Source organism: Coturnix japonica, chromosome 8 (assembly GCF_054131305.1).
Source record: "Coturnix japonica strain WE chromosome 8, WE-NBRP24, whole genome shotgun sequence".
NCBI classification, from domain to species: Eukaryota; Metazoa; Chordata; class Aves; order Galliformes; family Phasianidae; genus Coturnix; species Coturnix japonica.
The window spans coordinates 12614024-12758202 of NC_140670.1; the positions used below are offsets into that span (position 1 = coordinate 12614024).

The following is a 144179-nucleotide window of genomic DNA, read 5'->3' on the forward strand; positions in this document are numbered from 1 at the left end:
AATGTGGGCAGGCTGCTTGCTATTCAGCCACACATTGTTACTCTTTTTTATTTGCCAAACTATTACACCCTGCAGCTGCTGAGAACAGGGCCATTTGCGTTCCACTGGTAAGTTACTAGTTGTTCATTGACCAGCCAAAATCACATTTAGGAGAAGATGAGCAAGCGCCCGTTTCTAATACGTATATCTTCTATTTGATACTCTCATTTCTGTAACTCCTACTGGACAAAACTGCCAGTGGTCTGCCCGTATTGAGGCGTTTCTATCAGATCAGACGAGTTTCGGTGTATCTGTTGGCACACCGCCCCTCGGAACGGTGCCACCCCGGAGCCCGTCAGCCCTGCCCGATTCGTGCCGCGCCGCCTCCAGGCCCCGCTCCCAGGGCCGCGCCTCCGGGAGATGGCGGTGCTCCCCCCGCCGCCGAGCAGCACCGCCCCGCGGGGCCTTTGTCTCGTCGCCGCCGCCGCTTTGGGGCCCGGGCTCGGTGCGGGACGAGCAGAGCTGGCGGGATGCCGGCCCCTAAAGCGATCTGATCTCCCCCACTCTTTGAACACTGTCCACGACGGGCCACCCCCACCGGCGCCCACCCCGTGCCGGGATTCGGGTCCTTCTCGGGGCCGCCCCGCCCGCGCCCCGCCTCCTTACAGCCCCCCCCGGCGGCAGGCGGGAGCCGCTGAGCGACGGGCGGAGCGCGGCCGGGGCAGAGGCCGTCGTGTTTCGCTGCCGGCGACGGGAGGCGCGGAGCGGGCGGGTCGGGCCATGCGCCGCCGCTGCACCGTCTGGGCGCGGGCAGCCGCCGTGTGCGACCAATATGGCTGCGCGCTGCCGCGAATGAAAGGAGGCGCCTGGAGCTGAGGCCGTCTCCCCCCACCCCTCCTCCTCGCCCCGCGGCCTGCAGTGAGCGCAGGAGAGAAGTTGGCTGAGCCGCCCCGCGGGGTGGGGGGCGCCGGCTGTCGGCGAAGGAGGCGGCGGTAGAGGAGGAGGAGGAGGAAGAGAAGTTGTTTGGCTGCCGGGAAGGCGGAGAGCGTGGCGCCGGCTGGAGGAGGACGAGGAGCAGCCCCGTAGCGGGCTTTCTCCCCCGAGCGCCCAAGGGGAGGAGGAGGAAGAAGGCGGCCCGGCCCCCGCTCGGTAGTCGCAGGGCGGCCGGCGGCGGCGCCTCCCCCTGGACCCGCGCCTCCCCGCGGGCGGCGGTCGAACGGTGGGGCCGGGGGCCGAAGTTTAGCCGTCGGCGACCATGGAGCCGAAGCACAAGGAGCTGCTCGCGCAGTGCCGGCAGAGCCTCGCGGAGGCCATGACCGAGGTGGACAAGGTGGTGGAGCTGCTGGAGGCCGCCGGAGCCCTCGGTCCCCGCGACCTGCGCGACCTGGAGGCGGCGGGCGACGGCAAGGCCGAGCTGCTTATCGCCCTGCTGCTGGCCAAGGAGCGGGACCACTTCCAGGACCTGCGGGTGGCCCTGGAGAAGACGCAGCCCCATCTGCTCTCCATCCTCTACCTGAACGGCGTGGCGGGGGCGCCGGCCGCGGCGGAGGAGACGGCCGGTGAGCGGAGCGGGGGGCGCGGGGCGGCGGCGGGGGAAGGGCGGAGGGGAGCGACTGCAGCCGCCCAACCCCTTCGGGCAGGGAGCGGCCGCGCGGCGCGGGCCCCCCGGGCCGCCTTCGTAGGAGCGGGGCGGAGCGGGACAAGCGTGGGGGTCCTGGCTGCGCCGCAGCCCGACGGCTTTTCCGGGGGAAACGAAGCCGCCGTGTTCACATTCGGGCTCTCGATGTTTGTTATCTACTCCCTTCTTTTCTCTTCTGAGCAGCACGCTGCTGCTTATTCCCCGAAATACGGCGGATGCTATTCTTCCAGCAGCTCTACCCGAGCAGCGTCTCGGTCCGCGCCAGACCGTGGTAGACGCCGCCGCTGGGACGGGCCGGAGCCGAACATTGGCACCCGCCCGGGCTGCCGCTTCGCCGGCCCCGCGACCGTGCTCCTGCGGGAGAGCGCAGGGAGGCTCGTGCTTAGCCCTCGGATAAGTGTTTTAACTGCTTTTCTTCCCATGAATGTGGGCTTGTTTGGGGCCGCGTTGTTGTAGTAGTCGGCTGCAGTTAGAACAGAAAAACAATTGATGGAGCTGCAAGTCACGATGAGAATTGCAGTGCAGACCTTCTGAAGTTTGTCTTTGACCCAGAGGTGTTCCCTTCTCCCTCCTCTCTAAGTCAGAATTTACTTCAAAAAGAAATAAAAGGATTTAGTGGTAATCCTCGAGGCCTTGGAAGTGCAGCTGTGTTTCTAGATAAGAAATACTTCAGTTGGAATAAATGTAGGTAAAGAACATTCAGTTGTGAGATTGGTATGTAAGCATTCTCTTCTTGCCTACATCAAGCTGACTGATAAAGAATGTGTTGTTGTTATAGGGTTTGGGAAATGCAGGATAAGTACCTATTAAATAGCTTCCTGACTCTTATGCACTATACCTCTTTTTCAGGAGAATCATAGAATGGTTTAGTTTTGAAGGGACCTTAAAGATCATCTAGCTCCAACCCCCTTGTTGTGGGCAAGGCTGCCCGCTACTGGATCAGGCTGCCCAGGATTCTATCCAGCCTGGCCTTGAATGCCTCCAGAGGTAGGGCACTCACAGCCTCTCTTGGGGCATCTTGTTCCAGTGCCTCACCACTCTAAGTAAAAAATGTCTTCCTAACATATAACCTAATGCTTTTAGCTTAAAGTCCTTTCCTTGTGTACTAACAGACCTTGTAAGCACCCTTCAAGTACTGGAGAGCCCCAGTGAGGCCTCCCCAGAGCATTCTTTTCTCCAAGCTAAGCACACCAAACTCCCTCAGTTTTTCTTCGTAGGAGAGGTCCTTTGATCATCCTTGTGGCCGTACTCTGGACCTGCTTCAACAACTGTGCAACCTTCTTGTGCTGGAGGCTCCAGGATTGGACATAGTACTTTGGATGGGGCAGAACAGAGGGAAGCAGTTCACTTCTTCTCTCTGCTAGCACCCATCTTTTGTTACAGCCCAAGGATACTGTTGGCTTTCTGGGCTGCAAGAGCATGCTGTTCGCTTATGTCCAGCTTTTCATCCATCAGGACCCCAAGTTCTTCTCCACAAGGCTATTCCTATTGAGTTCCTTTCCCAGTCTTGTATCTAGGATTTCTTCAACCCATGTGCAATACCTTGCACTTGGCCTTGTTAAATCTCAATAGCTTCTTGCGTGCCCACTTTCTGAGCGTGTCCTGGTCCCTCTGGATTATATTCCTTCCTTTTTTTGCATCAACTACGCTCAGCTTAGTCTCATCAACAAACTTGCTGAGGGTACACTCAATCCCACTGACTATGTTACTGATAAAGGTGTTGAAAAGCACCAGTCTCAAGGTGGACCCCAGAGGGGAGACTATGTGTGGCCTGCCTTCACCTGGATATAGAGCCATAGAAAGCAACCTTCTGGGTAGGACCATCTAATCAATTATTTATCCACTTAATAGTCCAGCCTTCATATCATTCTCTCTCCTGTTTAGAGATAAGGATGTAGTATGGGACTAAGTCAAAGGCCTTGCACAAGTCCAGGTAGATTACATTAGTTGCCCTTTGTCAAATGATGTCAGTACTCCACCATAGAGGGCCACTAGATTGTTCTGACATGATCTACCCATGGTGAGGGCATGCAGGCTGTCTCTGATCACCACCTTGTCTCACTTGTGCCTTAATGTAGCTTTGAGGAAGATCTGCTTCCCAGACCTGAGGCTCACTGGCCTGCTGTTCCCTGTATCTTCCTTTCTCCCTTTCTTGAACGTGGAAATGATATTTCCCTTTTTCCAGTCTTTGGGGATGACTTCTGACTGCTACAATTTTTATGGAATAAAAGAATTATGCTCTGAAGAGCTGCTTCTTCCTGGGAAGCGGTGCTTGCATATGCACTGTTTGCTTTGCTCTTGCTGGAGTGGTACTGCTGATGCTAATACTTTGTGAAACACCAAAATGTGTGTGTGAGGGGTCTTACATTTTGTTGCATATCCCTTTATTATGGTGTACAGTTGTTTCTAATGAGTATATGACAGGACTTCACAGGACAGGAGAAAATGGATGGAACGATAAATCTCAGCACTTCAAGCGTTATGTGGTCTGACATCAGAGGGCGTTGGGCATGGTGCTGGCTTTCAGAAATGGGTTCAATGATGTTTCTGTATGATTAGATTAATACTTGGCCCTGTCTTGTTGGGAACATATACTAATGACACTGGACTACCAGTATTCCTCAGCCTTAAAAGCAAAGTTGTAAAACATGAATGGCATGAAAAATGCAACACATGTTGTGTGTAATAATGCTTAGTTCTAAAATGAAAGAATTACAGAATATCTCACAACTCTGAGTACACAAGAAAAATGTAGCCTGTTTGGCTAAGTGGACTGTATCCTCCTTGTCTGAACCCAGTCCTGGAGATCATCTGTGTTCCATTAACATCCGTGTGGGGAAGGATGTTCCCCTGATGTGGTGGTTTTCATTACTACTGGTAGATGAAAGCAAAAAAAGCTGACTTGAAGTGTTAAGTTTTTGTTTGCCTTGTGATGGACATGTCTACAAATGAGTGTGTGAGAGGCTGCAAGTAGTGAGCTGCCCCCACGTGTAGAGGTGGGGGACCTGAGCCCTCTGAGGCTCTTCTGAATGCTCCAGCTGGACTGCTCTGAGCAGGTCTCATGGTAACAGGTCACAGAAACTACTCATACCTGCTCAACGCCTCCAGAAAAACTCAGCTTTTGCTGAGTTTGTTCTGAGTGTGTTATGGAAAAGGTTAATGTGTGAGGGTAGCTGTGGTGGAAAGGTTCCTGTTGGAACCTGCATGCAGGTGTAACCTGACCTATCCTCCGTTTTCCAAGTCTGACTGCCGGGCTGCCTTTTGCTGACCACATGGGGTTTTCACTCCCTATCACTGTGGATGCTGAAGGTGGATGAGCCCAGCTGCTTTTTAGTTGTAGTAGCAAGCTGTTTGCATGGAAGCAGGGATTCTGTATCTAAAATACTTAAGAGAAATGATCTTCAGCATTGCATGTTACCTGTGAGGAGAGGGAAAAAAAAAAAAGGAAACCACCAAAGAAACCCTTCAGGTATCCCCTTTAATTTAACCTATCCAACTTTTAGAATTACTATTTGTATCTGAAAAATGCCAAGTTATAGGGGCACACCAAGGCAGGCTCATGTTCTCATACAAATGATGTCTCCTGAATGTTTGTTGTAGGTGAAAATTAGCAGTGATCAATAACTCATTGCACAGTTAATCGTCGATTTCTTCTTCCAGTCTAATGTTGGGAGGGAAGTGGGAAGGCAGTCAGCAGCGTCCTTTTGTTTGAGGTCCTAGAGTTCACAGACAGACTGACTGCTTATGACCATGGTGAAAGAGTGGTTCTCCCCACTTTTCAGTATGCAGCTTCTTCACTTGTGTTTTCCCTGGATTTTTCATTTGCAGAGTAGCTTTGTATTTTCTTCTGTCTCATTTTAAATATAACCTTTTGAATTTCAGTGGTAATACGTAAGCTGTACTGGAAATGCAGGCTGTTGTTTACACCAGCAGTTCTTGTGGCTGACTGGACAATGTAGTACTGACACTTTTATAGGTATTTATCTGCACAACAGAGAGGAAGTCAGCAGCTGCTCAGATTGCTACAGGGGCAGAACTGGAGTCCTAAGCGTGGGTAACTGTGTTTATGCTTCAAGGAGCTTTCTTGGTAGAATTTTCCCTGGGATGGTCTCTGTTTAGATACGTTTGTTCTTCAGAATAGTTCCTCTATGCTTCTGTTAAATGTATCTTTCCAAACTTGTTTTGTTTCTGATTCAAGAATACTCTACTTAGCAGTGTTTGTAAACAAAATGGATGAGGAAGCTGCCTTCTGTCAAAACAAAAAGAACAGAAGGCACCATTTGCTCTGTTTTCCTTAGTCATGTCTGGAGGTGGCATTCAGTCCTTCCTTGAGTGATACCTTTGGTTTTAACCATGCGTTCCTGCATAAATGTTTTGCTGAGAAATTGTCTCTATCTGTGTGTAAGTGAATGTTTTCCTGACTTAAAATCTCCAAATACTTTGCATGGGGACTAGTTCTTTCTTTTATGTAGGGTGCCAATTGTTTTTTCTTGTTTATTTTGGTTTACTAGTGGATTATTATTAAATACCTGATTGGGTGAATTACCTCTATCCCATGTGGCAAGCCCTGTATTTTCATAGTCAAATATATCCTTCCTGATGAGGAGTTTAACGACTTCCGTAAGTTTCTTGCATTGTAGATCTCGTACAAGACCAGTTTTCTTTGACACGGATGTGAAGAGTGTTTTGTAACTTAAAACACATTTAAGGATATAGTGGAAGATATTTCTTTATGATGAGTACTATTAAAAGGTCAAAACAAAAATCTGGTCAGGCTATGTGGACTTCATGCTACTAAAAATAATTGTCAGGGCTTTGCACTTGAATTTTTTGTGATATTAAAAAATTGAAAGAACAAGTTGTTTCAATGACCAAGGTTATGCTTCCATCTTGAGATGAGCTTGAGGAGTGGCTGCAAAGTTGCTCCCAGCTACGTCTCAGCTGGGCACGTTGTTGAACTGAAAAAGCTTTGCTTTTCCATTCTTCAGAGACATTTCAGAACTTGTAGATTTATCATCTCCTCTGTCACCCACTTTTCAGTAACCATCCAGTTGCAGTCATTGTACGTATCCGTAAGTTTTATAAAAACAGCACGTTCATTTTACTCTAAATGTTCAGCACTACTTTAGGTTTCAAAAGCAGACTGCACCAGTCTTTTGAGGTGCTTTATATATCTATTTCAATATAAGAATTTAAGGTGTAAAATTTCCAAATTTAAAATTCCAAGGGGATTGCTTTTTATTTTTATTTTATTTATTTTTTATTTTTAAGAAAGGTTCTGAATGTGACATAAAGGAAGAAAGGAAGATGATTGGAGTTGAATAGTTTCCTTCTATTGTTTTATGATGGCTTTTGTGTTTTTTTTCCTAACTCTGGTTGGGATTGAATGTTAATTTCTAGTCCAGAAAACAAATGTGTGGGCTTCTTATTAGAATAGGAAAAAGTAGGAGTAGGAAAAAGGCCAAGAACTGCTTCTCCTATGTGTTTTTTCTATATATATATATTTTTCTTTAGCGTATTGCTTCAGACAGAATTAATTTGAAGTCACAGATGACTTTTAAATATTGCAGTATTGCAGCAGTCTTTGATTGCATGTAAAAAGAAAAGGCTATCTGCCTCTGTCAGCAGTTAGGAGATGTAAGGGTGAGACCCAATTCTCGTAATGGCAGCTCGGAGGCAAGAAGTGAATAAGAAATGAGACTGTGCCCAAGATGCTGGGAGCAGGACAGCTGGTGGTTGGTTCTGGGCTCTCTGCATTTTGCCCCTTCCCTAATCCCACAAAATGTCGCCCTGTGACAGAGGACCCTGTGAGTGGCTGAGAGGCTGTGTGGAGGAAGGCTGTGAAGTATGGAGACAGGTGGTGTTGTACTGTAGGAGTGAGTGAGAAGAGGGAAGCTTGGAAGGGTAGGGGCTGGGGTAGAGGAGCATGATTGTAGAAGTGTTTGGAAAAGATGAAAAGTAGTGTTGGAAGTGTATGTTCTCTGGGAAAAGGGGAAATGAGAATGAGGAGAAATTGTAGAAGTGTAATTTTCTGATTCAAGGACTGAACAGGCAATTTTGTAATTAAGCTCAATTTATACTCTCTTCCAGTGCTGCAAATTGAAGAGTGGGAGAAGTAGAGCATACAGTATGCCTGGTTATGTCAGACCTGTTATTAGTTCTTATGGTTGCCTCTCAAGCCCTGTTACAGGACTTATTTGTTAAAAATGGTGCAGATAAAAAGCGGGTGGTGTTCAGAAGTCACTTACATTAGGAGAAGTACAGGTCTCTGACAGCGATAAGCAGTAATTAAACTTGCAGAAATATCCAGTGCTTGTTTCACAGTACATGTGTCTTCTGATGACCTCAATTACACAGTATCCCTTCCAAGTATCAGGCTAACAAATGCAAGAAGCTTCCAGTGAGTGTTCAGGGGGGTAATTCCCAGCGAAAAACAGTGGGCGGATGTGATTTTCTACTCCCAAAGAAGGAATTGTGTATTTAGTAGTTCACAACTCCCAAGAGTGATGGTTCTCAATTATATTTTTGCTGTTTTCAGAGGAGAAGGAAAACTAGTCACAGTAAACTCATGTGGCCACTGTTTTCAGCTATGTAAAATGAATAATAATTTGGGGGGCATCGATGCCTGCAGTAATTGAGCTGTTTGGGACATAAACAGGACTTACTGTTTTACTTTTGCTGTGAGGTTTATTTTAAACCTCTGGTCTAGATAGCGAAGACCACAGCCACCATATGGTAGTGACTGGGCTTCTCAAATTTAAACAGTCTGCAATTTGAGTTTTCTCTTTTCCCCTTTTTTGTATGCTTTCACTACTTTCTATTTTTTCCCCTCTCTTCCTACTCCACCTTTATTTCCTTCAGTTTGCTTCTTCACTTTCCTTACTCCTGTTAACTCTTACTCCATTCAGTCCTGATTTCAATTTCCATTATTATTTGATAACACAATTATTCAAAAGTTTGGACATCTGAGTGTGAGGCAATCTGTTTTTTGTTTATTTTAATATATGTGCAATCTTGAAATGCTGTATATATAATAGAAGCAATCTAGATAACAAAACATGTCAGCGCAAATGGCTTTGTATGAATAGAGCTGTAATAGTAAAGTTGAGGCTTTAGGTATATATGTAGGCTTCACTGACTTTCTGCATTATATTGTGTAATTGCTGCTGAAACATTATTTATGACCCTCAAGATACAGATCATTAGCTGTCTTTTACTAAGAAGTACTGATTTAGAATTGAATCATCCTGGAAACATCGTGCTGAGCTTCGTCTTGAGGTTATCCAACACATCTCTCATGGAAACTTAAAATGCTACTGTCCCATGGAGAGCCTGAAGCTTTTACTGTATCTTCTACTTTAGAGCCCTGCTATACCACAAAGGACATGCTTGGAGATTTCCAGTGTGTTTTCAACATACTACTAATTCTTGTCTGTGTGTGGCAGAGTTGATAGTCTGTTGAAGGAGGCCCACTTCGCTATAGCTCAGAAACCAGTTCAAAATGCCCAGCGTCCAGTGTTTGCTGTGCTGTGGGTGTGTTTGTATACTTACCATGGGTTGTGTTGCATCAGCAGTTGTCCTGATGGTAACAGGTGGTACAGCAGCTTCTACTGTTGTAACTAACACGGAAGATAAAGTTTCAGATCTCCTTCTGTAAGCTGCTGTGCAAATGGAATTCAGTCTGTACAGGACAACATTTGCAGACTTGAGAAACATGCATATACGTAAGGATATTTTTCTTGATGATGAGTGGCTGTTGGGTAATAAAGAACAACTCACTGCAAATCAAAGACCCTTCTTACCCAGCTGATGTTGGAGGAAGTTAAGAGTTGGTAGTCACCTTCTCCATCAGCTTCTGAATTCTCCAGTTTCACAGTTTCTGGGCTGAATTGTTCACAGCATTAATTAGCTTGTTCTGGATTGCTGCTGTTTGTATTTTAGAAGAATCCTTTTTTCTTTCCATTTGTTGTCTGAAAAGTTAGTTTTAATTGTATGCATTATGACCTAGTTCAGGAGCTTTCCACGCACACAGATGGGTTTGTAGCTGGACAAACAAGTCAGGAGGGAATGTGAAGCCTATAAGTATTTTAGCTGGTGAAGCTGAGTGGGAGAAGGGTTGAGGAAAGGACAGATGATATAGGCTGGTATGACACAGGCGAAGGGTTGCTTTTTTGTAGACTTCTTTCTCCTGTTGCATGCTTTCATGAAATAATAAATTTGAGAAGAGATTTGAGGTTCTTTGAGATCTTGCTCTTTTCAAGCACTTAATTTTAGATCTTCCTTGTGATCCTCTTGATGAAGGCAGTGTTGCTTGAGATGTCAATAGCTCTTCAACCAAAAGTCAGCAGGAGATGGAGGTGGTTTTAGTGACTCCTTTCTTTGAGGAATGTTTTATTTGTGCAGTTGAAGTACTCTTTAATGATTCATAAATGATCTTGTGAGTGCTTGGAATGATTTTTAGGGTTGTCTTCCTATTCACAATAATCTGGCTTTCAAGTGGTATAGGAATAAGCACAGTGAAATCAGACTATCTAAAGGTTTTTTTTGAGTTTTTGTAACACCACAATGAATGCATTTGGATACTGCCTTCATTTCTTAATATTTAAAATCATCATAAGTAATTTTGTGTTATTTTTTTTTCCTCTTTTGAATGCATTTATAAGAAAGCAGTAGTATTTGAGAGCTTGTTTAAACTGTACTTGAAGATGGGGCCTTATCTGTTTTTAACAGAACTGCTTTTTCAGTTTCTTTTTAAGGACATTTGGCTTATGTATGTGTGTTTGAAAAAGAAAATAGAATGCTTAAGTGTTAACCAAAAATGAACAAGTCTTATTTGTAGGCTTCTGCTTGTAATTGATTAACTGGCTTACTGTTGTCTTTTGCTTCATGAGCTGTTTCATCGTATAGTTCTTCCATTATGCTAGGCTCTCAGTGAGCACTGTAGGTGCAGCCTCTTTTGGAAATCATTTTTTAATATAAAACTCTAAATCTACACTGAATTAAGGAAATTCTCTCATCAGAAGAAGTATTCTTAATTCTCAATGGCTTTACCTTAAAATGTTGTTTAGTAGGTTTTCTTTCTAACAGAAATCAGTATTAAAAAAACCAAAACAAACAAAAAAAACCCCCAAAACCATAATACTGATTTATTGTTCAGAACTTCATGCCCCTCTGGTAGTTGTCTTTGGGTTGCTCAGCCAGCCTGTTTTGTTCCTTGTTTGTTTAGATGTGCTGCAGCAGCTTTCCTTTGCTGCTTTGTCAGTGCACATGCAGATTTTGCATTTTTTTCTTCGCTGGAGGAATGTTTCAGAGGCTTCTGGTTGACGGTAGGAGAGCGTACTTTCTCTAAGGTGTGCTGACTACTTCTTTAGGTTAAAGGTCAGATTAGTCAGACTTAATGGGGAAAAAATCCACAAGCGCGTTGAGCATCACGAGGCTGGCTTAGGTATAGAGTGCAGAAAATGACCTTTGAGATACTTAGTGAGCTATTTTTCTAAAACACTGGTCTTGAAAAGTGTAGGCCAGCATTTTGGTATATGCAACATGTGCTCGCTATACAAATGTATTCATCTGTTGTTATGGTGGGTTAACAGCCTCTTTTTTTTTTTCTGGTACTTTTACTGTGTAGTCTGGAGAAGGCAGTGGGCTGTGTGGCTGTATGTGGCAGAGCAGCAGTTTGGCTGAGTGGGATGCTCCTTGGTAACGCTGAGAAGTAGTTTCAGATGCTTTTAGAGGTACTTCTTGCCTCCAGTTTTTGGATCCTGGTAGAATATCAAGAGTATTGGTATTAACATGAAAATGAGCCTGGCAAGTCTGACAGCCCTGTTAGGCCAAAACCTATGTGCAATTTGTACCAGAACTGGGAGAAAACCTTGTGTAAAATTGAGGCCATTTTTCTGTCTCTGGCTGGGTTGACCTTTGGTTGTGCAAACATGACTTGTATTTCTCAGGGAGTGTTCCATCAGTACATTATAGGACAGGATCTCAGAAAGAAATTTGAAAACGGGTGATGTTTTTATTGGCCAAGCATAGGGGAGGCAGAAAGATTTCATTATGTATCCTGTCTGTATTTGCTTATACAAGAACACATACATTTTGTTTCCATTGTTTCTCTTGCGGACTTCTTAGTTCAGAATCAGAGATAATCATGTATCCTGTACATGTATCAGTATCCTGGCTTATGATGACATATTTCATAAACTCTTACATTCTTTTCAGCTGTGCATGTGGTAAGATTGTGTCATGTTCAACTGTTTTGCTTTGGTTGTTGATAGCTAGTTAACAAAAGAGAGCTCAAAGGAGGGGTTGGGCGAAATACTTATGTATGGATGAAGTTACTATTTGTGAGAGAATAAGCTTACCATGGTTAGGGCTTAATTTTGGGAAATAATTACCTACTCTTTACTTTAGTCAGAGAGAGGGTGACTTTGGATCACAAGTGCTTTAAGATTCCTAACTCTGTAGATAAGGTTTGTGGCCTTTAGATTTAATTTTTATTAATATCAAATGTTGAATAATATTAGCACTCAGTGTAAAACTATTGTTCTGAGCATTTGTAAATGTGAAAAATATGTGGCACTTTAGGAAGATAGAGCAAAACATTTGTCTTTTGCTGCTGAATTGCAAGATATGCCAGTGACCAGGCTTTCCTGGGAAGGATTTTTGAAAGTTTTTGTAAAAATGAACTTGTTCTGATTTTATTTTAATTATTATTATTTTATTATTAAATTTTGTTTTATTTATTTACTTTTGTTATGTGGGACAGAAATGATGCAGGGAAGTTAGAAACTGTTGGAGCAGAAAAACTTTCTCAGTATATGAGTGTATATCTGCAGTCTTTGGGACGTAATGCTCTGGCTTGCTGAAAAACCTGTTAGTATTACAGGTCTTCCTTTGGAAAACTTTATTTTTTTAAGCTCCTTTCAAAGGAAGAGCTTTGTATGTTTTAATTTATTTGTTATTAATCTTTGTTCTATATCAGGTTGAAGAAGTTTGCATGATTCTTTGTATGTAGGAATTATCCATGACTAGTTTTTGTTAAGCATGGATTAATCTGCATGATGACAGTAATTAAATACGTATATAATTTTTCTAATATTTTTCGCAGATCGAGAAGAGAGTTTAAATAAATTAACTTTGTGTCCTTGACCATTTCGTTCTTTTTCCATCATATGCAGTGGATATCTGCACTGTATGTGCAAAGGCAGTGCCTTCTGTTGTGTTTAGATGCTATTTGCAAACAAAGTGGAAATGTTAAAATTTTAAATGTTGTCTCTTTTCAAACGCCAATCAGAAGGTGCACATGGTCTTGCAGTTAATGGAAAAAGTCAAATTCAGTGCCATGTCTCTTGCTATTAGATATTGCTGTTCAATGTTAGTACTGTAAGAAAATAGGAAATTGCATAATTCCAATTACAGTTGCTGTATTGTGTGTAGACATTAGATTACAAATATACTGCTTGAGATTGAGCATAACAATGTCATTTCACTTTCATGAGAAAAGTTTATCCTTAGATAAAAACCAACAAAAATGTTTGTTCTTTACATATGCCTGCTTGAAAATCAGATTTTGGAGAGGATTTCTGTCATTCAGAGGATATTAATATTTGGATATGAAGCTCTGTGACAGAGCAGATCGTGCCTTAAAAAGACACCAATGAACTGTCAAGTTGCACTGTATTTTTCTTAGGATTGTATTTTTCAACACCTTATCTCAGTTTACAGGTTCAGATTTGTGGTAAAATGTGGTTTTATGGTTGAGGAGGCAGCAAAAGGAGGTCGACCCTGAAGGACATAAGCAAGGCTAGAAGATCTGCTCCAGTGCTCTATTAGAGGGTGCAGCCTGCAGAAATATGACTCTATTTTCAAAACTGCTGCCTTAAAATAAGTGTTGTAAACCAAAGCTGATATTTAAGTGCTGTGACTGTATCAAAGCATCTGAATCTTCCTAGTACATTTCCACAGAAACAGCCACCTCCCCAGTACGAAGAAGAAATAGAGGAAAGCCCGCAGCCTCTCCCACTGGCTTACTGCTGATGGACTTTGTAATTACATGAGTAACTTCATCTGCAGCCTGCTTTGCTAGAGTTTGGATTTAAGATTAATTGTGTGATGGAGGATCCTGGCTTACAGCTATATCTTAATTAGAATTCAGAATCCACTTTACATTAAAAAAAAAAAAAAAAATCCTTAAAATTCTTTCCTGAAATAATGCTGATTATAGGGCAAATGAAAATGTTTTGATCTTTCTTTTCTCATAATTTGGGAATATCTTAAATAAATATATAAAAATATGTTTGCATGCCATCGGGTTATTTTTTTTTTTATTTCTTTTGATCTTATTCTTTCCTACCATCATCTTGCTCACTCTTCTTTGCCCGTATAATTGGAAGGAGAAAGCAAATAGAACTGACTGATTTGACTGTCTTCACAGTAACATTTCAAAGATTACTGAGTGCTATGAAAAAATACTGCTTTTCTTAGTTTTGAAATTAACTGCTGTTGAATATGATAGTGCTATTGATTTGAATATACTGGATGCCTTGGAATTGAGTGCAAAACAGATTGTTGGTAACCAATGCTTTTCTGGAAAGTATCCCATTTTTTCAGAAATAAGAAGTTTGAAGGCTTAGCTGTGATTGTAAGATTGCTCTTTCAAGTTTCAGATTCCGGTGGTGTCCTGGCTGAAATTAGTCAGTTTTTAAAAGCTAGGATTTAGAAGTATTTAGTTAATGTGTGGGAATTATTACTTACTACATTGTGAGAACTCTTAGAGTACAGTCTTGCTAAGAATGAGAAGGGCGTGATAGAGAAATTCTGTCTGTTCTGATGATTTAATTAAGAGGAAAATAAAAGGGAAATACACTTTCTTTTATTTATTGTGTTTAGTTTAATCTGAAGTGCTACAATGCAACTTCCAAACTGTTTTGTTCTTTATGCTGGAATAAAGTAATTGGGACCCCAGAAGTTTTCTTCAGGAGTAAGATAACCTTAAAAAGTAGGAGGGAGTAAGTCCTAAAGCCCTTCCTTAAATGTCAGCATATTAAAGGTTCAGTGTGGTACAAAGTGCATAAGCTCATAAGAAAGAGAGTGCTTTCCCTTTTGGGTTTTATAATGATTTTACTGCATACTTGAGTTAGCGTTGGGGTCCTACTTAATAATCTTGTCAAATCAGGGCCTGAGTTAATCATATGATGATTTGCAAATAAAATTTGCTTTCTTATGTTGTTGCTTTCATTCTGTTTTTTCTAGCAACATTTGGAAATGCCCTGATTTCATCACTCTATCTCATATAGGAGAATGCTTTTAATGTCAAAGCAAGTGCTGCACTAAAGGAAGAACACCAAAAAACCTTTTCAGATCTCTGTATGTTTATTTGAACCTTTGCATTAATTAAGTGAATCAGGGCATAATATGTCTTCCTAAAGCTCCCTGAAAAATTAAGTTTATTTTTATCCATGACAAAATATACATTTTTTAAAATGATGCAACTTATATATGGATTTAAACATTAACAGCTTTGTTTTCCGGTCTATTTTTTTTTTAATTTATTCATCACACCAAGATCTCATGCATTTATTCTCTTGGCAGTGATCTACCTGAAGTCTGTTGTCTTCCACAAAAGGAAAATAAAGACAAGTAATTCCATGTTTATGGAGCTGGCCAGAGGTAGTCTCTGGATCTTCCAGTACAGGATTGCCAGCCATAAAACTCTCTTGAATATATGACTGTTCAGAGTAGCTGACTTGAATTAACCTTCCCTTAGTGATTGATCTTCAGCTTTATTGGAGCCATGTGTCGTCAGTGAAGTAAGAAATTGGGGCTGTTTTACTACTGGATCATCTAAGAACTAAAACCTGTTTTTCCTCTATATTTGATTGAAAGACTGGTGTGGTATCGGGATGCCTTGATATATTGGTCATCCTTTTGTTTGTGTCTTTCTTTAGTATAGTTTCACATGTTACCTTAGGCAGAGATTATTAAAATGGTAAATCTTGTCTTTTGGAGTGTTGTTACTAAAAAGTAAGTTATCCTCCTGGGCCTGCACCATGGGGATCCAAGCTAATGAGGAGGTCGGTGCTGTGTGGTAGGATAGATGGACGCTAACAGTGACTTGGATGGAGAAGAAGGCTCAGTTAGTGTTCATCCTAAGGAGGTGTACCTTGAGTTGGTTTTTATAGTGTAGGTACAAAACTGAAAAGCTTTTCTCAAGTTGTCTCTCTTTTTTATTGTTTTTTTTTTTCTCCTCTTTGGATAAGTTTGTGCTGATTAAAGGTTCTGAAGGAAATACTGTTCTTTAATGTAACAGCTTTTGTGTCTTTGGCAATAGGGTGCTTTTTTGTCTACTAGTTTCTCCATGGCTGCTTATCCTCTTCCTCATCAGTTTCTGAATTAACGTGTTGGATGGGATTTATAAGAGAAAGAAATTAAACTAAAATCAGTATCTGCTTGCTAAAGCTACTTAGCTCATCAGTGGAATAGGGCTTGAATATTTTAGTATCATACAGAGAACAGTGTTGTAGTTAGTTTTCTAGATTTGGGAGCAATCTTAAAGCTAGCTTTTGAAAGCAAACAAATGAACCAATAATGCTGCTTTTGAAAAGGGTTAGTAATTCTGCAGTAGTAAAATCTGCCAGCAAATGACCTCCCAGAACTGTGTAACTCTATACCAACACACACTAATTGTCTGTCAAGGTTGCAGCAAGTCCTACTGAGCCACAGCCCAGCACTTTACTGGGCCAACTGGTCAGGCTTCTGCTCCAGCGCTGGCTGACAACAAGCAGCCTTTGTTGAGGCCCTGTTGCCTCAGCAGCAGGTTGCTCAGCCTGCAGGCCACAGACCTGCCAGCCAGCCTAATGGTGGCTTGCGTGCTAGTAAATCATGCCAGTGGCAGCACAAAGTCCAGAGGCTATCAGAGTGTAGCTGGGTTCTGGCTGTGAGGAGTTGTTTTGCTTCATTTTGTGTTTCCTGTCTGTGCTGTAGCACAGCTTGCAGTGCCCTACATGTGATGAGATTTTCTGGGTGGGTTAGCAGTGTTGGCTTGGACTCTTCCATCTGCCTTTTCACAAGTAGTCTAGTTACAATTTAGCTCATAAAAAGTGAAGCTACTTCTAAAAGTGTACTAGGAGGATGAGTTGTGTAGTGGGTTTATCTTCAACTGCTTTTTTCACTTTAGCAACTATGAGACAAAAACTTCTATTTATTCATTTAGTGTTAAAATTTACTTTAAATTGCTTTCTCTGGAGCTGTGTAGATAGATGCTCTGGTTTTGAAAGAGCTTTAAAAAGTTTGAGTGTTAATACATTGAAACTGGCTTAATTTGGAAACACAGTTAATCTGCTTTCTCTTCTCTCAGCATCCCTGAGTTGTTGCTTTATATGCTATCTGGCATGGCAGTTTTCCTGCAAGTATTCCGAAAATGTTTCTAAACTGATTTGCATGTAGTTCTTATAAATTCCTGTCACATTTATTCAGGCATTGCTCCTAGGAGTGTTAGATCTGTTTTTTCTATCTTCTTGCTATTTTAATGCAAACACATTCTGCAGCTTGACTAATGGAATACTGGTAATACATGGTTGTTGAATGTACAAAACTATAATTTCTGCTGTTTTCCCCCCCCAGTGTTATCTTACATTTTTTAATCACAAGGACTAAGCTGAATAGGGTTTTTTTCCTTCTTACCTCAAAACATGTGCGTACTTCCCTTATGCTTTTTTGTTCGTGTTTTATTCTGGTGGTTGTTTTTTGTTTTTTGTTTTTTTCCAAGCTTGCATTAACTCAGGTATCAATTTAATTTAAAATCTGTTAGTACATACTTGTTGATCTCATTCATCCCAGGAGCAATGCTGAAGATTATAGCATGCTATGACATAGTAAAAATAATGAAAATAAAGTGTTACGTGGAGAGCATCTGAATCTAGGTGATAATTACTATGATTATTAAGCAACTTGCCTGGCTTTAATCAAAGACTTTTTGGGGAACACAGGCATGATGAGGAACTCAACAGTGAAGTGATAATAACAAAGCTTTGTAGTGTTGGGAGGACTTGAAGAGCAATATATGCTATCCCATCTGTTCCATTAACTTCAAATCTTAGGACTCGAGGTGGAGGGCGAGTTGGAAGAGAACAGAAGCCAAAATGTCTTACCATAAAGCTTCTCTAAAAGGTACTGGGAAATCAAGTAGTTGCATCTGTGTATAGTGGCTGGGTGGGCTCTTTGTTGGCTACTATTTCGCCTTTCTACTTTGTTTGGAAAGGAAATGGAGACAAGATACAAAGATTTCTGGGTTAAGGTTTCTATTCTCACTCTTTTGCTTCTCTTTTTTTTGTTGGATTTGATTATGACACAGCTCTGCATCATGATCAGGGTATTTATCTGCTTTGGCTGTTCTTTGCGGTAGTATAGAATGTTGCCATTTACAAAGAAAAAAAAATGGAATTGCCAAAATTCCTTTATAGAAGGAAAAATGTTTTTATCGACAAACCAAGTAATCTGATGTCTGATGCAGACATTATTTTATGTGATTCTTAAAAGATCTACTATGTAAAGATGTGAAACATTCTGAGACTAAAATCAAACTTCTCATGTGGTTTAGTTTTGATAAGGACACAACCCACTTCCCTTCTACTGTTCTCAGTAGTATATGAAGTTCTTCAGCTGAAGTCCCAACTGCCTTCCTGTGGTTGTTTTGAGACTGATTAAAAACCGCACATGAGGGAAGATTATAGTTTTTTATTTTTTTTTCCTCTTAAAATATTTTTACCCCCACATAGAATATTGCATGTGCTATTGCTGTATGTGCCCTGGAATTTCTTTGTGATCTGTATTACCCCTTTAGCTTTATACAGAGCCTGCAGCAAGTTCCTACATTGTCAGCTTTTTATGGATGAGCTGTTCAATGATTTCTAGATTGGCAAAGTGTCTTTTTGAAAAAATATCAATACTATTGGACCACCTACTACTGGTCTGCACGTATCTCTTTCTGAAAACATAGTTCAGTAGAAAGGAAATAATCCTTCTATATATGATGTTGAAGTTGTGAACACTCAAATGCAATGCCTGAATTTATGCTTCACAACTAACCTTCCGCTATCTCTTAACTATGTGTGGAGGAAATTGTCTCACTAGCAGCTGAGACTGTAAAACCAAGGCATTACAAACCTGGATTTTGACAGCCAGGACTTTCTACAGTGAAAGTGTAGTGAGCATCAGACATAATTTTTGTAACTCTCCACCCCCTTGCACATGTTTTTGTTTTTCAGATCTCTCTGAGTAGAGCTTGTCCTGGAAATTCCGTGGGAGAGTTTGTATTGGCAGTGTTGTTTATAATGAAGTTGTGAGTTTGCAGCTGTAGTGCGCTTTTTAGCCCAAAGTGGGAAGTGAATGGAAACTGTGGAAATTGTTGTATTTTATGTATGCCACAGTCTATATTTTGGATGGAGGTAGGGACTTTAAATGTGTAGCTTTTCTGCAAGAAGTTTATTAATTCTCATGTTAGTTTTGCACATTGTGTGTTGAATGGGTCATGGATGAAAGTATTTCAGGTTTGGCAAAGGGAGCAGGAATGCGTTCCCATTGAAGCTGCTGCTTCATAAGTGAACACTCCATATCGTACCACTTAATTTTCTCCTGGCCTGTTGCTGTTGTTACTTAGCGTACTGTGTTGTAAATAGTCTGTTCCCTGTTCTTCTGTACCTACTTCTTCTATGCCTGCTTCATCGAGTAAGGCAGTATTTTGTAAATGTTTCTGGTCTTTCAAAGCTTTACTATTGGAGAACAGACTCCTAACCACTGTGAGTGGTATTACTCTGCTGGCAGCTTCCCAGAAAGCCTTCTGCTTCCCATTAACACTGAGGAAAATGCTCAGTAATCTAAAAATTCTGAAGGCTTATATTATTTTCATACTGAATATTTCTGTCTAAAAACATCAATTATCTTTATTTTCATTGTTTTTGGGAAGAACAATAGATGTATGGTGTGCATTCAGTGGATATATATTGTGTTCTAAAAGATACTTATTTTAAAAATCTAAATCTAAAATTTCAAAAATAGTAATAACGCTTTCAATTGTCAATGGACACATTCATCTTTTTCTTATAAATGCAGAGTACTGCATTTGGCTTAAAATATTGTTGATCTCACCACCATGGAGGTCGGGAGTAGGGTGATAATTGTATGAGTTTAGATTTGGAGAAGTCAAAATGATCTTGCTTCTATATGCCAGCAGTGATGCTTGATTTTTATTTTTCTTTCAAAGAAGTGAGCTCATCCACTGCTACTGTTCTGTATGAAGATTTGCAACAGAAAAATATATTTTGAACAAATGCTATCTGTTGGTCTAATTATGACAGAAAATTCATCTCGATAAATGAGATCAAAGTAGCAGCTCATTGTGTTGTCGTTTAAGTCTTCAGTTTTTCTACTTTGTGAACATACATTCTCTGGATACAGAATTATGCTTAAATAAAAACAACAACAAAACTAAAAATACACAAGATGTGTTTTCCCAGAGTATTTACTTAAGTGAGAAACCATCATTGGTTTAATAAAGAAGTAGACATTTTAAAGCAGAACAAGTGTTTTCAGGTTATTAACAAGTTGTTTTGTTGCTATTTAGTGAGACAGTTTTAGTGCTGCTTCAGGTTAAGATGTCTGTAACCTCTAGTTACTCCTGGACCTAATTAATTTTTCTCTTTCCTCCCTGATCCTCACCCCTCTTCCAACCTTTCTTGACAAGTGGAAGATACAGGTATGGTCTCTAGTTTTGGCAATGGAATATTAGCTTATGAGTAGGAGAAAAATTATGCAATGGTGCATGTTCTAAGAAATTGTCATGTATTTGTTTGGACTCAAACATCATGGTAAGGGGTTTTTAGTCCTATAAAAACTGAGCTGTTTTGCTTTCAGACAACAGCTTTTCTTCTTCAGAAATACTAGTCATAAGAATACCCCTTTCCCTGGGTGATAAATTCAATATCTTTTTCTGGCTAAGGCAGACAAAAAGAAGGAAAAGTGAAGAGATTTACTGAAGTAAGAGGATAAGCAGTGTCTCAAAGCCAGGTAGAAGACTATGATAAAGAGCCAGTACTTCATCTCTTTCTACAGTGGGAATTAAGTAGGAGAAATGAGCCACCTCCACTTATGAGAAATAGAGCTGGAGTAATGCAGGGCTGTCCGATTTCCTCTTGTGAGGAAAAGGAGTATAATCACCATGATGGATTTCCTTATCCTGTTTCTACTAGTTATACTAGTTGGTTTTCTGCTGTATCTGATGGGAGGGAGATGATTAGTAAGATCCCCACTGTACTTTAGAAAACACAATGCAAATTTTAATGCCTGTCTTTTTGTTCCAGTAAAACTTGGTGGACTAGTTGTTTGATCTGGAGTTTTTCTGTTTGAGTATTAATCTTAAGTATTTCTTTAAATTACTGTGTCTTCAGTCCTCTTCAGCTGCCATGATCACTGATACCCTTCTGTTGAATGTTGCTTTTATTTTTATTTACTACTAATTCTGTGTAGGTGATAAAAATGCATGGAGGAAGAGAAATCTTTCCAGGTCTGCTTCTGCCAGTATGTTCTTTTTGGTGGATTCTGGACCTTTCTGGCCAGAAGAAGCATATATACCACATTTACAGGTATTGGAAGCTGATTGGCTAATCTCTGGAAATATTCTTGGGTACAGTGAGCTGAGGAATCAGGGAGGTTACTTTTTAGAAGTATGTAAATTGTAACCAGAAGCCTGTCATCTTGAGAAACAGGTCATCCGTGCTGTGTAATTGTCTCTGCAGAATTTAGTATAATTATGCATATCTACTGTGCCCAAACATGAGAGGATTAATAGCTGTGGCTAGTATTTGTACTTCCCAGAATGCTCACAAAGGCTCAGTGTAGACACAGATAGCAGGGGAGGTAAGTGCTGTAACCAGGCAATATGCATCTCTGTTTAATTAAAACATATTTGTCTAGTATGGATTTCCAGGAAAAGGATGTTGCTCACCTATCTGAATCACTACAGTAGCTCATATACAGAGTTTAATTTTTCAGAGCTTTCCTGCTGGCTCCCCTTTCCATGCTGTAGTTGCTTCTGGACAGCATCATGAAAAAGCACCCAAGGCAGTACTTTTTTTTTTTTTTTTTTTTTTTTTTTTTTCCCCTAATATTGAAACTTCCAATGTTTTTTAAAACCAGTCAGGTCCAAATCTTGTGACTTGTCCTGGCTTTTGGATTGTAAAGCTTCTGCTGTATGCCTTGGAGAGGATGCTTCTGCTCAGTTGTGGAGATGGAACAATCAGCTCCTGTGTTTCATACATCAAGCTGGGGGCAAGTCATCAGCTTAGCTTTCTTGTCAAGTGTTTTGCATAGGTGGGACAGGTACTTCAGCATCTCTCCCTCTCCTTAAGCCCTTCTTTTCCATTTTTCTCATTTGAATTACATTTGTAAGTTGAGACCCATAATACTGATTATTTGCCCAGGGAATAGAGAAAAACATGCTGTATGAAACTGAAAAATAAATGACTATGGCCAGCCCCCAAGCTCACATCTGTCAGGACTCATTACTAAATGCATTCAGAGGATGCTCTGAAAAACAAGAGTGCTTTCAGGTTAAATCTCACTGCTTTATCCCATTATCCTCATTGCGAGGATAGTAGCATGTAGGTTATCTGACTTTGTCCTTGATTGGGGGGAAAAAAAAACCACCCTGGACTCATCTGGAAGACTATAAAGATTTTAATTTTTCTCTGTCTGGGGACAAGTTTGGTTGTTTTGTTTTTTGTTTTTTTGCTTTTTGTTTTCTTTTTTTTGCCTTCAAAGATATGTACTTGGATTTTTTTTCCCCTCCTTCTTCCTCCCCCACCCTTCCATACTATGCCTTATATTGCTGATTTAAAAAATAAAATAAATTACATCTTTCTGGAAGGTTTTCTGAGTCTCGTTTAAAGTAGAACAGAATCAGAATAACCATCACTAAATATACATCAAGTTACTCCTTTCAAATGACAAATTTCAGTATTAGTTGTCTCTGTAGGAGAAGATGTAGCATGGGAAGGGATAACAATGATTTTTCATAAAGCTACTTACAATCAGCCTGTTCAGTGGAGGAATTTAAGTTGTTGCAAAGTTTTCTCTGGTTTTCCACTGATCTTAGCTTTGGAGAGAAAAAAAGATAGTTGTGTGTTTAATACATATTAAACACTTGAAATTGGTTTTGTTGTGGATTCTGAAATGTGACTGACTTCCTAATGGATCAGAGCTAATATTCACATTTGTATCTGACAAACACTACAGTGTACTTGAAATGCCATTTTATGGATGGTGTTATCCAGGAGAAAGGAGATTAGAGTATTTCTCTTGGGAAACTTTGGTTTTATTTATTTTAATGCCAGTACCATTAATGAAGTGTAACAGTTGATCTGAGATCAGTTCATCTGTTTCTTTTCCTATAGTTCACTTTCTAGAATTAAACTTTAAATTTTATTTTCTTTTTCAACCATGTACTCCTAATGTTAAATCCCTGAGCCAACATAAAAGCAGATGGCTGTAAAAGTATTGAATGTAACCTTGTTATCTGTAGTTTAAGCATCTTGAATATTCTTTGGTTTTGTACTGGAGACTATGACTGAAATAATTTCTATAACAACAGGAAATTATGCCATGATATGCAAGATTAAGATGTTTTTGTGTGTGTGTTTTTTTTTTTTTTTGTTTTGTTTTTTTGGGTTTTTTTCCCCCCAAAGTGAAAATGCCTTATAGGAAGGACCTGCTGTATGATGGCAGTAAATCTCAATGGGATAGAGTTTAATCCTGCACTTCTAAACAGTGATCCATCTCAACTAGTGTTTATATGGTAATTTCCTAAGCACCTTTTCACATTAGACTGGTTGAATTTGGTCTTCATCATTACGTGTTTCAAACATTTTTGTTATTTTGATGATTAGCATGTTAATGCATCTGTATTTGTTTTCTTCTGGAGAATAGCAGAGCCTTTTCTTACTGCATTAGGAAGATGTGTATTTCTGGTTATAATGTAATCAGAGCTTATGTGTTTCATACTGCAAGCACTTTGTACATGAGGAAAACAGTGGATACTTTTTTTAAATTTTTTTCTTTAAACCCACTGGCATTCTCTTCCTGCTGTTTCTGCTCCTCTATATGTTATGCCTCACTGCCGCTCTCACTGCTGTGGGGAAGTGGGACGCAAAATGTAACAACTGAGTCTGCTGGCAGCTGCTCTCACACAGTCTTTGTTAGAAACATCCCCAGGATCTGCAGTGTCTGTTAAGGGAGGTAGATGTAAGGAAAGCTGTCTTACTGGAGATTTAAAGTGGAGCAGAAATCGTTTCAAGTCTGCCTCTGGAGGCACAATTTTTAACGTCTTTTCTGTTGTTGGTATGGGAACTATAAAATGTATCCATGTATGTTTATATGGTTAAATGAAGGCGCAACAAAGTGTTATGTACAGTGTTACTCCAGACCACCTAGTGTGCTCATTTAAGACATATCTGCTGGCAACAGCAGTCCCAGCATGCCATAAACCTCAGCATGAATGTGAAAGCTGTCCTCAGTCAGCCTTCATGCCTGACAAGTGGTGCTGTGCTGATGGGGAGGCAGCATCTTCCTTTATTCCTCCACTGAGAGTGGTGCAGGTGAAATGAGGCTGAGGGCACCATAGCTGTGCTGCAGGGAGGCAGCTGACATTACAAGCAGGTTGGCTTCTGGCCCTCTGGCTGGCTAGGTGGGAGGCTACTCTTTCTGTCCTCAGCAGCTCTGACTTGTGCTGTCAGTATGCCATCAGTGTTGTGATCTCGTTTTCTTTTGTCATCTTGTGTGTTGCTGTCTTGGGGTTGGACTGAGGCCCTGATTGCATTTGCCTTTGGAGTTGCATTCTGGTGAATGCAGTTCTGTGGCCTCTTCCAGGGAGGCCTGTTTCACTCCATTAAGCTCAGTGTGCTCCATCATGTGATGTTGACGGTGATTCTACTTCCTGCTCAGAGTGTAATTTCATCCTTTTGTAGATGTGTAGTTTACACACTAAGATTTAAAACATTTTCTGGAATTGATGAAGTGGGTAGCACTTAACTGCCAGTATTGAAGACTTTTTTTTTCTCCTTGTAATTTATCTAGTGGCAAATATTAGCCTCAAAAATCCTCCCATCACTGAAGTCTGTCACTGGTGTCTCAAGTTCTCAGTTATTCTTTGTATGTGTTCTGCAGGTGATTCCTTGGTTACCCAGATTTACTAGCTTAAAAAGCCAGTATTTTCAAGTTACCAACTACTCTCTTGCTTGATGGAGTTGTGACAGTTCTATCCACTTTTTCCCTCCAGAAATCTCAGGCTAATATGCCCAGCTGGTATGTTGATAGCCTTGCTGCATATGAAAATTGCTCTCTAGACCCTACAACTGATTTAGTCTTTGAATAGAATCTGTCACTAAGGAATTACAGAAACTGTTGAGGCAGGAACAGGCAGCCCAGAGAAGCTGTGGATGCCCCATCCCTGGAGGTGTTTGAGACTAGGTTGGATGGGGCCTTGGGCAATGTGATATGGTGAGTGGCAACCATGCCCGTGGCAGGAAGTTGGAACTAGATAAACTTTAAGGTCCCTTCCAACCTAAGCTATTCTGTGAATCTGGATGAGGGAGCTCCTGTTATACTGATATTGAAGCCAGCAGACTCCCAGCCTAGCAGGAAGGGCCTGGGGCAGGCTGTGTTCTTTCCTCTGGGCTGGGCTCAGCCCTGGCAGCACCTAAGGACAGCATCTCAGCTGCCGTGACTATGATAGTTGGATCAGTAGGAGCACAGATATCCTGCAGAGAAGATCCTAGAAGAGGGAGAGGAACATGTGCCATAATTGCATTGTGTTTCCAGCATTCTCTGCTCATAGCTGCAGGTAGGAGAGAGTGAGCATTTCTGTTCTTGGGCACCATGGCAATATATTGCAAAGCTATGTGTATATCTGTGCAAACTAAATGAAGTTTGAATTTCTTAATTTTTAACATTGCCAATTTTGTAAACTTACTGTAATAGAGAGCACATTTCTGTAGGAATCTGGTATTTGCCACCTTTGTTTCACAACTATTTTCTTCCTTTTGACTGTGTAAGCATATGGGTAAGCATTTTGAGTATATGGATTTCCCATTTGTTCTGAATCTTTTAGGGTTGGTTGTGAAGGGAAGACTGCATCATCCTTAAGAAATCTTAGCCAGGTTACTTGTGGAGCTTTTGGAATATAACTTGATGTAAAATAAATAAATAAAAAACATTGCCTTCTGAGATGGAAATAACTGTGCATAACAAACTAGACAAGCAACAAGTCTTCGAGACACAAGGTTTAGTTAGCATACTAAGAAAAATAGGTGTGACTGTACTGCTGTCTGGATTTAAAGTGAGCAAGGAGATCTGAAGGTACTCAGAAATACTGTTTCTGCCAAAGCTTAATGACAGGAAAGGATGTTCTATGAGTTGTCTATTCCCAGCCCAAAATAATGATGTGTTATGTGAGTTGATGCATCTTTCATCTGTCCCTTTTTTTTCCTCCAAAATAAAAATGAATAAAAATGAATGTATCCTCTCCTTATTGTTTAAGAATTGTTGCCAGGTTCTCATCAGATATACTACCACAGCATTTAGGACGTTGGGAAGAACAAATATGCAGTGCGAGTTGGAAGGTACTGTGAAGCAGTGACCAGGTGTTTTCTCCATGTCCAGTCTTTCTGTTTTCCAAGTGAAATTTGAGGGTGTATATATATATATAAACTGTTACACATTTGTTTTCCAGAGCCTCAGTTGCTGTGCTCATTAAAAAAAACTTAGTTTGTGGCACTGCACAGTAGGACAGATTGTGCTCACCGCTGCTACTACACTCATTTCCTTCTTTGATTTATTACTTCTTCTTCTTTATCATCTCTCACAGTTTTTGCTATGTCTGTTTTTTCGTTTGAGCAGCTCTAATTATCGTAGTCTGCTTCTTTTGTCAGACTGCTTGTTGCTACAGCAGTTATAAAATGTTTCAGGTTCTTGCAGAGCGTAAACTCTTTTTGGAAGTTCCTTAAACTTATTCCAAGGACAGAGGAGTCCCATGCTATGTTGTCCATAGGCAATGCTGAACTTGGATATTTATAACAGTCATTTGGTCACTGCCATTGGGCTTAGAAGTTAACCTTGAATGAGGCAAGCCAAAATAATTATTTCCAAATCTATGAAGTAAAAATATGATAAAATAAACCTTTCATTACTTTATATGTGGGAAGTGTGCTCAGACTATGGTAGCTGAAGAGTTGATTTTGTTTTGATATATGTCAAGCTTCAGGTTGTAGTTGCTGCCTGGAGACTTGTTGCAGCTTGTGTGCATGCATGTGTTTTTTGTTTGTTTGGTTTTATATAAAGCATTTATACTACGTGTAGGTTTGTTAGTCTTCAGAAGTGGTATTACCTGTGGATTTGTTGGCAGTCCTGTATTTACAATGCCCTATGTCCTCTGACCATAAGAAGCCAGTGAAAACTTTTGTAAAGAAATGTAGTTATTTATCCACTGAAAGTGACAGATCATTTGGATTTTCTCTTAGATTAACACCAAGTAACATAAAGATAAGGAAACTGACCATAGCTTAAGGGCTAGCTTTACAATGTGCATGTGTTAAAATACGTACAATTTGTTTCACCTGCCTACATTGCAGTTTTACTAAGACTTTAAATGCAACTTTTTCCTGTCTGTACAGAGGATACAGAATTCTGTCTAGCACATGTTAAATAATTTGCAGTTAGTTGTTAATTCTTCCCCATTTTGCATGTGAAACTATAAAAATTGGTATTTCTTTTTTTAGAAGCTTTCTGTTGAAGGCTGTGCCTGCAGTTCTACAAATATGAAATTGTTCTTTTGCCAGGATCTCAATGTAATATAAATTTGCACATTTTATAGTAGCTAGATACGTAGCTGTTAGTCTTAAAAGAACTGCTGAAAAATTATCACCAATCTGATGCATTACCTAATGGGTATCTAGGACTGTAAGAGGGGCATAGTCCCTGGCTGTGTGCTGTTGAAGCTCATCTGATGCTGTGTTGGAGATGACCAACTTGTCAAGAAAAGATACACCAACTGAAGCAGAGTTAAAAGCCATCTCAGTCAAAAAGCAGAAGACAGAGGTCAAAGCTGTTGTTTCTCATTCAGAACCTGAATTGCTAGTGGACATTTTGAATAAGTAACAGCATTAATAGATGTATCTGCCGGACCAAAGGTCCAATTACAGTATTACTGTTCTAGAATAGTGTTTTTAAAGTGCAAAAAATTAAATTAGTCATTCTTAAAATTATGAAGAAATAAATAGATGGTATCAAGGATCGTATTATTTCCAGTTCAGGTGATATACTTGGATGTCTTTTTTGTTGTTGCTGTGTCTAGTTTTAAAGCAGTCAAATTTTTGTATGCCTTTGCTTACAGTTACCAGTGATTAAAATATCATGGTAATTTGGCTCTTAAAAATTGTTTTTGTTGAAACTTTCTAAGGCATTATTAGTTTGTGGCAAAGCAGCTTGAATGCTGTCAGCGGAAGCACTGTATATTTTTGTGACAGAACTATGCAAACATAGGCTTGTAAAGCTGTTTAATCTTTTCTCTCTGTCTTTTTGTGTAAAGAGGATGGTTTGACCCAGTGTTCACAGTGGAGCACAGAAGAACAAATAATGCTAATGGAGTGAGTGGATAGCAGCAAGTGTATACTCATGATAAAACTGTAACAGATAAAAGCAAATAATCTTAGCTCTGCCTTCATTTTGCCATTCACTTTTTTTTTTTTTTTTCTATTTTAAATTAAAAATGCAACTTTGGCTTTCTTCCATAATTCATATTGTTGTAGGATGCCCAACAATTGTTCAGTGATTTAGATTTCTTAAAGATACATTCTTTTAGGTATAACTTACTGCACTGCTTGCTGGCTAGCAAGAAATTATCCATGGCAATGAATGTATTCATTACAAGGGAGGACATTTTTAAGAATGTGTATTTAGATAAACATGCATGGCTTTGATCTACTATGGAGTGTTTTGAAAAGAATGCAGCTATGAAAATCGGAATTTTCCAGATACCAATGTCTAGTATTGTTTTTAACACCTGAAGATCAGATGTTGTACTTAATTATAAGACTGATAGCTTGGAACTTGAGCATCTGAACTCAGGACAGCTTTACTGATGTTTCTGGCCTGAGGCATGTTACTTAACCTTCCTGATTCTAAAGCTGCACAAAAATTGTCATATTACATTACAATCAGCCTGATCTGTTACTCTGTCACCAGTGATGATTTTTACTTGTCTGAACTGTTCTGTCCTCAAGAGGAGTTTATTCTTAATCTCTTCTAATTGAAGGGTGGCTTAAGCTCTGAAATGTGTCTTTTCCAAAACCATGCTTTTAATATTTGTCATCTTAAATATGTTGTTTTAAAATGTCTTCTCAGTTGTAAAAGGAAAATAAATATTTTAATCCTCACTGCCTTTATAAAATTCTGTGATGTATCTGGAAAACTAAAATAGGTTTTTGGATGCTTTTGGAAAACATTGTTTCATGTTCATGCAGTTTTCACGTTGTCCTGACAACAAAAGAGCATTGTATGCTTCAGGGTGTAATATTAAGGAACTGTAGGTATGGCAAATAAGCGATAAAACTGCTTCTGAAAGGAGGTGGGTGAAGAGAGCAAGGTTTTGCTGACATGACCTCTGCTACTGCTCCGATGCATCTGTTTTCAGTTGCTTGTATCCTTAAAGACAAATGATTGTCACATGTCAAAAATGAAGATGACATAGACAGGAGCAAATGTCCAATTGAACGTATTTTGCAAGGTCAGGATTAAAGGTCTGAATGTCATACATCTGGCAAGACATGACTGTGTTTTATGTTTTCTGACAAACCTGACTGTCCAGGCTTCTAAGAAAGGAATAGCCTTGGAGATGGAGCATGGCAGATCCATGTGGTCTTCAGCTCCTTGGGCATTTCTGGTTGTTGTGATGTGAAAGGCAATGGAAACACTGTAATCTGGGTCATTTCCAGTTTTAATCAAAGTTGTTTGCTCCCCCACGGCAAGTAGGAGTCCTGCCAAAGGCAATTTGGTTTGGTGTGCTCAGGCATGGATCAGCAACTGTTTGTCACACTGTTTGTCCAGTGCTCTGGGTCTCCCTCAGGATGGACCTCTGCTGTCCAGGAGCCAGATTGGCTGTGGCTGCAGCACAGGAAGGAGTTGGGAGTAGAAATCAGAGTTTAATTAACAGTGGAAATTCACAGCAGGGGAGCATGGTGAGTTGTTTAACGTCATATGTAAGCTGAGGTATAACAGAGGAAATTTGTGTGGGGAAAGCACTCTTCCTAGGCTCAGTCCTGCAGTGCTGTGTCCTAGTTAGGAAATGTGCTTAATTTAGTGTCAGCAGTACTGCAGATCTGAAATACAGCCCTTCATAAATGGGTGATGTGCCATAGGCTGTGTAGGCCAACATGCTCGCTGTCTTGTATGATGAAGCACTTTATATTCTGTAAATTGCACCCTGGTTCTTCACACACTGAGGTGCGTTTGGTAGACCAGCCACTTGTGCTTAAGGTATTTATTTGGAGGAGTGATTATTCTTATTCCTACATAGTTATTTATTTTAGCAAGTTTTGGAAAATAAAATAGCCTTCAGACTTGCCAAGTACTCTTTTGCAGCTGGATCACATTTTTAACTTTGTAAGAATTTGTGAGAAAAACACATGATCTGAGGAGGAAAAAAAAAAGTGTATTCAAAACACACAGATAATCAATTTTGAAAACCTGAGTTGCATATATCTTATTTTGCCACTGCATCCCCCCCTCTGTACAGTGTTCTTTTGGGTCATGAGCAGAGACGATGTTTTGTCTGTGTATCTTTCTGGAGATGTTCAGGTTATGTCATATAATGAAGTCTAAAGATACTTCTTATTTTCTTAGAATTCATGCAATAATTTAACATTTAGTGATGAAAGAAATTTTATTTGATCCTTAATACTGCTTTCTTCAAGGAGGCACAAATGCTATTTTATTTTATTTTATTTTATTTTATTTTATTTTATTTTATTTTATTTTATTTTATTTTTTGAAGCTCTATTTTGGGATAGTTGGTTTGTCTTTTTTAGATTCTCCTTAAAGTATAGATGATGCCGAGTCTTATGTGGTATTTCGTAGTTCACTGGTTAGGAAGGATGGAGAAATGTTCTCTTCTAGTTCAGAACTGGTAATTTAATCCCATCAACCTAGTAATCCCATCAGACTAGACTTGTCACCACTATTGAGGAATTGCTATGATTAGACAGCTTGTGTCTTCCCAGGATATGCAACGTATTTTCCTGCACCATTTTTTTTTTTTTTTTTTTTTAAAACGTGGTAAAGGTATGTCACTGCATAAACCATGTGTTGAGAAATGATGAAGAAACGGGTTCCAATTTCCCTTGTCTTCAGAGGTCATTTGGACAGCTGAGCAAGTAATTCTTAGTTTTCTTCCTGAATTTGAAAGTTTCTAAGTGGCCTTCCTGCCATCACACTAATAAGGACAGTAGTAACATGAGGGAAGTTGACTTGCCTTAATTGTTTAAATTCCTAAAATTCTGAAGTATAAATGGTAGCTGCTTCTAAATCTCTCTGTCCTGCCAAAGCTGTTTAGTATAGCATGGAACTGATCTGAAGTTTGAATTCAGATGAGCAAAGATGTGCCCCAAAGCAAATCTGCTGTGCAAAGAGAGAGCATGCTTATGTTTTTCTTCCTATCTCTACAAACATGGGTCTGTGAATGTCAGGTCATCAGTCCGTGAATTAAAATAAGACTAGTCGAATGTAACTTATGACATATCTATTAAAATCTGGTCATCAGCTGAACATCACTTGAAAGCATACATGTGAAAAAGAATGTTGACATAAATTAAAACTGAGAAGAAAGTAGTATTATATTCTGGAAAAAATTATTGTCGACCCAAGAACTCTGGAAATTTAAATCGTGGTTTTATTAATATTGACAGCTATGAAATGTCACCTTGCTCATTTTTCCTTCAGCCTCTGTGTGTTTGTTTTTAAGTCTTTCATTCTGTGGTTGCTGTAAAGATTGCACAGAAAGACTGGAAGAACTTGAAGCAAGATACAGGTCATACAAGCTTGATATACTCTAATTAAAAGAGTGTCCTGTGTATCTATTTGGATACCTAAGGATACCCTGATCATTCTCAAAATAGTAAATTAGTTCTTTGTAAACTGGGATTTGCAAAGCTTCTATGTCTTCCATCATTATTATGATTGTTGCTATTGGATCTTTTTCAACAGTTCTGTGAAAGGGGGGGAAAGACTCATTCAGTGTTTCTGTGATGAAAACCTTTTAGTTTTCCGCTTAAAAAAAAGAAACTGCAGCAGTTTAAGATCACCTAAACTTTGTTTCTGTGTGGGACTAGAATGTTAGCTTCTAGAAGAAGTGGGTGCTTTTACATTACTAAGTGTCACATCTTGGCATGCAGATTTTGTTGAGCTGGAGTCTCATGCAGTTTGTCGTCTTGATATAAATTGTCTGTCAAAAAGATATTCTAATTCGTTTAGCATATTGAACTGCTTTTTTCAACTTTCCATTTATTTCTAATCCGTATATTTCAGTCTGGCTGGAGATTGTGCCTTCTTATTATTTTCTTTCATTTCACTTTGGTGTTACTGCTTGTGTTGTCAGCCAAATTCTCTTACTTCGTCACGTCTTTCTTTCGTCTGGTACTATGGTAACAGGTGTTACTCCTTTTCCTAAGGAAGAGCAGGAGATGAGCAAAAATTAGTATTTCTTTAATCCATTTGGAAAGTACATCTTTGTGTTTAATCTCGTACTTCTTAGCTTTCATTTCTTAATTTCAAAGAGCTTGGTAGAAACACTTAGCAAAATGTAGAGGGGAAGATCATAGGAGAAAGGCAGCTCCTGAGAATACTGAATTTATCTTTGAGCTCATGTTCTGGTTGCTGCTGAGAATGAATCAGTTTTCAAATCACTTGCCCACATAATCTCTCCCTTTCTTTGCTGTGGGATGCTGATCTTGTTTGTTGAGGGATGGTGGAGCTGATTAGTTCATAAGCTTTTGAATCAGGGCCTGTTTTTCTAGTTCTTCTGGTGCATTTCTAAATAAACTGAAATAAAAGGCTCCCCATCTGTTTATATGTATGGAAAAACCTACTGTCAGTACTGTCAGTGACAGCAAATAGCTCATTAAAAAGGTCAGATACTGAAAGTTGAAATGAATGCAAGCAAAATCTGTTTACTGGTAATAATATGTTTTGAAGTCTGAAAAGTTTGAGGAAAGAAATACAAATCAGTAAAACAAATGGAGCAGAAGCTGGTACATCTAAGAAGACAAGAAACCAAAGTAGCTTCTGACAGATATTGCAGTCGTAACTCAGTCTTCATACTTGAAGAAGAAACTGAGTGTTTTCAATGCATCAGAATTAACAGTTGTATTTTTTCTGCATTCATTTTTTACCATTTAAGCGGGAATGATTTCGTACTCAGTGTGTAGTGTTACATTCATTTACATGTTATCCATTTCCTACTTGTTATTTAAGCTTTGATAATATTTGTGCACTTTAATAGCATTCAGTGGGTTTGGCTTTTGCAGAGTCAAGAAAACAAACTGTTAGCTTGATTTTTGTGAGGGGAAATAAAACAATACTGTCTTTTCTAATTTTAGGATCTACCTACAGTGTGCTGTCCATAATGCCTTCTGACTCTGAAAGCAGCAGTTCTTTGAGTAGCATTGGTGAGTAAACTTCGTTTAAAAACTTGATGAATAAATCTTTTGTGTGCTGGGATAATGTGGTTTTGAAGTTGTCTTTGAGTCTTAGGTATCTACATGTACACATACGTATATACAAATATATGCATATATTTATGTATATATTAAAATTATAGTCAGTTTAAAGCACTGTGGAAATTAAAAGGCTGTGAACTTGGCTAATAATATTTTTAAAACTTTTGGAAGTTGGTGCAAGCTTTAGCTCTTTCCCCCACCCCTTTCCTGAGTGTAATTTTCTATAGTTTTAAAGGTATGGGGAAACAAAATATCTGGTGAGGGGAAAAAAAGAAAAGACTAAAGGAAAAAAGAATGTGGACAGTAGCCCTGTAACATCAAGTTGATCTCAGAATAGTTGTGATCACTGTTGGTTTTCCTTTTCTTACAGAAATACTTTTATTGTGAAATCCATATAAAAATAATCTGCTGTGGATAAGGAGTGTAGGCTTTCACATAAAAAAAGCTCCAATTTTGTGTCAGGCATCACTCTCTACAGAGTTCCTTGACAGCATCAGACAAGTCAGTCATCTGTTTAAGGATGTGTGTAGACATCTGTTGGAGTCATCAAGATGAGATTTTTAACTCCAACATGCAGAAACAAGGTTTTAAGGGTTGACTGAATATACATTCATATATGTATAGGAAGCTGTGACATTTTAGTCATGTTTTTATCCAGTTCAGGATTGTATGTTATTACCTGAAAGAAGGGTGGAATTTGTTTTGTTCTGAAGAAATGGGAGCTGAAGATAGGAAGGAGAAATTTTTGGATAACCAGAGTTGCAAGAAGACTTCAAAAGAAGGAGGTTCTTCTAATGTCACATGCAGCAATTTGGTGGAATAATTAGGTGAAGTGGTACTTGAGATATGAGAGGGTGCAGATGGTTCTTTCTGGTCCCATATTCCTAATTTTAACAAAGTACACTTCTTTGTTTTTTTTTTCAACTTTTATAACTTTGTGAGTGCATGTACTTCATTCTTTGTAACTGATAAACTTTACTTCCAAAATCATAAAATAAGTGGTATTTAGCAGGGTTAGAAACTATTGTTTGCCATCACTGAGAGAACTTTTGCTTTAACAGTTACCACTTAGAGGCCATACACATGTGGTGCATACACACACACACCTATATATTTGTGTAATGGTCTCTTTTACAAGTGTAGGATTCCTTTTTCTGAACACTTATTTTGAATTTGGTATTTTGCTTCTGAGGCATCCTTTATTCCCATGTATCAGTCAGAACTGAACTCTTTTCAATCTGTTTTGTTCACCTGGTGTTTTAAAATATTAAAATTTATACTAAATACTGTACTGTATGATTTCCTTTAAGAGTTATCCTTAGAAATATATATTGTGTATGCAATGATCCAAGTTATTTATAACCTAAAAATAAAATCAGCATTATTAACTAAATTCTGTGTTCCTAGCATCCTCCGTAGTTGTGGGTGTGTTTTTTTTCTTTCTGTTTTGTTTTTTTTTTTTATTTTATTTTTTTTTCAGATGGTCAAAATGAATTGAGTTTTTAACATTAACAGTCAAGAGAGTTCCTTGATTGAAGCTGATGTTTGCTTTACAGTCTGGTTACAGACTTGTAATTCATGAATATCTTTTCTTTTTTTTTTTTCTTTTTTTTTTTTTTCCCTTCAAATCATTTTCTTTCTCACACATCTTGTTCTACAAGGTAAAATATTTTAAATGTGATCTAATATCAGTAGCAAATTCTCTCTACTTAATAGCTGGCATGTCCTAACAGACTTGTTTGCAAGTCACTTCAAAGCAACCGTGAGGTTATTTTAATACTGTTGAGTGACAAGCCATCGTAACAGAAGGTGTTGTATGCCAATTCTCTAAAGGCTTCTTATCACTTATTTGAATGCAATCCCAACAAAACCTGATTTTCTTCAGTGTTTCACTATTTAGAAGCATCTTCCTTCCACCGCTGATCTCCACTACCAATGGCTCACTGGAGTTTATTTTTAAGGGTTGTGTAGGGCAGTGGAATACATTTTTTCCTGTGAAATGAATGCGTCAGTGGAAAAAGGTGAATAGCTCATAGTTTGGAGACAGTGTAAGCTTTGGAATATAATGTGCACAGCTGTCAATGCTAAACATGAATATAAAGGAATATTTTATTTTCTCCAGTCACATGTATTTTCTTTATGGGGCAGAGAAGGACTATATTTTTATGTTTCCTGAGTTCAGAACAATTAACGTTAATATTAAATATATTTTTGTTTCTGTTGTGTTTTGCTTCTGTTTGTCAAACATCATGGAGACACTTTCAGAGAAAAATGAAGAGGGAGACTAATTAAGCCCAGTTAAATGAGCTGATAATACATCCTAGTGTCTTCCAACTAGGAGATATAATAAATACTTCTATTCATTGTCTTTATATTCCACAGTTCATAAAGTAACTAGAGAAGAGGATGTCTCTGTGTTTTATCTTGTTTCCAATCTTAATCTTCCTAGCCATTGTTTGAGTTAGTTTTTGCTGCTAGCATTCTTAATTAAATTATCTTTTTCTGAAATAGTTCCAGGTAAGCCAGCATGTTGTACAGTTGAGGTGATTGCATCAACAATTCATGCTAGAAAATATTCCAGGTATTTATATTAGATACAAGCCTGACAAACAAGTGAACACGTTCAAAGAGATTAAACCTTTGGCTCAGGTAACTTCCTGAGCTGACAGTCATGAGGTAATGGTAGACAGTTTGGTGCAATAGTTTTTGTTGTTGTTTTGTTAGAAGTCTTTTTTTAGTGATTGGTGGGAATCCTTGTAGGAAGTTTGTTCTGTAAAATTGTTACATCTACTTTATCGCTGATATCGTTGTTGGAATTTGTTTGCCCTCCACAAATTATCCGACAAGACTTGACCTTTTGTGTGTATTTACTAGAGTAGGTAGCTGGGAATCTTGATCCCTGGAAATTATGAACATTTCTAATTAGTTATAGTAATGTGGCATAAATGACCTGTGTGTTTTTACATGAACATGCTTGATTAGCAGATAGAATTTTGTGTGAGATTGGCAAACCTGATGCTGAACTACAAAATTATTTTTTGTAGTTTAATCTGTGAGCTTTGTGATCTGTTCTGGTGCCACAGGAGGCCTTTCTCCATTGTTTTATGAATGCAGGGGTAAATTGTTGCTGATTTTTTTTATTATTATTATTAATTTTCTTTAATGGGACTTGAAAAAGAAAGTCATATTAAGATAAACACATTGTTTATCTGCAGTTGCTTCATGTTAATTTAATTTTGTCTCAGATGCTTCCATATTGAATTTTTTTTTCTTCTGTAACTGTATTGTTGTTTTTTTTTTTAGTACTTTTTTGCTAGTTATCTATTATTTACTTGTATCTTTCAATGAGGAGAAAGACTGTGTCTTGAGAGTTTTGTTAATGGAGGGCAACAGATGAATGTAGGAAGGGCATTCAGTGTGTGGTGTAATGCAGCACTGCAGATTCCTCACAGTTGTTTTCTCCTGCTCCAGTTTGTGTGTTGGACTGTTTCTCTTTTTCCTGTTACACGCTCTGTGTCTGTGGGTTCTTGGCAGCCAGGCAGGAACTTGGACTCTCTGTGGTAGGACAAGCCTATGATAACATTCATAGAGAAGTGACAGTTCCTAGAGAAATATAAGAAAATGACCTCATCTGTCCTTTGATACCCAAATGCAGAACTAGTTGTGAAAGAGGAAAAACATGTGTCTGGGGGACAAAGTCCCTCTATTAGAGAAAAACATGAGTGTCTGGCAGTTAGCTTCAAGGTGAGAAAGATGAATAGTAAAGATACAGCTGTAAATACACAGAGTGACTTTTCTAATTTTACCAAATAATTGTCTTGATCAATGAGCTTTTCTATTACCATAATAGCCTTGTTGTTGTGACCATGAAACACGTATGTCCTATAGGAAGGCAGGGGAGTTCTGACACTTGTAAAATAAATCTTGTAAAAGGGCTTTCTAGTGTTTTTGGGTTTTTTTTTTGGTTGTTTGTTTTTAAATAAATGGTTAACTCTTTTTATTCCTTTCTTTCTACAGTTAGTCAGATGGCAATAATTAGTCCCTTTGCATTCATTTCCCTATGCTAAGCTAAGGTACAGAGTGACTTACATAACACTGATGTTACTGGGGTTTTTATGTTTTAGGGTGGGAGGAAATAAAATTTTCCTGTCACGGATGCCATACAGTAGCATTATGATTACATGATGAGGTAATAGGTAGGATTCTTGAAACTAAGGCTGTTTTCCTTTTGTTGACCAAAGCAATTATTTGTATGTTTCATGCACTTTTCAATGTCCAGAAATAGGTAACCACAGAGGTAGATAGGATTTGTCATCAGCTTGTGAAATTGCTCTCCTTTCATGTCTGTCCCATGCAGTGCCATGTCATTCACTTTCCTTGCTTGAATGGGCCTACAGGGAATGAGGGATGCAGGGAAGAATGAAATTCCAGCCACCTGTGGACGTACTGTATGTATGTGGTAGAAGAAGGCACTGAGTAGAAGTTAGGGTGGTGGTCCTGGAGAAGGAACTTCATAGATGGATCTGCCAAATTTTTTTAATTTTGCCTGTGTATAAATAAAAATTCAGAGAAACAGTTCCTTATGCTATACAAGTTCTTCCTTGTCTATCTTCCTCACCAGTCAAAACTTCTTTAGATGATTGTGTTTTCTTTGTTCCCTTAGATTTCCCTCCTTTTCTTTTTGCCTGTATGAATCAAGTTCATGCTGTTTTTTGAAATAGATAGTAGGGATAGGTAGAGTACTGAGGGGAGGAAAAAGAAATAAGCCTTGATTCACTAAAGAGATACAAACTTTCACAATCCCTGCATCCCACTGCTGTGCTTCAGCCCCACCTTCTTTCCCCCCAAACAATGAAAAATCCTCATTAGCTTGTCATACTCTCTGTATTTTGTTTCTCATCTCTCTGTTAGTCACAAAGATATTTGTGTGTAAACAGAAGCATCCTTCATCTGCCCACTCTTTGTGCCTAGCATACTCTCTCAATGGAGCTACAATCCTGCATCTCTGACATCAGAATAATTATTTATGGAGTGCCTAATGTGCCAAGCACAAACCAAGCATCACTTAGGAATGAGACAGAGCCCAGCAACAGCACTGTATGTGACAGGCACTGACTGATCTGCCATTTTACCAGTAATGGTAGTGTAGGAGAAAACAGCACAGAATAAAGGCTTTTTTTTTTTTTTAAAATAGTATGTTGATTTGTATAGTGCACTCAGTCACTTAACATTTATAATTTTTGGCAACAAATATTCACCGTGCACTATAGTGAACTTGTATAACAGAGTTCTGGACACTAAGTACCTAATGTCCTCTTGGAGCAGGGCAGCAGCCCAGATGTCCTCTCCTGGAGGAGGGGATGTACTACTCCATGACAGAGAAGAGCTGGGAGACACTGTCACTTTATGAAGCAGCAGTGAGTAAACTTCAGATTTGTTCCAGAGGAATTCAGGAGGGCTCATCCAAAAAAGTAACCCTGTGTGTAGCCCACATCAACACCAAGGAACATAAGCATGAGAAATAAGAAGGAAGAGTTAGAAGTAATTTTGCGATTAGAAAACTATTGCCTGATTGCTATCACAGAAACATGATGGGACAAATCACAAAGCTGGAATACTATAATTGAGGGCTGTGAGATTTTTAGAAGAGAAAGGCAGGGCAGGAGGGGTAGGGAAGTTGCCTTTTATGATAAGAAGTGGGTGGATTGCAAAGAGCTGCCTTTAAAAAAACAGCTGCGATCAGGTTGAGAGTTTGTATATTGAAATTAGGGACCATCAGGTGGTTACCTGATCAGGAGGGCCACGAAGGCACTTAGGGATCTGGAGCACATCTCCTGAGGATTATGGAGGGGACTGGGCTTCTTCAGTCAGACTGGAGAAGAGAAGGCTCCAGGGACACCTCTTCGTAGTCTTTCAGTACTTAAATTGAGCTTACAGACAGTACAGACAGTGCAGAGATGGACTCTTTATGTGATCTGATAATGATAGGACAAGGGGAATGGTTTTAAATGAAAAGAGGGGAGATTTAGGTTAGATGTTCAAGGGAAATTTTTCCCTAAGAGTAAGGAACTGTAGCAGGTTACCTAGTGAAGCTGTGGATGCTCTGTCCTTGTAGGTGTTCCCAAGTTGGATGGGGACCTGAGCAGTCTGATTTGGTGAGTGGCAACCCTGCTCTCACAGCAGGGGTTAGAGCTCTGTGATCTTTGCAGTCACTTCGTAGCTTTAGATGTTGCCAGTCTGTGAGCTGCTCTTTCTCTAAGTTCCCGTATTGGAGGCTCCTTGACAGAAGAAAGTATACTGAAGTCTGTTCTAGTGCTGAACTAACACAAGGAGAATAATTATTTTTGTTGTATTTTTTCTGTTTCCCTCTCCCAACATCCCCCCTTAGTAGTGGGAATGCTATCAGTACATTACACTGGAATCTTTTTGTGTATCCCAGTGATTGGCTTTGATGATCAACCTCTATTCAAAAGTCACATTCCTGTAAAATTTCAACTCAACTGTCAGTTGGCTTTTTTATAGATCTAAATCCTATGTAATTTTCTTGTCCTTTGATCTGAGTAATGTATGTTTTGTTTCCTGGAAACAAAAGTTATGAAATACTCACTCTCTTCTACGGTCTTAGAATAACTTCACATTTCTTTTTCACTCAGTTCGGTTTATGAATCATATAGGTAATCCTTAATCTCTTTGCCTAATTTTCAGTCTGTTTGCTATTAACCACCTCTTTTAAGTAGCAAGCACTTTGAATTGCTTTATTGTATTCTCACTGACTTTTATAGCATCCATTTCCTGGCAGCTATGGGTTTAAGTGTGGTGGTGCAGTTTTTTGTCACTTCAGAGCCACCCAAGAATTATTCAGTGAATGTGATGCCCTAAATTAAAATAAAATTAAAACAAAACAAAAAAACAGTAGCCACAAAGAAGTTGTTAACTTTGCCAACAAATAGTCTCAGAGAAGAGAGAGAGTTGTGGGTTTCCTATTTCTTTTTTCCTTCTGTTTGTTTTCTTTGCACTGCCTCCAAATATTCAGTTTGAATTCGTTCTTGGCTTCTTAATGATTCTGCATAAATTGGGCTCGAAAATCCCTAATCTGACTGCAGCATTTTACATGCCTTTATATCAGTGTTTGGCAGCAGACTGGTGGGATTCCTGAAAATTCAGCCCGTAATAATCTGAATGGGAATGCAGCATGTGTGAGTCCATACCTCCTGCCCTCTAGACAGCACGTCTGGAACACGGTGTCTTTCTCTACTCCCTGTGTCCCTTTATCAGTCTGTGCATTCAGGAAATCTTTTTGGTGTCAGCAGTTTTCTTTTTGGGCTATAAAACAGCATGATGAGTTGATGCTCAGAGCATCCTGTAGGAGAAGCTGTGGCTGCGAGCTTAAGTGGTGCCTCAGCCTCAGGTTGATGTGCAGCAGCTGCCCAACAGCTGTCTCTGTTTGGATGGGGTACCTGAGCGCAGTTTATGCTTCTGCTGTGCAGTTATAAACCTGACGAACGTTAGGTTTTATCCTGCCCACCAGGGAGCAGCTGGCTACTCAAATGCAGAAGCTTCAACTTCTGCATTTTCAACTATTTTCAACTATTTTCTTACCCATGTACGGGTTTTAATCTCAATTGTGTTTTAGCTAAGAAAAGTTCTTTGAGCTGATACCAGTACTTTTTTCCTTATAGTACTTGATCTTTCCAGTACTGCTCAGCTCTCTCTAAAGTCTTAAGTTTATCTAAGTTGAAAGTTTGTTTTGTGTGCTGGCGGCTTTGTTTAGGGTATTATATTCTGTAGTAAAACAAATACCGAATTGTTGCACGTTCTTTTTCTTGCATGTTACATGATCCTCACTGCTTTCATAACCTATTAGATTTTCTGTCTGTCAGATGGAGCTCTTCCACAGTTCAGTATTGTAGCTTTCAGTTTCCCTTCCTCCATGGACTGCTACTGTTTTTACTAATGTTTTATTTCACCAACAAGGCAGCTGTCTCTGTTATTTCAAGACCACTTCAAAAGATATATCTGAAGAAATGCATCAAATGATAGATTCTGTTATGTAATCCCATTCTAGACCTCATAAATTATTGAAGAAAAGTAAATATTTTAACACAGATTTTCCTACAGCTGGAATAAGTGTTCCTCAGCTTGGGGAAGAAACCCTATTGGTCATACTTTCCAACACATCTTTTGTCTTATTTTGCAAGTCTTTTTTAACATATTCTCTCGTGACTTACAGGGCCTTAAAAAACTGGTACTCAGAACATTCATGTTGATTTCTTTTTAACTGGAAGCGGTAAGGAGGATCAGCTCTACGTAGTCTAGTCTGATTGTTTGCAAGCAACAATTGGCACACATTTATAAAATGACTTGAAAAAAATGGGAATGAAATTACAAGCATTCTGTTAGCTGATGACAGATTTCCTTTTGAATTTATTAATGCTCATACAAGCGTATTTCTCAATAAGGAAAATAATGAGTGTGTTATAACTTTAGCTATTTTCATATTATTTTTGAAAAACAATTGCTTATCCATTGATACTCATTTTCCCACATGAGTGTTGTAATGATTCAGTGTTGTAATACATCTTAGTCAGTTTAACAAGTTTCCCAGCCCTATTTCTCTTAAAATGTTATTTTTATTCCAAAAAGTGTGCTGACCTATCCCCAAGTAATGGGAGTAACATGCAAATTAAGCTAACTGTGCAGTAGTGTCATTGTAGCTACATTATCTCTTCAAACATTGATTATTAGAGAAACCATAAAAAATTGTATTTGATAATCACTATGTCTGTGAATCTTTGTGATTTGCATGAAGTCCCATGTTTAAACTGTGGAAGATGTAATTGCTTCAGCTTATGTTGTAACTGCTTTTCTTTTATAGAGTGTATGAAATTTGGCAAAATCTTGTTTGTGATTCAGTTAATGTGTACTCAAAACTTCATGCATATACTGTGTGGACAAATGTTGTGTGTAGCCCCCCTACACTGTGGGGTTGTTGTTGGAGGCAGTGGAGTGCTGCCTACCCTGAGGCTGGCAGCATGTGGCTGGGTATTGCTGGATCCTCAACACCAAAGGGGAGCTGATATAGAAAAGGAGTTCTGGGACTTACTGAGCAGATGAGTTGCACTTGTCAAGACATGCTGTAGACCTATTTTAACAAATCCAGATTATCCACAGCAGCAAGTAAGTCTCTGTGAAGTGGCATCATTTGGATAATGGAAATTTAGCCTTTAGGCTTGTACATTTTAAGACCATTTTGAGTGGTTAAAATGCAGAAAGGAAGTACTGTTGTGTAAAATACCCAGTCAGATGGAAAAAGAATATGAAGCTGGAAGCACAGGTCAATTTCCTTACACTGCATCAGAATGTCAGATGCAGTAAAAAGCTTTTAGCATTCAGCTATAAAAACCCCTTTCAAGGAAATGGAGAGTATTGAGTTTTTCTGATGAAAAGAGAAGCTTACTGAAGATTTTGAAATGTTTGAAATTATTACTAAAAATGTGAAGTTGTTATTGAGCAAAGATACATTTTTGGAGGGGGGCTTGTCTTAAGGATAAGAGGGGATGTTGTTTTATAGCTCTTAAATCTTGACTAGTATTGCATGCTGTCAGTATCGTCATTGCATTTTACATACAAAAATACTACTTTTATGTAAGTATAAATAGCGGCAGGTTAATGAAAAATAACTGTTTCCGATACTAAGGTTTATGACTTCACATTTGTCCAGGAACTTCTTTCCTATGGCTAGATAGCTTGACTTTATTTAAAGCAGTCTTGCCTTGCCTGGCATATCTTGGGGATTGAATCTACACGAGACTAAGCACCCTGTCAGTTCCTGAATTAGAAACTTTTTCGCTCTTTTATGAAACTGCCTTCCTCATTAACATGTCCAATACTGTTCCAAATGGGCATGCATTTTGACTTTTCCATTTTAAACATTTCCTGTTTATTCATTACAACATGAGCCTTTCCAAAAGATCTTTCATTAAATGTTATGTCAAATAATTCTTATTTTAGGAAATAAAAGTAGCAAAAAGACAATACAATTGTGTTTTAGTAGTGTAAGTTCTCTAGCCCTCATGGAAGAGGGTACTCTTTCATTCAAGAGTAGTGGGAGAAAAAGCCAAATGTAGGCTCTGTTGGAAGTTTTCTAGAGTATTGTGAGTCCGTGTCTTGTATTTTCCTACAGAATGTGGGACATTCCTGCAATTTTTAACTGTCGAAGTATTTGCATGCATTATTTGAACTATGCAATAGTTAGAATAAAAGAATAGTCTGTGCTCACAGATTCTTGTTACGCAGTTATATTAACAGCTGAAGGGAATAAGAACAGGGATGCTATTATACTGAATGCTCTGTGTATATTAGCCCTGGCCCTGAAGTTAGTTTGCTGTGGTAACTTAAGAACAGGAAGTTCTACTTAAAAACTCAAAGGAGTTTTTGCATTCTGTGGACGGATCTCTTTGTAATGATATGAGATACCAAAAAGACAGTGGGATGTTACTGTTATCTCTGATGAACGTGATGATGATAGTGATAAGATGCTGCATGTACTGTCCAGTTGCAGTGATTGTAACGTGCTCTCTTTAACCAGTGTTGTTAATAGTGAAATTTGTCTCTCTTGATTTATTGCCAAGTCAAATCTTTATATGCATGACTGGTAAGTTGTGATGTGTGGAAACAGAAATTTCCTGAAACAAAAATATCAAGCTAGCAGTAGTGTATCTATGGAATAGTCTATCTGTGAGGCTAAAGGAGCAGAAGAGTCCCTCTGCTGAAACAGTTTGGCTGTTGTCACTGAGCTAAGTTGATGTATTTTTTCTAATTTATTTTTTTCTTAAAGCACGGAACCTGATACTTCATCAGAAATGATCTTTTATCTATGACTTTTTTGTCACTGTTTGAAGTCTTTCCAGTTAAAAGTCCAAAGGTGCCTTGCCTTTTTTTTTTTTTAGGAAAGCTGTATGGCTGATTCTTCTTACTTTGCCCATCAATTGTTACCTCTTGGATGGTAGTTTGTAAGTAGATGTGGAAGCAAGGGACCTACTCATGGAAATGCTACTTGCAACATGAATAAGGCTGTTCTGCTTATGTAAAGTCTGAGTGAATTGAGTTTTTCTTATGTTAACTATCTGAAGAAAACTTGGAACAATTTGTTTTTGAACAAGAATCTGTTTAAAAAATATAAAGATATAGGGTTGGTTTTTTTTATTTAAAATTAGTATTATTTCAGTGATGTGACATTGTTCTTTTGAAGAGTTCTCTGACTGTCAGTTCACTGTCTCTTGGTCAGGTACAACTGGTAAAGCATCATCTCCACCACCTGCAGCAGACACGAGACAGATGAGTGAGAAGCTGGAGACAATATTATTTCAGCTCCGACAGGTAACTCGGGAGAGGGATGAGCTGCGCAAGCGACTTGCACTTTCATCACCTGGATCAACTTTTGATGACTGCAGGTAAAAAAGAAAGGAAAAAAAAAAGTGAAGTGGGCATTTCAACTTAGTCTTCATTAGCTTTCAAGTATCTTGTTTCTTGCTTGTAAAGTAGTAATAATATTGCAATGTATTTATGTTGCTTTTAAGGTACGTACATTGTGGTGACATATATGTAGGATGACAACATAAATTTTTCAGAGCTGTATGCGTGTGTTCTGCTTTTTACAGCAATTTTGGTGTGGAATTGAGAATAGGACTTGAATCAATATTGAGAGTAGAAAACAAGGTAGTTGCTGTGGCTTCCTAGGTTAAGTTACGGGAGGAGGTGGAAGACAGTAGCTGAAGTGTTTGTTGTTTTGAAGTGGTGATTAATTGAAATTTTGTCCATAGGAGAGGTCTCAAGATTTGAGCCAGTGAAGTGAAGATGAGAGAATCTGTGTGCTTTATTATTCACTGTTTAGCTTCCTGTTCCAGCCTCCTCACCCTGGGGTTGTTGGAAGGGCTACTTCAGGGACTGGGGGAACTTTGTGTTCTGTCTTGAGCGTCTGTAAGTGTTGTGGTAATGAGAGAAAAAGGTTGTCGAATATCAACATCTTTGACAGAGCTTTGGTTTGTTTCTTGCTTGAACAGAGATTCTTCTTATCTGAAGCCACTAGAGCTTAGGCATTGAGGATTTTACAGCTTATGGTATTGTTCTCTATAATCCCGGATACTATTAATGAAGTTCTGATGAGCTGTGTTCTAGCCTGCCCTAGTTTTCTCTCTTTAACTGTCACATCAATCTTTTGCCAATGGTAGGATTTGTATATTGCAGAAAATATATAAGTTTACAGCTTAAAGAAAACTCATTAAAATAAGCATCATGTTTGGACAGTGTTTGAGTGGTTTATATAAGATGGAGGATGTTGCCTTCCAGAAAATTAAATATCTGATGGCTGGAAAATGGACAAATGTCACTAGCTGACTCTTTTTTTTTTCCTTTATTAAAATATAAAATTATTACTCTCATATAAATATACTTCCTTGCTTCAGGAAAACTTGATGGTATTTTCTACTTTGTTCTACTGTCTTTTCTTGTACAAAAAACATCATTAGCTTTCCAGAAGTCAAGGCCAACTGCCTCTCTGAATTGTGAAATGTGAAAGATCACCATTTAGGTGGTGACTTTTGCAGCCCTGAAAGACACTGTACTATCACAGTGGTTCTTTCAAATACAGGTGCTCTAGAGGCAAATCTCAACAAATCATGGTGGCATGCTTAGAAATAGCTGCAGCTGGCAAAGTGTTTGTAGGCTGAATTATGCTGACTGTGAAGGCAGGTGGTTGCAAAAATGAGAGCTGTTTTTCAAATCTAGTGTTGACTAAGTCCTAGAGTAATGGAAGAGGAGCTGCAGAAGTGGATTGTGATGAGCTAAATCAGAGTAGCACGTGTTACTCTGTTGGACGGGAGTAGGATTACTCATGCTGTGCTTGAGTCACATGAGAGTGACTGTATGCATACATGTGTTGTAGTACTAACGCAGAGCTTTGACCAAATTATTTATTGTGGTCAAGGTGCAATTTGTATGTGTAGTTCCCTCTGAAAGTAATGTCTATGTAGGTTCATGGAAACGACGGTGGGTATGGAACGCAATAAGATTATAAAACAAATTATCATTCTTTTTCAACACCATTAGCTATGCATTTTCACCATCAATGAACAAGAGCCTGCATGCTGCACTCATAAAAATTGTCACCATTGGAGATGATCTACTATTACTGTCACTACTGTTGAAATGTGCCACTTATGGCTTCACTGTGCTCACATCTTTTGTTTGGTCTCCAGAAACATTCAGCAATTGTCAGTGAATGTCAACGGGTGCCATTTTTTCTGCACGGAGGAATTTAGTTACACACCTTTGCTTCATACACACTTCCACATCAAGCACCATTCTTCCAGACCATCCATCTGCTGCAATCTGTCACGCATGTAGTGGAATATTGATGGGAAGGTTTAGTCTCACACTGCATTTACTCCACTGTTGCACAGATTGCCATGTCTCCCTTTCTTGCCACCATACTCTTTCCAAAATTGCTGTAAGCTCTGCTTTATAAGTAAACAGAACTCTCTTAGCTTCATACAACAACAGCAGTATGGATTCTGGAACTGTATTTCATCTGGCAACTGAACTGAAGTAAAATGGTTCTGCTTGGTTGCAGTGATGACAGTCATAAGAAAACACGTAGCAGTCGCATCTGACTCACAGGTGCTTGGCATACGTTTGCAAGGTGTGAAGTTACATTTAGAAACTCAGTTGTGTCTGTGATGCTGAGTAGTACAGTCTTAAATTGTAATTGCTCCTTTGCTCCTTTCTCCAGGAAGAAGGGGAAAAAAAAAACCAACAACAACCATCAATTCTTTCCTTAACTGACAGATTATGGTAACAATTAAAATGTAAATTGATATAAAGAAACTGAGCATTCAAGTCTTCAGGGATGTCCTTTTTTCTATTACATTGTTGTTTTTTTTTAATTCACTATCTGTTTCTGGGTATAAAATGAAACACCTCATTCATACAGTCTTACAAATGTATGACTATAACTACTGTGGTGTTAATCTCCCTTTTAAAATATAATTCCAATTAGCAGTAGTAAAACTCTATTTGGGATGTTGGCATCATTGACGGAATGACTAAAAATCCAAGTATTGGTTTAAATTAGACTTCAAAGTGACGTTATTGAAAGTCAGCACCATCTGTCCATCAGTCATTAAAATGAAAACATAAAGTGGAACACATTTAATTCTTAATTGCAGCTTTAAGCTTACTGAGTCCTAGTAGCACGTGCTCATACTAAGTTAATTACGTCCACTTTCTTGCAAAATATTTCATTGTAAGAAATTTCTCTAAGAAATAACTGTTGAGTCTCTTTCAAAGTTATGGTGGGAACTTGTTTGGCATCTCTAACATGAATTACATTTATATTTCATATATTGTTGAACTAAAAAAATGAAAGAAAAATCCTATAAACAAGGATATCATGCAGGTAAATACACATATCAGCCTACAATGAGAAACTAACAACAATGCTGCCAGTAACTTCCTGCACTCTAGCTCATCTACAGGAAACAAAATGCCTGCACTGCCAAGGCAGTATGTTCTACTCTGCTGTTCCAAAGGCCTACATTTTAGCAAGAAAAAGATGCAACTGCTCTAATGGAACTGTATCACTGGTCTGAAGTCAACAAACTTAAAACAAAGCAGTCTATTCAAATTCATGTCATTGTTGACTTCTGTTTAAGTAAGATCATCACAGGTTAATGTTAAAATGCATCGCAAAATCCAATGTGATTTCAGTCAAGAAGTGTCAGTTTTTGAAAACTTTGGTTCAAACAGTATATAAATTTTAAAATGCATCGAACGTCCAACAGCCTCAGCTGTACGATAATGTTTATCTATTGAATAGCCAATATTTGACTTCAGATTTTTTTTTTTTTTTTTCCTTCCTAGGCCTAGTCCAAAACCTAATCATGACTATGAAAGACTCAAGATTCAGTGCATGAAAGCCATGTCAGACTTGCAGTCCTTGCAGAATCAGCATACTAAGACATTAAAAAGGTGTGAAGAAGCAGCAAAAGAGGCTGATTTTTATCAGTAAGTATTCGTAAAGCTGTAAGAAGCAATTTACTGATCAGTATTAGATTGTAATATATTTAATCATGGTAAACAAATGATTTCTTGTTCTGTTATTCCACTCTAATTACAAGATAAATGTTTGCTTAAGATAAAATATAATTTGGGACTGTTAGAAATGATAAGAATATGGGCTACCTGTTTTATTTTGGAGAACTTGAGGTAGAAATCCACAACCTGAAATTTCAATTCAGTAGTTGGGTTTCAGAGCAGAAGGTAATTGGAGAGAACTTAGTTTGTTATTTTTATGTTCTTCTCTGTTTTTTCTATTCTTGCAATACTCAAATTTGAAGAATCGAGTTAGTTTGTTCTGCTTTCTAGGTTGCAAGCTCTTAGTTGAAACTAGTTAAAACAGTCTGGGCAAATTTATCTCCCCAAGCGTATTTTTCTATGCCACAACAGCACGTTGCACAGTCGACTGCTGAGTGACCAGTCACAGTTAAAGGAGGACATGGATACCTTGAAGAGGAAAAACACACAGTTGGTGAGAGAACATAATCATCTTCAGCAGTCGTGTGAGGAAATGAAAAGGCTTCATGATGAGGATCAGAAAGAGATAACAGACCTACGCAGCCAGCAGCAGCAGGTAAGCTACAACTTACTTACAACATACATGCTGGAATACATTTTTTCTTTGAAAAATTAGTCAAGAAAGATGAACGTGTAGCATTGCTGCATTTTATGTCTCACCGAGTCAAAAAAAAAAGAAAAAAAGCCTTACATGTTACAGGACTAAGGATGAATGTGAATTCGAATGGATTTTTTTCTATATCTAGGTGGAGAAAGAACAGGGGATATAGAATAAGATATTTTAATGCAGAGAAGAAAGGAGTTTACATGATGATCATATGTATTATATTTTAAGTTGATAGGGGAGGCATCAAAAACCTAGTTTGAAATTACAAAGTAGTTGAAAAAAGGCTATGGTACTGGATTAATCTATGAGACAGGGCTAGCTTTAAACTTGGATGCTAAGTTTTATTTTGGTTTTGGTTTGATTTTTTGCCAGGTGTCACAAGGTGTTGCACAGCTGTATATAACGGTCTCAAGAGCAAAGTTGCTTGTGTATTCTGAAGAAGGAAAGGCAAGAGGATTAGTTGTTAGAGATTGATGCTGTCAGGTCCATGGTTTTCATCCAGAGCAGTTAAAATAGTTAGAGTAACATTCGAAACATCTAAGTAGAATATCCTATTTGAGTGTGTGTAGTCTGATTCACAAGACAAACTTGCAAATCAAATATTAGACTTCAGAAGTAAAACCTATGTAAACAAAAATAATCATTTGCTAGGGTAGGAGGTGCAAAGGTCAAAACAAGCTCTCTGTGCTAAGCAGTGCCTTAGGAGATGTTTGAGGGCTAGTGCAGAAAGGAATGAAGATTTGCATTTCCTTGTGACCCGATCCTCTAAAGTTTTCATCTTTAGAGCTCTGTTTTGATTTGGTAACTTGATTCAGAATATGGGGTATATTCAGCGCAGCAGAAATAGTTTGCTGTGTTAACACGGGGAGATGGCATAATTGTTCTGTGCATCTGCTTGTCAGGCTGCAAAGCAGAGGTGTGAAACCTCCAAGAAACCTCCATGTTGTGTTTTGAGATTGTCTAAATCTGAAACTGTCTGTCAGCACAAAGGAGGTTGAAGCGTCGTTTTAAACATTTATTTAAAGAAATTCAGTCTCGTGTCAACAACATCATGATTAAAACTTTAAAGTATGTGTGTTACTCTCAATGAGAAAGTTGTGTAGCTCCATTTCTCAGCATGTCAAAGTGAATCATGTTGTCTTGAAGGGGTGCCAAGATCCTTTGGATCCAAGATCCAAGTTTCATCTTCAGGCTGTGTGAAAACAGCATCTCATTGGCCCTAGAGAGCATAACCTTTTGATCAAATAATTCTTAGTTTGTCATTGATTTGCTATTTAGGAACTGCACAGCTTGCATTTCTGCTGCTCACACTGTTTCTTCTTGTTGTCTTCCTTGTCCAGTTGGGACTATTTACTTTTTCTCACACTGGGATTTTGAATGAGAGACCTTCCTTTTTGCTCTGTTTCCTGCTTATGGCATTTCTTTCTGCCTTTGTGAAATCTCTTTTAGCAAGTTTATGCTTAATTCCATCAAACTTCTGGCATAGCATATTTAGTATGCTTTCAAAAACAAACAAAAAAACAAAACAAAAAACAAAAAAAACCAACAATGCGTGTATGCTTTAGGCAGTGTGAAGTGGTTTGTGTATGTGTGGATTCTCAAGGACTCCATTCTCAAACTCATTTTGGGAACTAATCTTCAGGAAAAGAGTACTCATGAGTGCAATGTAAGTTAACATACATTAGCACTTTAAGTATGCTTACATTTTATTATACAGAATAATAGTGTATTCTTGAATAAGAAGCATCATTGGCGTGTTTATCTTCTCTAAAATGGTTCACTGACTCATGCTTGCTAACAACGCCTCCAGCTCTGTGCGTCTTGTGCTACTGAAACTGAGGAGAACATGACTGTGTGTGTGTGGAATTCGCCATGCGGATGAAATTCCCTGGAGCACAACCTTGTTCCTGGACTGCTTTGTGAGCACTTAGTTAAAGGAGGCCAGCATCAGGCTAAAGGATGTTACCTCTTCTCTTGTCTGTGTGCAGAAGAATTTTTCTGACAGTAAAAATTGGTCTGTGGTATCTGTGGTCAGTGAGCAAGGCACATGAAGTGGGCAGGCTTGCATGGTAGCAACTCTTTTGTCTCTGCAGACATCCCATCTCCTGTGTCCTTGCTCTGAATTTAAGAAAAAGATGAAGAGCCAAAGGTACCTGAAGGTGTCAGTGATATGGTATCTATGTGCATGGTAGGGTGAATCTTTTCCAACTGTGTAGTGAAGCTGTGCCTTCACAGCTCTGGAGCAGATGGCTAAAGAAAACAAGTCTGGTAGTTGAATGGTAGTTGAAATGTGTTTGATCTTGTGTGCGGAGTAGTTGCTATGTGTTTTGAACTTTTGATAGAGCTGCTATTTTCAGACATTAAAGAACATAGGTTTATGAGCAGATGTTAGAATTATGTGAAGTCCTGACACCTCTGTGTATTAGGCTTCTCTGTTTCTTCCCACTGCTTCATCAAATCTAAATTTCAATTTAAAATACAGAATAATGAGAAAATCAGTATGGCATGCAAAAAACAAACAAACAAACAAACAAAAAAACCCAAATCCTCATTTTGTGCACATTTTTTACCCTTTGATTTGAAAGGACTAGAGGTGCATTAAGAGTTTGTTGTTGCAAGTCATTTGTAATAAAAGTTGCCATTTATAGAACCATTCTTTTGTCAATTGAAATTAATTTAAAACTAGTTTTCTGGTCAGAATTCTGGTCAAAAAAGTGGATTTTTTCTCCCTGTTAGATTGTTTGAATATCTTTTTGAAACACGAATGTTTGTAGGTAGTTTTCAGATTAAGTATTGTATGAGTATTGGAATAAATGCCTGTGTGTATCCAAATTATATTTCCAACTCTTATTTTAGGAGCATAGAGATCGTCTGCCACGAGTGCCACCTCTTGGTCATTTCCTAAATTGCAACCATTATCTCGGTCGTCAAATTGCAAATAACCTCTCGCTAAAACTTACAAAAATAGTTCAAATACAATGTGGGTTTAATATTCGCTGATAGCAATTACCATTAGAGAGATGCACTGTCTTCTGATAAAGCAGATTTTTTTTTTCTGGTTAACATTAAGCAGATTATATAGTGATGGTTAGAGTAGCAGTAATGCTAAGTGGAGGCTCTATTCTTTCTTAATTACTGAAAAAACAAAAAAACAAAAAACAAACAAAAAAAAAGTTATTAAAATTGTGGAGTGTATTTTTTTTTTTATTATTATTGGTAAAAGTATTGGGCTGATTAAAAATAAAGTTTATTTCTGATACTATCAGTTTTTAAGAGTCTGAAGTTAAGATTATTTTAATACAGAGATTTCATCACTACATTGGATAAGTGCTGCTTAAAGAAAGACTTCTTTCGCTGTGGAGACAGTTATTGTAAACAAAAAGTAAAAGCAGATCTTCAGGTAACTTGATGAGATGTGAAAGTGCATACATTTCTCTCTACATGCAAGACTTAACAAAATCTCTCTTTTTTTTTTTTTTTTAGGTTATGAAGCAAAATGGATCATCAGAGATATTGAATAAGCTCTATGATACAGCAATGGACAAGCTAGAGGGTGTGAAGAAGGATTACGATGCTTTAAGAAAGCGATACAATGAGAAGATAGCAAGTCACAATACAGATCTCAGTCGCCTTGAGCAGGCTGAAGAGGAGAACAGACGCCTTCAGAAACAGATTGACATGCTAATGAAGCAAAGGGACACAGCAATACATTTTCAACAACAGTATTCATCCTCTCTCAGAAGGTATAGTTTGTTTTTATATTTGGATATGTTGTGGAGGCAGTAACAATCTTAACATTGCATCTTATTTTCACTGTGGAAGAAATCCTAGTATTTTCTGTTGGTGACATGTGTAAGCTTCTGTATTTCTCAAACAGCATAGAAGGTGTGAAGGGGTTGTTATTTGGAAAAAGTATGTATAATTTCCAAAAGATGTTTAGCTAGTGAAGATATTCTCCAGTTAACTTTTTATGACATAAGAGTTTCAAACCACTTCTAATAAGTTAGAATAGACAGTAAGATAGAAGAACTCATGTAACTTAGACTGGCATGGATTCTGGAAAGTGAGAAAAAGTCTTCCATATGTACTACAGCAAACACCAGAACCATAATAGTACATGGTGGAGCTCAACATATTTGTGTTATGACTTGTGGTTTAGGTGTCTTTCTTGAGGAAAAAAAAAGTTAGTTTTAGGAATTTAAGGTCTGATATCTTTATTCCTGTGAACCAGTGATTCAGTTGAGTTAATAAGGTTGGTCTTAAAGAATTTTTACCTTCTAGTTATCTTTGGATCTGAACTTCTTTTTACTGGTTTCTAGTTACAGAAAATCAGACTTTATTTGTCTTATTTTTGCATAACCAAAACTGTATTTGTTTGGCTGTGCAAAATGTTTTTAAATGCGTTTCAGGTGTGTGTACTTCTCAGAATATAAGATTCAAGAAGCTTTCATTGTAAGGATGAATGGGTCATAAATTGCAGTTCTAACATTTTCTTTTATTAATAACAACTGTAAATCAATTTTGTTTGAAGAGAGAAGGAAGAGCTGGACTTAAATGTTTTCCCAAATCTCATTTTGAGTCTTTGGCCCTAAAGAATATCATGACAGTTCTAGTCTTTTATTTTTCTTGCATCTGTGAAATTGTAGCAATAATGGCATAGAAAGCTCTACCTGGTGAGTTTAGCTGATGAATGTTTTGCAGATGAAACTGCAGATGGAACCGTCTATCTAATTCTGATGTGCCAAACCTCACTTTCAGTGTCCCTTTTCATCTTGAATGAGAGGTGTGGTACTCAGGTCTGCCCACAGTTTGCAGTTGGTTTTAAGAGGAAGCAGGTCACCTTGGCTGCTACTTAGAAATGTATGGTTACTGCTACAAAATCCTGATACTTAGAACCCATTCATGTTACAAAGTCCAGTTACATTTGGACTTTTCCTTACAGAAGGCACCTGTGAAAATTTGATCCAGCTGCCTATATTTCCTCCTTAGGAGGCTTTGCAAGTTCAAGTAGGATTTCAACTACAACTTTCTTTTTGAGTTTTCTCAGTTACTTAACATAATTATATATATATATATATTACATATATATATACTCAGAATCATTAAAGTTATTAAAATATAGTTATTTAAATTATTTAATATATAATATACTAAAATAGAATAGCATTCTGAGGCAGACTTTACTTCATCCCTCTGACCTCTTTCATAAAGGACATGTCAGTATGCTTATGTTTTTGTTTTTGTTTTTTTTCTTAACTACAACATTTTCCTTGTTTGAAAAATGTTGCATTAAGTATTTTCCCTTCCCCTCTCCCCTGTGTATTCTCCGTGTTGTCCTTGATTTGACCCCAAATACTTTTCAAATGTCATTGAATCATAAAATCATAGAACAGTTTGGGTTGGGAAGGACCTCAGGGATTATCAAGCTTCAGTCCCTCTGCTACAGGCAGGTCCAACAACCTCCACTTTTAATACTAGACCAGGCTGCCTAGGGCCCCATCCAACATGGCCTTGAACACTCCAGGGATGGGGCATCCACGACCTCTCTGGGCAGCCTGATCCAGCAATAATGTGTGTTCTCAAATGGCAATGAGGTTGTTTGGCATAGTTTCTGTTTGAGATTTGTGCTATGTCCTTGTTGTATCCATTGTATTATTGTGTATTCTTCTTTATCTTCATGTTCACTGTTCTGAAAAGAAAATAGAAGTATAGTTTGTAATACTAGGACTTCTGTCCTGGTGGTCTCTTTAAACAGGAGAATTTCACAAAAGTAGCAGGAAGATGGTTTTGAAATTACTGGCAGGTGCTTCTGTAATGCGGTGTCAATCCTTTGAATCCACTGAGACTTTTGAGGAAATATTTGAAATTGAGTTTACAGCTCACTCCTGGGAAAGGTCAGGCAACATGCTGGAGCAGACACAAAATGGCGCATCAATAGTAGATACATGTGTATGATAGAGAACCAAGTATTCTAAAAGTTTGTGGGCACTTCAGATTCAGATGACATTGAAAGTTCCCTCAGATTGGGTACAGTGTTTCCACCAATGGCTTTTACTGGGAGTTTTCCATTAGAAGACATACGAGAAAACCCAAATGTCCTGTTATGGTAGAATGTTGCTCTTGAGAAAAGTTCAGTTTTTAAGCCTGTTTGTGTACTGGTATGTGGAATTACTTTTCCACTTTTAGAACTGTTTTATGAGTATAAACAAAAAAGCTACTATATATACTATTACTTCATAACTGATAAACTACATAAGCTTTCAACTTTTTTTTTGGTCATATTCTAACCTGTCCCATATTAACCAACCTTATGGCATTTCTGGACATGTAGAAGTTGTTTTGCTTTTTTTCTTTTTTCTCCCATTTTCTACATTTGTTTCACTTCTTGCCACTTACATAGAAATGTGTGTTGGTGAAAGAATTCCCTCTGAAGGTGATCAGAAATAAATGCAATAGATCCATGTTAAGCTTGTGCTATCAAATAGTGGTGATGTTTTGCATTGCTTTTTGAAAAAAAAAAAAAAATAGTGAATTGGTTTTAATAATAAAACTAATTCCAACTTCTAAAAATTTTTATTACAGTTCCTCATTCAGGTTCTCCCTTCCACGCTGATATTCCCAAGGCAATAATTAGTCTAAATTATATTTTGCAGCACTGTATATTGTCAAAGATGTCCACTGAAGTTGTTTTTACCAATGGATATGTTTGATTATCTGACAAAATTTTTAATATATGAAAAGGGGAAAGTGAGGTATGAATATCTTACTGACATTTCTACTTGTTCCTAGATTTGAGTCAGTACAGCAGGAACTAAGCAACGCCACAGCACAAAACAAAGAGTTGCAAAGAGAGATGGAGCGATTACAGTCAGAGGTGACAAGGTTCAAAACAATGCAGCTGAAAGCAGCAAAGGATTCAGAAAAATACAAGGAAGAAAGGGATTCAGTTTTCAATGAATACCGCCTCATAATGAGTGAGAGAGATCAAGTAATCAAAGAGGTAGATAAGCTTCAAACAGAGCTGGAGCTTGCGGAGTCCAAACTGAAGAACACTTCTTCTGAGAAACGAGTGGCTAATGAAGAGATGGAAGCTTTAAGACAGGTACTAAGCTACTGTTTTGATGGGGAAGGGAAATAAGTATACTTTACTGATGCTAGAATTTGAAATTTATAACCAATTGATGGAAAATAGAACTGTATTGCAAAGAGGAATTTCATACTGATGCTCCTCTACAACTGTTCTCTTATAGCAGTCCATTTTACTGTCAATTAACTAAGCTCCATGTTTTGAGTAGACTGTCAACTGAAATTTTTTCTTTACTTGGCTTAACTTTATTCTGCTCATCATAAAACTCTCCTGTATTAAGTTCACCTTACAAACCTTTACAAGTAACACTATCTATTAAGATTACATATACATATGTGTATATATATATCTTAATATATTGATATTGTTGATATATATGTGTATATGTCAACATTCATTGTTTTAAACTTTTAACTTCCAGAAGAACCATTGGATACCCTTTTCTCTGACTGAAGAAATAATGTGATAAAATACCATCAGTATTTATACAAAGCCTTCACTGTTAGACATATTCTTACTTTCACTCCTGCTTTGCTTTAAAGGGATTAAAGGATATTTTGAAGATAGTAGTTTTCATTTGAACTGCTCCATACCTTGTGTATACTGTGCAAAGCCTGGACTACTTCTCTTTCAGCAGTATGTTCTTGAAATGTTTATAACACAACCACATTGTAACAATGCTGCTAAAATTTCTGAAACACAGCTTGCTACTCTGTTTCATTTTGGCTGCCATGTAATCACTTCACTGTTTGTATTAGAAATATTTAATTTAGCATGAAATAGATTTGAGTGATTGTATTCCATTACCTGTAGATCTCATTTTACCTTTATTTTTCTCCCGTAAAATTAGAGGGGAACAAAATGCTCTTTATAAAATTGAAGGCATGGAGCTTTTTTCTTAAATTACACTCTTCTTAAGGGGCTTAATGTGGATTATGACATCAGAGTTTTTAAAAATAACTAATTTCTGGGTTTAAGAATTCAGAATTACCTGGCTCTGCATTTTAACTTCTACAGTGAGTGAGGTTTTAATGCATGTTTTGTACCTGTTCTACTTTAATCAAAGCTAGTAAACCAATAGAAAATTCTCATATTAATTTCAGTGGAATCAGAGTAGCAAGTAAGGGATAGAAGCATAGAATCCTTAGAGTTGGAAGGGACCTCTAAGGGCCATCTAGTCCAACTCCTCTGTGATGAACAGGGATGCCCCAGCTAGATCAGATTGCCCAAGGCCTGACCCACCCTCACCTTGGAAGTTTTCATGGGGCATCAATCACATTACCAGGCAACCTGTCCCAGTGCCTCACCACCCTCACTGCCAGTGGTACTTCTCTTGCACACCTGCTCCAAATAGTCCTGGTATTTTGTCCTGGCACTGTGGGTAGTTTTCCAAAGTACTTCCATAAAAAGGAGAGGAAAATTTTAATTATATTTTCCCACCTAGTAAGATGGCTATCTTGAATGGGTGGTTGAAAAAGAACAGAAAGAGCTTAAGACTGGTGAATGAGATGCTGAGAGGGTGCAGACATGCATTTTTCTTCACTCTCCAGAACCAGCACATAAGAAAGCAGAAATGACTCTTTCTGTAGTGTGTTAAATTGTATAAAATGCTGCTATTATGAGTTTACTTTTCATTATTGGTTTTTCTTTCCAGTGGCTGTGACTCTTGTGCTTGATATCAGGTATTTTCTTGTATTGGTGCATTGTATTGGCTAGCTGCAGTTGCATTCAATGGATAAGAGATTTTCTAGCTCTGTCAAAGCAGGTGTTGAAAAAAGGGAAAAAAGAAAAAAAAAGAAAAAAAAAAGATTTATCAATCAAGTGATAAATGCACTTCAAGCAGTATCCCACAGGATGTTCCTTTGTAGGTGGGATTTTCCTATATATGACTGATTGGTCTGGTTCTTGCCAAATTGTGCCTTTTTGTTCTGTCCACTCCTTCTGATTTATAGCAGCTTTACATGCCATTGTGTCATACTCATTAAATGGCTGTGGGAGCACATTTAGGTTTTAGATGTAGTTCTTTTTGTGAGGCTTGTGTATGCTAGTTTACCTTTTGTCCAGAAGAAATGCAGAAGCTGCTGAAATGGACAAGTTATTTTTAAGTTCTTCATTGTGAGCAGTTACTGGTTAGGTCAGTCAGTTTCCTAATTAGACGTCTAAATTCAAAATCATTGGCAGTAAGCCTTCCCTTCTGTTTAATAGAGCTGTTGATTTTGTCCTGTATGAGGTTGTTGTATCATCTTCAAATGCAAGAGCTTGCTTCAAACATAAGACTTATTTACCATTTTAGAACTTTATTGAAATCAAAGCACTATGATGTTTTGTAACAGTATCTGCTCTTATCAGTGCTAAATGGCAGATGATGTCTGCTGATGTGTTGTAGTTCTGTGCAGTTGTCACAGGAAAAGGCAGAAGTGAAATTTTACTACTGACCACTGGAGGCAACAGCTGCTCTTCTTCACTTTAGTTTATGCCAAGCATACTGGAATAAACTATGTCAGTATGTTCTGGGCTTTTTTTCCCAATCATTTTAGAGAAACTTAGATTCTTCTTCAGTCAAGTGTCTTCTGTCTTGATACTTTGGTGAATTTCCCCTCTGCTGCATGCTGGAGAAGACAATATTTTTGTGAGAGTTTAACACACATACTTGATTGCTCAATAGTTAAACTGTGCAAAATGTTGCTTCCATTACTGAAATTTGTTTGCACAACCAAATGGGTTGGGAGTTTTTCTCTTCATTTACTGAGCAACTGAAGCTTTTGCTGATGTTAAGTCAAAAACATGCAAACAAACAAAACAAAACAACCCCCAAAACCCAAACTAGAGTATCTGTAAATTGAGATTCAGTGACATCTTCAAAGTTCACAAACTGAACCATTAATTCTACAACTTACCTGTTGCTTTAGCACAAAATTACCTGTTTTAAAACAATTACAGAACTGTTTTAATAACTTAAATAGCCTTAATTAGATGTTGCATCACAAAACCAATTATTTAATAATTGTCTTCTATGCTTTAAATACTCAATTTTATTCCATGCAAATCACAGAGTAAAGTAGAAGAGAGCATGATGTCTTTCTTGCCTTTCTGTATTAGATCCTTTTCTGCCTTTGCTTTTCAGATGTCAGCTATCTTTGACAATTTTTGTTTTATGTAAAAATATAAATGCTTTCCAGCACAGAAGAGTGTCTTTATGTAGCAGGGCTTCTTTCTAGCTCTTGCTGAGTGTTTCTTGAAAGCTGGACCACCTGAAAATCTGAAATTCATTTGTTTCAGTGCCTCACTATTTATAGAAACATTAAAATACCTACTTCTTCTTTCTAGTCCTCAACGGTTGAAACAAGTGCATGTACTACAAATCAGTCATGAGACACATACCACTTAATATATATCTTCTTTGTTCTGTAGTATCAATTTTCTGGACATGCTGGTGATGTGAAATCTGTAATGCCACACTTAGTATTCTTTGCTAATACTTGTATGCAATGTGAGTGTGGTCCTATTCTCCCTTTTTCAGAATGTTTATTGCAAACTCTCTAGGATTTTAAGGTGTTGGTGTAAATCCAGTTGAAAAGATGAACTGATATCTTCTGTACTTAACTTGCTGCAAACAATGGATCTTGTTTTAGGAGCTGAACTCAGCTTTAGTGGAAAGGGATCGAGCAATTTGTGAGAGGAATGAGTTGCTGGAAAAATACTGTCATGAAGTGAAGGACAAAGCTGAGGCCCAGAAGGAGCTCGATCAAGCTTGCAAGGATATAGAGACGGTGAAGGAAGAAAGAGATGTTGCCAGAAAAGAGAGAACGGAAGCTATAATCCAGAGAGACCATCTACTAAGGGAATACTATCAAGCCCGTCAGGTATTGCAGTTGTTTACTGATGACTTTTCTTTCTTAGCTATTAAAGATCAGTTATTTTCATGAGACTTGATAAAGATCTGGGCATACTGGATGTTTCTTCCCTTTGCCTGTCACTGTAGAACATCTTTGTATATGTGCATGTATCTTCTTTAAGAAATAGTGAAAATAATGGAACTTTGTATTTGCAAAAAAAAATTAAAAAAAAATACAGTCACACTTCATGTTAACCTTCAGGGCTTTTTTTTTTGTTTGTTTGTTTTGTTTTTTTTTAAAATTAAAAAAGAAAAACATACACAAAGCCAATAAAATGTAACACATAAGAACAGTGGGTTTATTAACAGCTTATCTGCAGGTAGGCTTGATGCCAACTGTCATGTATTTTACTGTATGGTGTTCGCACCTGTGACCTGCTCAGAATGTTAGCTGGTTTTAGCATTTAATAAACAAACATAAATGAAATATGATTGTAAATGTTTTAATCTATACACATTCTTAGTATAAAGGCTATATATCTATATCTCTCTGTGTAGACAAAGAGAGAGAGTGCATAGTCCCAGGGCAGATAACAGACATTACTGCAGAAAATCTGTATTATAACTACTCATAATAGTGTATCAAATTCCTAAATATTCTTGAAGGATTTTGTGAGCTAAGCAGAGCAGAATAGAACATTGAATGTTGCTTCTTAAATATAAAATATTCACTGATGTTATTTTGAAGTGAGATTTTTATTTGTGGGAATTGTTGTCCAGTAAATGTGAGTACATACCTAAAAGTTCTGCCTAAAGTCTTTACCAATGTTTCTTAATTCCTAGATACAAGATTCTGCTACCCTAGACATAGAAAGAGCAAACAAAGAAATTGAGATGCTTCGGAAACAGTATGAGGCTATGTCACAAGAACTGAAGGAGGCTGTCCAGGAAGCAGAAGTAGCCAAGTGCAGGAGAGACTGGGCTTTCCAGGAGCGGGATAAGATTGTTGCAGAAAGGGAAAGTATACGGTAAATAAATGTTAGCTGGTACATAACTGATCTTTGTAATGCCATCTGTGCAGTTATTGAAATGCTAGAACTTAATGAATTTTGCTTGCAGTTTTTTCAACTTGTTGGAACTTTTGCAGTAACTATCAGCAGATTTGTTTGTTAGAAGTTGAAGGCATGCTACCAGACATTTTGTTTCTCTATCACCATAACATGTCTCTAAGTAAATACCAGAGAGCCTGTCAGCACTGCTAGCCAACAACGACAAATAATGGCTTATTTTAGTACTAATATATTTTACTCTGCTGTACCTGTAGTCCTTCAAGTAATTATTTGCCTTTGGGGATATTTGACAAAAAGTAGCTACCTTGTTATTAGGCACATATAAGGAACTAAGGGAAAATCTTTTCACTGGGTTTTTTTTTCTTCTGAAGAAGATCAGTAGAAATCAAGTATCGTAAGAAGTGAAGAAAGCTTCAGTTATCCTGACAAGCTTTTCTGTAAAGCCTAGAGTGTGTAATTTTTTCTTCCTCATTTATAAATAAATAAATATATAAATAAATAAATATATTTACTTTTTTTTTTCCCCTGAGATCTTGTGAAACTACTTTTTTGCTTTTAAAGGACGCTGTGTGACAACTTACGGAGGGAGAGAGACCGGGCTGTCAGTGACTTGGCTGAAGCTCTTCGCAATCTGGATGACATGAGGAAGCAGAAAAATGATGCTGTGCGTGAACTGAAGGAACTGAAGTATGTTGTAGAATATATTAAACTCTGTGGAATCTTTGTGATAAAAATTTTGCTTCATTAACTGCATCTATGAGTGAGCAATATGTTACTAGAACTGCTTTTAGTTATGTGGAAATACAGGGTTCTGAGTCCTTCAATCTTAACTTAAGCTTTTTACCGTGGAGATACACTTTAACTTTCACTGAAGTTGGATTAATTGCAATTTAGTTCCTCTCAACTGTAATGTCATTAGTTTATGAATGCAAAAAACAAACAAACAACGTTATATGTTACCTCAATAATTTGTCGAGGAGATTTTGCTTTTGGTATTATGCGTACTTGTAAGCACACAGTTGCAGTTCATCTGATAGTAAATTAGATGCATTTTGGAGGAGTCAGGTAGGAATTCTAGTTGTACGTGACAGCTATACAAAAGCAATGCAAACAACATAAGAGTGGGTTAGCGTGATATATAGAATATGAAATTATTCAGCAGTAGCCAAAGGATACTGGAAAAATGGGAGCAGAGGGCAGCTCTCTGGCACAGATTGGATTTTTTTAGTTAGAAAACATCTCACAGTTATAATCACAGAATCACATGATGACCCCTGGTTGGAAGGGACTTCAAGGATCATGAAGCTCCAACCCCCCTGCCTGGCAGGGCCACCAAACTTTCACATTTACTAGATCAGGTTGTCTAGAGCCCAATCCAACCTGGCCTTGAACACATCCAAGGACAGGGCATCCACAGCCTCCCTGGGCAGCCTGTTCAAGGACCTCACCACTCTCCTAGTAAAGGAAATATATGATGAAAGGTAAGTGAAGGAAAATAATGCTATGCATCAGTTTGTTTAAAAGGCTTGTCTATGTATATAAGTATTTTATTTCCTTAGAGAGAAGATGGAGAATCAGTTGGAAAAGGAGGCCAGATTCCGTCAATTGATGGCCCATAGTTCCCATGATTCAGCCATAGACACAGATTCTCTGGAGTGGGAAACAGAAGTAGTGGAATTTGAAAAAGACAGAGTAAGTAAAAAATGCTAACTGCATTATTTTGTATATTCATCGGTTGTGATGTCTATTATAACAGCTTGATGCCAAATATGTCAAAAAAAATAATGTCGAGTTTTTTAATTCTCTGTAGTGATAGGAACCAGGCACGTTTCTAATAATATCTAGATGAAACGATTTGACAAAAACATGTTGTTAGCATACGAACTTTCTTTTTTTCATACTAAATATTAATGAAAATAGTTCTCCCTTTTGTGAAGATAAATACTGTATTCTTAAAATAGGTGATTTATCACAGAAATGGCTGTTATATTGTGTGAACATAAGATGTGATGGGAATGCTAGCACCTACTTTGAGGCAACATCATTTATTGTCTGTGCATAGAATAGTTAAGGACTAACATGAAACTGTTTCACCTCTTCCTGCTCAAATTCAGCTGTTAGAAATTTTAATACAAATATTTGTTTCTGATGAACATATATTTTAGTGCAGCATCACCCTTCAGTTTAGACATCTGGGTTGAAAGTATGTTAATTTCCTACACTGTAAAGAAAACTTCTACATCCTTTTATTATTCTAGTAGTATTTATTTTTATTTTTCCTCATTATAGTCTGGAGCTTGTATTTCATTGTTCTTTATTCAAGTTGCGTATCCTTTTCTATTTAAAGATTTTGATTGATGCATCTCACTGTTTGCTAGTGGTCATTTTCTAACTCTGTAGAACATACACACAGTCTTCCAGGCTGTGTTTCACTCAGAACAGCGTAATTATTATAGTAATGATATTGTGCCAACCTTGATAGGATACATGAGGAAATCCTTGCTGACCTACCAGCGTATGAATAAATCTAAGTCATTTTATTTTTGCTTTAGCATGACCTGTCTGCTTATGCCAGTGTTCTACATAATCACTAAGCTCAAAAATGGGAGAAATAATATTGACTTAGCTCTGAGATCACAATGCTGCTGTACTATCTTTATTTTCCAGCAGCCCTACTGATTTCTGTATGATCTCCTTATGTAGAACAGAGGAATCATGAGTATTTTCGTATATTTTTGGCCCAGTTGATTTGAAATAGAATTTCCTAATTTTTAAGGGTATTATTTAACACTGCAAATAAGCAATTTATCAGTTGGATGCAGTGAATCTTATTTAACCAATCTTATTTTTTCCATTGACCTACTCATTTACCAAAGCAAACATTAAATTAACATTTCCCAGTTCAGTTCAGCAATTGATTTGTCAAAGTTAGTTACAACATTTCACATTTTAGATTCTCTTTTGGGCCAGAGGTGGTAGAATATAACATCTATGTTTAGATTCAGTTTCACATAATGTTAAAAATTTTGATCCTACTTAGTTCTAGTCTTGACCCATATTTAAGCTTTTTTTTTTTTTGCTTTTTTTTTGCTTTTTTTTTTGCTTTTTTTTTTTTTCTGAATATATTGTCTTTATTACCTCTATAACTGCTTTCTTCCTCAGTGATGCCTGTTCTAGGGAAACACATACTTGTCCTCTCAAGACACATCCGGCATCATGCATTAAAACAGGTTGTGCTTGTCTGAACTTGCTTTTCAGCAGAGTTCCTTTAACACATTATCTCAGTTTTAAATTGAGACAGAATGATTGTCATAATGCCTGACAGTCTTATGCCTGATGAAACTGTGAGCTTATGTATTTAAGTGCAAAATACTAGAATTTACCTGTAGTAGACACCCTGTAAATATAAGGACATAAGAGAAGCTTGAAGAAATGCCTCTTGTGAACAGGCAGAGGCACAGTGTAATTGTGAGTACAGTTGAGTCTCTTGTTAATAACATTTATTAGGACGATATGGACTTGAAAGCACTTGGTTTTGATGTGGCAGAAGGTGTGAACGAACCATACTTTCCTGGAGACTGTGGGATCTTTGTTACCAAAGTAGACAAAGGAAGTATTGTGGATGGTCGATTAAGGTAGGGTCTTACTTTGGAAGGTATGTCTTTTATTATTCATAAACAAAATATTGAGCATATTGTGAAGTCTTCCATTTTTACTGTTCTTGAATTTTTTTTTATCATTGGCCACGTCTACTTTATTGATGAAGAAATTGCACTGACAAGACCAAAACCTAAAATATTTAGATAATTGAGGATTAGCATTTTAAGATATAAATTCCATTGTATCCCTTTTCCTGAATATTATGTATACGCTATATCCAGCAAAGTATGCTTATAACTGTGGCCTTTCTATTTGTATTTATCTGCCAGAGTAAATGATTGGTTGCTGAAGATAAATGATGTGGATCTTACTAATAAGGATAAAAAGCAAGTTATAAAAGCAGTTCTAAATGGAGGAGGTGTTATTAACATGGTGGTTCGAAGAAGGAAGTCCTTGGGTGGGCGAGTGATAACACCACTTCATATCAATGTTTCTGGGCATAAAGGTAATGGATATAAAGGCTGGATGTAAATAGTACCCATTTGTCCATGTGACAATGTCTTGAAATTGTTGTAGATGTTCTGAGCTTCTATTTAAAACTCATTTCAGCTGTTACAACCCTAGATAGGGATTTTCTTGAATTGCTTTCATCAAGATAAAAATGATTGTATTGGTGATAGGTTTATTCCATAAATATAATGAGTTTTATTTTCATACTTCTATTTAACTAAATCCACCAGTCAGTCCTAGTCTGTATGATCACATTAAGTTCTGGGATACTCCATGTCCCTATTTTCATGTTTTCTTCTTTCACTGAAATGGTTGTTAGAGATTGAGAAGCTTATTTGGTTTGGTAGTTATATATATATTTTTTTAATCCTGCATGCACATCAGATTTGTGCTTATTTTTGCTACTTATTTGAATTGCAGGAGTAAATTAACGTTTATTTTGTGAATTTCAGATAGCGGGGTTAGCCTAGAAAATGGAATATTTGTTGCTGCTGTTGTGCCTGGAAGCCCAGCTGCCAAAGAGGGTTCCCTTACTGTGGGAGATAGAATAATTGCTGTAAGTCTGAATACCTTCTGATTTTTATTTATTTATTTGTGAGCTTCTGTGAAACTAAATGTGATTACTATGGAAGTACAAATGCATAAAGTCGTATGTAATCAAACGTGTTGCTAAACTGTATCTCTGCTAGGAATAAAAAATGTATAGGACTAAGCTTCTAGTGGAGAACAGGTAAATGCATGATATGGTCAACCTGACATCTGTTATAAGTATGACATACAAAACTATGTTTTCTCTCCCTCAGAGATGATACTTTTAGGTGCTCCCTGTCTGCTGCTTTTGTTTAATGGATCTCAGTTGTGTTTTGTTTTTTATTTGTTTTTGTTTTGTTTTGTTTTTGTATGCAGATCAATGGCATTGCACTAGATAATAAGTCACTTAATGAATGTGAAGCTTTGCTACGAAACTGCAGGGATTCCCTTACCCTCTCATTGTTGAAGGTGAGTAGGAAAAGCTAAACTTCAGAATTTTCTTTAGCAGATTTATCTCATTTGTTAAGGAAGGAGTATATTAAAACTGAATATATCACCATGGGAAAGTCTTTGCTAATAACAACATCATCTGGATGTATTTCACTGATGGTACACTAAATAGTTATTTCCAGAGTAAGGATATTGTGGCTTCTGTTAGGAAAGAAAAAATTTACTGCTTTTTTTCTTTTTTTTTTTTTCTCATTTGTTTACTTGTCACACAAAATGACTGTCAGCACAGTTCTTGCTTAATGCTTCCTGCTTCAGAGCTGCAGCAGTTATGTTCATGAAAGATGAATTGTTTCCTGACTACAGTTTACTCCTGGCCAGGAGGTAGTTGTGCAGAAAACTGAACTCTGTCATCAGGGATAAGTACTAGTTCTTCTTCAGACTTAGTGTTATAAAAATATTGTTTGTGTTACTCTGGACCTGTCACAAAGGTTTAGTCAGTGATAACTCCAGCTTCTGAGAGCTTGAGTTTTTAAGAAACTAAAAAAGATGAAAAGTTTGTGAGGCAGTGGGCAATGAAGAATGATTACTAGTGTCCTTGAACAGAGACAGAAGTAGAATGGAAGTCCTTTTGCTGTTTGTTCAGTGCTTCAGCCACCACATAGAGTTACCCTTTTGAAATTGTTGCAGAGAAAAATCCGTCTTTATTTTATGAAATTTTTCCCAAACATATCCATGCATACACAGATCTCCATTCAGGTTGAGGTAAATAGAGGAGCCTAGAATATAATTTGTGCTAAGTAGAAATTAAATAGAAATCAGACTTAATTAAGGTTGTTATGTGGTGGATTTTCATTGTTGTTATCTTTTTAATTTTTGTTGGTTCTTTTTTAGGTTTTTCCCCAGAGTTCCTCTTGGAGTGGTCAAAATATATTTGAAAATCTGAAGGATTCAGAAAAAATCTCAAACTGTAGGGTTCATGCATCAGAGATACAAGCCCAAAACAAAAGAAATCTAAAACTCAACAGCTCAACACAGACTGATATTTTCAATCCAGATATCATGGATGTCAAGAAGGACCAGAGTGATCAGGGCAGTCATTCATTTTGTGATCACAAACCCTTCCCTAATAACACATTACGAGTAGACTCTCGTAGGAACACAGTGCACAGTTGCCACAGTAATTCAGAACATAGTCTCAGCTCCTTCAACCCAGAGACATATGGGGATCGAGGCTATGGAGTTGTTGACTTGGACAACAGGAGGCTGCCTTATGAACCTACAGAAAATGACTGTATGGTGGTTGAGACTGCATTTGATAAAGGACATGGTACTAAGCATAGTGGTGGTACCTGGCCAAAAGTCATGGTTAATATCTCAGCAACAGAAACAGAAAAGTTTTCTGTATACAAAAAGCCAAAACAAAGGAAATCTATCTTTGACCCTGACACTTTCAAAAGACCTCCAACTCCTCCTAAGCTAGAGTACCTTTCTCCAAATCAGGTGACAGGCCATTCACCTCAGCCATCAAAAGCTGAAGTGGCTTCAACTCCTCCAACTCCTCCTAAGAGAAGTGACTCCATCAAATTTAAGCATAAACAGCAGGCAAGCTCTGCATCAGAGTCTACAGTAACAACTGGATCACCACCTACCAGCCCAGCCACTGCCCAAGCTCCAGTTTCCTTGGCACTTAAACAAGACTCTGCTACTCTCAAGGGGCGCAGCAGGAATGCTGGAAATTATTATCGTGAGGAGGGAATTGACTGTACTCATCTCTCTTCAAGGAAATCCTGTGAAGACGACATTGGCTTTCAAAGAGTTGAAGAGCCAGAGATAAAAAGGCCAAGGCCAAAATCTGCTCCTGCTCTTAGACATAAAATGACCCCTATGCCCATTCCTAATCCTGCACTTCAGGTAGAATTTTGCTGCGAAAATCTGTGTTTATTTGTTGTTTTTTTTGCTTTGATGTGAATATTTTCAAAAGTGTTTTTGTGTACCCAGTTACATATCCTAACAGGAGAAACTAAGTCTTCACAAAATTCAAGGCCCCAGAGGAGCTACTCCTGGCTGAGTTGTTGCATTATCACAAAATACAAAACCACCAAACAGAATGATAGGATTCTGTTTTGTACCTACCTTTTGATTTTCACTGTTTTCTGGTGGATGATTAGGGCTCTTTCCTGTAAGTCAGAGCTCTATTAGGGCTTCTTTTCAGAAATCTCTTTGACTCAATCTACCGATTAGGGGAAAAAGGTTTACCATTCGCAGTGACATTTTTTATTTTGTGCATCTACATAAGTGCTAACGTAATTTGAAATTGGCCAGGCATTAGACTCATTGCACTATAGAGATGGACTGTTTGTAAGAATGTGACTTAACAACATTGTTCAAAGTAGATATGTCATTCGTTTAAATAAATTTGACTGTGGAGATTTTGGGTAACAGCCTACCAGGGAAGGTGGACAAAAAAATTCTCTGTGATCTAGGATGACTAGCCAATTTAGCTGACCACATTAGATGAAGTGGCGTAGTCAATAATGTAGTTTTGAGTCCATCATCTCAGGCTTGTTCAGTTTGAAAAAAAGTGCTATATATATTTGCCATCTGAAATTTCAAGTTTTAAAGAGTTATTTTTCCTTGCACCTAATCAACATCAAAATGACTTAGAATATCATTTTCTTTATCTTTCCTGCTCTGTACCTTGTCATGCCAGAAAAATGGTATAGGGGTTAGTCTATGGAGAAAAATAAAATTATAATACAGACTTTAAAATTTTTTTTTTTTTCTTCAGGGTTACCTGAGCTATTAGTGCATTTCCATCTCTAGGGTTAAATTAAGTTTAAGTTCTATGTTTATTTTTTTTCCAGCTCCCCCAGATTCTCTCCAGTGTCTACAAAAATAATTAGGGCTTTAATTCTAAAATTGTTGACTGGGAACAGTGGTGGTTTTGTGCCTCTGAGTTGACACCATTCATTCTGAAAATGACTTCAATGGAATGATCTTTGTGTACCAAAACTACATTGGGTTTGGGTCTGGTCTTGCTCAACATTTGCTGTTGGTACAAAGCTGGGGAGAGTAGCTGACACACCAGTGTCTGTTATGCACAGAACAGAAACTACAGTGTCTCCACAACCTGTATTGTTATGTCGAAGGTGTTGTTCCACATGTATCTCAAAATGCAGGCTTAGAGGAAAATACGTTGTGGCTTATTAGCTTACTCTCGTTTGGTAAAATTTGCGGTAGTGGCTAAAGTAACATGAGAGTACATGTGCTGAAGAATGAGATCTAGACTTTTAAGTGTTCAGTGAAAGCAGTGTTTAGAAGGAGAAATGTAACTCAGGTGTACTGTGCTGATAGAAAGCATATCAGATAAGTTTCAAACTTTGGCCTAGAAAGCTTACAAAATAATAACAGGGTGGAGGAAGAAGGGGTAGAACTGAATAATATCCATGGAAGATGAAGTAAAGATGCAACAAGGACTGTCATGTTAAATGGTGGCAAGCTTATTCTGGAATACATACTGAATAGTTTGAAGTTGACTCCTGCCTATGGAATTTGAGGGTTTTTAACCACTGTATCTCCAACTGCCTTTTATCAAATTTTCTGGTTTTGTAGGTACAGAAATATACACCAGCTAGTGAGGAACACTTGTCTCCAGAGCTGCAGGAATGGGCACCGTACTCACCAAAACGTTCTGCTAGGCATAGTGATGGCTTTGTGCCTTCCACCTTGTGTGCTGGAGGCATGTCATCAGGTGAGCAATACTGATGTGGATGGCAAGTGTCTCTTTTTGCTTAAGACACAGAGATGTCTAGCATGGACTTCTTTTTTGAGGTCCTGAATACTAACTGTAAAATTTCACCCTGTTAATTACTGTATTCCAGAAATAAGCTCAGTAACAATCTTATAATTCTAAATATCTACCCTGGAATTAGGTAACTCATATTTACTTTCTCAGAGTGCCGCAAGGAATCTGTGCATATCAGTCAGGATAAGTGCAAAACAAATATGAAATACAGAAAGTATTTTCCTGTTCTGGTATAATCTATATGTGATATTTTCAGTTTCTGGACTGTAAAGAAGTGTAATCTATTTGAGAACCATCAAAAAAACTGAGCAATTCCCATCTGAAGGATTTGTTTCAGCTGATTCTGTGTTGCACAGGAATTTTGAATGTATTAGTGGTAAACAAGGTGTAGCCTGTGCATTAGGTAGACAAATAAGATTTCTATAGTTTTTGAACGTGAACAGTGAGTGGCTGCAGCCCACATGTTACCTACAGTCAGCTTCTGAAGTACTTTAAAGCAAAAAGACTTGATATTCAGAAAGTGTCACATATTAATTTCTGCCTATTGGGAGTAACATTCTTGGAGTATGTAAGATAGAATGGTTGTGATCTTAGTCTAAATTAAAGATTAACAGTTGTTTGAGATTTTAAGCTGTTGAAGAGGAGTCTCAGAAGCAGCGCACCCAAAAATGCTAGCAATGCTGGTAAGAATGTATTTCTATCATCTTAAACAGGTACTGTACCAAGAAGCTTAGCACCATGCCCTGCTGTAACTGCGGTCATGCGAAATCCCATCTATACTGCATGGAGCCACAGAGTACATACCAACAATTGCCCATCTGTTGCCAGCCAAATATGCCATCAACATCTGCATCCCAGGTGTTTTGAACTTAAATCACCTTAAGTTTTTGTTCATGTTAGGATGAAATTCGTTCAAGTACTGGTTTGTTCAGTGTGGAGTGAAACAGTGTTGTACTGTTAGATTCAAACTTCTCAATACCGTGATTTGCCAGCTGTTTTCATGTCTTTCTGAAACTGATTATTTGTCTTTCCCTCCTTTTCTGCTGACTAAATGCCGAAGAAATTACTATTTTAATCTACTATTTTGTAACTTTTTTTTTTTTTTTTTCAAGTCTTTCTGAATAAAATATTTGAAGTCTCTCCGCCTTTTCTAAAGCACTTGAGGCTCTCTTTCCTCTGAGGGCAATTACAAAGTGAAAAGGAGAGGAGAATTCATTTTACTGAGGATAAGGATAATTAGAATTGTCCATTTGCCAGTTTACTGTTCGCTGAGATACTTTGCTCGGTTCTGACTGTTGCCCTCTTCTCTGCTTTGATGTAGTGCCCAGCATCAAGGTCGCTTGAGCTTGGACCTGAGTCACAAACACACCAATGAATACTCTGAAAATCCGCGTACAAGAGCTCATGGCTCAAATTCATTACCATCCAGTGCAAGACTTGGTAACTGTTCTGATTTATTTCATGTGAGACTCTTGTATACGGGAGAATAACAATAAATGGAAAGTTCCTTATTTTTGTGATTTATGGAATTGCCTAACCTTGCAAAGCCTAGAAGGTTTCCTGTGTTTCTTTGCTTCGTTTTTCTAGTTTTATGTCCAGTGTTGTTCCCTGGAAGTAAACTTGTTTAATTTACTCTCAATAGTCTCTTTGAAGTATTATTTGTGAGTGGTGCAAAATTCTCCTTTTGATTTCTATTACTATTAATATGAAGTATTAATTCTATTACTATTAATATGAAGTATTCTCATAAAAATGGAATGTCCAGCCAAATTATTTTTGAGGTTCACAGAGGCGGAGGTGAGAAAAGGAGAGAGCATGCAGAACAAAAAAATAATGACCTACTGTAAATCATCTTCTTGGAAATAAGTTACTGTTATGTTTACTTGATAGACATTTAAGACATGGACATTTATGTGTATCTTAATAGTACCAAAGGAAATGTAGGTTTTGTTTAAACATTTTACCATTGTACAAATTCTTGCAGTTTAAATTATGTACTACTTTTTTGTGCATGCATGTGTTCCTGAGTTCCATCAATCATTTCACTTGTGTTTGAATAGAGCATGGCAGCTTTGTAGCTACAATAGCAACAAAAAGTCACAGCAGTTTGGAAACAGTGCCAGGGAATAATGTCTTCATCCTAGCAGAATATAGTAAAAATGTTTTAAATACCTTTTGTCAAGTCCCATGGATTCTTAATAACCTCAACTGTTAGTTTCTTGCTTAGGCTTCAGGTAAATTGCAGTTATATCCAAAATATTTAAAATATTTTTCAATGAAGAATGAACTGTACGTATGCACTGTATAGCTTGCACGGTGCACCATGTAGCTACTTACCAGAAGTATATTAGGTGCATTGTATATTAGAATAATCATTAATGCTTCTGCAGAAATTCAGAGCCCATTTTTTTGCTTTTCCAATGAAAAGTAGAGTATAAACGTATATTTTGTTTCATGTTATTCCTTTAAAATTTGGCAAGATTTAATTTTGTTGTTCTAAAAATAGGTTCTTCAAGTAACTTGCAATACAGAACAGAAAGAATTAAGATCCCTTTAACGCCAAGATATCCAAGGTCCGTCATGGGCTCTGACAGAGGTAATTTTATTTGTAGTATCTTCACTATTTCCATCTCAAAGCTTTGTCAGTTACTGAATGAAGTTGCTCAAAAATCTAAACACATTTTGCTACAAGGTAAATTAAAAAAAAGTTTCTAACAAAGGGCAGTTCCTCTCAGTTGATTCTAGGACGTGATGTGCTGGGAAAAATTAAACAAAGAAGTAACTATTGAGATGTGTTGCAGTTTTATTCTGGAATGAGGTCTTGAGTGTTTTGACAGGGAAATTACTTGCATTATTTTTAAAATTATTTAAGTGTGTTACTTTGCATGCTATTGTATTACTGATTGAATGTTAAGATTTCTATTAGTGTAAATGGCAACTGTTAGTTGCCATTATTATTCAAATATTTCATAGTCCTAATGGATTGGCTGCAGTTTCTTCTCTAACCGAGCAAATATAATTCTTAGAAATGGTGTCTTTTTATTTCGTAATTAGCAATTTGAGATTTGTTTTTGTAGCTTTTTCAGAGGAAACAAACTACTCAGTGTTTCTGTACCAGCTCTTTATGGTAAGAATGGCAATATGGGTATGCATGTTTATAAATTACATATTTAATATATAGACACTAAGCACAGTGCATTTGCAAAGTCTGAGTTTGGTTACCTAAGGCAGAAAGCAGGTTTCTTAGCTCTAACAGATTGCTAGCAAATGTTTGGTCAGTTACATAGAGTATCATTCCATATATCTCTGTAGATCTCTGAATTATGACAAATGCAGGACACTAAAACCTAACCTGATTTTATGCTTTTCTTTTGATTTGATTTTGTAGGCTCATTGTCACACTCTGAATGTAGCAGTCCCAGCTTGATTACTCCTCCACAGTCACCTCTTAACTTGGAAACATCTTCCTTTGCCAGCAGCCAATCTCAGAACTCCCTTTCTACTTTACCTAGAATTTCCATTAGCCCAGTATCTGCTGGAGAGCGTAGAAAAGATAGGTAAGGTCCCCACATTATTTGTTTTTTATAGGAATGTGTCCAACAAGATATTGTGTATTTATTGCCCTAGAAGGAATGTGAACAGTTGATATAAATGGCAGATATGAAGGCACAGTGATGCATTTGAATTCCTTTTACTGAATGTTTTTCTTTTCTTTACGAAGTACATAGAGATGTTTGTCTTGAGTTCAGGAGCATAAGGAATTTCTTAAATATTTCCTTTTTTTCATGTTAGATTAATGGCAATGCCAAATGCAGTCTAAATTGAAACATATTCACTTGAGCTACCTCAGATACTTATTTATGGATAGGCTTGTTCTGTACTCAAGAAACTAAATAAAATACCTAATAATATTTGATAGTTAAATATTAACTGCCTTAGTATTGTACAATATGTGCTCTAACCACTGTGCCTTGATTCAGTTCAGCCAGATAAATAAAAATGAGATAGTAACTGTAAGAATATATCCATATGTACAGAATCTATTTTATACTATAACTGTAATTCCCTTGGCTATACCTGGACCACTACTAGCAGTAGTATGAAGTCTGTGCATAGCTGCTTTCACAGTTTGAACCTATATTATCGTTTTCTTAAGATTATGAAATTTGTTAATGACTTTTAATCTCATTATGAATACATTCAAGATTTATTGTTTATGGTATCAGTCTTGGTCATCACTATCTGGCTTGAATGAATATATGAAACAGTTTGTATGAACTCAAAGCATTGGACAGTAAGACACAAATCTGATGCAGGCTTTTATTTACACTGAGACAATTTAATGTCTTCCAGGCAGTGAAAATTTATAATGTGCTAGAATAGATTACATTTATGTGGACTTCAGGACTCTTTTGTATTCCCCAACTTGTATAAAAGGACTGACTACAAGAATGTGAATAAAGCAATAAGGATATGCTGTATTTAAGTTTGATGGTAGTAATAAAAAGCTATTCATAAAATGTTACATGAAATGTTTTTTGTGTAGTTTAAAGAATCTGTAACTAAGTTATTGCAGTGATGCTGTATACTGTGTACATTGTATGAATTTGAAAGGGAATGGAAGAGGTCTTTGTGGGTTTTCATTCTTTTATTCTTCTTTTTCACTTTTGTACTATGTTTGTTCTCTTATATGAATGTTCTTCTACTTGTCAATTGCACATTCCAAATCACAATTTATTATCTTTTTCACATGACTAATGATTATTTATAGCGTTCAGTGGCAAAAGCTAGGTTGTTGTTTGTTTTTTTTATACACTTATAATGCTCTGTCAGTATGAAATGCACATTCTTATCTCTGGGAGTTAACAATTTTTATTAATATTGATCTGAAGATCAAAGTACAGTCAGACTCCAACCCTTTTATTCTTAGTGTACCATGTGTAAGTCTGGATGATTCCCTCAGTAAAGAATTGAATGCTATTTTGTTCAGGAAAAGAAACACACACACCACAAATACAAAAACTATTATTAAAATAGGTACATCTGAATTAAATGTATCCGAAACAAATGTGTGATGATGCCTAGATAGCATCTTTAAATGGTTCTTTTTTCTGTCACCTGTCCTCCCCACAAAATGTATGCAGTTTGCTCGGCCTTTCCCCATGTCGTACAATACAGATTTTTTTTTAAAGTTTTTGTTCTGCTGGGGTTTTTTTGGTTTGTTTTTCTCTTTGGGAGGGGGGTGGGGGGTTATTTTTGTTTTTTGTTTGTTTGTTTTTAGGAAAGCCAGTGTAAATGAAATGTAAAGAAATGTGATTAATTACAACTTTTTTCTAAGCAGTATTTAGTGATTCTGGCAGGCAGTCTGAATACTGTACAAGAGTGCTTCATTTGTTTTTAAAAACACTGCTTACCAAGTAAGATACATTTTTAATGCTACCGTTCCATTATACTTTTATTCTTGTTTCCCTACTTTATGCATTACTAGTTACCTTTCACTTTGTATGTTCTAAAATCTTAAGATACAATCCTGTGCAAAGTGTGTGGGTATGATTCTTACTCACTCCAGTCCAAATGGAAAATGCATGTGGTAGACGGAAACATAAGGTAACAGAAATATAGTTCTAGTATTCAATCAGCTATTAGGCCTTGACAAATTTTATTTTGACCCATTAGTATATAATCACATTGTGATATTAAGTAAAAAACTTCACATTACTCCTTGACTTACATATTCATAATAAGTTTTAAAAGTAGTTTATATGTGCCAGTCTTCTGGGAGTTAGCATGATTCAAATAAGATAAACTATACATATTTAAAGCAGAGGCAGCTTTGGTTCTAGTTTGCTCATAGTAAGAAAATTTTGGTATATAACACTGACAACATTAGTGATTTTGGTCCTGTGTGTTTTATAGCACACAGAATAACTCAAAACTGCTATATCTATGTGCACTGATAGGCAAGCTCCAAGGGCAGGTATTACCTCTAATAGTGATGTTGATGTGATAAGATTATGTCTCAAAGTTGCATTCTTTTTTGACAGTTTTTCTTTTGTATTGTAATAAGCTGACAAGTTGTTATGCCCTTGCTGCAGAAGGCTGCCAGATGCTTACCTTCAAAGGCTGAAACATTAAGCATAGTTTATGAATTTGTGTCCTCTTCCCTCCCCTCATATGTTCCCCAAATCCTGCTCTTTCCAAAAGCACCCTTCATTTGCTACATACATTAGTAGCAATTAATTTCCTTTAACTCATATGGTATCTGAACAGCAGCATTTAATTGGAACAGTCTGCACGGCATAGGGAATATCTATTTGATATAATCACATGTTAGGAAAGAAGACCTTCCTACTAATGCTTATGAAAAGTGTTATAATGCATTTAAAATTATGTACTAGAAGGGCTGCCAAGACCTGCAGTCACTGTGAGTGGGACCTAAATATACCACTGTTCCAAGCAGCTCCATTTTGAACACCTGCAGTATAGTCTCTGTTGAGTATATCATAACATGAACCAGCACATTTTAGGATGCTCCTCCTTGTTTATACACACTGTAGAGGGACTAGCCCTGTTTGTATGAGGGGAGGAAAGGGGAATGTATCAGAGATTTCTTTCAAAAGATCCATTCTCTTGTTATACTTACTGGTGTTGTATTACTGTGTGTCTTTCTAAGTGTTCTTTTCTTCTCAAATCTTCTCCATCTTTCAGATATCTGTTCCGTAATAGGTCTTTTCTGAGAATCCCTGTGGCTCCTAGGCCTAGGTTCTCATCACTAAGGAGTTTGAGGTTGGCCTGATATAAGGTTGTCCTTCGCAAGCAGTATTGCGCACTTTGTGCTATTTTACGTTTGGATAATTGCCCTGAGGAGAATTTGCATGGTAATTGTAATGATACCATGCAAACTGCTGTCTTAATGGCTTGAGTTTGCAACTGCTTAATTTTCATTACTAATTTATGTTTCCCTGCATATAAATATGAAATCTGATATTGTGCATTGTTTTTCTTTAATTTATCGTTTCATCATTTATGGTATTTATTTTCATGGCCAGTAAAGACTCCCAGCATTTGTAATAGTCACATAGCTTTCTGGAATATGGTTTGTAAATTACATATTATATACTGTAGCTAAATTACTTTTATATAATATGGATTTGGAAGTTTATTTCCTACCAACTTCCCCACCATACTATTTGTAATTCATATTTACCATAACGCTTTATAGCAGTTATGTAATTGGTATACATTTAATTCTGCCACTGTACATTGCATGGTGTTAAAGGAATGCATTTACAGCAGTTGACAGTAATTTTTTTTTAAAGTAACTTTTTTTTATTGCAACTTAGACAGCCATAAAGTGTTTTGTATAAATCTGACTTTATTATGGCTTTAAGTGTGATTTTGTCCAAATCAGTTTTAACCTTCTCCTCTAAAAGGCCCTACATGGAAGAACCACGTCATGTTAAAGTGCAGAAGGGTTCTGAGCCACTAGGAATTTCCATTGTGAGCGGAGAAAATGGTGGAATATTTGTCTCTAAAGTAACAGGTGGGAGCATTGCACATCAAGCTGGACTTGAGTACGGTGATCAGTTACTAGAGGTAATTGCTTACTATTCTTATGACTTTTAATCTGTTTGTGTGAGTCCAGAAATAACTACCTTTTTCAAAAGAATACGTCGTGAAAGCTTGTGTGTTGTGAGAAATAGCAGTTATTTTGTATTGTGATAGTCCAGTAAGTGTGAATGTTAGTGGCTGCTTGTGAACTAACTAGTTTAGGTACTTAATCAAAACAGTCCCAAAGTCACATTCTCCAGGATAAGTAAATACACAGTTAACTTGTAGAGTTTTGTGCTACAATTTTTTTGCTGTATTCATACCTGGGATTATTGGTTTAAAAAATACTCAGTTAGATGAGCTGCATTAATATTCTGGCCTGAAGCACTAAATAAATATATGAAAGTCAATTTTATAATGTGTAGAGTTGCTTTGTGAATGCAGTTGTGCATGTTTTTGTTGAAGCACAGTGTGTGAATGACTAAAAATGGGCCTGAATGGATTATGGATATAAATTTATTTTTAAATCCTGATTTTTTTCTGATCAATATTCTGAACCAACTTGCCTGTAATCAGCTACAGCAAATCATAAGATTGTACAAAATAGTTACATCTTTCATTAGTAGAAGGATTTTAAAATCATGCTTGGGATACCAAATTATGAAATAAGCAATTCCTTGCAAGGAGTTCAGACACTTAAGAATCATTACAGCACATCTATCATCCTATTTACTCCCACTGAAATAAGTCAGCATTTAAATGTTGAACTGATTAGGAGACTGAAAGAATGATTTTGCTAGTTTCCATTTGGAAATTTGACATCATCTTGTTTGTTTGTTCTGTAGTTTAATGGAATAAATTTGAGAAATGCTACAGAGCAACAGGCTCGATTAATCATTGGACAACAGTGTGACACCATTACTATATTGGCTCAGTATAACCCACACATGTATCAGCTTGGCAATCATTCACGATCAAGGTAAGGATGGCTGGTCTTCAAAATAACACCTGTATGTTCTTTTTTATTTCAGTATAATTAATTAAATTGAAATTAAAAATGATTTCTTAGGATTAGGAGATTGTGGTACTTCAAACCATTTTTTTTAATAGTTGAGAAGTTTGGAAAGTATCCCAAAATTAGATAGACAAAGTATATGAGTTATTGAAATCCTTTATCCCATTTTGATACATGATCACATCTCAAGATTGAGCTTTATTTTTCTCTAAGACAAGGATAATGTAAGTTATTTGACATATTAAAAACTTTGTTTGCATCAAAAATATTTGACATTGGTGAAACATTAGCCATTAGCCTTCCATTCTTTTATTCCCATTAGTTCTCGCCTAGAACCTGTGAGTAATCATTCCACCCCTCAAGGCAGTGGAGCTGCAACTCCTGACAATCATTCCATAATTGATACTGTGAGTGAACAGGATGAAGGAACAATGACACCCCCGTCCAAACAAACTACACCGACCACGAGTCCCCGAAATTCCTTAAGGTACAGAAGAATTTTTGCCTTAATGAAGAAAATATTGTCAGAATAGATGTAAAAAGTACTTTCGTACACATTGTGACCAGGCTGAAATAAGTTAGCAGGCAAACTAGCTGGGCTCAAGGTAAAACTGCATGATTTCAGTCTGTAAGTGAAGGATCAAGTCTGCAAGGAGTGAAAGAACTGTAAAATGAGACTGGTTTAGTTAAAAGGATCTGTAAGTAACATAAAGTTTGTCTCATATGACTATATCCATAGGTAATGTATTTTAGATTTTAATTATGTAAGTATGGATGGGTTGCTTTGAGAGTAATGCCATGTATTTATTTCAGTGGAGGCTACAACAAATACAAAGAGCACAATAACATTGTTGAGTGGAGCAAATTGTCTACTACAAAACTCTTTTTCAACACAGTCACCAGCATTAGCTCTGCATTTTCACCAGTGACAAGCAAGAGCCTGCATGCCAGGCTTGTAAAACACTGCTGGCTGTCTGGAACATTGACTTGTCTTTCACATCGCTGTCACCACTGCTGAAACACATGACCCAGCACCTGACTGTACTCACATCCACTGTTTCATCTCCATAAGTGTTCTCTATGCATCAGAGAATGTTAATAGATGATTTTATTTTTTTTTTTCTGTGTGGAGGAATTCAGCTCCACACCTTTGCTTCATTTGTGTTTTCATGTCAGATGCCATTTTGTCAGACTGCTCCTCTGCTGCCATCTGTTGAACAACAAAAGAATGTAACAGAATATTGTGAGAAGGTTCAACCTCTACTACCATACCACCACCATCTGTCTCTGTTGTTGTGAAACAACATAATAACATAGGAGGCATTACTGTCAGAGTAGCCATCATATATTGTTCAGGTGGCTAGTTGATTGTACACTCTTCATGCAAGTTTTTAAATTGAACTATATGTGTTATTTCTTCCTATCAAAAGGGGCCCTGTGGACACAAACAAGAGAACCCCTGAACCAAGAACTGTTGTTGTTAAAAAATCCCAAGTGGATCTTGGGATCCAGATATGTGGTGGAAATCTGTATGGAATATTTGTATCAGATGTAGATGATGATAGTCCAGCTAAAGGACCTGATGGGCTAGTTTTGGGTGATATGATACTTGAGGTAAGTTAAGAAATCTTTACTGTCTGCAGACAAAATGTCTAGGATGGCACATAGAGGCAGTTGTACAAAGAATCATGCTGTCTTGCAATGGGAGATGTTTTGTGAGCCTGCCACGAGAACTGTGAGAATGATGCATAACCTTTATTCTGACTGCAACATATGAAGATCTGATGATACAGACCTAGGGAACTACCACCAAGAGCATAGGTTGCTTGAGTTTGAAAGACTAATGTATTCTACTTGGAATTATAAACAGCTATTCTCATCTAAATGGAAAACCTTGAATACAATTGCTGTATGTACAACAAAGGCAGGAATATGGAACATACTGTGAAACAGAAGAATATTGAGCTTAACGCAATGAAATTCTAATCAGACTTCGAGGGAGGTTATGAAATGTCTTTGACTCTACTGTCTTTATTTGACATGAGACTATTTCTCTACTTGACAGGACTGTTAAGATGCTGTGGTTTTGTTTTTTTAAATGAGCTTTTCAGATACAGGTGAACATTAATACTCTCTGAGTGTTGAGATTCTCCGACTGCGCCTCCAGTATCCAGCTGTAGATCTTTGCTTTGAAATTGTGTTTCTGACTTCCCTCAGGCAACCTTTTTCCCTTAAAAAATTATAGATTATTTCCTGTTTGAATTCTGGAGTTCTCAGTTTATGCTTCCATAATACTAAAAAGAAGTGTGAACTGTCTCTCATGGTGTATGCCAGCTGCAATCAGTTTGGGCTTCGCTTTCTATTGCAACTCCTGATAGACATTCTAAGGTGCTAACTGCTATAGTTAAGCGGCAAGATTTGTTTCTATGTAGAGTGTTCCATTACAGAAAACAGACTCATTTTATGTGTTTTTAAAGCTCACCTAATTCTTTTGTCAAGATTTGTATCACACTTAAGGGTTTTCTGTTTCTGCAGTATGGATCCATTGATATGCGAACTAAAACAGCTGAGGAAGCTTACCTCGAAATGTTGAAACCTGGAGAAAATATCAAAATAAAAACTCAGTACAGAATTGAAGAATTTAATAGGATAAAAGACCTTCCTGGAGATGGATTCTTTATCAGGTATTTGAGCTTGACTGGTAATGACAGAGTAAACTTATTAAGACAATTACTGACTGTCACAAAAGAGATTGTACATCTATTTTGCTGCATTTTAGAAATTCAAAATTACTAATTTATCCTAGAGGTGAGTTAAAGAACATATTTATGTCTTTGTTTCCAGAGCACTTTATGACCGTGTGGCAGAGGTGGAACAGGACCTAAGCTTTAAGAAGGATGATATTTTGTATGTTGATGATACTTTACCACAAGGAAACTTTGGTTGCTGGATGGCTTGGCAGCTAGATGAAAATGCTCAGAAGCTGGAAAGAGGACAGATTCCTAGTAAATATATGTGAGTGATAACTATACAAGTTACTTACCTCAGTCTTCAAAATTGTCTGACTAATGATACGTGATGTAAGACCTCTTAGCTTCTATCAGTTTTAGGTGATGTTGATTCTCAGACATCATTTTATGGGTGGCATATTTAAATACATTACCAACTCAATTTTAATGAAACTGAGTAATAAATGAAAAATGGATAACACTCATAGTTGTTGTGATAGATAATTCAAGAACAAGAAGTGAGAGTAACCACAGCAAAAATATGCTCTAGCCCAATGGCATGGCGTTTATTCTTGTAAAGTGCCAGTGTTTTTAGTTTTCTGTGAACAATTATGTTAGTGTAAGACTGCATCAACCACAACTGCACAATGCTTGGAACAGTTCAGGGACATGCAAGAATTAACATTTTTAAATAGTTACCGAAATCATATTAATTATGACTCAGTTGCATATTTTGTTTTTTAGTTCCTCTGCTTTCCTTTATTTTTTTCTTCTAATAGTCTCTTCTCCATGTTGTAACTCTTCTACTATAGGATGGATCAGGAATTCTATAGGAGACACAGCATGTCTGAGACTAAAGATGAAAATAGCTCTTCCAAGACATTGTCAGCAGCAGCACGGAGGTCATTCTTCAGAAGAAAGCATAAACACAAACGAAGTGGTTCCAAAGATGGAAAGGATTTGCTGGCTCTTGATACAATCAGCACGGACTCAATCCCATTCTTGGATGGCAAGTACATTTGTTACACTCAAGAGGGTATATTTTTGCTTTCAAATATCTGCAGCAATATATTTAACAAATAACTTACCTTTCGGGTTGGTATTCATATAAATGATAAATGTACACTTCTTGTAGGAGAAAAAAAAAAAAATGTTTTAAATAGTAAGTCAGATTGTCAAATTTACAAAAAACAAAAAAAAAAGTGGTTTTTTGTAGTTTATTCCTAAAAATTGACACTAATGCTTCATTTGCAGAGTGATGGCTTTTGATGCATTGTTTCCATCTTCCTTTCCAAGTAATCAATTTCTGTCTATGTCACTTAATCTAGGCAGAAATCCTGGGTACGCTCAAAAATCTTCAATTTGTTTATTGCTGTACAAAAGTGGTGCTGATTACAATTCTCCCTTCGAAGAACCTAACAAATTAAGTGACTAATGTGTCTTGTTCACAATTGATGCAAACCAGGAATGATTCATTTTTAAAAATAGAGGGGAGGAGCAAAGGAAAAAAGTGCAAGGTTCAGTTATTAAAAAAAAAAAAAAAAAAAAAGTCTGTCTTAAGCTGTCAGGTTGTGAAAACTGCAGTAATTGATATAGTGAGTGTTTTTGTATTTCTCAAGGCCCTTCTCTCCTGGAAAGCAGATGTGAAGTTGTTTTCTCAATTACCACACTATCTGAAGAATGTCAGGAGAATAATGTCTGCTTCTATAATTAAGTCTTTTGTATGTGTAGATTCTGCAAGTCTGGCATATCAGCGTGTACAGAAAGTGGACTGTACCTCTCCTAGACCCGTGCTTATTCTAGGACCGTTACTTGATGCTGTGAAAGACATGTTGGTCAAAGAATCCCCAGGAAAATTTTGCAGATGTCCTCTTGGTAAGTATGGGAATATCACTAATTTCTTCTGCCTTAAAAGGTAACATCTGTATGTGAATTAAATGGTAGCACAAAGGCAGAAGAAAGCAAGAATCTTAATTTACAGGCTGTTCTGTTAGTCTTGTTCTGTGCCTAAAAAATAGGAATGAGCAGTGACTCTCTTCTGATTCCATGTAACAGAGGTTATGAAAGCTTCCCAACAAGCCATTGAAAGAGGTGTGAAGGATTGCCTATTTATAGACTATAAACGGAGGAGTGGACATTTTGATGTGACAACTGTTGCTTCAATAAAGGAGATAACAGAAAAGGTGAGTCACGGTAGTTCTTGGTAAAATTTGCATTATGTAGTCACTAAGGAGGAGGGAAAGTGGAAATTTTGTCTTGACATTGTCCAGCAAATTGTTTCCCAGGACAATGAATAAAATATAATTAAGCAATTATGTATAACTGCTTAAAGATACTTTCATGTTAGCCCATCTTTGTAGAAACCAGGAATTTCAATGATCTTTTGCAGTATTATTATACGAAGTTAGAAATAAGTTTTTTCTTTTAGAGTCTCTGTTGGTTTCACCTCCCTATAAAATGACAGTTGAGTTGCTTGTTCTGTTTTGTTTCTTAAACAGTTCAGCTTAATGCAGTCATACATATAATGTGAACATAATGATCCTGGTGAGAGGTTAATTAACAGATACTAATAAAAACATATTCATTGTTTATAGCTGTCTGCCAAACCATGCAGTCTTATTACTTCAGCACTTGTTTGTTTATGATTTCTGAAATAGCAAATGAATGGGTATTTAAATTTGGGGAGAAAAAAAAAAAAGCATTGCATTTATCTCAACCTGAGTTTTCATTTCATTAATTTTTCTTTTGGATACAAATTGCTCAGTGGCTGCTAAATGTTAAACATTTAGTGTAACTTAGGTTGCTGTGATTTAAGTAGAGGAAGAAATGGAGGATTTGTGGGTGTGCTTGTGCTTTTTAACTGAATGACTATTTTTCATTTACGTTTAATCTTAGGATTGTCATTGTCTGCTTGACATCGCTCCTCATGCCATCGAACGACTCCACAGTGTTCATATCTACCCTATTGTAATTTTTATTCGCTACAAAAATGCTAAACAAATCAAGTAAGTCAGAGGGATGTTCTGTGATGTTTATTTTAAATTAAAATAAGTTTGTGTCTTTATTTCTTTCATCTTAGTAATCTTAAATGTATATCAAATGCAGAAGTTAATCCTCACAAAAGCTACCTGTGAAGCACGTGATCTTGACTTATTTTGATTGCGTGACAATTCAGTGAATCATACCAAACTGTGTGTACTCAAGGAGGTATTCAGATTCTCAAACTGCTGCAGTAAACTCTAAAATAGATATGGTTATGATTCATGATAATATTGGGGATTAAGTGAAGAGCTTCATCCTTTTCAGTGGGGCTAAGTGTGAGGATGCACCGAGTTTCCTCTTCTGTATTTTTTTTTATTGATCCTTAACCTGAATACCTTTGTTCTCCAGTAAAAACAGCTATGGAAGTCACCCTTTTTCCTAGAGTGAGTGTACTATGGTATAGTCAGGCAGTGCTCCTTAAGTAATTTCTTTCATCAATATAGCCAGTAACAGAATCTGGGAATTAGAAACCCCAGTCTTTCCCCTGATATTTTATTATATTTCTTTTGACATAAGTGAGAAAAGTGACATAATCTCCCTACATAAGTATTAAGAAGCGGTTTTGCTTTACGTCTGCTGTCTTTGTTTTGAAAGTTGAAGACTAATATTCTTGATCTTTAGGTAAATGTTGAGGACTGTTTAATAAAGAAGATAAGTATCACCAATTTCAAATATGAGCAAGACATGAAGTTTTGTGGTGTATTTCATTATGATTGTAGGATGATGTGGAATGATAAATGGAACTGTCATATCATGATATCTTGAGCCTGTTTGAAAATGGAGAAGTGAGCATTGAAGCTGTTTTTTGTGTTTTTTTGGTTTTTTATTGTAAGTGGCAGGAAGCAAAGCTTTCTAACAGCTTTCAACTAAGATGATTGGCACTTGCAAATGCCTGTTCCAGACAGCAAAGTTCTTTCTGAAAAGCCTTTTTTGTTTACAACTACTTCTATCAGCATTCTGTGTATGTTTGTGTTCGTTTTTTTTTTTCTCAGTCTTCACTTTATATTTTATATAAATATAAAATATTTTTAAAAAATCTAAAATTTTAAATATATATAAATATATAATTTTACATTTTTGTATTTTTTTAATAAAAATTTTACTTCATTTCTTACTTCTATAAGGAACAATGGTTATTTTGGGTCAGTATGTGTCTATATGACCTTTCTAGTTGATTATAAACTTTGCCTCCTCTTAAGCAAAATCCTCTACTAGGAAACCAAAGCCTGATTCAAAGAAGAGTACTACAAGTTTTTATCTAAATGAAGATTTTTTTGCCAATTCTTCGTATGTTTTTTTTTCTTATTTTATTCACAACAGTTTATATAACACTGGCCTCATCAATGTGTCTTATATAAGGTGACAGAAAAATGGACACAAATGAAATGTATATTCTCTCACTTTCCATTAGCACAGTGCTTGGTATTTTTTAATGAGCAGTACCATGGTCTGATTCTGTGTAGGGAGCACTAGTGTTCTTTCTCCTTCAGCTTGTACCCAATTTCCAAGATGTAAGGAAGACTCTTGCTTTTACAGCAAATAAAAATCTGTAGAACAGAAATAATTCTCATGCCTATGTTGATACCGCTGAACCACAGTAGATGGCAGTCTGTTCACAGCATTATAGTTGTAAATTAATTGGTTTCTCACATTCGCCAATCTAAAGGCAATTATGTGCTTCAAGTCAAATTTAAAAAAATAATAAATTTTCTTTTTCTTTCTGTTTCTTTTTTCCTTTATTTCTTTTTTTTTTGCAGAGAGCAAAAAGATCCGATCTTCCTGAGGGACAAAGTCACACAAAAACATTCCAAAGAACAGTTTGAGACAGCTCAAAAAATAGAACAAGAGTATAGCAAGTACTTTACAGGTTAGTATTTAATCAACATTTCACTAGTAACACTGTGGCAACTTATTCACTTTACACTGTAGTTTGAAATACCTTGTTTGATTCAAAGGGTGGGGTTTTGTTTTTTTTGTTCTACTTCCATATTTGGCAACCTCATGCTCTGATGTTTAATTTTACAGGGAAAGAAAATCTTGAGATATAAGTATTGTCCTTTGCTTTTATGTGTTTTGGTTATAGAAGATTACAGATTTTGTTTTTGAAGGAGAATCTGAGAATGTTTTTTTACAAGTCCAGACTACCAGAAGTACAGTGAATATAATTTGATAACGTTGAGGATTAAATTTTTTCTGTAGTTGTGTTTAAAGAAAAACAATCTAGGAACAAAAAGTTCATTTCAAGTAGTTTGAAATAATTCAACTTTAGAGGCCTTTTTAACACTTCTATATTTAACTCAAGGCTTGGACTGAAGCTAATATTTTACCAGGAAAATGCTGCTGTGTTCATAGATTGCCTGTGCTTGTTTCAGAGTATATTTTCTTGTGGTTCAATATACATTCAAAAGAGTAAGGGTGAAATCCTATCCATCTTAATGAGAATGGCAACCCAATTTAAAAAGAAGAAAAAAAAATAAAGCAGCCCCCAAACCAAACAGAATCCCAATGTCACACCCTCAAAACAATGGGATTCTTACAGAAGTATTTTGAAATATACCTGCCAAGCACAGGGGAGTGGAAGGTGGGAGGATGCATTTAGTGTAGGCTATCATGGTGTATGAGAAGCTGCTCATACTCAACAGTCAGTTGCCTTGATATATAATGGTAAGACTAATGTTAATCTGACTGATATCACACATTATCTTCTGCTAATTAAGGCAATTCATTGTATTGTAATCTCACTCTGATAGTGAAAGTGGACTCACTTAAACAAGGTACTTCATGTGCCTTCTCACATGGCTTGTGGGAGGGACCTCCCTCTGCTAGTACCAAGCATAGCAGGCTCCAGCTGTCATCAGCTTTTCCAGATGATGGTAGTCAGATAGAATTGCTGTTGAAACTGCACTGATGTGTAAGCTTGTTGAAATCATAACTTGGTGTATAAGATAAGGCTGTAGTTAAAAATATTAGGTCTATTAGCTTCTTCATGAAGCTACATGGAATACTCTTCAACCTAAACTCTGTGGCTACTTTAAGTGATGTTTTTTTTCTTTACTTTTTTTTTTTTTAAACTAATGAATCACTTGAGCTGGCTTTGTTTCCTGCACCAAATTAAAAGCACAGTTTGTAACCTAAGTTGTTCCTAAGTGCCATTAATCACCTTTCATAGACTTTGTTCTTTGCTGCATTCTGCATCCAAATTCATATGACATTGATACCTGCAGTGTATACTGCAGAGTTTTGTTTTTTTTTTACACAAGATTAAATTCTGTCTTCTCAAAACTGTAAATTACACCTCAAGCTTTGTAAACTTCTGTATGTTTCCAGAATTAATATTAGGCCAGACGCTTTACTCATGTATTTCTCAAGTCATGAAGTTCCTCACTAAAAAGGTAAAAGGTCTTTAGGGTTCCACATGTTCCCCTTCTGTGTCAGTGTTGGCATTTTACTTCTTAGAACTGGTATCTTCAGCAAGGGCAGAATGCAGGATGTTCTTTGTTTACCTCTTGAATCAGTCTTGAGGGAATTGCTTGCTGTTGGTCTTGTGTTCTTTGAATATAATTGCTAACAAGAGGTAGCAACCACAGCTGTTTTATGTAGCTGTACTTTCTGTAAGCTGCCTCATAATTTGTTTCTAATATTTGCAAATATTGCGTAGTTGCTACAGTTATAGTCTCTATGTGTATTACCACATAAATTCAAAACTTGTAGCACCGCGTGCTGAACAGAGAAGGGTTATTGTATAGTATGTTCTGACCATTTTTAGACTTAAACTGCCACCTGATGCCTCTGAAAATAGTACAGTTGTCTTAGTTGATTATAGCCATCAATTCTACTACTTCCCTGGGCTATTTCAACAGCTAGCAGAAGGGACTGTGTACTGACATTTGACCTCCTTGCTCTGTTTATTCTTATCCCTGTTATAATATTCATGCATCTGGAAAATATTGAATTGAGTAAATTAATTCTGATCTGTTAATAAACACCATAAAAATGCCCAAGACTGCTCTTTGTACTGAGTCATAACTGTTTGTTTCAGACTAATTCATTTATTTTGTTTTGGGTGGGGGGAAATCTTTTTCTGTAGGCATTGTCCAGGGAGGAGCCCTTTCAAGCATTTGCACTCAGATTATGACAACTGTCGATCAAGAACAAAACAAAGTCCTGTGGATCCCAGCTGGCCCACTGTAGATTTATTTTTGCTGTGAAACTGCTTTACAGGTGTAAATAACCAACTAACTTTCTATTCAATGGACTCTGTCCATTTCTGTCTTTATAAAGATGTGATTTCTGTTTCATGAAGGGGAACGATAACACTGAAAACAAGAAGAACCAACGAGGCATTTGAGAAGGGTAGATCACTTCACTAAGCTTGTCTCTTCCGCTGTACGTGTACACATGACAGGTTGGCATGTGGGTACAACCTGTGTGGACTTGTCCATAAATAATGAATTTAGCAATGCTGCAAAACCCTGTAGAACAACAAGTTTACAAAAACCTTTTCAAAAGTATTTGGTTGTTGCTGTTTACTTGAATGTCTTTTTTTGTTGTTGTTTTTGTTTTGTTTTGTAACTCTGTGTCCTTTCACAAAATGAGGTAACTCTCCAAAACAGAGTGAAATTCTGAATATGAGTGAATGGTTTATGCATGTGACTCTTACCTGCAGTTTTTACCATTTTTAAGCACAGTGACTTGACAGCCAGGTAATACGGGATTTTATCGGTACGACTTGGGAGAAAGTTCAGATGGAAGTACACTCCTTTACAGGGCAGACCACTGTTTGCATTATGTTAACACTTGTCTGTCAAAGATATTGTTTCTTGTCTTATGCATGAATCTGATATTTAAGTGTCATAATATAACTGAACAATCCAAACTTATTGTGTACTGAGTAATAACAACTTTTGATTGTTGGGCCTGGATAAATACAGGTGGGCAAGAGTCATAAGCTAGGCCTAGCATGCTGTGTTCTGTCACTTTCAGATAATGTAAATATGGAAAGCTTATGTTGGTGCAATTTTGCAGGGTAATTCTGAAGCTTTGTATTTCAGTGTGTAGCATTCACATAGGTGGTTTTTTATTTAAGAGCAGCCACAGGTTTAGGGCTTTGGTGAAAAGCCTTTAGAAAGGTACTGAATTGTTAATGTTTTCACTGTAAAAGTAAGTGATCGTTTAGTTTTGATTGCAGTACTTACTTATTGTACCAAACTCCATTGTATCAGTTCCCTTTTTGGTTTTTTTGCACTTCTGACTCTGTGTTCCTAACACAGGTTTTGTACCTGTCTCTTCTGTCTCTTGTGCCATGTTTTTTGGGTACTGTATTTTAATTGTTTTTAAAATATAATTTGAGTAGAACTGCTTTTCAGTCGTTGTTCCTAACATTTCATTATGTAGGGGTTTCTGGTTTCACACTAAAACCTACAGTTTTGTTTGTTTGCAGCTTGTATAAGTAAAAAAGGGATTCTTCTTGCACAGGTCTTCAAAGAAAGATTTGGTCCTAAATTTAAATTCCATTTTGCAGATGCTATTTTATAGTTCAAAGTACTATATATAGTTCCATACTATATAGAGAGAGTATTTTTGAACTGTAATACATACTATATATATATATATATATACAGTATTATTTTATTTACTATTATATTATATTGTTGTAATACTGTGTGTATATATATAAATTAAATAGAAGATGGTATGCATGTATTTGTCATGGTGAGGGACAGCAGTTATTTTTCATTTATTTCATTTTTGTTTCTTTGTTTTTTAAAGTTTGAGGTCAGAGTAGACTTCAGTGGTACAACTGAAACAGACAGGTACTGTTCTGACATGATTTTTCTGTACTAAAATAAAAATGTCACTTTGTATCAAAAAAAAAGTTAAAGAAACTGATTACTAAATAAAGGTCAATTTCTATAACTTGACTTAGTTGAGTCTCAAAATACATTTTATTTTTTGCTTTAAGTTGTATATAAATTCAAGTGTCCATCTTGAGAGAAACCAATTTTGGTTTTGTGCTTTTGCCAACCTTGTGCACTTAAATGCCAAAGACTTCAAAAAGCTGCTGGAGGCAAGAAAGGAGATTTTATGTTAGCATATTTTTAACTTTCTCTGGCCAAGTGGTATGTCAGGATTTCAAACAGAAGTTTTGTTTCCTGTTTGTTTCCTGCAAATGCAGGATTTAATGGGAGAATTAATCTATCACTGTCACTTTTAAGACTGTATCCGTGAGAGTTCCTACTCGAAGTTCAGGTAAAATCTGAAAGGTAAAACACTTATTTTTAGTTCAAAAGTATGTAGAATTCTGTGTCTCAGTCTTTATGCTTCAGATAGACCAACTTGTTCTGATAATTGAGTTATCTGAAAGTTCAAGAGGAGTTATTGTTGTACATAAATTTTTCTGCATCAGTTGCTTTATTCTCAAATGCTAAATGATCAACTTGAGCAGGACCCAGACTGGAAGATGGTCAGCCACCGGAATACCTACAAATGGCCTTCCATTTTGAGACAGGCCATGTACCTTATCTACATTTCTTCAAGAAACAAAATAAAAACACTCCCTCCAAAAAAAGCCACAAGCAAAACCACTGCAGCACCACCTTCTAACAGAGGACAAATTGAACGAGGATAGGCAGGTTTTGGCAGGTCAGTCAGTAAGAGCCATACCATGCATGCCTACTGATCACAAAGAAGTAGAGATGAAGGCTTAGTTAAGCATGAGTAAGATTCCTTTATCTCTCATTGAGTTGCCTGACGCACTATTTGATTTTATAATACTACATGATGGACCTAGATTTGATCATTGTTCAAAATAAGAACTTTATCCAGGTGTTTAAATAAGAATATAGCTCCATGACTGTTCTGACAATGCTTTAAAGGTAATGTAGTTAGGTGACAAAATCTGCAGTATGTCTCCTTCTGCTTGTAACTTTATTTCCCACGGCTAAACTGTGGCATAAAATGGCTGAAGACACAGCATCTCACCTATGTAATCTGTTGTTAATATATCGACAAGTATTTATCTACTTGCTTACAAACTTTTGCACTGCAAGCAGTGATCAGAATAGTAGGGCAAGGGTTTGCTAGACAGAGACTTCATCTGGCAGCTGCCAACCCTTCTACATCAGACATGGGTCCTTTTCCAGTGTCTGATGAATTTGTTTTGTGATCCTTTTCAGCAGATGCCAATCGTTGTGCTCAGCAGTCTTGAGCAGCTTTCCTAGATGCATCTCAGAGGGATGTTTCTGTGGCTGAAGTACAGTCTTCTGATCTTTTCCAGAATTATGTGTAAGGCTGCATGTAATCTCTTAAGATTTCACTTCCAGTTCACAATAGACAGTTTCTTTTGAAACACGCAGACACTGGAAAAAAAGACGTGCACTGGTTTGGAAATGAAAGAAATTGCTGTGAAATATAGAAATATCCAGCAGGGCAGACTTGGTGGTAGTGCTGAATGCATAGTGTAGTCCTTAGGTCTATGCCATTTTGCTTATGAAGACTGAGAGGGACTGAGAGGGAAAGTGGCACAATGTGCATATAAAGCATATTGCAAATTTAAAAAACCTATATCCTATTCTAAATACTGGAAGTTATTTTGTAGCCCTTTCAGTACTGAAAATGTTTTGATTTTTTTATATTTTATGTTCATTTCATATGGTAATAACAGCAAGAAAGATGCTTTTAAAATTCTTTGATTTTAGTGGATCTCATTCATTATGAGTTTGTGATTAATTTTGCTCAGCAGCACATGCTTCTCGAAGGAGCAATAAGTTTTTTGCTGTGTTTTTTTTTTTCCTATGTGTAAAGTGTGAAATTATTTAATGTGAACAATTTTTTTATTTTTTGTTATTTAATGTAAGATTTCCCCAAAAAATGTAGAAGAGAAAGGGGTAGATCTCTGCATATAGTTTTTAAAATCAAATCACCAATATCTTTATAGTTTGTAGCCTGGTCATTTCACGTTACTTTGAATTCTCAGTCATTGCTACATTTTAATACCAGAACGTTACGTTCTGTGTGTGTTGACTCAGATATTTTCTGTGCCCAGCATCTTGAAATAACATCAGTTGTTGTGAACATTCTCAGAGATACTGTGTATTGATTTATGACTATTTCCTGCACTCATTCACTGTATAGAGGGAATCTCTAAGGACTAGAATACTACTGCCAGTAAGCAAATAAAAAATGACGAAACACAAACAAAAAAACCCCACTTCCTAAATGTCAGCACTGGCCTTTCATAATATTTTGACTCCCTCTTGACTTCCAAAAGATCTCTTAAAAGTTCTGAAAACAAATACAATGAACTCTTAGCTTAATCAAGGTGCGAACTGCATTTTTAACAACAGCAACAACAACAACAAAAAATCATGAATTCTATAAGATCAAAACCAAGTTGTTCAGTGCTGAACACTTTCAAATATATCTAATACTACTTCACTATGATACGCAATGGCTTTTTTTTTTCTTTTGAAGTCTTTTCAATGCAAATGTGAGTGACTTTTCTTACGTAATCTTACCCATGCTCTTGCTCTGAAGGCAGGGGACAGATAGCTTTCTTGAAACAGTGACTTTGCTCTGCAGAGAAAGTAACCCATTTCCCCGAACTTTTGTTTCTTGCTTTGCTGTGCAGATTTGTCTACAAGTGGTAAAATTACTTTCCTCAGACCATCTCATTGGTTAACCCCGTTTAAAACAGTATAGTCAGCCTGTGACAAAACTCAGTGTTTCGGTTAGAAGTTTGCCTGATGTTTAGGTAATACAAGCAATAACAGACTGAAAATCTCGTTTCATTCTAATAAGGGCAAAGGCTCTAAGTATGATTTTAATCTTGTGGTTTTCTCAAAATGTTGAGAGGATGGCTTCAGTGGAATTGATGGTGTTAAATTACAGGCTCGCATGTGAGAGAAAAGCTTCTGTTCTACTTTGAAGATATGATTTGAAAGCTGTCAGTTGCTTACATTGTTTTAGTAACAGGTAGATTTGTGATGCAAACATAGGTAGTGCAATTTCTGAAAAACCCAAATACGTGGAGTGGAACTCCAGAATGGTGACATGTGCTGCAAGGCATCAGCAACTCTTAAGGTTGGTCCCATAGTTACAAATGTGTATTGTTTTTATCTGAGGTTGGCTGAACTGTGTGACCCTGCACAGCTTTTGGCTACAAATGTGAAGTGAATACCCCAGCTTTTATTTCCTGTCTTATGCTGCAGTAAAAAATGCGTCTTTAATAGCTGCAATTATGGTGCGATCTTTTGAGACCTGCTGTGACTGATTCACTTTTCAATTATTTAGAATTCATTTTTCAGGGAGGTACTTTGTAGTTTGAACTAGAGTGAGTACTGTACAGCTAGAGAATAATTCAAGTGAAGCTGTAAAATCTATTACATGTCTTTTCCCCTCTGCCCCCACCTAACATAGCAGAGTTTCCCGTAGAGCCACAGAATTTGGACTCCAGGAAACACTTGAATTTGGAAGCATGGATTGCTCTGGCTTCAATCCACAGTTGTATCTCCTCCATTTGATACTTCCTAATGCTTAAGTTTTTGCATGAGCTAACCCTTGCAAGATTATTTGAGTCTTGGCTTCAGTGTGCTTGGATGACTTATAGGACACAGCAGCAGTTCTGTGCCTTCCAGGGCTTCATGCTGTACCTTGGCTGTCTAAGCCCTTCTTGAGTCCACTTGGTACTTTAGAAGAGTGTGCAAATATTTTTTGTTCTAGGGGAAAACTTGGCACTTTGATGAGTTTTCTTCTTCCCAGGAGAGCACTGAGTAGAGCAGAATGCTGCTAAAATGAGATTTCTGACTAGTAATTACAGCTGTATTTATCCTTTCTGTTATTTCTTCACTTCTGCTTGCATATGTAGACAGACAGCTTTGGCAAGTGCTCCTTGAAATTTTTCTCAGAATAGGAATGAACTTTTGGTTTATTGGAGAACACTGGTATGGGTAAATCAAAAAACAGACCCTTCTTTTATGATTGGATGTGTATTCACTTTCCCTTTGCTTTAGTTTCACTGCTGATGGTATGTGTGTCTCCATGCAGCACAGCCCTTCCATTTGCACCGTTTCCATGTTTCACGCCTTGCTTCTAGCAGTGCTCCCCTACTTATTTAAACTCAAAGATTTTTTTTTCCCCTGCTGATGTAACAATCTCTCTCTTCCTCACCCTGTTATCTAATGCTGAAGTATCTGAGAACATTATGTAAAGTCAGTTTGTTTCATAAAGCATGCTCTGTGGTTGTGCATTAATTACTGATTTGGTTCTAGGCACTGATTATGCTCACTGTTCATGATCTGATTCACTTCAGTATTTAGCAGCCTGCAGTATTGGATAATGTTTTAGCAAGGCTTCCAAGTCTGAAAACGATGCCTTCCCATGTTTCCAGCAGTGTCAGCACTACATTCGTAAGATAAACGACTTGGTAAGCAACAGAAGACAACTTGAGAAAGTCCACGCACCTGCTTTAGGATTTTGTCACCTCTGATGGCTTATAGAGGCTGCAAGTTTTGAATTAATTTGTACTTCCCTCTATACTGTTCTTGTTCTGTAGTAGCACAGTGCTATTAAGGTATGCAGAAGTATAGCTGAAATGACTTGCTACAAATTAGAGATTCACAAATGGTGCTTGACCTTCAGGAGAAATAAACTGTTGTTATTCTAGTTTTAACCTTTTTGGTATAACTTAAGTTGCTAATGAAGTTAAAAGGTCGGTTTGTAAGAAGAGGTTTGAAATGTTAGAATTCACTAAAATTCCACACATCTTGTTTCTTTCCCTACCTGCTCTTGCACTAAAGTCCGATTTTTATTGTGATCCCTCTGTATGATAATGCTTTTGAAGATTTAGTCAGTAGTGCCCAATATGGTGGAAAGAAAGATTAGCAAACCATTGCTGGACATTAAAAGTTGGGGACTCTTAAGATCCTTCTTAGTTCTCTTACCCACGGTGAGATCCACTCCAAAACAGATGTCCCCTTTTGAGCAATTAAACCAGAGTCTGAAAGGCATTTTCTTTCTTTCTTTCAGTAGTTTGATAGTGAAACTTTCAAACTTAGCTTTAGAAATCTGTTGTCCAAACTAAATGCATCAGTGGCAACTCGGTACTTATTTGTCCTTGTTGTAGTTTGATTTCTCAGCCTGAGTGATGCCGAGAACTTTCAGCTTTTGTTTATTAAGCTAACCAAGCTTACACTGAAGTCTCTTGACGGTTCTTCATTCCTGCTGCTCTTCACTTCCCTTTTATAGGTTGAATGGAATAACAGGTTTACTACCACATGAACAAATGGAAATACTGTTTTACAGGCATTAAAGTTAACACTGGTAGAGGAGCAGAGCTGCTTTCTGGCACAAGGCAGTGAAATTTATGGGAGCAAGGAAAGCTTTGTTTACAGAAAATTTCTAGCTCTGCCATAGTCTCACCTTGAGCCTTTGAAACAGACTGTTACTTCACCACTGAATTCTTAAAGGAGGTCTTTAATCCATAGACAACTTTTCAAGGATACCAGATGCAAAACAAATCTGTTTAGAGGATTTATCTCGTCTTTCTTTTGCCTTCTGCTACTTGTCAGATGTGTTTGTTTAAATAAGGGATTGTTCTGACATTAACCCATTGAATTGGCCTGCTTGATGCTGTGAAATTGTAGTTCTGTAGTCATGGTTTTGTGTCCTTTTCCTCAGGAAAAGTAAAAGTTGAGTCAGCTAACTTGTCCCCTGTGGGATTTCCACTAGAATATGTGAAGGATGTTCTTCTGTTTGTTTTGTTTAACTCTGCAAATATGGTAGGCAACAAGAATACTTTCTGGAAATCAGTGGTACTTCAAAGAGGTAAGTCGTTGATTTATAGTTTTGTGGTCAAAGTGAAACAGAAAACTGTCAGACTGTTTAGGATGAGGCTGATGGATTATGTACACATACGGCGTTCTGGTTCTCAGTATAGCCTTGTCTTTGATTTTTGCTACAACTACTTTAGAAAGCTGTTTTGAGTCTGAAAGTTTGATTTGGAAAATGTAAACAAAAATTTTGAAGGTGCTCAAAATTGAATGCTTGATTTGTTAGGCATTCAACTTCAGCAATGAGATGACTTCTGTTTCATCTATCTTGTGGTATTCTTTGCAGGAAAATATTTTTTCTTCACAGAAAAATTTTAAATTCTCATTTTCAGTTTTCTTGATCTTTTCACCCCCCAAAAATTCTTTCTCCCCCACCCCCCAGCTTAATGTACTGGATGGTGATTTGGGAGTGTCTGCACTTGCAACATCTGGAAGGGCCTTGCAGCTTTTCACTTTTGGCAGGGATAGAAGCCAGATACTTAATATAAAAGGTGTCTCAAGGCAGCTATTCAAAAATTGAGCCATACCACATAATTACTCATCATTAAAAGTTTTGTTTGGAGATATTTAGTCTGTGTAGTAGACAGAATGTATTGATTATGAAAAAATAAATCTGCTGTGTGTGAGACTAAGCCTTAGTTTTCCCATTATGTTAATATAGCCAGCACCAAAAATACAGGAGCTGACAAAAATGCTTCTAAAAGTATTTCTTCAACAGAAATAATAATACATGGGAGGTGGCTTTCATTTTATCAAATTTTATTTTCAAATTTGAAATTCTCTCCCTTTATACAGGCTGGCACATCAAGCAGGATATCTGACATTGTGTATTTTTATAGCTACAATGCTTCATTTTACAGCTATTTGTACTTTTTCTCCTAAGATGAGAGGCAGACTTTTAAACTGTCATCTGCAAGGTCACAAGCCTGACAACATTCTTCACTTGGTTATTCATTGTTGTTTGTTTGTTTGTTTTCAAACCATGAAGAATTTTAATGATCAGAATCTGAACCAGTCACCTTTAGATTTAATAAAATAAAAAATATGCCTTCTGTGAAAATGTCTTACTTAAGACGGAATGTGTTAGCAAGATTAGCGGTGAGAATCTGCAACCTTAGTGATGTCTCTACGTCAACAGCTTTCACACACAGCATGAAAAACAAAGCACCGGAATCTTAAAATAGTGTATGCGGCAGTCTGTAATACACAATTAATCAGAGTTACAATGATGAGGGTTCTGAAGAGATTGAAAAACACTGCATATTTCTTATTTGTAAATACAGCATTTCTTGTGCGTTAATTCTTAACACCTAATATGGGCTACTTAGTAACAATCACTCTAAATGAACAAAGGCATACTAAACCTTGTATGGACATAAACCTTTAGTTGAGACAGGACAGTAATAATCTAGTCTCAAAAGTATGCAAAAAGCACGAGAGAATCAAGCTGACTGGCTCGGTGTCAAGTCATACTTATAAAAGGTATGACTTAAAATGGAAAGCCTTTGTGATGGTTTGTGCTGACTAGCTCGATGTGCTCAGCCTGCGCAGAGTTATTTTCCAGCTATTCAAAAGACACGAGCAAGAAAACTGGCTTTAAGCAGTGTGCTGCAGACAGTTCTTTTGTTTAGTTGTTAAATAAATATTTTCCGATGGGCATTTAACTGTAATTTATGGGCAACAGATGGCTTTTCTTGTTTCGTAATTGTTTTCCAGAATATAAGTAACTGAAGTAGGATCTGTGAGGGTTCATTGGCTCTTTTCTCATAGGTAAAGCTCTTTCTTGAAACCACTCTTTGTTTGTTTGTTAGTGTTTGTTTTTTTAATAATAATAGTTAATGAAACCAGCACTACAGTAACTCCTAAAAACTCCAATGGTTATTGCTCTATTCTATTCTATGGGTTTTGTTTCTTTGTTTCCTTAAAGGCAAGGAGAGTTAAATGTGGAAGGAAATACCTTGAAATGTTCACAGAATTAAAACACATAATTAAGTTCTCTAAAACTGCCTTTTCTTTTGGCTCAGTAAAGCATGTTGGAATCAGGCAGAAGTCCTCACAAATCCACTTATGTTTAAAATGAAGCATTTGGAATTTCCTGAAAAATAATAGTTGTATTGTTTTGTTTTGTATCCCTGTTCTTTTCCCTCTACAGTAAGGTACTTTGCCCCTCACTGTAGGCACAGAACAGGAACCAAGGCTTCTCGTGTTATGAACACTCCTGCCAGAAGCATATTGTTAAGTTCTATTTAAAGCATATTAAGTATTTTGAGTAATCAGAGCAGTACCAGGAAGCTTTAACCTTAATAACATATATGCTTGTTTGACAAGTCCTTTACAGCAGAAGTCACTGTTGTATAAGCTTTCACAGATTCAACGCATGTCTTGTTATGGAATCATATATGCAGCCTGAGTAGCATTTTCCTTTTAGGACTTATTCAAAGCTCTCTGCAATCCTCTAAGATACACTCAACACAAATATATGGAGAAAACTCTCTAAAACACAGGCATTTGAGAAATATGAATATCCTGTTACGTTAACTTTGAGCTTTAAATGTATAAAGGTCTGGAATTCAGTGATAACAGTATATTTTTTTCCCCTGACAGGTGCTCATTTTTGGGTACCAGGTTCCAAAATTATCAACTTGTTCCCTTTACTTGGAAAAAAAAATACAGATTTGCACCTTTTGTTTAGTTACCAATGTAAGCAGTGTAGTCATTAACTTGTCAGCTAACTGCTCTGCCATGTGTTGCTGTCTTGTATGTGACATATGCAGATTATCCTAGTGCCTAACTGGAAGTTGCTACATGGCTTTCCTTCTGCGCTCTATGCATTGAGCCATGACCTTTTGCTTCTAAATTTCTTTATTCAAGTTACAGACACCTCTGAGTACAGGTTTTGATGTGAACTGTGCCCTGTTTCCAATGCTAGCTCCTACCATCAAAGGGCACGAGGAACACAGCCCTGCTCTGGCACAGTGCGAAGCATGGCTGTGGTCCAGCACTGCCTGCAGTGTGTTTTCCCTGGATGTTTCAAGTTGCTGTTTTTCAGGGACTGAGACGCTGGCTGGGTTTCTTGCTTATCGCTCCTCACCCTGCTTGAGGCTTTGGATTCCCCTTTGCTAACTTTACCTCCCTCACATTTGCTTTGAGACCACAGAGAAACATTAAAACTGTTAGATAACCTGGATTTTACAGCTGTATCAAGCCTAGGAATATGGAAAGAGAACAGGACAGGAGAGGGTGAGTGATTAGCTGCTACTACCCAGGGGAAAACAGCAAAAACAAACCCTTGAGCAGTGATGTGATCTGCAAGAGGCCCCGCCAGGTTTGCTGGCTGGAATTGGCCACATGCTGGTTTTTCAATGCCTTTGGCTCCTGTGTTCTGTCCCAGAAGAGGAGTCCTTTTTATGCAGCTCAACATCTTTGTCCTCTTTTACAAGTAGGAAGATGAGATGCAATGAAATGAAGACTGTTTTTTAAGAAATTGGATGATTTTTAAAGAAATAGTGTGGTACTCTAAATTATGCCTTACAGCAGTGAGGTACGTCAGTGTAAGTATGTATCTTAACAGAAGTATACTATAGAATACTATGTAAGGAGTGCAAATTTCATTGTACTCACTGAGACAAATAATTAGTACAGGAAATAACATTTCAATATCTCAGAATCAGAATTTCTCCAGTTTTCTTCTTGCATCATTCTTTTCTCATTTCTTCTGGTCTTCCAGAAAGAACTTCGAGCTCTAGTGGCACTGCACTGAAGGCAGCCCAAAGGCAAAGCTTGCTGCTACTTGTTGTTGTTGTTCAGACTGTTGAAAGATCAGTTTGACCCTTTTTTGAAGTAAAGCTGAGTTTATAACAGTTCACATAATGAATATTGCTGTGGACTCCAGCCAGAGTTGGAGGAAGGGTCAGTCAGTATTAACCTGATGAAGGGCAGTGATGGACATAAATCCCTTCTCACAGTTGCTCAGTTTCTCAATTTGACTGCTTGCATTTCCTTCTGTAAGCTTGTAGAATAAAGAGGAATTTAAAGGATAAGAGTCTGGACGACATTAGTGTTTTTAGTTTAATGGAGTTTGTTCTAATCTAATACTGCTTCATACCAGAGGATTAGTCATTGTTATGCAGCCTCTTGGGTAGCCCTAGTTTTTCAGGAGGGCTGAATTACAGTGAAATTACAGCCTTCATTTCCCTCAAGTACTAAACAACAATATGCCACCCTTTTCGTTAGTGACAAAAGGGGGTCCTGAGCACCTCTGAAAAGCTGGCACTAAGGAAAATCTGTGCAGTAAAAATAATACAGTTTTATTTATTTATTTTATTCCTAGCTGTCATGGGTACTCTACTTTCTGAAAGATCATGGCTGCTAAAATGTACTTCCACCAAGCCTTTTCCATGTTGTTTGGGCTTGAGCTTCTGGAAGACAAAACACTAATGGAGTTCTCTATTGTTTGTTTGTTTTGTTTATTAAGACTTGCATATGAGTGCCTACAAAGCATTTGCTCGCTCTTTTGGCAGTCTGATAAGCCAATCTGAAGTGGCCACTCTGTTTCCATTACAGATTTTCCCAGATTTCTCAGGATGTATTTTGGATGGTTTTCTCCATTGCATTCTATCCATCCTTCTAATCTGTCTGCAGCACTGTGTAGGATACAGAAAGGCAAGCCCCCCACTACAGAGCTGCCAGTTAAGTGCACTTTGCTAGCACAGCCTTCTGAAACAACATCTTCTGCACTCAGTTGGGCTAATAGTGCTCTGACACGAACAAACTGCAGGCCCTTTTCTAAAGTGAAAAAGGGAAGATTTACTTGGAAAAAGGTCAACATTACAGTGCCCTCTTCACTGCTTGAAAATGAGGTGTCCACATGGAACTACAGTGCAAAACTCTTTGCCTCTAGGAAAGAGGTACTGGCTGGCCAGGCTGCTGGTGTGTCATAGTCTTAAACGCAGTCTTGACTTGTGGAGCTCGTCAACACCAGGGATGTGAGAATGCCTACAGTTACTGACATTGCCTGCAAAGTCACTGCTCTCCTGATATGTGTGCATTGATTACAGCTAGAGAGAAACATTGAATCGAAGGTCAAGATGAGAGCATGTAGTCTGGAGTTTCCATCACAACTGATTATGGTTATGCTTCGGCTATTGTAAGTTACATGGTTGCATTTCTTATATGGATGTTTGCTTCTAATTAAAAAAACAAAAAAATGTGTGTGCTTGAGGAACATTGCTGAAATAGATTCCAATTCTTTAACTCAGGTTCTTAATGTTTTCTTTTCTCACATGTATTTTAGCTTTTTTATGCAGATGTCATCTGTGCATTTGTTGAGTGAACTGAAGAATGGTCCTCTATTGCATTGGCTGAATTAATGTCTTTAGGGGCAGGCTTTGATTGTAGAAAAAAACATAAAATGATCTTTGTAGTCTTATCTTACTCTTTTTTTGTTGTTGTAATTTCTTTTCTGGTGCATCTTCTTTCTCTTTTTTCACTCTCTGCCTGTCTGTGTAGAGGCACCAAAGATGTTTGACCTAGTCATGTGAATTTAATATGGATTGCTCAAACCAAAATGGACTGTGGATACACTCATTCAAGAGCAGGCATTTTGAAGTGAGTTACACTGCAGAAACAAAAGCTCCTTGAATTTTGATGACCGCATTCACACAATTTGAGATGTGCAATTACTTCCACTGAAAATAAATTCAGCTTATTTTTCCAGAGTGACTCTTTGCAAACAGCCTGTGTCTCAAGAAAGGAATGAAGCCATGCATTTAACCTTCACCCAGGTACTAATCTCTCTTGTAGCAGAAAGGTATTCACAATTCCCATAGAAGAAACTGCTCTCAATTTGTACCTGTAACCTTGCTGCTTTTTGTTTCAGTGATATCATTTGTACTCCCTGCTTGTCTTCCTTATTGCGCTGCTATTTATGTTTTCATTATTTACTAGGGTTTGTGTGCGCTGGTAGATGGAGTACTGTTTCTTGACGCAAGTCTTTTATGATGTTTATTGATGAGACACTTGTGAGAACAGTCTCTTTATATCCTGTTCAGATATCGTTCGTGTTTTGTGTTAATGCACTCCTTTTTCAAAAGCTTTGTGTAAGATGCATGAAATGAGACTCCCATCTAAGAGTAGTTCACAGGACATCTCCCTTTGGCATAGTGACTGCCTTTCTATTTTAACCAAGTGAGGTTCAGCAAATGCATTGATGCACATATGAACAAGTAAATCTGAAGCTTCACTATAGTTTAAGATAAATGTCACATGATATGTCAGGTATCTGCTTCTAAAGAAATTTTTATGTATAGCTGTGCTTTTGTAGCCTGTTTATATAATGGGAGATTCTTCTGTCAGCAAGATGTTTTTTTAATAGTTTTTGAAGTTCTTTGATGTGTATCATGACTGTTGGAATGGCGGTACCATACCTTGGCTAGCAGGAAAGAGACTACTGTTTTCTCTCAGTATAACTGATACATTTCTAATCAAAACAGAGGCTGCATTCAGTCCATGGTGGTGCTGAAATTTGCAGAAGTAAGGAAGTGATGATGTAGCTATTATCTGAAATCTGGAGAAAATCATCTTCCATTTCTTGTAGAATCATAGATAGGCCATGTAAATCTTAACAGACTTGAAGGGAACAGAGGAAAGTATTACAGTCACTACAGAACTGGCATAAATTATACCAACTTTGTTATTTTTTTTCCCCAAGTTTTGTACATTATTTTCCTTAACGTATCTCTTTCCTAGGGTGTCTGTATCTTGTATGTGAATTCTAAAGTAGCTACTGTTCTCTCCTTCACTTGTTTATTATTCTTTGCCAGTCTAGTTAAATGCAGGTTGTATCTTTGATACATAATTTATGTAACACCTTTTAGGAAGAAGCTGTTACCTCATCCGTAGCCTTTGTGTGGCCCAAACAAGCAGATGTGTAGTATGTGTACATGGAGGAAAAGTACATGTGATGACATCTAGATAGTGTATCTACCAAGTGAAAGGTAGTGGTCTGGAACTGCCGAAAGTGCAACATATAAAATAGGTGTTAATTGTTGGTCCTAGATTTCAGTATACTTGTGTACCCCAACTGAGTCCCAGCAGTCAAGGAAACATGTGAGAAGCAGCCCTTCCCTCTGGTCTCCTCCCTGCCCTGAGTTCAAGTTCTCTGGGAGCTTGTAAGAATGGTCAAGTGCATTTTTTTTTCATCACTTCTGAAAAAGCTTTGCTATCAATCTGCACGCACCATCTGTCATGAGATTTCAGAGAAGAGAAATACTGCATTTGACAAACAAGCTTTAAAAGCAGGGGTAAACAAAGAACGAAAGTGCCACAATGCAGTTTCAGCTTTATAGGGAATAAAAGTTTGCATCTTGTAGAAACTCATAACAGTTTCCAGTAGCTATGCTGCATAAAATTGGCAAAGGGATTATACATCTAATGTATATAGTTTAAATTTTCAAGAACATAGGGCAATTATCTGTCTGTTTGTCTACCCAGTGTTTTGCCTCTGAAGAGAGATGTATTGATTGCAGAGCATGTGTGAGTTGCTTTGGTCTTTCCCAGTAAAGAGAACAGCATTTTGTGATAGGGGAGAGAGTGGGAATTGATTTTTGAACAGTACCCAAAACAATGAAGACCGAGACTGAGCCATCAGAGCTAGGTTTTTCTGTCATCTGCTGTCAGCTGACTACAGTGACAGCTGTAACAGCCCTAGAATACACATATTTTGGTTGTTTCTGCCAGCATCATGACATCTCACAAAGATGGCTTATATCTGCAGAAAATGCAGGGATGTGCTGAAAAGAACCTGGGACTTTCACCTGCAGACAACACTGTTGTGCTGACACTTTGCCTACAGAATTATAGCAGACAGAGAGCTGTGATGCTAAGGAAGAAATCCATGTGATATCAAAGTGTGTGTTGCTGCTCATATTGAGAAAAAAATGACAGTTAAGGAAGACAATCCATGCTATAAGAACTTGGTAAGACAAATTAAAGCAATTGCATTGTATGCTTTGGGCACCTTGTGTACAATTTTGGACAACAGAGGATTGTTTCAGGGGGTGCCCCATCAAAAGGAAACTCGGGGTGCTTCAGGAAGAAACACCAAAAACCTTGCAGATGGGTCACTCTGGCTGTCAGACTCTGGGTTAGACATGGGTGCAGATTTCTTTCTTTGGAGAGCTCCTCTTGCATATTTACTTACATTACTGGCAGCTCTTTTCTTCTGCAAGTATAGTATCCCGGCCAATTTCTAACTATAATCCTTACAGTCTTAACTGAAAATAGCACATTTATTAAAATATGTCATTTGTCTTCTCACTGATGGTGGTGTTTTTAAACAATTTCAGTTCTTCACCCCAAATATGGTTCTTTCAGCTTTGAATGTTTCACTATTTGTAGCTTGTTAAAGTAGTTGGAAGGCTTTATGCACTGCATGCATGAGAGAAGCTATTATAAATATTTAGCTAGTTAAAGCATTTGCCATTTTTTACTTTCAAAGTTAGAAGTAAATGGGGTACTTGTACAGACTCATGCATATTTTTACAGAAAGTTATCTTAGTAAATCTTTCACAATAATTTGGGACTTTTCATAGTGCGCCAAAGTACATCCTACCTTAGTACCATGGGGATTCAGAAACTAAACAAAGTGTCAGAGTAAAATAAAGAGTAGTGCCTGGAATAATCCTTAAATACACTGCCCGGATCAGCTCTCTGTCTAACTGCCATTGTAAATGCCTGTTTGTCCATTCCTTCCTACAAGACCCTTCCCAGCTGTGATCCTGCAGCCTTCCAGTGAATGGAGGTGCAGCTTTGTTCCCATCCTTCCACTGCCACCAACCCTCAGCATCTAGATTTCATAGAGCAGCTCCCTGCTCAATGCATGGGGAGTTTAACACCCCTTCTGAAGCATTTCCCTTTCCTAAAGCATTGTGCTTAGGTTTAGGTTTTGTTTTCTGCGCTGGGCAGAGGCCTACAACATCTTGCCTTCAGATTTCTGGAGCATCAGGAAAGCATTCCTTACTCTTCCTTTTGTTCCATTCATGTATTTATATGTATATTGCATATATGCAACTGTAGCCTGTGTTTAACAGACTTGACCCAACTTTAAGATATGGAGAGCAAAAATTTGGCATAAAAAACTGGAGGTTTTAGCCACTTCAATTTCGATGATTTTGACCTAAGATTTTAATCTTAGATTGGCCTCTGTTTAGTATTTGAATTGTATGTTTCCAGTTAGCCTGTGATTTTTCTTTTTTTAAATATCACACCAGCCTGCTGGTAGTTTACTGTTGGTGTTCTATATGGTTACATTTTTTGACACACACACAATGAAGGTAAGTGGTGTTTCTTGGCAAGGATCGGTCCATAAAATATTGCTGTCCTTTCTTCTCAGGAAAAAAAAAAAAAAAAAAAAAAAAAAAAAGCTTGTGGAAATGATGCAGTGTAATTTGTGGTTCTGTTCTCTGACAAGCCAAAGCTCTGGGTCATCCTTGGGGGGCTGTATGGCCTCCTCAGTCCCTGCTCTCAGTACAATAGGAGCACTGGTGTATCTTTTCCCTGTGAAAACATTCCCTAGTTAGGATTTTGAGGCACTGGAATGCAGCAGGACTGGAGTCTTTACAAGTGACAAAAGATACTTTCAGGTGGAAGAAGAGGGAGAATTATTTTATCTGCAAATAGTACTTTTATCTTAGCAGAGTATTTTAGTAAATTGGTCAAAAAAAAATCTGTATTGAAGAAAGTTTATGTAACAACTAATCTTAGACAAATAAAAGTGAAGTGTTTAAAGGAGGCAAATGTTGAACTCTAAAATAAAACTATTTGTAAAAAGAACCTGGATTCAGTCAGTGTAATGGAAATAGCTCACATAAGTTATCTATCAAGAGCTTTGAAAAGCTAGGATTAAGGAAAAAGTAAATTGCACACAATCCCTAGGCCAAAAACTGATTGCAGAAATTACTTAGAGTACATGTGCAAATTGGAAAACATTAAATGGCAATTCATAATCAAAATATTTTTTCTACGTGTGTTTACCTCTTGGACTGTCAATGCAGTGTCTATTACTTTTTCCTTGCAGTCAAGTACAAAACAAGGGAGAACTGAATTCCAAAAAGGAAAGTGTTGGCAATTAATTTTGAGTTAACAGGAGAAAGTTTCGCTATGAGTCTTCTCTGGTCTTCAGGCCACAATTAGACCGTTGCCAACATGTCCAGGATGAGCACTGCTCAGTCTCAGAGCCACCCTTGTCTGTGTTGCTGTTTGTGTTAAAGGCACCACAAACCACTGGAGAGATTATTACACAATGTTTTCATTATGTGGCTTTGTCTTAATTGGATTGGATGTCAGCAAAGAAGCTGTGGCTTTCATATTTTCTTTCACTGAGACTGACCAGAACTGGCAATTTATGGCTCACAGAGCTGATGATTTAGCACTTTCCAAGTTAGATATGAAGCCAAGTGCTGCAGTAATTATTCTGCAGCAATGTCTAATGGATCTTCAAAAGCTGAACTTGGGGCTGAGTGAGGCTTAGAGGCAGTGCAGCAGCAGAACCAACAAAATGGAGGAGGTAGTCACTTGCAGTCTGAATCACATTGTTGCTCTTCTTTTCCAAAGGCAGCTTCCAGACTTCAATTAAAGTGACTGAAGTTGCTCTGTTTTCTACAGAAATCAGAGCAAAACTGTCATACATGTATATATGTATGTGTGCTTGCTGGAAAGTTGTGCTAAAATCACTTGTAATCCACCCCATCTTGCTGCCCTTTCCAACAACTGAAGACATTATTCAACAGCCTGAGGATATGTAAGTAAGCCTTTTTTTTTTTTTTTTCTTTGAAGTGTCATTTTGTGATCATTCTCTTTCAAATGGCAAACTGTAAAAATGTAGTTCAGAAAGGCATCAGAGTAAAAAGTATGTGGAATCAAGACTGTCCATGTATCAAACTCAGGTGGTGCATGGTAAATGTGTGTGGTGCAATTTTTTTCCATGTTGCAGTTTTCCCAGGGTCTCCATACAGTCCCTTTTCTGATTGTGAGAGGATGCAAAGAGGAAAAAGCTGTTTCTAACCCTATTCCGAATAAGATATAGTTCTCTGCCTTTCATCTTCTGCTGTTTGCATTGTAGGTAATAGTAGTTGAGCCCAGTTTATTTCTTCCCACAGGCCAGAATAAAAAATCCAAAGCTGCTCTCCCAAAACTCAACTCCTTTCTGCCATATCCAGCAGCTATTTTTCATTTCTCTGTCACCATTGCATCACTTCCCATCTGAACGCTGTGAAGCCTAGTTTCAGTATGCGTAGATTGGATAACTTGCTTAGAAGTGTCTTGGCATAGTCTCTCATCTGAAACAATGCAATTCATTCACAGACTCTCTGTTGGAGTAACAGCTGCTTTTCATTATTATTTTTCCCACTGAATTAAGTATATTGTTTCTTTGTTGTTTTTAAATCCATCCCTCCCACCTGAAGTGCTTGCTTCTGTTTCTTATATTCTGGAAGATATGCTGTCTCATTTATCTGCTATTACTGATTCGAATTTTCCATCCCCCCGTGTTGAACATTGGCTTTACTATAATTCCTCTTTTCTTGAGTTTTCTGTAATTGTCGTCCTTATCTTCATCATGGGAATCTGCTATTTCATTAATCTTCACTCATATTCTTTTATGTACAGTGAGGGAACAATTTTCAGTCTGGGACAAATCTAAAAGATCTTGGTGGATATTGCAGCAACCAGTGACTTTGTAGGGAGTGTAACCACATCTCTTAACACTACTCATTCCATAAATTTTGATTCTTCATTTGACTGAGGTCTCCCTGGACAGGGGTACAATTTTGGAGAAGAGGACATGTCTCTTTGGCCACTTAGCTGATGTAAGTGACTGAAAGAGATGGATATGTTCTCCCCAAGTTTTCCTTTTATTTATACTTACTAGGTTGAAGTTCTACTGTGCTGGCCTTTATAATGGTGCTTCTTCATGCCAGCCACCTTTGCTGATTGATCTTATTCGTGCCTGCTCCAGTATGGCCAGACTGAAAGCATGCTGCTTTGAGGGCAAACAAAAATTCAGTCAGGCACTGGGCCATGACAATGATATTCCCTTTCTCAGGTCTCTTTCTCATTTATCCTTGGATAGTTTCCCTCCAAAGCTACCTCTTTCTCTTTGACTGAACTTTGACTCTTGTTGGTTTAGGCTCACTGCATTTGATCCACATTTTGTGGACTGTTTCCTTGCTTCCTTTTGAGGCCATCTCTCTCCTCACGTGGCAGCTCTGGCAGCTTCTGTCTGTCAGTCTGAAATGACTGCAGCTCAGAGGTGGTCCCTCCAGCTGCTGTCTGTCCCCCATAACTGAAAGCTGTGAATGTGAGTGAAGGCACTGCTTTAGCTTGTTCTGGGCCATCACGCCCCATGCATGCAAACCCCCACATTTTTCTGCCTCTTAGCAAGGCTATCCCGAGCTCTCTGCAGACACTATTTTTTTCCCCAGTACAAATCGAGACATTGTCTTCTACAGCTGTTCTCTGACAAACGTGGAAATACACTTGCACTCATTAGTGACCTGCCCATTATAGCTCTTTATGCCCTTTATTATGGCACCTTAATGACTTTCATCTATCAAAATATAGCTGAGAATTCCTATTCTTCCATATGCCCTTTGAGGAGACAGGAGGGGGAAGTATCACGCGCAGGCAATGAGCCTGCCTTGCTTAGTGAGCTGAATAATTAGTAATTTACAAATTCAGTAAATGGTAAACTCACTCTTGACCTTCCACTTGCAGCAGCTGCCTGATGAGGCGCCCAGCTGACACGTCCAGCTGCCTGATGCCTCCTCCCTGTGCAAAACCCCCACCAAAGCTTCTGCTCGCTCTGGGCTGGTGTTTCAGAAGGCAGCAAGGTACTGCCTACTCTGCATTGTGCTTTCTGATTCACCCTAGTTCCCTCATCTTCCTGTGGAACATCAAACATAATCACGATATTGAAAATGGAGGCATTGCAGATTTAGAAGTGGGATCTGCTTAACTAAAAATAGCACTAAAGCAAACTATGTCCTTCTGTGCTGAAGGACCGGCTGGTATTTACAGTGCTGTACAGTCATTAAGCTTGAGCATAGGAGTAGGAAAGAATGCCAACCAAGAGGGACCAGGAGTTATACGCTGGTTTATTCCAAGCTTCTTTGCTCTGTGACCTTGAGCTTACCACGTGGTAAACTCAAACTTTTAAGTAGGTATAACGCTGGGTTCACAGGTCTGGTGTGTGAATTGTGGAATTCATACTTACAGAGTGCTTGAAGATCCTTGGAACTGTAGTAATGATGAACAGGAGAACACAAGTGTATTTTACACTCATTTCTCTGAATTCTATAGAAAATCAATTTTTTTACAGTAGAAAAGTTCAAATAATTTCCTGGTAGTAACACATTTATGTCATGTCATGTCATACAAGACCAAGGATCCCTGATGTATCTTCTAGTCTCTGGTTTTAAATTGCCGTGATTTCTAGATTCACTTCAAACATTGCTGTGAATTATAACTAGCTTTTAAATACTCTGCTCAAAGGCAACTATACCAGAAGCAGTCAGATTAATAGGAAGGAAACCCCTCCCCCCCCCCCCCCCCCCTTTTTTTTTCTTTCTCAACTTATTCTATCTTACCCTTTAACTCTCCAGAATCTTACTGGTTCTCTATATGCTTCCACATGGCTCTGGCAGAAAAGTACTGATTCTCAAAAACAAAATCATATTTACATTAAGAAGGTTTTAGCTTTCAGTAGTTAAAATCTAAACATGACATACGTACTGAACTTTTCACTTATCTAAAGAGTTCAATATTCTTATTAAATTGATGTTTAAAGTAAGAACTACAAATCAAATGTGGAAATGTCCTTGTCAGGAGCTAGGAATGTTTTAATATTTCATTAAATCACTCTCTCTTTAGTCCCTTAATTCTAAAAGCTGAAATTCAAAGGAAAACATCAACTGTCACAAGTCTTGCCAATCTGCTCATGCACTTCACCATATTGGTTTTCCTTCACTCTCTTGATTGACTCAGGCTTTTTTTCTAGGTCTGAAAGCCTATTTAAAACTCTACAGCTAACCTCCTACACTGTCCTCTCTATAGTAACACACAACTATGGTTTGCATTCAGATGTCCTGTAGTCTGCTGAAGGCTGAGGTCTGCAAGCAAAGTCTGAATATTGTACATATGTTTAGTATGACTGTATTGTCTAAACACCTTGAACTTTTGTATTGAAATCCAATGAGAGTGGGTTAGGTGCCATAGAAATGGTGAGCCAATTATAGTCCTGTTCCAGTAGTTCTTTCCCACTTCCTTCCTTGCTTATTAACTGAGAGAGCTTAGGAAGGAGTTGTCTTTCTCTTTTATCAGAGCCGTGCAGTCTTTGGTAGTCATCTGTGTTTCTAGGGCTTTCAGAGTGTTGGAGGTAACAGCTCATTGCTTCAGCTTAGGTAAGTCTCATGATAAGTGGTATAATCTTGAGCCAGCAGAGTCCTTTACCCTTGCACATTTACTTGTCAGCTTCCAACTAAAACCTATAAATAACTTTTACCCTATGTAGATCCAAAAGGAGTTAAGGTCCAGGCTGAGCTTTTTGTTGTGACGTACTGGCTATTGTTTTGGGATGGTTGCCCAAACCTCAAGAGACAGTATTATAAACAAGACCGTTCTTTACCCTTTTCATTATCAGTGTCCACATTTAGACATGGAATGACCTGTAGTGAACACATGAGTTTGGTTTCTCTCTGTGTATGAAGCTGTCATTTGCAGCTATTGTGTTTTTGTTGCTGTAAAATTAAGATTTTTGAGAGGTCATACTTAGACTTCTCTGCTCATATTTATTCTGGCCTAGGTAGTTTTTAGGCATCAATTACTGCCGTTCTGGCTATAAAGGAGAGAAGGATAAGCAGACTACAGAAAATGTTTTTCAGCTGAAGGGAATTAGTATTTTTCCATCTATCAGGCTGGGTCTACTCTCTTGGTAACATACCCATAGTAATAAATCTGATTCTATATATAGTCATTGATGACAGCCAACTGAACTGCATATAGGCAGCACTGGGGACAGAATCCAGGATCTTGTGTTTAAAAAGCTACAGGGCTTGACCACTTATATTAAAGAACAGTTCATGCTAGTTTATTGTCTAATATTCCTTCCCCTGTGAAAAGGAGACACAACCACATGGAGAAGCACATGCCTTAACCAATCTGATGCCATCTAGCTGATGTATGTATATACAAGTAGATATTTACCTAACAGAGGATGGTAGAACTGGTATAAAGATTGTGTTTTATGTCCAATACAGTCAAGCATACTCTTGGGTGTTTCTGGCTGAAACTCAGAATCTCTGCTTCTAATTAAAAGAGCATCTGTTTTCTATATCCTAGAAAAATGATTCCAGGCTAAGAGACAAACCCAGAAAATAGCTGCTCCTCTAATTAGTATACTGAATGCTAATTTGTTTTCCTTTTTCCGAGCAATAAACAGTTTCATTGTATTTGGTGTTCATCTATATCACAGGCTATTCAATAAATTAGATGAGGTGTCAATCTTCATTAAGTAATGGCTTGTCTTAGTCTTTAATAAAATAGAATATGTATCAAAATAATGCAGTATTAAATGCCATATCGTGACATTTTACTTAAACAGCATGACAGTCATAATGCAGGATATGACGTTCCATATTATTCTCTGATTTGTCACATTGAGGTGATGTAGTGGTTTAAGATCTAGCAGCACTCCATAAAGAACAGTGTTTATTTTGAGGGGAAAGAGTGAAATAAATCCACTACATTTGTATTTTATTTAGTTATTTTTAATTACTTTTAAAAGCCGATGTGATTTCACATCCTTATACATGAGATAAAATAAATCTTTCAATGTAGAAATAATGTTCAGGCAAACCACTATGAATAAGCCTAGCCTTTTTCCAGTTGAAGGTGAAGCTACACAGAAGCATCCTGCTAAAGATATGAAAGCTAGTAACAAAACAAGGTTTTATCACACCAGAAACTAGCAAGCCTTTCAGAGTGTTGTTTGAAGCAAGCTGGTGAGCCACTGATGAAGGTGTCATGCATTGGGTGCATCACTACTGAAAGAAAAGGTCATCCAAGTTCTTTCGGTATAAATTATATTCCTTTTTCTTTTTTCTTTCTTTTTCTTTTTCTTTTTCTTTTTCTTTTTCTTTTTCTTTTTCTTTTTCTTTTTCTTTTTCTTTTTCTTTTTCTTTTTCTTTTTCTTTTTCTTTTTCTTTTTCTTTTTCTTTTTCTTTTTTTTCTTTCTTTAAAACAAAAATGAAAAAAAAAAAAAACCCAAACCAAAAAAAAAACCAAAAAAACCAAACACAGGCATTAATCTGAGAACTAGTTCTAACTTGAAGATGTCATAAAGATATGTTTGTTTAGGGTTTTAGAGAAAAATGCTCATTTCAGTTGTAAAAATGATCTGAAATTATTTACCTTCATGTTGAAAAATGCATTAATAAATAGAATAGCTCATGCAATCATGCAGTAATGTTACCTGTTCCTCACAATGTTATCAGAGTGCAGGACTGGGATATCCATAGCCTGGATCCAGCGGTGACTGCTGATTGACTGTATGACTGTAAGTCTGACTTAGCAAATTAGTCCCATTTGTTAGAAAGAATAAAATTCATAGGTACACATGTCTGTGGAGACACTAGGGAAGAGGGAGTGAGTCTGTGTGGAGAAAAAGATACCAACATCTCACAAGTCTGTGTTTGCAAACACAGTAATTTAATTCTTTACCTTTTTTGTTCTGGGAATGAATTTGCATCTCCTTCACAACCTACTTCTCAAAGCTACATATTCTGATAGGAAAACTGCTTCTGTGATAAACATCTGGAGTTCTTTTCCTACTAATTCCTAAGTCATACCTGTCAGGATACACTATGTCCATTCACATGGAAGTGCTGAACTCCACAAGTGGGCTTCCTGCATCACGTATCCTCGAGGCTTCTTCATCTACTGCCTCTATAAGCAAGCTCAGTGCAGTTGGTAGGTTTTCTCACTTCTGCAGAAACTTTTAATGGGATACAAAGCAGAGTATGAAGTTTATCCCTTAATGAGAACAGAGCACTGTAAGTCCAGCCCTTTGTAAGCTGCATCCAACAAGTTAACATGCCACTCTGCATAGGTAATAAGGATGCTCATGAGAATTATACTTTGGCATCAAAAGGGAAAAGAAGAGGTATCATGTCAGAATTATGAGAGAGAGATAGCCATCCAAAATAATTGCCTGCCTGCTTTATGTCAGCAGCCTTGTCAATTTGATAATAGCTTCAAGTCTTTATCCTGTTGCAACGTAAGAAGTCTTTGTGCAATGTGCATTGTGATTACAGACTTTATTGGTAAAGCTGTGAATGTCTTTGCTAACAGATTCTTTCTAAGGTAGCTAAAGTTTGCTGATATTGCTTGTTCTTTCTCATACTGAGTACATACCTTGTTAAAATAGAGCTATTAAGAATAATAAATGCATCTTATTTTACAGCTTTTTCTATTCCCCCTCACACATATATGCTTTGGCTCATGATGCCTCCAGCATCTCTGCAGCTGGCATCATTATAAGTGATGACCCGTATCTGCAGATGGTACAGGCTGAAAAAGGACCAAACAGATTTATCCTTTATAATTCCAGTGTAATCATGGTCTCACTGTCCTCTCCAGCAGAGAAATGGAGGCTAAAGTGCAGGCAAAGGGCAAAACTTAGGTTATTTCCCATTGTACTTATTTATTGTACTGAAACTTTGGCATAGGAAACTTGGATTGATAGGAGGAATTTGACCTAATCAGTGTCTTCATGTGACAAAATTAACTAAATGAAAAAGTAGTGATCATTGTGAACAAAAGTTTGTAACTAATTCTCAGAGCCTGAAAAGTACTTAGCTTTTTTTTTTTTTTTCCTCACATCTTCCCATGCCTGCAGCCAGATCCTCACATCTTCCTTCAGAGCAATTAATACAGACCACAACTTGAAGCAGAGGGGTGTGCATCTCTATCCATCAGCTGGCAGATTGCATGAGTTCCCAAATGGCAGCTCCCTGGTAAATTCTTATTCTATCTTTTCATGTAGAAGTTGGGAAGCTTTTCAATTTAGGAGAATATCTCAAGGAGAGTAATTTTTATGAATATATGCTATTTTGCTTGTAGCTGTGTGTGGTTACATCGGCCATAATGCTGTGGGTACCTTATCTGAGTAAGAGGAAATGCTTAAACTTGTGGAAAGAAACTGATGGTGACAAATAGGAGGTTCTGGAGTTCAATATCTGCACATGAGCCAAGTCAAAAAACAATATCTCATTCATTGTAGCCACAGAAAGCAAAAATAATGAGGAATAACTGAAGAATCTTTATTTCAAAAAATGGCTAATGGCAAACAGTATTTGCAGTTCTTATGTGCACATAAGAAAATAATCATATGTCCTCCTTCAATGCCCTTGAACTATAGCTAATTAAAACAGAACATTTGAATCAAATTACCAGAGTATGATTTTAAACAAACACTGTCTACTTGAAGCTGATGGTGACTTTATTATTTTGTGTTTCAGTAATTAATCTGGATTTACTGAATTGATCTAATACCCCAAAATTGGCGCATGCATGGAGATTTACACCTAGATATCACTGTCACTCACACCTTTCATTTGAGTTGATACAGATCTGTGCTGAGGTTAGTTACCAGAACAGGGAAGGACAATGCACTGAGTGAGAGGTGTATGTTTCAGATGTGACCTCACAGAGTGGGCTGGCTGGGGACAGCAGCAGAGAGCCATGCACTTGATAAAAGGCTGAGCACTTGCTAGCAGCTGTTGATGTGGCAATGGAAAAAATACTGAGGGTTCCAGGCATTGCAGGACTTTCACTTGGCCTGAAGTAAAATGTAAGCAGAAATGCTCACTGAAGTGCTGAAATCAATGTTTTGCCAGTAGCTATAATGAGAAAAAAACTAATGTTAATGTCTTATTGTGTACATTGTTATTCCAATCAGATTTTAACATGAGCTTTCTGCCCATGGTAACGTATGTCTTTAACAAGACACATTCATATCTGCTGAGCAAAATATCCTGTCAGGAGCTACCGCCATGTCTTAATTGTGTTTAGAATGTATCAGAATAAAGTATACATTAGAATGTAAGGGGAAAATATTATGTAGCTTATATTTAAACAACTTTAGAAATACAGGAATGCTGATTAAATGTTTAGATTCAGTTTTTAATTTCACATTCAAATATAGCACTGTTTTACAGAGCATCTTTCATGCCTTATAAAACAGTATAACTATCAGGAATGCATTATTCCCAGTCAGTGTAATCCTGCTTGGCAGGGGGTAATCAGAAGCTGCTACTTGAAGGATCCAGAACAATGGTAGTTAGGATTTCTTTAGCCCTTCCTAACAACTCTCTCAAGTATTAGGTTACTAGCCTCTGTGTTGGGGCTGCAGTGTTAATTTGGTTAAATTAGTTCGAAAGTTAACTAAGCTAAGTGGAGCAAGTCTAATTCTTATCATACCTGGTACTGTTTTGTCTTTGCCTTGGTGGGAGTAGAGGAGAGTAAGAGAGAAAGAGGAATGTGATAATTAAAAATCATTGCTGTAGTATTTTTTGTGAACATCTTTACAGTCAAAATTACTGAGGGTAAAAAATCAGGTGTTTATTTGGTTTTGTTTTTGATCAGGAAACCCGTTTTGGAGTAAAGAAAGTTGAAGTTCTTTTAGTAGGTATACACTCCTATTCATGGAAAATCCTCCAACAAGAGCATTGGATTCCATTAATAAAGAAAAAGTACCTCTTGACAATCAAAAGAGAACATCAACATCACATTTTTCATCTTCCAGCTCTGAGCCTCCAACTAGAGACTGTACCAGAAATAAAATGCTTTCTGCCACAGTAGGATCACCAGCAAGCATCAAATGAAATGAGACTGAAATGGAGAGGGAGTACTTTTATTTCTTGCTCTCCTCCGTGATCGTCATTGTGCTGCCATTTCAGATATTGAGATCATTCAACCCTGACATGAGCAAAACTTGTCTCTGAGGGCAATATGGCAAGTGAAAGAGCAGCTTTTAGACTGGAATTTCTGAAAACACATTATTGCAGGCAATTGTGAAAATTCAGCATCTGTCTTCTCCAAGTAAAAGTCGAACAGCATTTTCCCTCTTGCTTCCATTGTGTAAGTATGCAGTCTTCCACCTTTGAAATGCGAAACGAAACAGAACCTTGCAGCCTGTTTAAGGATATATCTGCATCACCCAGCTACAAGTAGTCAAGGAGCCAGAAGGGATAAAGCTTTAGAGGTAGTCAAATCGCCTGCATCAAACACAGTTCAATTTGATTCAAGGTGATTTGAAGAAGTAATTTACCCAAAATGTTCTGTTAGTATTTGCTCGCAACATCACACTAGTCTTTAGATATTGCGGATGATAATTTAGATATTATGGATGTAGTATTGTAGATGGGGAGACGCTGCAAGTCTGGTCCGCTTTAAACAAGGCAAAAGAAGCAGCAACGGAATGCCTAGAGTGTGACAGACAGCATCTGTTCCCCTTTGTCTTACTTATATGTGTGCAGAGACTTCTCGATTATCCTTGCATTCAGCAGCAAACTTTGGGACAAAAGGAGTGTTGAGAAGAAGTAAACGACCACCCCAAGGACTAACAATGGACCGACAGTGGGCCATTACGGTGCTAGAAGGCTAGATGACGGTGTTGGTCGCCAGATAGGGTTGTGTCTGTTGGGCAGTCATGGGGCTGGATAGGATAATGATTTTGGGAACGTAATGAATTTGTAATACATGTGAAAATATAACCTGCTCACGAACGATCTAATAACTGGTGGACCGTTCTTGGAGAGTTACTTCGATGATGCCTCAGCGTTACCAATAAGGAATACCTTGCTTAACGGTAATAAAACTTTGCTGTTAAGTTTCTACTCATCGATTTCTTTAAACCAAAGGTAATTAACCTTTGCTGGCACTGCAAACTGTCCCTATGCAAATAAGGAAGAAGAATCTTGTACGCACAAGAAGTTAAAAGCGTATCTTAGGTTTCATTTCCTCTGCTTTTTTAATGTTGCTATCAGGAGTCACTCATACTGTAAACATGTGTAGCAAATAAGAGAAAAAAAAATTACAAAATTTTGAAAAAGAGAAAAAAAATCTTGTTATGCAGTGAAGGTTTCACATGGCAGAAGGAAATGTAGAATGGAGCTCTTTCCTTCAGTCTGCCAGTTTTCTTAGGAGATTCAAGGTACAATCTTCAAATGCATTTTGTCTCTTAACCATCAATAAAATGGGGCAAATCATACTTTCTTTTGCTTTCACTGGCATCCTTTGAAGAACAGTGTGTCAGGCATTGCAATGGATGCTTTAGTAATGGGCAGCATAGAAGAATCAAAGACAGCAGTTTAGCCAAGTTCAGCCAAGGTAAATTCTTATCAAGTGAGCAGACAATGGTCAGGCTTACATCCGTGTGTGATATAAAGTATATCAACTTTAAGAAAAAAATAATTTAAAGTTTGGGATTTTTTTCCTGGCTTTGCAGATCATCTTTAAGTGCCTGTTGTCATTTTCCTCTCTGTACTCTGACTTTGGTCTGCTGAATGGGTCATGCTCTGGAGCAGTTTTCTCTTATAACAGCAGTAGTGTGTGGCACTTAGCACCAGTACAAACTCAAACCTGCTTCCTGTGGCTGGCGGTCCCTTCTCTCGCTAGATCTGAAATGAAGACGAGCAAGTTTCAAGATCACTGCTGTTGTGCATTGTATGTCTGCCCTGCTGGCACAGAAGTGCTTTGTTATATCTGAGCTTTTGCAGAGGTGAAGAAGAAAAAACATCAAGAGAAAGTGGAGGGAGATCCCATTTTACCTTGACAGATACAAGGTAGGGGCTTCCAAAGATAGAGGATTTTTATTTCATTTATTTATTTAATTTATTTTTCCTCTTGGGGAAAAATTTACAGAGACATTGAGTGATTTCTGTCAGGATGTTCTAGTTCTATGTTATGTTTTATCTATCAGTTACCTCAGAAGTACTTTGAGAACATCAGCAAAGAAGAGATCAGTTTATGGGATTAAGAAAGGGCAAAAGTTCTGAAAAGAAGTCTTACTGAAAATTTTGAAATTCACACTGAAATACAGGAAATTCAGTCTATGACTACAGCTTTTTGGTTTTGGTTACAAAGCCCAGTTTATTTTTAAAGGCAAAGTTATCAATAAGGAGACATTTACCCAGTCCTTATTGTTGCTGCTGCAACTTGATTGATATCTTGTTGATGTGAGGTTGGATTTAACTGTTTATTTATTGTGTACATTTACTAGCTATTTCTGACTGCAGGAAGAAATTTATTTGGTCTTGCTAAACTAGTACTGTGGCTGCTATCCATAAAGACGTTCTATGGTTCTGGGAAAGTTAAGACAAAGCTCACTTGAAATCTGGATCCAGGCTGAAATTCCTCCTTGGTTAGTAAATTTGTCTTTTGGTTAGTTCACTACTTTCTCCTCTGCCTCCAGCTGAGGTTAGGGTTACATGCTGGTAGTCTGAAATGTTTTGGCGACCTGCTTGGCTTTCAGAGGATATTTCCAGTGTATTGTACTGAAACTAGTGATGGGAACAGGGGCAGCTCACACAGGCTAAGTGCTTTACTTAAAGTTGCATATTGTCTAGGCAGTTGACAGTAGAAAAGTCTTTTAGCCTAACAGGAGAAGAAAGGCTATTTGACTTTGACTCCTAACATGAAATCTGTAATTCTCAGTAAATGTTAATATTAATATGACAATAGCAGTAGTAATTGCTCTAAGCCAGGTGACAGCCTTGCAAGCACTCAGCTTTCTGCTGGGCTCAGTAAGGTGTGTGAGGATGATAGGGTAGATTTTTCCAACAATGAACTCCAGTGTGATAGACTATTTTAGAGTTTTTCAAGGGTCCTATTCTTCTAAGTTTAATGTCATGTTCTGTGAATTAATATAGATTATATGTAGCTTGCTTGTAAATTTCTTGCTGCATGGTTCCTGGATGCTGTTTAAGGCTGAACTCCACCTGTAGTCTCAACAATGCCAAGCAAGGTGAAATACTGTAATGCATAATGGATCTAGTCATTTCATGCACTTAGCAGAGACCAGATCATAAAGTTCTGCTCTTGTTTTTACTCTGTTTTATTTCAGAGTTTAAAAACAAAATCTTCTTAAGCTCTGATTTATATTTCCATGGTGCTCATGTTGCCAAGACAACAGTAACAAATGTTCTCTTCTGGAAAAAACTCCTGTAGACATAAGAAGGTTTCCCAGATATACTGTGTAAGCTGAAGTGCATGCACAATTAAATACTTAGTGAGTTCACTAGCATACTTCCATAAGCTTTCAGTTTAATAGACATAGTGGGCTTATTCCTTAATTTGTATTTGCAGTTTATGTTGCTCATCATTGTCTTTTGAATAGTATATGTGAAAGAAATCCAGCACATTTTTGCTGATGTTTATTGAGTTAAAAAGGACAGGAAGTATTTCTGCTCAAATATTTTAGGTAATAGGAATGCACATTCTCTGTGTTGCTCTGACATCAATTATTCATAGCTTCATGAGGAAAAGCAGAGTAGGCTTCATTTCTGGTAGAAATATGTTAGCTATTCAAGCAACTACAGAAATTAACAAGATTGTGGTTGGTTTTGTATTGATTTTTTGATTTTTTTTTCATGATTTTATATTCCACTTTCTCAGCGCTGTATAACATAATGTCTCTAGGGGCAACAGTACTGACCCAGGTTCAATATTGCAAATCTGAAAGCACTAGATACAAGCTGTTCCTATAACAGCTACATCAATTAGTCATGTGCTTTAATTCATTAACTATTATTAGTCATTGATCTTTATTTTGTTTAAAAGCTTTCATTTGTTTCTTAAACAAGTGTAACGTGAATTAGGTTATATATCACAACATTCATACCAAATAATTTTACCACATAACATTGCACTTGACATTCAAAGCGAGTCATTTCAACAGTGTGAAAATGTAGAGTGAGTATTGATGAAGGCCACAGAAAGTAACCCATATAATATATTTCCAGTGAAAACTGCTTTATTTTTCTATTGGAATGGATTGATACTGTTCTTGTAGAGCCTACATTGGATTAAAAAAATCTGTGGCTGTAAACCATGATCTCTTCTGGTCATGTATCTGTGCAGTGGTCAAGACTATAATTCAGTGAGGTATCCTAGGGAAGAAACAAAGACATTCAAATGAATATTAGAAATATTCCAGTTTCATGTAAAAGTAAAACAATCCATGCAAAATCAGCATTCTAAAATAACAAATACATAAAGTTGTGTAACTAAGTAGCTAATGTTTCCTGCACAAAATGGCTTCAGTTGACAAATTTCAGCCAATCCTCTGTTTTCAATGAAGGCAAGGTGAGGAGACCTAAGAAAACATGAAGTGAAAAATGGACAGAACTTATATTCGTGGGAACTATTTGGATGAGTAGTTTCCATGATAAGCTGTTATGTACCTGGGTTAAGACACAACTGATAAATGCACAAAGGGCTACAGTTCTCTGCTTTTTCACAACAACTGGTTTAACAAGGTATAGGAGAAGCAGATTTCAGAAGCAGAAAGAGGAATTGAAGCGAGCAACCACAAATGTATGTAATCCCTTCCTCTCACCAGTTCTCTAGAAAATACAGAACACTGAGTAACTCATTTTAAAAACTCTCATTAGCCATGACTTTTTTTGAAAAAGTGTCTTTACACTTATAGCTGTTCTTGTTCTAAACGTGTTTCAGCCATCAGAATTTGGGAGAAAGGGACATCTGAAAAGCTGCAAAACATAAAAGCAGATTACAAATTGTACATCCCCTAGAGCTAAATGAGCACCACAAACAGAGAGAACCTTCTTTCTTTTGTGAAAACACTTTCCAGTCCAGCATTTATATAAAGAGATCATTTAAGAAAGGTAAAAACAGTTCTTGGCAATGACATACTGTTTGTGGAAGAATATATTGCTTTATGTAGAATTCCACCAATGTATTCACATTTTCTTCCAAGAATCTTTTTTCAGAATTAGCATATTTTTTTATAACTCCTTCTCAGATACACTATGTCACTTGGTCTACACAGTTCCCATTTATAACTGATCTCACATGAGCTTCAGTAAGACTCAGAGCAATGTCTGAGATGTAACAGTACAGGATGACATATGCAAGCATAAACTTCCTTTGGTAAGTAGTTCAGATACTTCTCTTGTTTTTATTACTATTTTTTGAAAGTATTTATGATAAGTATAGCTGCACTCAGAATTGAAATAAAAGGGGGTCCAGAGACTCTTTAAGGATTTCTTCTGTCCGTATTATTTTGGAAGAGAGTTACAGACTGAAATAAAGGAAGCTGGACATCAAACTCAAATTTTGTTTGTGGTGACATCTACCTTCATCTGTAGGTAAGAACTTATTCTTAATTTCAAGTAATACCCTTCAATTGACTTGGGGAGAGCCCAGGCCAGATTTACTGTAGGTCTTTACCTCCTTTCTGCACAATTACGAATTGAAGTCACTTGGAAGTTTCATTTATGAAGTTCTAGATGCTGATTACCTTCAAGTCTCCTGTTCTGTTCCTGAGGCACATTATGGCTGAGGCTGTCTTTTCTACGGTACATTTATGGCAGTGTTCTTTGGCCTGTGACACATGTGTGCAGTAGATGTAATTCTTTTGAGCTACACAGACAATAACCGCATAATTTCCCACAACTGGAGGTCCTGACTTGGTCAGGCACATGCTGCCTTACTGACCTATATTCCTATGTTCCATAGATCCTTGAGAATATTACCAGTACAGACATGACTGCTTCTAATGCAGATGAAGAGATTATTCCTACACTAGATAAATCAAATATCACTAGCAACACAGCTGTAGCAGACTGAAGTTCATTGTGATAGGTAATTCCTCCTGTAAGGCTTTCTCCAGTAACTTGCTGTGTATACCACCTATATGAGTTGAAAGTTACAAAGGATAGCTTTCAGACAGAATAAAGGGGCTAAAGTAGTAGATCAGTGGAATGGTACAAATATTTATTTACTCTGATGACTATAGCTCAGCAAATCTGCAGTTCTGCCAAGTCACAGCTTATATCCCCATCAAAATTCTCAGTGTGAACTAGACTAAATCTTGCAGCTTCAGGCAAAGTAGCTAGCTCCCAAACCAGCTGTTTTCCAAGAGAAGAAAGAAGAAAGTAATTCCCTACTGCTCTCACAAGTGTTAAAATTTATAATATTTAATGAAAAAGCAAAACAAAACAGCAAAAAACAACAAAAACAAAACAAAACACAACAGTGCATTCTAATAAAAAGAGGAGGGATAAGCCACAGAGATGTACAAATGGGCAACAGTTTGAATATGATGGTAGGCTCCATAGAACTGCTAGGTATCTCTATTACTGTTGTTGAATATATTTTACTACATATAATAGGCCTTCTAAGGCCTATATTATATCTAAATCTTGTCACCTAGATTTAGACACAGACATGGGAGCCACATTTGATGGTTCTTTTCTTTCAAAGCATAAATATTTTTCTTACTGACCAAGCTAATGAGGTGTCTCTATACAATGTCTGTTTTTTTCAGCTCCATTCACTTAAGAAGGAATAAAAGTTTCTTTTTATTTCAATGGGAAATTTCCAAAATAAAATACAAGAGCGAAATATTGATAGGATACTAAAGATGCTCTTTGTGGGAACAGAAGATAGAGGAGAGATCTTTTGCTGGTTGAACATCCTTGCCTGGTTCACTGCAGAGCCAGAGTGCACGTACTGACAGCAGAAATGGTGAGAATGCATTGATAATGGGAAGCGGGCATGGGAAAAACTTCTTTTGATGGTAATGAGCTTCTATGTGAGTCTCCTGTTTCTAAATGAGCTGTCTATCCGGTGTAGGATTGGTAAAACTGCTGTTCTGTATCATTCTCTATTTTCTATTACATCCTATCTGTTACTTCTGAGACTTACATTAATGCTGAGTTCAACTCAACCAGGCAAAAAATGCAGTGCTATGCTAAACTGCCTTTAATCTGAGGCTGAGTTCTGCAGGTTGCCAATTTGGTACGTCAAAAAGCAACCAAATATGAATAAGGGAATTCCTGTCATTGTCTGAATGACTCGTGCTTCCCTTGTCAACTCTGCAGAGTTAACCAGAGAACAGGTGGCCAAAGGAAGCCCTTTGCACTCCTTACAGTGAACACTGTCTCCTTCACAGCTCAGTATGGAATATCGTGTTCTGGTTACTGTTAATTTGGCAAGTTACAAATGTACCATATTTTTAACAAGGTGTAGTTGTTCAAGGAGAATATTGTTTCTTGTGCTCTGTTGCATCAGAGCTGCTAGAGTGGCAGATCATCTGGTTGATCCAGTAGATCATCTCTGAACAGCTGCCAAGTTTTCAAACAAGGCTTGATACATGCAGCCATTTGAGAACCAGTGCCAAGAGGAAGGGACACAGCAACTCCTTGGGCAATACGGATCTCCTTTGAAATCTCCTTCTTCAGTGGTGGCTTCTAGTTCTCACTCTCTTCAAACTCAGGTAAGGAAAGAGTTCAATCAGGACCGGCATAAAAAATCTTCTCTGATGTCTCTTTATTTATTGTTTGATTTTAATATACCACACAATGTATACCATTGTTAATGATTAAGAAAATTTGTTGATACATACATCACTCTGATTTAACACTGCCTTTTTTTTTGGAACTTTTCTTTCCAGATATCCCAACAGAGAATGTTTTCACAGTATGAGTGGTCAGAATGCTAAAATAAACAGCATTCAACTAAATATGGAAAAACTTAGCTGAACTTAACCAGTGTGCATGTCTGTCTGACTGTATATTTACATATATACACATACATATATAAACAAAAAGAATGTGAAATGGAAACCAGAGAGATTAGCATGACATGAGCCGTGTTGCTAGTTCTCTACTTGGCTTCAGAAGCTATCATCTTATTTGATTTTCAGTTTTTGTAGTACTTTGGTAATTCTCTGTGGTGTCCTTCTTGCTCAATTAATATTTTACAAGCTGTCTTTGGCTCACATAAATCTGTACCTGAATTTCTGTTTGAATTTATCACCTCATTTTCCCAGTTAGCAATTTGTTTTGGTGCTATTATGTGCTGAATTCTCTGACACTTCAGTAGAATACAAAATTATACCCAGAAAAAGAGAAAAAGGTTTTTTGTTTGTTTGTTTGTTTTTCTTTTAAGGTACTACCTATACAGGTGGGCAGTTTGTGAATTTTCAAGGCCTTTATGGAGGGCTAGATTTTATATTTGGACTATAGGGCAGACTGAAGGTTCTGGATCATTTGCAGAAGGTAATATTGCAGTCTAAAGTAGTATTGCAGAAAGTAATGCTGGTAGATAGCACAGTGTGAATAGCTCCTTTGTTGTCATAATAATAGAATCCATTGGCAGGAAAATTCTTCATACAGCTTTTGCTAAAAAATCTGACTATTATGGCTAAAAAATTAGAAGTTTTATTTTACTTTGAAAGATTGTTGGTCTCTGTGTAGAGCTGGAGTTGAACAGGGAAGTGTCCTTTGGCAAAGAACAATTCTCCAGACTAAATAAGTTAGAAAGAAAATTATGCTACAAATCAAAGAGCATTTTCTTCATTAATCTTATCTTAGACTCACTTTCTAGCTCATGTGGAAGCTTGGGAGATACTACAACAGCTTTACCATTATTTTTCATAGAACCTTATAGTCATTAAGACTGGAAAATACCTCTAAGATCATCCATTCTGTCAACCCAATACCACCATGCCCACTCAACTGTGTCCCTAAGTCTCACACCTATTCTTTTATTGAACATCTCCAGGGACAGAGACCCCACCACCTCTCTGGGCAGCCCACTCCAATGCCTCACCACTTTTTCAGAGAACAATTTTTTCCTAGCATCCAGCATAAACCTCTAGTGCAACTTGAAGCCATTCCCTTTTGTCCTATCACTAGTTACTTGGGAGAAAAGGCCAAACCCCACCTCACCACAAAGTCCTTTCAGGTAGTTGTACAGAGTGATAAGGTCTCCCCTGAGCCTCCTCTTCTCATAGTAAACAATCCCAGTTCCCTTAGCTGTTCTCAATTAGACTTGTGCTCCAGATCCTTCACAGCTTCTCTGGATATGCTCCAGAGCCTTTTTCTCTAATAGTGAGTGGCCCAAAACTGAACTTAGTACTTGAGGTGCTGCCTTAACAGTGCCAAGTGCAGAGTAATTAATTACCTAAATAGGTAATTCTACTTAATTTGGTGGCTCTTTGAATGACCTCCAACTAAACTGTTTGCAGTGTGAAAAGTAAGCCTTCTGGAGCACCTGAGAGCTCTCAAAGACAATGTTCATACCTTCTTGGTGCCTTAGGGAGAACACTAACTTTTTCTTCATTTGATCAGATTAAAACGCATGCAATACAGTCTGTCAGCAAGTCTTCAGAACTTTTCTGAGAGTGAGGCTAACAACCACCAGGTGGAAGTTATTTGGGTTGCTGGCTTCTTACATCTATTGTGGATAAGCTTTTAACCCTAGCACATATATATGTGCATTTTTTTTTCCACATGGATCTGCTGTCACACAGCAAAAAAATATAGCAGAATATTGACTGGAAGGTTCAACCTTTACTGTCACACCACCAACATCCACCTCTGACATTGTGGAGCAACATAATGAAATAGAAGGTATTAACTTTAGAGTTGCTTATGTATATTCAGTACACATTAAACATATTGGTATGATTGGGAAGAAAGCTCATTGAAATTTTGTCCAATATTTGACAGATCAAAGACTTCTAGCAGTACTGAGGTCTAATTACACAACAACTCCGTATGAATTATGTGGATTTTCATTACATAAGTTTAAAAATACACCAGCAGGCAGCTCTTCTCACGTGCTAATGCCTTTGTTATTCTTCTGCCATGTTTCAGTCAAATTATTCATGTATTTAGTAAATGAAACTATTTCTTTTCTTCTATTTTTTTGTTTTTTAACCACTTTGTAGGTAAGGGTATAGTTCCAGCTTACACTCCTGGGGTCTGGCTGTTTTACTCAAACTAGCTCCTTCTAAAACCTGTGTTTTCAGACCTCCTCCCTATCTTAAACAGCCACAGGTTACAGGGTGCTCTGCTTTTCAGCTTTCTTTTGTTAAATGTATGGCATCTCAGTAGAGGATTTCTTATCACCAAATAAGTGTCATAAGATAAGCAATACCTTGCCAATGAAAACATGAAGAAAATAGCAAGGGAATTTTGTCATTTCCTTAAGATGCACCTTCCAAGCAGAAAGCCAGAGAAACCTGCTCTGGCCTAACCCAAAAAGAAACAAAAAAACCCCTTTCTTTTTCTGTAATATGAAGTGAGATTTAGTCAAAGGGGCTAAAGAACAAATCTCTGTTTTATAATGATGCTTGTGGAAAAAAGAAAAGAACTAGAGTGCAGAGGGTAGAAAATATAATAAGAATGTTTTACCGGATTGGCAGAAATTCCCTACAGGTATTTACAAAGACCCATGCTGATTACTCTTATTCCTGGCTATTACTAAGTACATCTAGAGTGTGATTGCTGCTTGCAATATGCTTTTGAATTATTCATTGCTCTTATTTTTGAGTAAAATACCGATTTGTACAGTCTTTAGCCTTTTAGGTTAATTCTTTCACTAAAATATGGAAAGTTAAGGTGAATTCTAAAGTTCAGAGAAATGTAATTCTCAAAAACCTTGCTTACTTAAAAGGAAGTATGAAAGACAGCAAACAAAACACAAATCCTGAGGTACACCTGTTAAAATTAGCATTATGGTACTTTACAGGCTGTGTGGACAAGGAAGTTCAGGTGACAAATTACAAAAGCAAACTAACAAAAACATGAAAAGTGCCATCTGCTGAAGATCCTGCTGCAAGACAAGCAATGCCAAAGAACTCAGCCTTGAGCCAGTGCCACTGGCAGACTTACACGCGCATCCTCCATGATTCTGGCTACTGAATTGGTCCTGCTCAACTTAATGCTCCTGTCAGCAAGACAGAGTGTCAGAAAAATGTGACCTCTTTCATAAAATTCTTCATGTGTATTTTGGAAAAAGTTTAATTAGCTGTCAAACTTTCCTTTGTGCATTTTCATTTCAAAGCTCCACATCTGAGCAGTGAGTGGTGGCTCACAGCCTTCTGGTTTGTAGAAAGTGTACTTTCTACAAGGTTTGCCTGGTTTTACTCTAGCCTGATCTCCAAAAGAGGACTTTCTATACTGTCAGTATATGCTTCCTACAATTATTGTTTTACCGGAATACATTTTAAAGCAGTTGTCTGATTCCATCATCATTTGACAGAAATAAATTTAAAAAAAAAAAATCATTTCTATATGAAATAAAATCATTTCTATAGAGCAAGTGAAAATATAGAGGAGAACCTGTGGTCTGGCTGCAGGATAAAGCTTTGCTATTCCTGCCACCCATGGAGCTACTCCCCTGTCTTCACTCTCCTCCTGTTAGTTTGTCCCTTCTGTTAACCACCTTTCAATTACTTGCTATTGAAAAAGGAAGTCCATTGTATTTTTCTCATGAGTGGTCACTGTAACTGCTACAGTCAGTGCTGGATTTCATATAAGTAGAGCTGCACAGGGTACACAATTTTTCTCAAAATTTTGCTTTTATAAAGAAATTGTTTTCAGCTGCTATGAACTTAAACATTTTTGGCTAGTTATTTTTTAAAGCTGCTTCATTCCTTTTTCCACATGCTTATTTTCTATTGGAGAAAAAGATTAAATAAATAGAAGAGGTAAGAATCAGAAAGAAAAACTGAAATTAATGTCTTACTTTCTGTAGTTTTCATTGGAATGTTCCCAAAGAAAATAAATGTTCCAGTCACAACACAATCTGTCTTTTCTCAGGGTTCAACCCATTTAATCCTGTGAAGCCTGCTGGCCAATCAAGCTTCTTCATGATTATTATTAGGGAAGGTTACAATTTTTGCTTTTCCCCAGAGATATAAATCGGTATGCTTTCCAGTAGCCTCTTTTCACTACATTGATTTATGCTTCCAATTCAAAAACAGTTTTTGGTTAAAATATCTGTTTTGTTTCAAACAGAATATGCGGTAAAAGTCTCTACATTTTATTTCCTGCTCTGTTACTAATGACTAAGCATCCCCAATGTCTGAATTTTTTTCTAGCAGAAATGAAATCTAAATCTGTCATCTAATAATAGCTCTCTCAGGGATTTGAGACTTCCGAATCCCTTTACAGTCTTTCCTCATAGTATTCTGTTCTCTTCTCTTGGCAGGTGTTCTAGAGCTGAGATTTCACTTTTTAAGGTACTATGAGTAGCATCTGTAGAATCTGAATGGCTGCAGGTTGCACAGCTGAAAGGAAAGCTCAGGGCAGTGGGGTATCATGCCTTGTTTAAAGGTTTTATGTTTACTATGAGATGTAATTTTTTCAAGATGGATGAGATGTGACAGGGCATCCATTAAGGTTATCCTTTTTTAGCCTTCTTTATTGAATGAGAATGTCTAATGACTCTAACTGCTGTTTATGACAGAGGCCTAGAAATCAAATATTACATCTCAGACTATGCACACAGCCCTTCACAAAGGTATAAAATGAGTAATCAAATATGCCTCTGGAAAGAGACAACCATTAACTTATATTTTTTAGAGGAGGAATGTACTCATATGTCCTTGTAAAGATTAAGGGAGAAACTTTTTTTCAATTAGATCCATTACTTGAGGAGCAGATGTTCTCTGGTTTGAAAGTGCATGGTACAAAGTGCTCAGACAGGCTGTGCATGGCCCATCCCAATGGCAGCAGAATTCACATAACAATCCAGTTGGGGTTTTTCAGCTCAAAATTTTAGACAGAAACCCTGAGAGGGAAAGTTTTGTTTTGCCTTACAGAGAGTATTCAGGCTCAGGGAGGGGGTGACTACTGATTGCAGATAACAGCATAATTATTCTTGCCAGAGAGCAGCTGGTTCCATGCAGTAACAGGATTAAAGCCTTCCTGTCTGACAGAGTAGACAGGGCTCAAGCACTGAGCCCTCCTGCATGTGAAAGTCATCAAAATGCAGGGCTGGACAAGACACTGGCCTTACAACTGCAGGTCAATACATGCTGTTACTCTGCCATCTCTCTTGCATGATCATGTCAGGTGTCTGAGCAGGCCAGGCATGGGGACTTCAGCACGTGGACTGCTGCAGGCCTTCAGACATTTGTGGTGGGAGGAGAGGGCAACCATGTGGATGAGCAGGCTTTCCTCTCATAGAAGGTAGATCAGGACACCAACTTATGTGGTTGCAGCTTGCAATGATTTGGTGATATATCCTATTTCTGAAGAGCTAGTGGCACTGCTGACTCAGTAGCTAAGAGCCGGAGGTACTCTTTGGGATGACACTGGGATTGATGTATATTTTCTTATGAAAGCTTAAAAAATGAGTCATTGCCTATCTTAAAACAGGGTCTTGAGAGAAACAGCCTTAATGGGCTGCTCTTTCTGTAGGGCATGTCCCTCTGGGACTACCAGTGCTGCATTTTTGTAGGAGACAAACAAAAACTCAATTACAAGTCACTTATGCAAGAAGTTAACTTGGAATTTCTGTCTCAGAAATTTTTCCTTATACTGTAGTAAAAGTTAAAATAATAAGAAAGGAAGTAATCAAATCATTTATACAAACACTCTCAAGTTCTTTTAAAAATAACCTGTGTGGCTGGACAACATTAATGCTGCTGATAGAAGTTTGATGACTTTCTATATGTGAAATCACTTCATGCTTGTAAACTTGGGGTCTCTGTCTATTACTGGAAAGTGGCTGTCAGCCTCTGTGATTGTTTTGCCTTTATAACAACTGCTCCCTGGTTAGGAAGCTTGTAGTAGGATGTGGTTAACTATGATTCAGTTAAAATGCTGCTGTGTTTTATACTGTGGTATGTTAAGCTACGGGAGCTACACAGGTCAAGCTTGACTGCATTGCTGAGATTTTTAGAGCATCAAACTGTCAAATGTCTTCTGAGGAGCAGTAGTCTTTAAAACACATCTTTCTGTTTGCTGTCTCGTCATATTTTCTATCTTCTAGTTACAGTAGTATTTTCCTTCCATTACTAACTGAGAACATATTTTCTTTACAATTATTTGAGCAAATTAACCCACCAAATCCCATTTGTCTGCTTCAGACCCTGCTTCTAATACTGATTTCTGTAGAGATAGAGGTAAGGGAGGATTAATTCACAAATTCTCTTCAAGAAATAGGGAATGTTTTATAATAACAGCAGGGAGCTATTCTTTCTAGTCAGTGATTAAGATAAATACTCTCATTTTGTGATATAGGATGCCAATTAAATTACTTAGGAGTGTATTTTGAGTGAGTGCTGTGAGCTGATCTCTTTATCATGAACTCTAGACATGCTCTCTGGCTGTTATAGCTTTCAGTGTGAATGGAAGATTGAGCCTAAGCTTGAGACATAAATTTTCTGACACTATCCTGTTTTGAAGGCAATGCAGTCGATATCTAGGAGAAAGCTATGTGGCTGAAAAACAGTAATTGCCTTGTCTGGCAAAGAAATATTGCCTCCTCTTTGTTTGGAGGCATGCAGAATGGAGGAAGTGGACAGCAGGAGTTAGAGAATGCTGGCAGAGATAAAGCAGCCAGGGTCAAGACAGCTTGGGGCAACCCTGGCCAGCCAGGGCCCAAATGGGTCTGCTTTACCCACATCCTGCAGTTCGTGTGATTTCATGTGTAAATGGTTTATCCAAGTTTGTCTTACATGCAGCAGCTGAAGGAAGAAAAGGTGCTGCATGCATGTGAGGAGCCTGCAGGTCCCAGCTGGGGGCCTTTCTAATGGGGCCAGCTGTGTGTGGGGCAGTGGATCTCCCATTGTCTGCTGTGGACAAATCTGTCATCATGGCTCATGTTAACAGCACCGCTATCACCTGCTGCCTTACACAAAGGTTGGCAGAGATATGACCCTAAACCTGGATGCATTCAATTTATGTTATGAACATTACACATATATATCATATATATATTTATATAAATACAGTTACCATTCATTAAACACTTTGTTTTTGTCTTGACTGTGAAACTACACAGGTTAAATAAGCAGAGAAGAACAATTTTACAAAAGATCTGAGGTGTTATGCTAATGAAATCTGAATCCAAGAGGAAGAATCCAGAATGAGTTTTCCATTTCTATTGAGCAGTCAGCACTGGGCCATGAAATTAGTTGATGTCTAAAGATAATTAAATAAAAGGTTCAAGATCTGAAATTTTTTAAAAATAAGTGAAAGTATCTTCTTTATGTGTAGGCTGGTAGTGAGCAGTGAGTATTTGGTCGTGCCTTCTGCACACCGTAGACCTCGTTCAGCCTCCTATTTGACACAATATTAACATTTTAAGATAACCTATATTTATCATTGCATGTTATATATAGTTAGCAGAAGGTTAGCACTTACTATTTTAAAAATTCAATTTCATAGCTTAATAGTTATAAACAGTTTTCATGCGGTAGTATATATTAACTCTTAACTACAAAAATTTATATTTTTTCTGTAATTTGATCCTCTCATTTTCCTGGTAAAACACATTGTCATTTCAGAGTCTTTGTTACTGTTGTAACACGATCTAATAAGACACTTGACCATCTCTGTGCTTATTATTCCAAAATTTAATTCTGTACAGCTGAAGCAGACAGAAGATCTTGCTGGTAGGAAAAATGTGCTGAGGGCCCAGTGCGTGAACTGGGTATTCTTTATAGTAGGATGTGTTGGCTTCACTTTACCTTAAGAGCTAATACACAAATCAATAACACTAGGAATAACAAAATGTAGAAAAAAACAGTCATTGAGGCTGCTTTTTATTTTGGGTATTTAGTATGCAAATCCTTGATATAATTTTAGAGGCAGTGTGCTGATTTAATAGAGGAGCAGACCTCTCTAAATCTCAGATTTGGCCTCCTGAAGTGGAGACTATAGGAAGTCACTCAAGGAAGAGTTATTGTAAAGGTTAAATCTGTAGTTCATATTTTTGGAGACAAAACTCAATGTCGTGAAAAACATATATGTTGGATATGTTGCCCATCTGAATAACAGTATAATTCCAGCTGCAACTCCTTGAATTAGTACAGACTGTGTGCCAAATGCAGATCTTGAAGTTTCACAGCAGTTCCACGTCTTCAGCCACGCTGTAATGTAAACCTCTCGGTATTTCTGAAACAGCAGTTCCACATATCAAAATTACGCTTGTCTTGATTTGTTTTCAGATTTTGTCATCTGCTGCAACAGCTGCCTCCTAAGTAGCATAGAATAGACCCTGCAGACAAATCTCACCATGGGAATTCTCCTCCAAGGGAAATGTTGTGCTGTGGCAATTAACAGCTCACATGTTCTGAGTGGTGCATACCAGGCATGTCACGCTGCTGAGATGTTAGAGGAGCCCTAGCATGCAAAGTTGTCTTGTCTCAGTAATGAGTGTAGAACAGTGCGTGTGTACCTCTTAAATGCAGTAAGATATAGCAATGCAGCATGTAAAAAAAATTATCAAACAATATTTAAGAATGAAAATGTTTATTAGCATTCCTAAAGGCTCAGCTTGCAATTTGTTCTGTCCATCTGCATAGATTACCTAGCAGTTTCTTTTTCCTTTTCTTCCAGCTATGTGTAATATTTCTCATATTTTTGTACAGATGTTGGGAGGTCACAGTGAGGTTTGGGTTCACAAAAGCTCTGTTAGAAGCTAGTTGAAAGCTCTAGTGTAGGGGGACTAATTGAAAACTTTGTTGGAGAGGATCTAATTTCAGAATGACCTCAACGTCTGGTGTCATACTTTCCTACTGACAGGCAAGTGTGGTTTTTCTTTATAATTCTGTTCAGAAACTATTGTCATAGCAACTTTCCCTTGAGTCATCTTTAGGTGGTTGTTTTTCATCCTCAGGGCTATCTATGTTCCAGTTCTGATTTTACCTGATATGTTAAATGAAGGCTTCAAGACTTAGCCTCCAACTACATTTTCTTAGTTTTAGGGAATAAAAAGGACTCATTAACAAAGTAAAGATCAAATCCCTGCAAAATATTTGGTTAGCAGCTCTATGATGACAGTGTCCAAAAAACTTTTAGAGCATCCAAAGTTAAATAACCAAGCATAACAGTCTTGCGTAGCAAGATGCTAGACTTAACAGAATATGATTAATAATTTTAAGTTTAGAATTTAGTTTTTCAGGAAGTGGAATATAATTGGAATAAATGCTTACATAGAAGTACATGAGAAAGTACAATACAAAAATCCCAAAAAAGGCCAAAAAGAGGAGCAGATTTAAAAATGGAAAAAATGTGATCACATTAGAACAGTTCTAAGTCTAAGGAGAGATGAAAAATCTAGTAAAATTCAAGAGTTTTCCTCTTGCCTCCTCAGTACTACTGCAGCTGTTACTGCAAAAGGTTCATTCTGCAGAAGTTAACATTAATACCAGTTGGAAAAGGAGACTAAAATATTTTTGCTGTGATCAGGCTAGATGAATTTCACACATCTCTGTAAAAGAACAATCTGGGCCAACAGCAGTCAAGTCACACTTAATCCTTGTTTTGAGAATTTAAGGGAAACATAAACCCTGTTCTCTGCTTATGAATAAACAAAGGAAAAATTTTATCTCTACACTTCAGCTACTGGGATGCGTAGCAATAAATAACAGGTAGTCAAAGAAAAAGCAAGATACAGTAACTTGTAGATCACCAAGGCTGAATCAGGAAGGGCTCCCTCCATATCACAAGAAATTCAACTTGCCATTGCTGTATGGTGTGTCCCTTCCTCATCTATTTCTGAGGACGGGAATTGTGCTGAGGATGTGGTAAGGATAGACAACAGTGGAGACTGTAAAGCTCCCCAGCACATGGCTCTCTCATTTCAGCTAGTCTTACAAGGAGGGTTTTGGCTTGTCTGTTCAGGCTAATTGGCTTGACAGCTAATTAGAGCTAATGAGCCCAAAGCAGAAAATAAAAATGACATCTATGCTCTGTCTTTTATACTTCTTGCATGTCTCTCATTCCGGTGAAGCCTATTTGTGTCACTTAGATTGAAATACCTTGTTGATCTTGTTACCTGTCTGACTGCCCCAAGCTTGTGGTAATGCTTTTCTTAATGCAAAGAAGTGTACAAATAAGACAGTTTAATTCATTGTAATATTAATATGGAACATCCATGGTCTCTTTTGTTTACTCGGAAATGTGGCCTTTCTTGTTATTAAATGACAATTTTCTCCAATCAAAAATTGGACTGTTTCCTAATAGGTACTAAAAATTTTCAAACAACTAAAACTGAGAAAGAAATTCCTTAGTGATTTACGGGTAAGAAATTAAGTATTGAACTAACTCAGTGCTTATTATTAGTTGGAAAGAAACACGTGCAGAAGAATTGTCTTCAAATAAATTATAACAAACTGAAGTTTTGAGCTAGATGCGGTTGGGTATTTAAAATAGCTGCTAAAACTAATGAATAAAATTATAACAATTTACTACACATAATATTATGAAAGCATGATCAACATACATGAACTGTGGAAAGGAGTGACCTTAATACATCTGAGATGGTTATGTTGCACCTTATGAAAATAAATGCCAGGTTTTACTCCGTGCTACTGAAAGATAACCATCCTTTGAAGCATATGTTTACTGTTATTTGTGAGTAAACCCACCAAAATAAAATAATTTTTAAAGTGGTTGCTTTTTAAAAATCTATTTATTCAAAACTTTTTTCTACTTTGTTGAGATCTAAACAGGATGTTTGAAAATGAATTGATTGAGCTAAGATCTCCAGATCCAGTGCATTACTGCAGTAAATGTTGGGTAGAATTCAATTCTAGAAAGTTTTTATGTGTGCATACCCCTGCTACCTTTTTCTTGCTGCAGCTGATCTCCAGTTTCCAGACTCTGAAGAGGACTGAACAGGAACTGCAGTGTATGTAGGCTCATTCGTTTCTGTATTTAATTTTGCCTTACAAGTTGCCATCGGATATGCAAAATCATTTCTGAATTCTTGGTCTGCACAGTGCAGATGGTTATTCTTCCTTAAGCAATTATTTAGGAGCCTAGAGAAGGTAGTAGAGCTACCTTTTCAGGTGCCACTTTTATTACCGTTAATGAAAATAATGCTACCGTATCAGGTTTATTTTGGAATAATTGTCATTGTATGAATGACTGCAAACAGCATAGACAAATTAGAGCCTTTACATTAACTGTCCATGGAAGACTCAGATACCACAATAACAAACATTGCAGTAAAAGTTACAAATTTGTATTGTTTTTTCTCTATTTTATTAAGCCCATCAAAAATTATTTGCAAGGTATACACTTAGTAAGTATATTGTAAAAATGAAAGGAGAAGCAAAACAGATATTTTTGAACAGATGGCAGTTACAAAACATTACAGAAACCTGTTCAATGTTACTGATCCTGATTCGGACAGCCAAGTCTCATAATGACAAATATGGATAATACATTTAATATAATGTAATATATATTTAATATTAATTATATGAATATTTTTAACTGAGAAATAATCCTCACCTATACCTTTGTGCTTTAGGGATGCACACACAGAGAGAAGTCAATAAGGGAAGCATTAAATAAAACATTTAGGAAAAAAAAAATCTTGTTTTAAAGGAATTTACTTAAGTATGAAACAGCAGCTTCCGTGACATCAACTTACATCTCATGTGTTCACTTTGTGAGAAGTGTGAAATATTTGTTCTTGAAACCATAGTTAGAAGAGTGCAGTGTTCAGTATGGAAAGATTTCAGCCATGTAAAAAAAGAATATGGTTAATAGGAGATTTGGAAAGGAGGGGAAGTGAAGTAGATGACATTTCCTTGAGCAATTGTTCCATTCACAAGAAATGGAGATAAGAAGCTGATATAAGATCTGTAGGGATGAAGAATAGATAAACCATGATCCAGAAAACATTCTCTTTCATAAGAGATCTAAATAATTAAATAAATGGATAGGTAAATAAAGGAAATAAATTATGCCATCTTACCTTGATTTTGTTGTAGCCAGGGGCTTTCAGAAGCTTATTTCATTCTATCACATGAATCACAATTGGAGCTATTAGAAAGCCATTTTTTTTCATATGATGTTCAACAGGATGTATAGTTCATATTGCTGTCATAGGATCAGAATGGAGACTACTTGCCACACATCTATTGATAAGAGGATTTCAATGTTCTTGATGACATATCAGCTTTGATTTGCTCAACTAGTTCTTAAATAAATTTTAGTGTTTTCTTGTTTCCAGGTATCATATTAAAATGTTACCTACTAAAATAAAAACAGCATTTAATTTGACTAATTATACAATAATGTAAAGAACTCTTCCTACTGAACATCCCTTCTCAGGGATGTTACATTTTTTAGTGTTCCATGTGATTCTTAGATTACAAGAGCTTTTAGACTATTTTTCGCAATCTGCATGATTTTCTCTTTGCAGTTTCATGCTAATGATACAGAAAGGCTGCTATTAGGTCACCTCACAGACTTCACTTCTCCAGACTGAACAGCCCCAGCTTTCTCAGCCTGTCCTCACAGGAGAGGTATTCCATTCCACGAATGGAACTATACTATACTATTATATATTATATTGTATATAATGGTGTGTATATATATGTGTGTGTGTGTGCTATATTATAGGATATATTATATTATATTATATTATATTATATTATATTATATTATATTATATTATATTATATTATATTATATTATATTATATTATATTATACCATAATGATAGGAATATTCCAAGGATCTATTTCAGGGCCTGTCATTAACTTGCTAACAAAGTAATTATTATTCAGTATTGCCCTCCAATGATTCTGCAGTATTAAGTTCATAAGCAAAAAGACAGACTTAGACTAGACTTCATGCCAGAGATATTAAAGGAACTTTTTTGTATGCCTACCTCATTAGGAGGAATTGCTCAAGAACATGCTGTCCTTATATACAGATTGCCCCTGTAATGCTGCCAATGTCAGCAAGACCTTGGGTGCATCTGTCATGCAAGTGACTGTAAATTTAATACATTTTCTTGTGTCTATTTGTGCATGAACACAGAAAAACACACAAAAAAACAATAATAATAATTAAAAAATCCGTAAGTCATTTTTGTTTATTCCCTTTGTTTCTTTGATCACCAGACCGAAAGACTTTTTAAAACCAAGTTAATTAATAAAGTCTCTTTTCTTCCACCTACAGAAAATTTCTTTGATAATTGTGTTAATATTGAAATTCAGGATTTTTCTTTTCTTCAGCAAGATTTCAGCTCCTTCTGGTATTGAATAAGGTAAATAACATATTTCTTTACATATGTTAGCCAATCTAAAAATGGTTTTGCAGTTGTGAAAATAATAATTGTGCAGATCATCATGACCTATTATGTACGTAACTCTTTATGCCTTTCAGATATTTTGTTAGACAAGCTTATTCAGGACAGGAGTGCCCCTGTGATAATGGTGATTGGTTGCACTGAATTTTTCAGTGATTCTCAAGGCAGTCAGTAACAGCTTTCTTGTCCCCACTGCACTGAATAGCACTTCAGCAAGCTGAAAAACTTAATTTTGTGCAAGAGGGATTCCACATTATGAGTGTTTACTCTGTCCAACAGATCTTGTGATCCTTCCTTTAATGGCCGCTACTGTCTTTTGCCATTTCCTATTTGTTTTTAATCTGCTTAATGTATGCCTTATCCTGCAGTGTTCCCAAAGCTAATAATTTATGAGACATCTTTTTGTAGTAGTGATACGGGACTACATGACTTGCATAAATCTACTACAGCAGTAGTCTATTGCAAATTGCCTTCAAAATCTCATAAGTATTCAACCTGGTTCCTCAGTCAACTGGCAGAACTTTGTGATATCATTCTGATTTTATTGTGAAATGCTGATGCAAATGAGTGATAACTAAATTGAGAAAACTGAGGGTAACTAAACTATAGTGGATAATCAAAGATAACCAAACTGAAACAACCACACTAATAAAAATGAGATAAATAAATAATTTTATTCTTTGGTTCTTGAGGCTAAACAAAGGGTTATATGGAGAGGTGCAGAAACCATGCAGAAAATGAGTGATGGCATCTATGAGGGTCTTCTGTTGTATTTGTATGCATTCACTTTCATTCTGACTACATGTCAGAAAAGGCTTAAGCATTGACAGTGTTCAATGTGTTTATGGTATTATCTGGGGTTTGCATGAAAGTGTTGCTGTGGAAAGAATATGGATGTTAAAAGTATGATCCTAGACTCCAATATCTCTGAGCAACAAAAGTAATCTTTGAAAATGAAATGCAAAGCAGAGAGTTCTCACAGTCAAGCCAAAAGATCGATGTCCTACAAAGCTTGTACTGTAAAATACATGAAAGAGAGAAATCTTTTTTCTTGCAAGAGGGCAGGCTAGTTAACCTAACAGATTTTTTGCCTTCTAACTTCTGGATTCAATGAGAAAAATACAAGATTTCCTAACAATCCTATTTTTCAAATAAACATGGTGTTGTAGAAAAGAATTGGAGTCTTTGCCCAAAAACAGAGAACATGTGAGTTTTGTGCTTAATGATTTCCAGCAAGGAATACCTGGAATACTAAGTCTTCATTTTCCAAAAGGTGATGGAAGAATGCATAATGATAAATGCAAGGAATTGTCATGTCTAACTTTCAAACGGAAATTTCTCCAAACATGTTTCAAAAGGGAACCCTCATGATGTCAGGCATGTATGCATTTTAATCAGAGCTGAATTACTCACAGAAATAGTCTTCAGATGTTAATGGCCTCATCCTTGTGTCCAGCTGCTGCTGGTCAGCACGTTGACTACCACTTTTGAATTTGCCTGTCACCAGATTGCCAGCCTGCCCTGTTCATATCCCCAGGCTGCTGCTGGAAGCATTGCCATAAATTCAAGTCTTGCAGCTTGCACAGAGTCAGTATTGCTGCAGAGTGGTGCTATTCATAATGTTATTTTGCTGTGCTGAATCGGCAGAGGTGGAGAAAGAAAATGTACTCTCATTTTGTAATTAATTTAAAAAAAAAAAAAAAAAAAAAGATCTCATACAACCTTTTGAGTAATAGCTATCGTTTGTCCTTTTACTACAAAAGGAAAATTGTTGGAATTAACATCAGTTAGCGAAATTGTTCCTTGCTCTGTAATGGAAAAGTGATGTTGGAGTTGGCATTTGGTGAATGCAGTCTAAGTTTATCAAGTGCTTAACCAAATTGAATGCCTTTACTGGCACCATCTTTTAGAACAGTGATATTATCAGTCTTGGATAATGAAGGAGGGATTCAAAAGAAGAGTGTTCCAGCATTGCCATTGTGTTTGACAACATTGATCTGTAAACTAATGTCATCTATAGTTGGAAAAAGGGCAACCCCTTGATGTTAAGGAGATAAAGTTGTACCCTATTAGTTGTACCTTATCAAAAAATAACTTTTTGAAAACTTCTGGCAGTCAGATGTACTCAAGGACAAGTTAGCTTGTTTTTATGTACACAAGGAGTGAAGAAATTAATACCTCTAATGGGAAGGAGTGAGCTATCAGAATACGAAAGTGATGTAATTCATTTCTAAATCCCCCTCCAAGACCAAACCATTAGACACCTGCACAATTTCGTGCATCCAGATATGGGCAGAATCCACTGACTCCCAGTCTTAGCACTCTTTCTTTCCATTTTTCCTCTCACTCCATCTGTTCATATAGCACCTGCACTTCTATGCCTCACTGACTCTCCATCTGTTTCTATAATTTGTATCTTTCTCCTCTGCTCATGGCCCTTAAAATTTATAATAGAGGTGGGGAGACATTAGGATGAATGCCTCAACATGTTCATCCTACAAAGTCTTTGCACTAATGCTTTCAATTCTTGTCTGCTGCAGTCTCTCTCAAGCCTGTTCCTGTTCCTCCAGGGCAGCTTTAGACTATTTCTAATAGCCCACCATCTGCTTCCAATAAGCAGCTAAATCTTCTTTCACCCAGCTGTTGCTGCTATGCAATTTGTACCTTTGTCCATGTATGTTCACTGTTAGAGAATACTACCCAGCAGTAGGATCCTTGTACAACACTGTGACCTGATTTCGAGCTGCCAGTGGCAGTCTGACTAGCTCATAGCATACCAAATAATACATATCCTCCTCAACGGGATGTTAAAAAACGGCCTGGAAAAAAAAAAAAAAAAAAAAAAAAAAAGTATTTCCTTTTCTGTACTGATATCAGCCAGTTAGCAACTTTATACTCACTCTACAGCTTTCTTTCACAAAAGCCATCTTAAAGAAAAATGCAAAGCAAACAAAAGAAACCACAAAACATCTGCCACTCATGTGAAATAAAATGCTGGAAATTAATTGTGCAAAATATTAAAATTACAAATAGTCTGACCAGTATAGCTGTTTCTATTAGTGTTTCTACTTGTTCCATGGACAAAATGCTGTTGTTAGACAGTGGTAGCATATGGCCATAAAGAATGTAAAGCCTTTCCTTACTGCAAATGCAGGAAATATAATGTGTAACAAAATTTTGAAATTATAGTGGAGCTGTTAAGCTTCACAAAAACCTTATCTACTTTTTATATTTTAGGAAATCTTCCTACTATTTTTAGTATTAATGTTACATCTCATTCTGTAGCACACAACATAAGCACCTGGTGCTATGAAATTGCTTTAATACTGTTCCTGCTGCAACACTGTCAGTTAAGGATCACTATAGCAATAGACCTTTTTGAAGTCCACTTATTTTTCTCAAACAAAACAGCACAAGAAATTAACTGTATCTTGTATATTGACTTTTTAAAATTATTTTTTATCATTCATTTTATTTTTGCTCAAAGGGCAGAGGTGAAGATTCAATTGAATTCATGTCTTTCATTTTAAAAACAACAAATAAAATATGTACACAGCTCTATTAGAAGTTTATTACAGTGAGTGCAAATTGTTATGCTTAACAGTCCACTAGCATTACTTGTGCTAAATCAGTTAGATATATTGCTCAAATAAAATGACACATTATTGACAAACTGGTGCTTGCTTAACCTTGATTAGAGAAACACTTGAGATTATGGTTTGTGAATGTTTTTGTTTAAACAGGAAAACAGCCAAAAAACATAGAAAAATAACCTGCCTTAGAAACACTCTAGTTAAAAATTCAGTCAAGGGTTTTTTTTCGTTTGTTTTGTTTTGGCTTTTTTCCGTTTTAAAAGGTTATCTTTCTTTGGACAATATTGTTTTACATTTCTTTTCCTACTTCTATTTTTCTACAGTCTGCCAATATCAGCCCTGCCTACTCTAGAGTGTTTTCTATTTCTCTCCTTGCTTCATCTATATTAACAGCACCACTCTCCCTGATGCATGTTTATGTCAGTGCTATGAAAATAACTCACGCGCTCAAGTTTTGCATTAAGACACTGCAGGGGGAGAGGTGGGACAAATTAATGGAAGTTATTAAGGCCTTTAGAATGTCAAAATTCCAACTGTATTTTAACACACATGATCTTAAATCAAGTCACAGCAATAGTTAATTATAGGATTGCACTGTAAGTGTCCCGGCCAAATGAAAGGTAGCTCGTGTTCCTACATCACATATGATCTGGTATTATGAGTATTTGGTTACAGCTGCTGTTGTGCCACTGCTGGGAAAGTCAAGGATTAGATAATTTTTTTTAAAGATTGATTGGGGATTTGTAGAACCACAGATCATTACTCCATTGTAATGTTGAAACTATGTCAGATCACAAGGTGGGTTTTGTATGTTTCATTTTTTGTAACTAAAAATTACAGCTATTTTTATTGTACCTCCCCTGTCAATCAACTGATTATCAAAATGGAAAATCTTCAAGACTTATTATTCCAAAGGACTGAGTCTCTCTGCCATTTTTAGTTTATCATAATGCAATTCAATCTGTCACTGAATGTCACTTTGCTCATATACTCTTTGCTTGCCTTGCTTTCAGTGTAACAAAATATAGTCACTCCCACCATTTCTTAATCTTCTGCTGGTATTCAGGCCATTTTAAGAAGGTGACCTAGTATCATTCTCTAAGGCATTCAGTTAATCTGGTGCAAAAGAACTTTAAATAAGTAGCTGCCATACTCTGTTTTATTGGAGAAGGCCTTCAGTGTTGTAGAAATAAAAATCCCTGTGCTAGATACCTGAGACATAAACTGGAAAGATATAAATATAGATATTATTAATAAGAAGTGCTTTGAGCTTCTGCAGTGCCTTCCATGTGAAGCTCTAAAAGTGTTACAGAAACATTAACCCCCACAACACTCTTTGCAAGTAGTAAACATGAGACCCAGGGAGTGCATGTGACTTGCTCAAAGTCACAGAACCAAGGTTGCGCACATGTTCTGGCTTTAGGGCTTCTGCTATAGCAAATAACCTAGAATCCCAAATACTCCAAAGATAAATAGATGGAAAAAAATCACTCTCAGTGGTGTGGTAGGACTGGCTGTAAATGACATACCAGTTCAAAAAAGATTACAAAATAATCTTGTGCAGGTGTGTACATTTGAAATTCATTTTAGCTTTGTGCAGAGCTGTAAAAGTAATGAAATGAGATTGAACTCAAATGAATAATGAGCTCTAAATTGAGAAATGGTGTGATAATGCTTTCCATAGTTCAATTAGTCAACCATCTGTAGTACTTTCTAGTAATAGTTACATTGCCTGGTTTAAATGAGGTTTAAACGCCTCTGTCTTGATTTCAGGAACATGTACACATGGCAGAACATGTACACATGGCACAAGAGGCACAGAGCATCACGATGAAAACCCACTAGGAACTTTGATTGATCGTTGATCCACATCCAGTGCACCAGGTTTAATACAAGGTCAGTTTGAATATTCAAACCATTAACTGGGGAAAAAAAAAGAAAAAAAAAAAAAAGGATCTGACTGAAACTGCACCATGTCTTTGCTTTACAAGCAACTGCTTGAAAAAATTATCTCAGACTCGAATCTCCCTTCAGCCTCTGGTTCTACTACATAGCCACATAGCCTCTGGGTGACCCCTTGTATATTCTCACTCTGGTAGGCCAAGTCCAAAATTGCCTTCAGTCACTTTATAGAAGCACAGAAAAGCACATATTCTTAACAAACAGCTTATCCTCACTATGCGACAAATGTTATTCTCAGTATCTTGCATCCTTAAGCAACTCACCCTTTATCTAAGAAGGTCGAAAAGATACAGAACTGGGGCTTTTTTACTACACTTAGAATAAGAAGATAAGAAAAAAGATGTTTCTGTACTGCTGCAGGTGGGAACCAGATAACATGGAAGGTGTTAGAAAGCCAGCTACTGCTGAAAAACACTTCTAAGTCCTAAGATCAGCAGAGTTCACAGAATCACAGTTCAGATGTTCAAGCTCAAGATGTAAAGAGTTTCAAAACTTTACAGTCACCACTTTTATTATAAATCTCCCTAGTTTCTAAAACATACTGCTACCCTGGACAAGAATGTGTTTGGAGGTAGTGAGGAAGAAAGGTCATGAGAAGTGCTTGCAATACCTTTAGTGTTCTGCGTAGACAAATATATATGTGTATATATATAGAGTGGTACAAATGGAATATATGAAAGAATATCTTTCATCTACCCTAGAACACTTAGTTGTGTCTGTGCTGAGGTTTGTAGCAGGAGAAAGAGGCTAAGTCTATACTACTCAGTTTTATCTCAGGCTCTCAGTTCTGGTCTGTGTGAAATTAAAAGGCTGCCTGGGGGAGTTAAAATGGAGTTCTTCATTTTCCGACTGTTTATTGGCCTACACTGTCATGATGCTGCTGTCACCACAGACAGACGTATCTCAGACTCTTTTTGAGATGCATTCCTAATACTCTCGGAGTCGATAAAAACGCAAGCATTTTGGCATCAGTAGATCAGCAGCACAAATTATTTCTGACTATGTGCTTCCTTACAGC

The 144179-nt window shown here is 37.3% G+C and overlaps 1 protein-coding gene and 1 long non-coding RNA gene across 3 annotated transcripts; both read left to right on the forward strand.

Annotated features, from left to right (window-relative positions):
* The first annotated feature begins 411 nt into the window (after positions 1-411).
* On the forward strand, positions 412-90317 carry DLG5 (discs large MAGUK scaffold protein 5). 2 transcript variants are annotated; one of them, XM_015866802.3, is made up of 34 exons: positions 412-1538; positions 33313-33381; positions 44720-44885; positions 48352-48495; positions 48937-49120; positions 52655-52914; positions 55961-56273; positions 59891-60121; positions 60937-61121; positions 61725-61850; positions 62723-62855; positions 64671-64798; positions 65093-65268; positions 65726-65829; positions 66180-66272; positions 67146-68165; positions 69867-70005; positions 70773-70917; positions 71381-71499; positions 72566-72655; positions 73448-73616; positions 76768-76845; positions 77493-77655; positions 78456-78589; positions 78948-79112; positions 80056-80239; positions 81161-81309; positions 81470-81640; positions 82167-82363; positions 83086-83229; positions 83410-83537; positions 84250-84359; positions 86154-86263; positions 88484-90317. In XM_015866802.3, the coding sequence occupies exons 1-34, from the start codon at positions 1235-1237 to the stop codon at positions 88585-88587; spliced, it is 6135 nt and encodes a 2044-aa protein (XP_015722288.2). In that variant the 5' UTR covers positions 412-1234; the 3' UTR covers positions 88588-90317. The 2 variants fall into 2 exon arrangements, with proteins under 2 accessions (XP_015722288.2, XP_015722291.2); XM_015866805.3 differs by lacking the exon at positions 76768-76845.
* Positions 90318-96081: 5764 nt separating this feature from the next.
* Positions 96082-117166, forward strand: LOC107315926 (uncharacterized). The gene is made up of 3 exons (XR_014948584.1): positions 96082-96219; positions 114175-114292; positions 115923-117166. It is a non-coding gene; the product is annotated as an uncharacterized LOC107315926 (long non-coding RNA).
* Positions 117167-144179: the final 27013 nt, after the last annotated feature.

Coding starts and splice junctions, on each gene's coding strand:
- DLG5 (XM_015866802.3), top strand. CDS start 1,235: ATGGAGCCGAAGCACAAGGAGCTGCTCGCGCAGTGCCGGCAGAGCCTC. Junction 81,310..81,469: donor GGAGATGGATTCTTTATCAG/GTATTTGAGCTT, acceptor CTTTGTTTCCAG/AGCACTTTATGACCGTGTGG. Junction 83,538..84,249: donor TAAAGGAGATAACAGAAAAG/GTGAGTCACGGT, acceptor GTTTAATCTTAG/GATTGTCATTGTCTGCTTGA.